The following is a 120,546-nucleotide window of genomic DNA, read 5'->3' as shown; positions in this document are numbered from 1 at the left end:
CAGACTACTGTCCCCATATACATTAAAACGAGGATAATCCCTGTGCCAAACACAACCTCCATTACCAGCTTGAGCGGCTACCGTCCAGTTGCCCTCACGCCCATTGCGATGGTGTGCTTTGAGGGACTGGTTATGGCCCACATCCATAGTATCCTCCTGCTATCATTAGATCCACTACAAACTGATCGATGGAGAATGCAAACTCTCTAACGGTACACATAGCAGTAAACCACCTGGAAAAAAAAAACCACTTTGTCAGAATGCTTTTCCTGGACATTAGCGCTGTATTTAATTAATCATTCTGTCAAAACCGGTATTTAAACTCAGGTTCCTAAGACTCAGGAGTAGTCTCTGCAGCTGGATCCTGGACTTCCAATCTGGCAGACCAAAGATGGTTATATTAAGCAACAACACCTTCTACATGCACCCTGAGCACTGAAGCCCCTCAAGGCTGTTTCCTCTCGCCACTACTCTACATTCTGTAGACTCATGTCTGTGGCTCTCAGCGTGACTCAAGCTCCATCATTACATTTGCTGATGACACCACAGTCATAGGCCCCATTACTGAGAACGATGAAACTGCACACAGGAAAGAAGCAATCCTTCTCACCACATGGTGTGGTGACAATAACCTCTCCATCAATGTGACCATGTCCTGATCACCCCCTCCCTGGCATCATGGTTCCCATGGCGACGCTTTGCTCCATACTCTGTTTTGGTTTTCTTCCTGGATTTGTTCCATGTGCACTTTGTTTTCATTCTTAGTTCCGCCCCTTGTTTAGGTTTCCTTGCCTACGATTGTTTCCACCTGTTTCAAATTTAGCCTTGTTAGCCTTAGTATTTAAACCCAGCGTTTTTTTGTATTAATTTGCTGGTTATTATTCAAAGCTTCTTTCTGAGTTCTGTTCATTGCATGTTTGCCTGTTTTGTTGTTTTAACGGTTGTTTAGGTTTCTTTATTAGCCTGTTTGTTTCCACCTCTAGATTCCCCATGTCAGTTTTTGTGTTTGCTTTAGTTTCATTCTTCATGTATTCTATTTTTAAACCAAGAACGGATGATGGTAACCGAGTATGAATTTGCCCCCAAAAAGCTTGCTGTTCTCAGTGTTTGACTGTGCCATTCAATCAAACCAACACAAAGGATATCATTGATTTCAGAAAGAGGAGAGGAGAGCATGTACCACTATGCATACAAGGCACTGAAGTGGAGAGAGTAAATAGGTTTACATTTCTTGGAGTACACATTAAATAAGATTTCACCCGTTTGGCCCTCCAGGCTGACGTCTCATAAGGAAAGCTCAACAGCGCCCAACAATGTATTTCCTAAGAAGATTGAGAAAAGTCAACCTCTCTCCTTGGCTCATGACCAGCTTCTATAGTTCAGTGGAAATCATAATAACAAGCCGTATTAAAATCTTGTATGGCAGCACCATAGTCATTGACCGTAAGACTGCTGAGTCCACCACTGTAAGAAAGCACTGAACATCTCCTCTGGCCCCGCTCATTACCTCTGGCCCCGCTCATCACCTCTGGCCCCGCTCATCACCTCTGGCCCCGCTCAACACCTCTGGCCCCGCTCATCACCTCTGGCCCCGCTCATCACCTCTGGCCCCACTCATCACCTCTGGCCCCACTCATCACCTCTGGCCCCACTCAACACCTCTGGCCCCACTCATCACCTCTGGCCCCACTCATCACCTCTGGCCCCACTCAACACCTCTGGCCCCACTCATTACCTCTGGCCCCACTCAACACCTCTGGCCCCACTCATCTCCTCTGTCCCCACTCATCACCTCTGTACCCACTCATCACCTCTGGCCCCACTCATCCCAGCCACAACCTGTTTGAACCACTACCATCTGGAGAGCAATATGACACGGTATAAGATCCAGATCCTCAAGACTGCAAAATAACATTTTCCTTCAGGCAGCCAAGCTGCTTACACCACACATTTCACTATGTACACCAAATCCCTCCTCCCTGACACATTCACTTACCTTGAACTACTTTGAATTTTAATACTTGCACTGATCAAACTAAACTTAACTGTGAACTCTGAATACTGCACTGCCACTTTATATCATTATGCACCTGCCTTATCATACTCACCATGTGCTCTACTTGGTAAACTGCACTTTATCAGCTAAGCAATAGCACACTTATGATTGTTTACTTGGTAACTTGTATTTGTTTAAGCTATATTTGTATATTGTAAGTCACTTAATGTCTGAGTCTTTCTAAATGTTGTATGTCTACACTGGGGGCTAGCCAAACCACATTTCATCGTACTGTACATGTATGAATGATAATAAATTGAATCAAACGGAATTGAATTGAATTCTTGTGCTCTGATCTCAAAAGATGCCACACATATCAGTATTCATTAATCATGACTTAAGACCACTGTAAATACACTTCAGTACAGCTGAACAATTATTTTAAATGTTAATTAACTTGTGTGAGAATTATTATTATCAAGACTTTTATGTACTCTGAAACTAAGATAGTTTATTTTATAGAGTTAACAATTTCATTTGAGAATGCTGTGGATGAAGCATTCAAAAGGAAGAAGTTGAAGTACGCGGGCTTGGTGACTGAGGTTAAAGATATTGGGTGGCAGGCGAATATAAGATAGGTGCCAGGGGTTTTATATATATATATATATATATATATATATATATATATATATATATACACACACACACACACATACGGTACATACTACACATGCACACACACACGGTAGCAAGGAAAAACATCTTGAGATGAAGAAACCTTGAGAGTAACCAAGATTCAAAAGGGGTGGTCATCCTCTTCTGACCAACAACGGATACCCCAAGCTTAACATGGTCCTTGGGAAAACATTTTGTGGCGTACTATTGCCTTGGCATATACTACAGAAATGGCACAGTGTATATATGGATTCTGTTATGTCATTAATCCATTTACAAGCATTCCATGGAAAATACCATTTATCATACCAAAAAACATCACCAATGATTTCCCCTCTTCTAAAGTAAAGGGTGCCAAGAGATGCCTCGTTTGGTGGTTGCTGTGCTTGATCAAAGTCCTCTTTTACATTATTTTAGCACAAAGCAAAACATGGAGCTCTCCAGTAAAGCCATTACTGCTGATGGTGTAATAACGGAGGACTGTTGTGCGGGCCCTGAGGGAGTTTAGCTGACCCTGGAGCCACTTCCCTGCCACAAATGGAAGCTCTTCTTAACCTTTAAGAACAATCATTCTACTTTTCCGGGCATTTACACAACTAATTTGCGTCACCGTTTTCAACATTCCCTCAATTTAAGATTAGATTATGTCCATCAGACAACCTCAGTTTATTTTGATGTTTGCATTATTAGTTATTTTACAGAAACATTAGAAATGTTTATTTATTTGAAAGAAAAGAGCCGAAAACCAGTCATTTCGGGTGTTGCTCTGTGGTACCTTTCAGGGTTTGATATCTATTGCTGAAGGTGCAGAATGCTTTCTGTAGAATGCTTCACACAAAATGCCACTGATGTTAGCAATCAGGATGTGAATAGGATGTGAATAAGAGCTCCTATTGTTAGTGAAAGGGTTCATTGGAGCAGAGGCGGTTCTGCTCAAGAAATGCCAGATAGAGCCAATCAATCATTGATTGTAATGCAGCATAGAAAACATGTTTCAGTTTTAAGACGGTGCACTCCCTAGAAGAGTGGTGCGAGATTTATTTCAGAGGTCATTGACACTGCGTAATTTGTCATCCTTTTGAAGAAAGATCCCTGCACAGACAGCTTTGCGTCAAGGGTACAAACAGTGAGGATTACGGTGAGCTCTGGGAGATCACCTCTAATTAGGTACCTTGCACTCCGTGGCCTTGCACTTGTACTTGTACTTGGTCTTGAGAGGGTTGTTTATCTGAATTCCAGTGCACCCTTAGGAACCTTTATGTCTGTAGTTTTATAGACATAAAGACATCCCAAGGTACACACTGCGCACCATGTTCGCAGATTGTTTGCTACCTAATCTAGTCTCTCTCTATTTTGAAATAGATGGCCAAGTCTCACTGAGAGCAGCACTCAGGATGTGTTTTAGTGTGTGATCATGCCTCATGCTTCATTCATTCACTCATAACAGCACTCACCACGTGGAGGCAAGATGAAATGGAGGCTCTCCGCAACGCTCTTGTTTTGACCGTAACCATAGCAACCAGCAAGCTAGTGACCTGTGTTAACAGGAGCAAAGGGACTCAGTCAATATGGCAAGTCAATATTCCACCTGTGTCACGGCTGTGGTGTAGGCCGTCAGTCAAGGAACACTGAACCCTGCAGAAAGTACACTTCTTTAAGACATGCAGGACAGATGGAGAAAGTGCCTGATTTGCCCTTGGGTTTTTGTTTGTTTGCTTGTTATATTGAAGTGAAGTCAAAATGTGTTTCATTTTGTTGAAATTCACTCACTATATTCCCAATACACCCAGATTTAAAGGAATCAAACAGAAATCATTAGAAAGCATAATGCACAACTGCTTCCGCTGAACAGTGTGTGCTCTGGAGAGCACACTGGGAAAGAGCAAAATGAAAGGTGAGCCACGGGAAGGATTTAAGGCATTTAAAGCAAAATGCTACTCGATGCTGACTCAGTAGGCCTACACATGCCTTTACAGCCAGGGCGAATCCCTGATGACATATCAGTAAGCATTCAGTGAATTCAGATGACTGCATAAGAAAAACACCCTCTGATTCTCAGATAAAAGCCACTTTACCTTAGTGTGTATGTGTGTTCTCACCCCAAATCCATTTGCACTGAGGAGAATGTTAAAGCAGCACAAGCTCTGAATGCCCACAGCACTGCAGACAGCACAGGATGAGATCAAAAAGAGTTAAGGTGGTCCTCACCGTTGTTCTCTGGAGAGTGGCGCTAATAGGGTGGAAGGTTATTTCCAACAGGCCACTGAGAAAGCACACAAAGTTCCCACCTGCTGGCCACCAGCATTACGGCCTCAGTTTGGTTTCCATTTCAGCTAAGTGTGTCTGTACACAAATTACCCAGACGCTGTATCTGCCTGACATACTGCACTGTGGATGTGGAGGTGTTATTTGGAGATTTAGAAATGAAGACAGATAGGACTGCAGATGGAGAACAAATTACCTTGTTTACAAGTGACAGTCAAGACATCGAGGCCTGCACATCAAATCTTAAGGTGTGCTGCATGCAAGGGTAAATGCATTAATATCCTGAGTTATTATTATTATTATTATTATTATTATTATTATTAAATTGTTGTGTTATTAAAGCTGTTATTATTATTATAGACCTGTGTTATAATTATTATTAAAGTCCTATTATTATTATAGAACTGTGTTATTATTATTATAGACCTGTGTTATTGTTATTATTATTATTAAAGTCCTGTTATTAAAGTCAGTTATTATAATTATAGACCTGTTATTATCATTAAAGTCCTGTGTTATTAAAGTCATTATTATTATTATAGACCTGTGTTATAATTATTATTAAAGTCCTGTTATTATTATAGACCTGTTTTATTATTATTATTAAGGTCTTGTTATTAAAGTCATTATTATTATTATAGACCTGTGTCATAATTATTATTAAAGTCCTGTTCTTATTATTATACATCTGTTATTATTATTATTATTATTATTAGTCCTGTTATCAAAGTCATTATTATTATAGACCTGTGTTATAATTAAAGTCCTGTTATTATAGTCCTGTTATTATTAAAGTCCTGTTATCATAGACCTGTTTTATTATTACTAATGTCCTGTGTTATTAGTCATTATTATTATTATAGACCTGTGTTATTAATATTAAAGTCATCATTTTATTTTCATTGTTTTATTATTATTAAAGCTGTTTTATTAATTATTAACAAAAAGTACTGTGTTATTATTAAAGTCTTGTGTTTCATAGTCTGTTGCTGTTCCTGGGATTTACTGTGAAATGTTTTACCTGATATGGCCATATTGCCACCATGTCACCCTTACTTGGGACTTGCTTGTCAAGTACATATCAGTATTAATTTTTTTTTACTGCTAATGAATTCTCCAAGCTGTGTAGGCAGGTCTATTTTTCATATGAAACTAAAGGTGAGATATTTCTACTCAGAGAATTTCAATAATAAATTAATATTTGGAAGAGACCATGAATTATAGTAAACATTTAGGATTACATTAAAAAAAAAAAGATTTCGTGAAGAACTCTTGCATGTTGTTTTGGAGGATGTGCATTTAATAACTGAAAAAATGCCGAAATGTAGAATTGAACACTTGTGAAGGCGTGTGAAGTTAAGAGTTTTTATTGGAATGCTTATTCATTGTTTTACAGATAAGACATAAATAACACTGAATATCATTTACTTTTGAAACTACTCAAACCATTTCACATAATAAGCGTGAAGACACAAACACATTTCAAACAATGAAGGCAAAGCGCCTATATGCAACAGCCACAAGTGGCACTGTGGCAGACCAGCTAATGGTTTCGAATGTCAATAATGTCCATTCAGTTGTCCAAAATATCCATTTTTCATGTTCATTGTTTTTTTCAGCGCCCATACCTGGGGCAGCGGACATGCTAAGTTTCAGGCTGGGGTTTTAAGAATTGAAAAGAAGCAGTTCGGTTGTGTAGGGATTTTAGGGAGGACACAAACACAGTAGATCAACTTGGGGCATAAAGTTTCTTTTTTTTCCCCTTCCTGACACATATTTGTTATGTAGCAGTAATGGACATTCAGACAACAAGATCCATGAATGCAAAACCACAACCTTGAGAACAGGGCAAGTTTAGCTTCGGGCAGCCACAGCTGGAGTGGTCTGCTCTGTGGACTGGAGCTGTTTCCCCAGGTACTCCCTGCAAAACAAGATACGATCGTTAGGCAACCAGAGCCCCCCCCCAAAAAAGGGGGGGGGGGGGACGACAGAGTTTAGATCTTCTGTAGGTACATAGTCAATTGAACAGCAGGCCTTTGATTTAGCTACTTTATGAAGATGCAATCAGGTTACTATTCAAATGGAAACATTCTGTCACAGGATAGCAATGCTGGTTAGTAATTTAACAGGCATTAAGGGCCCTAAAAGCCCAACATCCTAAATGGTGAATATCCCGTGCGTCACTCCTTTCCAAATGATATGTCGAGGGGAGACTTTGTTTTGGGAGTCAGCAAATGACTGAATTACAAGATAATTAAAAATACACACCTGTCACTCTTAATTCTTGTTTTTATTCCACAAAGGAAATGAATAAACATGTTTCCTGTGCCCTAACTTGTGAAAAAAGTTTAGTGAACAGACCGAGAAGCACAACAAAGCAATAAAGAGGAAAATGACTGCACTTATGATTTTGCTCACATTTTATCAGTTAATAAAATAAAATGATTGTCTCCATTAGTTAATTGTCTTAAATAAGCTAAATTACACTAGAGCATTATCATTAAAATGTATTAAAATCATACTTTTTGCCTCTATATTCTATTCAATTCTTTTGAGCCTATAAAATGACACTCAGAAACAAACTGCTTATCAAACGGATAAGGGAACACTGATGCTCTTCCATAATGAAACCCAGAGAGAACGACAGTCATGGGGCTCCAGCACCAGAGCCTCTCAACAGCAGGATGTACTACAAACACCCTGCACACCCATCAAGAGCCAAAGAGCTGCATTAACTGTTTTGCTGGAGCTCCAAATACAGCTCTGCTGGACTACGACGGGCAAATATCGAGATGTGTGAAAGTAGTGCAGTTTAAATTAAAATCCCTATAAGTAGTCTAACTCATCTTATGTTAACATTCATTTAACAAGTTTTCACTAGACACATGTCAGATTTACCAATGGAACACAGGACGCTCCGTGAGAACAGGATGTGCTATATATAAAAGGTGCACCTCAACAGCTTCAGTACCCACCATCTGGTGTAGCTTCGAATCCATAGCAACAGCTAGCAACAATGCTCATCTATTGACTGTTATAAAGGGTAATGAATAACAAGTTCAAGAGAGGGGTTCAAAAAGGAAAGAAAAAAAGATCTGCACCTCTGTGGCACTCTCATGTTGCAGATGTGTGTTAAAAGCCTTAGGAAACATAAGACAGGTAGACATCACCAACAGGCATCTGTACAGACCTTCAAACACCTTCTTGATTACATTCACATTTATTTTCGTTATATCAGTTTTAAGTAACAGAATAGCAATGAACTTTATATAACCAATTTCCCCCATTACTTCTACAACTGTTGTGCACCATTGTCTGCTTTAAAATCAAGTTTTGTGTGGTCAGAAGTTTTAGTTTCAAACATGATTCATTATATCTCCCACTGTGTGCATGAGCCACTGTTCCATTAGTCCCTTTCTGTTTCCATGGACAACCTGCCTAAAACATCCATTAAAATGTGGTTTAAAAAGCAGAAACAAAAATTTATTTTAGTTTAAACTGGTCAAGAAATCATCTATCAAACAGCTGCTGGGTACCAAACAGCAAATCATTAACAGACACACCTGGTATATGTAAAAGGCATGTAGGTTTAATCTCTCAGAGTGTCAGTAGTGACACCTCATCTATTACACAGATTCAAGATGTCTGATTACTGACAATACCAGTAATAACTCCCAAGACGTCCAATTATGCCAGCTCATTTTAAGATGACTGGGAACTAGAATTTGTATAAGTAAAATAATGTATTTAATTATATTTTTGCCTAACAATATGACATATTAATAGTCAAGACCATCTTCAATACTAAACTGGTTTAAACTGTCACGTTCATGGAATCCAAAGGTGTAAATAAGATTGTATAGAGGAAAGAACAGCTAACTGGACAAAATAGCAGCAGTCAGCACATAGGTCTGCAGGTGCAGTCAAACAGATGTAGGAGTTGTGCCTTTTTATATACCGTGGCTATAACCTTTAGTCTAATGGAGTAAGAGTGGTGTCTCATAACTGTATACTCTGCTGTTACAACTGTAGGTGGTGAAATTGAAGCAAACACAACCCTGCCCTTTGTGCCAACCTAACTGAACATTGGGAAAATGGGAATACAACTCATCGAGTCCTAATAATAAACCAATATAGTGGTTTAAAGCAATTAACTGCCTTTAATGCTAATAAGGCAAAGACATGGTCATCAATAAAAGTATGTAAGAAGAACACCCTCACAATACAGAAAGGACCAGACCTTATATACAGTCTCACCTTGTCTGAGCAACGAGCATAAAGCCCCATTTCCAGAGCATACAGTGATTTCCCAAAAACACAAGACCACTCTTGTCATAGGAGCTGCCAGCTGTGTACAGTCAGTAACGCATTAATCCTGTCTCCTTCTATTGCCTCCCTCTCTCTTTCGCTCAACAGTAATATTCTCTAATGTAGCCTTAATTAAAAGTAGAGATGCGAGGCTGCCTTAAGCTACCGTTAAGAGTGTGGTGCTTCAAAACCTGGGTCTATTCAAAACCTGGCCCCTCCAGCTCCATATTTTAACAGTTAGTTCTTTTACTTCATTCCTAGATTTAAAAGGGCTATTGAAAGACTTGACAATAAGCATTAAAACTGCTTCAACTATCTGTCAAAAATAATTACCTCCTTTTTCATTGTTCTTTTTTAATGTCTTAAATATTTAAACTTACCTGAATTACAACCAACTTCAAAATTTAGATACAATTAATGCTGAAAAATATCCACTTTGTGCATCAGGCAACACAGTTTCCTTGCACCCTTTTCATGGTATTGAACAAACCATCTGTATAGTAGGCTGAACTTATGACATTGGCTCAAGCTGCTAACAGGCCAACATAGCAACTTAGCTTTGCTGTTTAATTTGTATGCCAATTAAAAGGATATTGTCACTGGTGAAAAAAACTTGTTTATTGGTCATCAACTAACAATAGTGATTCAGAACTTCGGTGACAATGTTTTTAAGACATTGCATAAACAGATCTGGTGATATATAGCTAAACAAGGTTAAATACTGTGTAAGAAATTAATAACTGCTCTGCGATAAATAAAGGATGACTAATGGAAAGTAAAACCCTCACAGGGGCAGCAGTTGCAAAGGGGCAATAGAATAGTACAGTAGTAGTCTTCATTACTGTATTACATTTATGGCATTTAGCTGACTTACAATTATGACTAAATACAACTTGAGCAATTGAGGGTTAAAGGGCCTTACTCAGGGGCCCAACAGTGGTGATTTGGAGGTGGTGCGGCTTGAACTGGCAATCTTCTGATTACTAGTTCAGTAGCTAAACCACTGAGCTACCACTTTTTTTTTTATTTAAAAAAAAACAACTAAAGCACAAACCTTTAAAACCTTAGAAGCAAAATCCTCTAGAAGTGGCAGCCTGTCAGCAACTGAGAGAGCCAGTTACAGGACTGAACAAACAATTCATATGAGACCATATTCAGAGGTATAAAAGAGCAGGTACAAACAGTACCACCATTTTACCACCATGGTACAGTCCCACCATGGTTTTGTATCATGCAACTGATTCCTACTATCCATGGTTGTTGTCTTGCACTAATCAGGTTAAAACAATATCCTGGCGCCTTTGACTTTTAATTTCTGAACCTGCTCTATAAACTGTAAACAGATGTTTATTACAGACACATGCGAGTTTTACTGGATTCAGAGGAGGTTATACCACCATGTCATGTCTGCAGGGAAAATATGACCTTAACCTTAAATCACTTTAATGCAATTGCACCAGCAATGGAATTTGATGCTAGTGTAATACTTAAATACAGTGGACACAGATGAATATTTGGTCTTACATTTGTTTAAAGGATTCCATAGAAGAATTTAAGGTGAGGGTTATTCGTATAAAGATTACAATGAGCCCAGACAATTAGAAAATGGCATTAATACAAATTTTTAAGAACCACTCTAGCTGTGCTAATATTCTGAGGTGCTTCTGTACTGTGGTTGAAGACAATAAAATCACTTACTCGGATTTGATAAAGAACATTTTCCCTTGACAGAAATCTGTCCGTAGCACTCATATGGCATATTTGAAGAATAATAATACTTGTTAAATTAAAGCAGAGATGAGTTGTTTTGAGACTCTTATGAGTCTGCCCAGTAGGGACTGCCACATCTGTTACATTGCGAACAAATGTCCAACGCTAATGCTTTGGGAATTCTTATTCTGGTTTTATCTAATTTCAAAAAGACCCTAAAACAGACTCTCAGTCAGTCATTCAAGCTTGTAATGGACTAATTTAGGGTCAGAAAAAGAGCTGGTGTCTTCTGCAGCCCTCATCACAACAAGAGTAGAGACCCATCACACAGGATGAAATGTACATGACCCTGTTTGTGTTCCTTTTTTAAACAGGATATTTTCAATTTTCATTTGGCAGACGTTATCAGTAACTAAGCACCTAAGCTTTCGAGTAAAGTTATATCACAAAGCACCTACCAGTTATGCACCATGAGCTTCTGAACTGCCAGCAGGGCATTGTAGCGCACCAGCTGATCCTCGTGATGCATGTGGTTCATCACCAGCTGTTTTCCACCCAGCTGTTCAATCACCCTGAGAGGTGAATGGGAGACAAAAGAGACACAGGACACAGACAAAAATAAGGTAGGAAAAAACAAACCAAAAAAGAGATAAGAGGAGAACAAAAAAAAAGTAAATGGGAAGAGTGAGAATGCAGCATCGAGGAAAAGTGATGGAGCAAATAGGAGACAAAATAATTGTTTGGGATTAATGTGGTGTGTGAGATGACTGAGTGCTCTGATTCCCAGTGCCTTTGAAAATGAGGTCTGGAAATAATGGGGGAGATGCAACAGCTCTCTGGCAAAGCCCATCAATAAAAAGAAGTAGCAAAGCTGTACTTATAGTGTGATCATATTTCTGGGAAGCCAGTTTCAGTGGCTCTGTCAGAGCAGGGAATGATGGCAACTGCTGCTGTGGAGCATGTCTTCATCGTCTCAGTAAAAATGAATATTCAAATCTTTCAAATTTATAGAGCTGGCACATTCATGTTTTAATGTATTATATTTAATTGAAATGTCTATAAGACTACACTTATATACTGCTAAAGGACACTGGCAATTAAATAATTCAAGATGAGAGCATTTTAAACAATGCCCACCTTGTGCAGCATAAACAGTGTAGCAGTGCTGACTATCAGCAATTTTAAACACTGGATGGTGATGCATATAATTTTTCAAGCCTATTGAAAATAATACAAAAGCATAAAAAAAGAAATCAGATCAATTTCATACGGCATAAGTGAACTCTATTTACACGTCCTGTGTTCAAGTTTTCAATGATAGAGTAGAGACAATAATTCCTCATATCAGGCACTGGAGAGCCGCAGAGGTTAGATTGCTCTGGATTGGACCAATTACAGGGTTAGTTCCATGGGTGATTCACACCAATGATTCCCTATGGAGAGCACTTAGTTTCCTGTGATGATGTGGCGTTTTAAAGAGCAGAGTGAGGTTGTACACTCCGTGTTGTTATCCACTGTTAAAAACATGGGAAGGATTAACAGTTAGGAGTTAGCCTCTGCTTTCACCCTGTAGGACAAGAAGATTACTTAATTACAGAGAGATTGCTTTGTCTTTGCACAGTTTCATTTGAAAACACCCTGTATCACTACTTGGAGCAGGACTGGAAACAAATACAAGAATTTCTGGTAATACACATGCAATCATAGACTGCCATGTCACATGGAAACAAGCAATCCGAAATTAAAAATAAATCTATAACCAGCTTCTAGTCCCATTTCTTTGACGCAACATTGGAGGAAGCATAGAACCTGGTGAAGCTAGAAAGCCATAAAAAAGCCCTACAATCATGCAGACCTTTTATCCAGAAAAGATCAGACAACTGCATGGCCAAAAAGACAGAAAACTGGACAAGCACCATTGAAAGAAAGTGCGAAAGACTTCTAGCAGCACCCCTAAGTTGCAGAGGATGAAAACAGGCTTACCTTTTCCCTCGAGGGTAATGCCTCACATATTCTCCCACATCGTGAGCAGCCACTGCGATAACCTGAGGGTCATCAGACACCTCCAGCAGCCTGGTCAAAATCCTGCAACACAATACAAACACACAAACACTTCATATCCCTGCAAGTAAGGCTGAACTAGGGCCTCTTGGCTAGTGAACAAATCACAAGTGTAATGATGCCTTAGTTAGGGGAGAAAAGGAGTACTGCCGAAAACACTGAGCCATTGATCAAAGGTGTTGTTGTTCTTTAAAATGATCCTGAATAAACAGTAAGGGAACAAGAGGGTGTAATTTCATATATTTCACTGGACACCAAAACACGTCTATTTATGTGCTGCCCGTGGGTGATCTGAACTCACAAACAACAACCCAAGGATGAGGCAGGAGCGCAATCATGAGGAGGACCGGAAATTATAACACAGGCACAAAAACACATAATGGCTCACTAACAGAGAGCGGCATCCATTCAGGGTCCAGGCATTCTGCAGATGAGCTACGCAGAGCAAGGGACGCAGAGCAGGAGGAATGGCAGTAGAACATAAGCTGCCAGCTATCTGAAAGGAAGCTGCTGCCGATTACAGAGAGTACTATGAAGAGAGGAATGAGAAAAGCAAATTAAGGCTTAAACGGAGTGACAAAAGGGCAAGGAGGAGTCATAATTAAAATGCTAAATGACAGTGGTGTGAATGAATGCTGCTGCTTGGACACAGGTTACACTGGGGTAACCTTCAAGCCAAAGGAAATGGGACACCCTCCATGCCCTAAACACACACAATAAGCCAAAACGTTAACATAAACCAGAAGTGTATCGTAAAACAGCACATTTTCTGTTACGTTCTAAGGGTGTTTTCACACTAGATTTTTTTTTTCTGTGCCAGGACTGCTTGCTCTGCGAATTTGGTATGTTTTATCAAGTGTGAAAGCCGTTTTCATACCCGGATTGGTACAGACAATCTCTGGACCTCCTAAAAACTGTGTTCTAGAGTTCACTTTGAGGGAACTCTGGTGTGGCCCACTGCGCGTGTGGAAGATATCCTCTTCCAGGACTGCATGTGTGGCTGCGTGATTGGTTAATTGGTTAATTAACTTTTCACCTCACTTAGCCTTTCAAGCTTCATCATGCCAGGGAAAGGATTGCAGAGCATTTCATGTAGTCTAGAAATCATAGTATCATGTTATTACTATTATACCTCAAAGTATGTCTAATAAAACCACACTTTCATAGGGCTGTAATAAGCTCAACTTTTTGGAGTAAGTGCATGTACTAAGAGCATTGCCAAAAAGCATATCTCATGCTGGCCTGCATGCCTAAAAACTCTCATACGAGAATGTCCTTCACTGATTGAATGTTTGTATCCAAGGAAAATAATAAAGAGCCATAAATGGATTAACCTAGTGGCTAACATTTTGCAAACCTGCACCCATAAAAGTGATATACACAACTGCATGACCGCTCAGTGGTTCACATGGAATTCTTCTGTGTGAAAGCAAACCAGTGATAATGAGCCACTCCCTCAAACGAGCCAACGATCAGTCCTGGGTGCAGGCAGAGACAAGCGTGAAAACAGCCTAAATCTCCACATAAATAAAAATAATCAATCCTCTTAAATCTACACTCCCGTATTTGATGCATCAGGCTGTGCTGCCAAAAAATGCATCAGAACATCAAAAGTACTTGTACCCTGACTCATTAAAATGAATAACATTAAAAGGTGCATTAGTCGATTTTCTCCCCTTTTCTAATTCAAAAAAACTCAAGTACATAGAATTACAATTACTTAAGCAATGTCATCAGCACATATTAATGTCCTGAAAAAAGTATGTTTGAAAAATTGGTGTTGCGGGATGAAATTGGTGTTTATGTGGTTTACATTATGTTCCACACCCCTTCATAAGCTGCTTTGTGTTCATGTATGTTACATTGGCTTTTTTAGCTCTTGTTAGTGCACTTTTAAGTGTTTGCTTCATTTCTTTTTCCTACACATTCTTTGTCCATGACAAAAACACGCTGTGCTGCCAAAACATTCACAGGAAATGTAAAAAAAAAAAGAGAGAGAGAGATAAAGTTATTTTTATTACCTGCTCAGAAGATGACGCTGGATGCAGAATTAACAACATACATTCTGGATAGGTAACTTTAACTAGCTAATGCGATCTATAAAATGTGTGTCAGACTACACAATGAATCAAGTAGATCTATTACCTTTAGCACTTTCAGAGAGCTAAGCAATACTTTGGATGAACCACTGTCAGAGAAATATATGTAACAATGCTGGGCAACTGCATCAAGCTCCTCTGCAGCTAACGATGCTAGCTAATTAGCTGGCTAACACAGGTAGTGACTGAAAGTCATTGGAGGTCATTACAAAGAAATACTGTACAATGAAAACACTCGACTATTCTCACAGCAAAACAAATCGTTACGATACTGAAATTATAAACAATTAGAATTTCTATCAAGAAGCTACATTTCTTAGTGGCAACACCATAGAGGCTAAAATGCTACCACCATGACTCCAGATATGGGGGTTTGACGCCTGCGCTGACCAAACCACACTGCTATACCAAGAGGAATTTGTAGAGTACTTGAGTAAAATGATTAGACGATAAGTTTGAAAAAATGAAATGCAACAGTATGTCATCATAATTTGATAAGTAGTATAAATCAACTGTAGCACAACCCCACAATAACAGCTTGCATGAGGTTCACTTGTGCTAGCGTGTTCAACTCAGTTCATTCCAGTGTTAACATCATTCCAGTGTTGGTGTGTTCAGCTACTTAACCGCTAGATATGTTTCTTGAATCTTGATTAATGCACCTTTAATATCAACAGCATGACGTTAATACAGACAGAAGTCTTTCAACTTGTCTCGCTACATTTTCCACTCACTTAAGCAGTTCATAGTTTTTCTCATTCAGACGAACAGCATTCTCTCGCCAGAACTTCTCTGACTTGTGCACTGGACTCCACTCAAGCCGGCCAGACTTCAGCTCAGAGCTGTATTCATCAAAAGAGCTGAGCAATGAAGCAGAAATGAAAGAAAACCATCAACCACAAATTTCACACACTAATTTGATTAGCAGCCAATCTATGGTGAAATGCTTTCTATCTTGCTTCGCTTTTAAAAATATTTTTAATATTGGTGCAGTTTGAAAATAAATGAAAAACAATTGATAAGCCATTAAAAACATTTAAAAAATAATGTCATAAGAAATAGTACCTGAGATCTTGGACACTTTCTCCCAGTCTTTCCAAGAGGAACTTGATGTCATCAGTAATGTCTTCATCGTCATATTTTTGCTGATCCAGGTTCTCCAGTTGTTTCAGTACCTTGCACTGGATCATGGCCAAAGCGTACTCCTGACGAGTCTCCCTCTCTGCAGACTTCTCCAGCAGGTTCTAGCAATCACAAGATAGCAGAAAGAGAGTAGTAATTATTTTCAAAATGAACAAATTAATCACTACATGAAAGGGACAGTGAAGGACAAACCCATTATGCACAAGGTACTGGATGCTGATAGGAAGAGTAACTGGGCTTTGTAAGAGGAAAATGGCCACTCAAACTCCAAAAAACCACCTGAACTCCTCACATACAGCAGACAGCAAAACCAGCCTCTCCAGGTCCAAATGAAACCATGGTGACCATGGCAAGCCAAAAATCTACTTTAACAGGTGTTTCCATGGCATTCAGTTATATATGGTCTGAACAATATTTAATCTGAAATGATTTTATAATTCACGGCTATATTTAGATTTTGTGGAAACAAACAAATAAGCAAAAAATTTTGCAACAGAGAAATGTCCAAGCTTCCCTTCAGTAGACTAGGCATCATTAGAACAATACCCAAGAAAGCTACCTGGAATTGGGGCAGTAACAGTTCATTCATGTTCCTTCTTGGAGAAGCATGAAAATCACAAGGGAAAACTCAAAAGACTTTAAATGTGAACTACACTATTGAAAGATCTGAATACAGTTGCTAAAATTAGACAGTATATCATCTATCAAAGGCCAACTATAAGGATGGCTATAAAAGAACTCTATATTATCTATACTGGGGAAGTTAAAATACAATGCACTTGCAGGCTTCCACAATAAAATCTAGGAAGGCGATTATTAGTCAGATCATCTGACTGCTCCCAGGCAGCTGATGATATACTGAATTGTGGTGTTATCATACAGTAAAGCCTCTGACACAAATGACCAATTAAGATCAAGGCAATGAAATGCCCTGCTGGTGTAAATGTGTTGTTAACATGTGTAAAGGCCAACAGGTATTTTCAAGTATGGTGGGGAAATAAGAGAGGGAGATCAAAGAAATAATTCACATGAGCTGATAAGAGTGGAAACTGTTCCTTTGAATTAAAACAGTAATTTACCTTGGAGAGTACAGCACTGTGGGAGCATATTAATCTGCCACACAGAACTGCATCTAAACATAAGGCTAAATTGAGCACTTTAGTAAGGGGAACTGACCACAGGCTGCAGTGCAAAATATTTGTATTTTGGGGGTTATGATGCAGATATCCACATGTGGCACAAAGCCAGAATGATTAACGTTCTCCACAAGACAGTTGAAATTTTTAATTTTGAGCAAAATGCAAGAAAGCACTTATTAAATGCTCTTAAGTGAATATGTAGATTTAGGAGGTAACAGTGAATGAAGTTTCCCAAGTGGTCAATGACATGGGAAAGAGACTTTGAGCAGTAGCTGAGGTGAAACATGTATATCTTTAACATCAGTAAGGGAGCATGGGATTACAGGCATAGTTTCACTTTTTTCTTTAACTTTTACTCTTTGATGCTAATATGAAAACCTGGGTATGTTACTGAAGTGGCTAATAATTTAACTACAAAAGTGCAGCTTGCTAATTAAAAGAAGAGTAACGACACTGCCACTGTGCTAAGACCTTTTAAATAACTAGTACACTGCCTTTACCCTGTGGTATTCAATCAGAGGCTTACATTGTTTTGTTTAATGCTCTGATTGTGAGAAAAAAGGGCAGCACATTAACTATATAAAATAAAGCAGAAGTTAATGTGTGCACCTGCTCAGCTAATGACAATGGACTCTCATATATGATTTAATCTTCCTTTTTTTCTTAGGGAACACCATTAGGATGAGCCTCCTGGGACCTCTGCACTGTGCAAGCTGTTGAAACAGGCACTTCTGGCATATATCTAGAAAACATTATCTGCTCACATGCATGCAGCATTGTTGCAGACTAGAATATCATTTCGGTGCAGGCTACAAAATAATAGTCTAAGTAATTAAGAGCAAGGACAAGAAGAGAAAGCCCGAGCAGGTCAAGTTCATCAGATCTGCAACAGATGAAATGAATGAAACACGGCAGTCTAATTTAATACTGTCAGAGCCATGGACAATGAATTCATTACCTAACACTAATGCCAAAAAAGTAGCCAGCTTTCAGGGCTAAATGAAATGCTAAGTGTACTGCGGGCAGACCAGAGAAAGCCTGAGTGACAATAACAAGGATTTTTTCCTGTACCTGTAATGCGTTTCGGTGTAGATGTGCCTCTGCCAAGAAGGTGCTTGATAATAGGAACATAAATGCCTTGGGAGCAAAATCAGATTACAGACCAGCCTACATGGTAATGCCAGTGACAAACATGTGTAATGGAGGGCGTGGCGGGAGCAAGAGTGTGTAGAGCTGAAAAAGTGGAGCTACAGGTGAACAGGGAGAAATGATTTAAAAGAGCAATATTAGTGAACCTGCACAATAAATAACAAGGAAATAATGGGGCATTTTGTCATTTTATAATGAAGGCTCATGGGAAAATTAAATCCTTTTTAGATGTCTGAATGATGGGGTAGGGAGTGTTAATTATGATCTCCTAGAGACAAACAAAAAAAGGGTTTTTATAAAATGATCCAAAGCCCACAACACAAGCCAGCACCAATTTAATACATCGATCTAACAGTGGAACTTTCCACGTCATGTAGCTGCTGTATTGACCACACCAACCATGTTTTCCAGACAAAAACCAGACAAAAAGGTTCCTATATAAATAAAAGGAATGTTGTACTGTATATAAATTCTCTCTTTATACTAATGGGTGGAAGGAAAACAAACTAACTGATTTAGAATAAACAGTAGTTAGTGTCATAACTTGCTTGTCAGCTGGCCCATCACAGCTGAGTGACATTTGCCAGTCAACTTTTAGTTTATCAGTTAGAGTCTGCAGTTTTAATGACATGCTAGTGAACTTTTTTTTTTGTTTGTCAGAGTATAAAGTGCTTTAGGGACTCCACATTTCAAGTCAGACAGTAAGCCAGATCAACATTTACCGCATTTAGCTGACGCTTTTATCCAAAGCGACTTACTATTATGACTGAGTACAGCTTGAGCAATTGAGGGTTAAGGGCCTTGCTCAGGGGCCCAACAGTGGCAACTTGGCAGCAACCGTCCAATTACAAGTCAAGTACCTTAACCACTGAGCTACCACTGCCAGGGGTTGGCTTACCCGGAAAGCAGCCAGGATGATACGGGTGACTTTCTCCTTCACAGACTCCTGGAGGATGTCAGAGAGGGCAGGCACAGCGTTGTAGCGACGCAGCTGCTCACAGAGCTGTGGGCTGAATGCCAGCAGCCACACGCAGAAGATCATCTGGTACTGCAGCTGGAAGCCGCACTTGTTACTCAGCACGGCTGTGATGCTGGGGGACACGCAACATAAGCACTCAGGGCACCCTCTTCATCTGCAAGCATGCCAGCAGACAGTGGCATAGTAACACTGTGGATTGGGGCATCTGCCACCTTCCACCGAGTGCTCTGAGACACCTGATGACATTTAGTGATTGGCATTTTGAGATGGTGTAGAAGCAGACCTCATTCTAGAAGATGTGTGTTTAGTTCCAACCCTACAGGCTACAGATCCTGATATGTATAAAACATAAGCTTTGGTTTTATTTTCGTCTCTAAAGACCAATATAGAAGCCTTGACAAATGATATGCTGGTTGTTAAATTATTAACATGTTCTGAAACATTCACTTGTCTTCTTTCGCTGTTTACACAACACTGTCCACCTGCCTAATTGCTTTGGGGAAATTGCAGTGATTGTGTCACTGGTCTTATTAATGTGAGTAGACCACAGAACCAAAGTGAGACAGTGGTGGTATATTTTAACATCTATCGAACTCACACTATCTATGATAAGCTGATGGATATACTTTGTTTTACAAATGTCACTGAAGGACAAATATTTTATGGAGTATTTACATTGTAAGAAATGAGTCTTACCAATTCACTCCATCGGCTTCGAACCAGGCAAACCTGTATTCATTCACTCTCAACATCAGCTGCAGGCAACCAGCGACGCACTGAACATACTGAGAGCTCTGTGTGGAAAAAAGTACACACAAACAGATACACACCCATGCATACGCACGCACGCACACACACACACACACGCGCACGCGCACGCGCACACGCACACGCACACGCACACGCACACGCACACGCACACGCACACACACAAATTTGCATGCATACAAACATGAGACAGACAGGACATTGTAATCAGATTATGGGAACAGAATGATCCACAGAAGCAAGGCAAAAGATGCAGGAGATATGCCCATCCTGTGTAAGAACTAGCAAAGTGAACGCAGTAACACAAGGCTGCGGAAGGAACATCTATACACCGAATCCCCACGCATTTGCTTATGCACGTGCAATTGTTCAGACTTCAATTCCATCTCCAGGAACATGCAAATTCCAAGAGACAGACAATCCCACAAAAAAGACAAAGCAGGGGTGCCTACGACCTAGACAGAGAGAGGTTAGCAGAGAGGCTGAGAAGAAAAAGAGATTTGATTTAATCACTGGGAGAGAGTGAAGATGGTGCAGGCTAACATAAAGTAAATGTGCATATAAGCAGAGTGCTCAAGGAAGAAAGATTTAGTGAGTACTGAGGAAACTGATTTAGGGTGTGCACCTGTTTACATCAACACAGCTGATGATGAGGGGACTACTTCTATTCTACGGGTGTTAAATGCTTATGAGAGAAATAAGTGGAAGAGAGTGAATACGAACACAATCTTCCCTTGTTCTTTTCATCTACAGTGACTTTGCCACTTTAAAAAACATTTCAGGAAAAAGTATGCTATATAAATAAATAAGTGAATAACCAAATAAGCAAGAGAGAGAGAGAGAGAGAGAGAGAGAGGGGTATATCTATCCGGAAAAGCATTGTTAAGGCTCAGAGGAGCACAGGCCAGACAGAGAAAGTAGCTGAGGAGCATAGCTGTAGACGTGGAGGAGATAGAGCACAGGTGAATGAGAGGGATATGCAGCAGAGGTCAGTCAATGGCACGCTGAGCACGGGGGCTCTTCTGCAAGCTGATCGAATCCTGGCCACACTGGCTCTCTGTAACATACTCACTTCACTGGGAGAGATGGTTCCTGTTCCTGTTTCTGTACCATGTAGTTTCTAACAAAAGATAAAAAGAAAAGAATGCTTCCTCAGACACTGACTAACTTGTTTATTCACTGGCCCACTATAATTAAAAAAAGGAAACTGGAAAATCGGAAAAAGATACAAAAAAAAAACCAAAAAACCAAAAAACACCTCTATAGAAATTCCAATTGTGGAAATTTCTATAGGAGTATTTAATACGAGGAACTCTAAATTAATGGTCTGTGTAGCATAGGCTATAGTCAGACAACAGCATTTCCCCCACAAGAAGTTGCACTATAAGTTATATTTCAGCTTACACGTACTAAAATATGTATCTTTACTAATCCACTAATTTGGTTGGACTAATTGACATTTTTGTTACTCTGTAATATATAACCAACATGATGCTGTTGTGATGGTTTTTGGCCATCTGTCTGCTACAAAAACAGCATCAGTGTTAAATGTGCATATTAGAAGTGGTAAACATTCCACTTCTCCATAAACATAAATTAAAAAGTGTCCAACAAATAGCCCAGGCTTGTTATATTTATTTGAAAAAGCATTTATAAAGCAGGATCTTAAAGGTTCCTGTTACTATTCACATACAACAAGGACAACCAACCCAGTACATCTTACATTTCTGCCGATCTAATAAAAGGATTACGATATAATCAGTTCTGTTTGTCAGAAGCTTCTATTTCAACTTTTGTGCATGCTGCCTTGTGTATGTATAGGTACCTCTGCCTTTCCAAGGTATCTCACCCATTCACAAGAGCACAGAAGAGAAAGGAATAACTACAGCAGAAAAGGTCATTCATGTCTCGTCAATCCAAGATTTAGCACAGTGGTGGCATGTGTGAGGAGTGCACCTAACTAACGATTTGAGTTTAGACCCAAATTAAGTTTCCATCAGCCAAGTAGAGTATGGGTTTTTGTACCTGCATCCATGTACTTATATAAAAGCAGGCGCTTCATCCACACCACCAGGCTCTTTGGAAAGGTTGCTAGGAGAAAGCTCGGTACTGACAGTAATCTTCTGGATTTCACCAAGCAGCACTGGTACTTTAATTTAGGAGGTACAGTGAAAGAGGGGACTATAGCTGGTCTCTCTGGACATAGAATATTTTGACATCAAAATAGAGACTCAAATAAAGATGTGTTCCTGTCACCAGCCAGGGAAACAAGAATAGTCAAAAATCCTTCTTACCGTAGTTCTCTGATTACTCAATAAACAAAAAGTCTTAGGGATGTTATTAACAAAACATAAATGTTAATTACACCTAAATGTTGATGGTCTAACAGATTAAAGATGTAAAATTAACAAACACAAATGTTTTCACTTGACAAAGCTCACAACCTTAAACACAAAACATCTGTTGCTGAAGCCAAATTTATGATGAAAATAACGCTTAGAATTAACAATGCTGAACTCTTCAAACAGGAAATAAGGAACATCAAAAAACAATGAAATCTATTAAATGTCGTGGGGTACTACAAACAACAAATTTCAAAGTAACTTGGCACAATACAGTTGATTCCGAGATTCATTTTATAATAACTGTGGCACTTGTCCTGACAACCTCATTAAAATACAAAATACCCAATTTCATATAAATATTTAATATATCTGTGACTCAGTTATTTGCTATGCAACTAATTAAAAAGGAACACTGTACCAGAGAATAAACCTTACAATGGAGTGATATGGTCAATGCCTGAAACATTTTTCCTTCTCTGTGCCTGTTACTGAGAACACCTTGGGTTAGAATGATAAAGAAAACAGAAAAAGAGATAACACACATGATCTGGTGAGAGAGGGTCAGCTTCATAATAACCTTTTGTGCAAAGAAACACATGCTTTGTTTGGTCACATTTTCAAGTGTTAGCTGGAGACTTTGTGAGGTGGTTAATTTCAATATGTAATTATACAAAACTATGGGAAAGCATAGCTAGGGATATTCACACAGTGAAGTCATAATCATGTATAAATGATCCATGCTAAGCCTTTTTTATTCATAAGATCAAATAAAGTTGGCTACAGGTTTGCCACATTTTAACCCACACTATGATAGATGCAACATTAGAGAACGCATTTACCGATAAATTCATATCACTGAATACAACCAAATAAACTTTTCTACCTGGGAACTAAGCTGAGTTTTGATCCAGTTGAAGTAGTAGTTCAGATCACTCCCCTCCATCAGGTCCCGCCCCCAGGCAGCCAGTTTGGCAATGATCCTTGCAGCCTGAGGAAAAAAAATGTAAAAAATGAATTGTGCAATTTATGAAGGACATACCTATATAATACGAAATGTACAAAAACACTACAGAATTAATAATAAGGAACATCTGTCAAACACAAAAATTACCATAAAAACTGTTAAATAGAGAGTATGTTGAGAGAAAAAGCATAAACCTTGCTCGGCACATGAATAGCTGACTGGGCTTTGCAAATCGAACACAAATCCAGAGATCCATCTGGCTTTCAGTTTACCTCTGCTCATTTAACACCCTACCTTTTTCTAAAAGTATTTTAAAAAATTAGCTTGTGTGCTAAATAAGATGCAAACATTATATGGTCAGAGAATAATTTAATGAAATTTGTTGAAAGTTTAATCTTCATCACTGGAATTAAATGTTTGCATACAACTTGCACTTCTTTTCAGCCTTCTGGACCACCAGCACTTTACACCGAGACTCATTCTTGATGAACCCCAGAGAACAAAGAGCCAAAAGCCCGAAGGGCCCGACTACAGCTAAAAAACAGAGATTTGACTGTAAAATTTACTAGATGGTATTACTAGATGGCATATGATGTTTATGAGAATTTTGTCTTCTGATGAGTATATTGTTACATTATTTGGAGGGCCGTTACACAATTTTGCTGCTACCCATCTGTAATTGAGAGAGACTAATTACTGGTCACATGTGGTTAGCATCTGAAGTAGATTCCATAATCACCAATTTCATGGCTCTCTTAATGTCGCCAGGATGTGTGACATTTACACAGCAGGATGAAATGTAGCCTGCATTATTAAGAGATAATGTGAGGAAGGCTTAAGGGATTGATACCATCCTCTCTTGGCAAAGATGCACCCTGCCACCACTGCCCAGAGCCTAATTAAGCCATGACAAGCACCTCCACTGGTGCTCGCACAAATCTGATGTCCTCTGAAGTAAAGAAGTAAAAAAAAAAAAAAAGCTTTTAATTTACTTGCTTAGGGGACGAGCTCCCAGCACAGTTTTGTTATCTCCCTGCTAAAATTAAACTGATTAAGCTCATCAGTTAATTACCAGGAGTGTTAGAGCAGGAAATTTTGTGTTATCTCAGCCCTTGGGTTACCCTAGTTAAAGAGAGATTGCACTAATGTGAAATTCGTGAACTCTATTCAGAGGATTAGGGGTACCATCAATGCATCAATGGGATGAAAATTGTGTGAAGATTTTGGAATCATGCTGAATTGTTTGCATGAAAGGGTCCTAAAATGATCATCAGATCAGATCATCTTCTAAGCTGCAATGATATTATATAAATAAATTCCTGTTTAACAAACAAAACTAACATTCTACAATACCATCTCTACAGAACAAATAGTCTGACCAGTGAAAAAAGCATTTGGAGCCACTAGTATAAAGACCTCTTGAAAACTGCATAATCCAAGGAAACTGAACATGTGTGCAAGGTTCATTATATGCACACCCGATTTCTCAATTCTCTTCATTTGCCATTCATTGGAAAAACAAAATAAAAATCTTTTAGCCAATATTAAGAAGTAGTAACTGAAGCTATAGCCACACCTAAGGCTAAATCAGTCCCCAGTTAGCATGGTATAGAACCTTTAAAGAATGAACCCCCTGCTTGCTTCCTCTTTTAATTGCACCTGTAAAGAAGAATAGTATTGCATCCTTCCATCTTGAAAGGATGCAATAATATAATTAATTCACAAGGATTGCAAAGATCCTGAACATTGCAGCAATTACCGCCTATATACACTGAGATATATATATCTCAGTGTAGATTACAAGACATACACCACCCTCTTTGCAAAAATATATATGAGGGTATGAGAGCTATGCTGATAAGTCTTGATGCCAGGAAGGTCTCTGATAATGTGAATTGGAGTTTCTTATATTTAGAGTTGCAGCAATTTGGTTTTAGTAAATACTCCACTATCAAAACAAACTGCCAAAATCCAACTGCTAGAATTAAAATGGATGGCATCTTAATAGAAAGGATTGGTCTCGAAAGAGTTACTCGCCAAGGAGGTTGGCTGTTGCCTTTCGTCTTCACCATATATAGTAAACCCTTAGCACAAGGTAACACATCAAAGTAAAGAACTGAGGGAAATTACTATAAAAGGACAGAGAGATTGTATCAGCCTGTTTGCAGATGACATTACAGTTGATTTGGGTAACCTTAATACATACTTTCCAAATCTAAAGAAACTGCTGAAGAAATATCTAATGAAAACACATCTATGCAAAATAGAATATGAAGAAATACATGGAAATACATGGAAAACACTCAGGATATCATTTGTCAAAAAACACAAATCCTCTCCTTAACCAAATGTTTTCCTTCTCATGAGATCAGAAAGGAGTTCCAAATGAAATGGATTAGAAAACTAGTATCTTGGTATGATTCTAACAAAGCAATAATCCCAACTTTACACAACAAACTACAACTTTGTTAGAGTTCCTCACAATGGGGCCTTTTCTGTAAATAACCTATCCTTTAATCAGTAGTGCTAAATGTTTCTTTTGCCCACGTTTTGCTGTCTTGTTTATTTTTAGATAGTTGATAAGCCATGTCAAATATGGTCCGGAGTTGGCAATACATCATGTCTGAACATGTTGCACTTGCTCTATCATTTATATATTTTCACTTACTCAATGATTTTGTTCTCTATATATTACAAATGTATCTCTGAATAAAGCATATGTACTTCTCAGCATCAATGACTCTGTGTCACTCATTCTGAGAAACGTGCCCCCAGGGCAGATTTAAATTTATCTATTCACAGATTAAGACACATTGAGAATTGGTCCACCCCAACACAGTATTTTAGCTCTAGAATTGAAATAATTAAAATGAATGTTGTTCTTAGACTTTTATACCTACTTCAATCTCTTCCTATTAAAATACCTCACAAAAGGTTTCAAATTTGGGATGATCTCCAGCTTCATCCCAAAGCCAAGAATTAAATACCACACACTACAGTTGCCCAAATATAAAGGTGGCCTGTCACATCCAAATCTTAAAATTATTTTTACCATTACTTAAATGGTGCGATGAACAATACTCTGTGAGATGGAATGTCACTGAGAAGAGTCATTGAGAATTTTCAACTAAATCCCTTATTGGTAATACGAAATTTACAAAGAAATGACAAGACTCAATAGACCCAATAACCATACATTAACTAGATACTTGGTCTGCCTTAATTAAACGGTACAAATTAGCAAAGCACATACTCTTACTAAGTTGGTCTGCTTATAATGAGAGATTTAAACCAAGCTTAACAGACCAACTTTCAGACAATGAGAAATACACTGCCTGGCCACAAAAAAGGTCCCCACCTGGATTTAACTAAGCAAACAGGTAAGAGCCTCCCATTGGATAATTACTGCCTGGGTGATTATGTTTCAGCTGGCAACAAGTTATTTAATGTCAACTGATGCAGTGAGTAGCTTCTCATGTGTTAAACAACCATGCTGAAAGACACATCCTGTGGTCGTGGAAAAGATGTTAATCTGTTTCAGAAGGGTCAAATTACTGGCATGCATCAAGCAGAGAAAACATCTAAGGAGATTGCTGAAACTACTAAAATCGGGTTAAGAACTGTCCAACGCATTATTAAAAAGTGGAAGGACAGTGGGGAAACATCATCTTCGAGAAAGAATGTGGAGGGAAAAAAATCTTGAATGATTGTGATCGGCGATCACTTAACCGTGTGGTGAAATCAAATCGTAGAAAAAAACAACAGCAGAACTCAGGGATATGTTTAATTGTGAAAGTAAGAGCATTTCCACATGCACAATGTGAAGGGAACTCAAGGGATTGGGACTAAACAGCTGTGTAGCCTTAAGAAAATCACTTGTCAATGAGGATAACCTGGCTAAACAGCTTCAGTTTGCTAAGGAGGATAAAGATTTGACTCTGGAGCAATGGTAGGAGGTCATGTGGTCTGATGAGCCAGATATACAGAGTGATGGGTGCATCAAGGTAAGTAGAGAAGCGGCTGAAGTGATGCACCCATCATGCCTAGTGCCTACCGTACAAGCCTGTGGGGGCAGTGCTATGATCCAGGGTTGTTGCAATTGGTCAGGTCTAGGTTCCGCAACGTTATGTGCCCAAAGAATGAGGTCAGCTGAGTACCTGAATATACTGAACAACCAGGTTATTCCATCAATGAATTTGTTCCTTGATGGCACGGGCATATTCCAAGATGACAATGCCAGGATTCATCGGGCTCAAAGAGTGGTTCAGGGAGCATGAGACATAGTTTTCACACATGGATTGGCCACCACAGACTCCAGACCTGAACCCCACTGAGAATCTTTGGGACGTACTGGAGAAGACTTTGCGCAGTGGTCCAAATCTCCGATCATCAATACAAGATCTTGGGGGGAAAAAGTAATGCAACTCTGGACAGAAATAAATGTTGTGACATTGCAGAAGCTTGTGGAAGCGATGCCACAGCGAATGCATGCCGTAATCAAAGCTAAAGGCAGTCCAACGACATAGAGTGCGTGACCTTTTTTTTGGCCAGGCGGTGTAAATGGAACCAGAGCACTGTGTACAATTGTAAAGAATGGAAACAGGAGTTACCAGGAATTAAAAGATAATTATGGGCTGGGATGTATCCAGATGTTTACAATTAAGGGACTTTTTCATAACTGAATATTTCTAAGTCTATAAATACAGTATTAGATGTTGTAGTAAAGATATATAGTGGGATAAAATGAAGGGTGAAATCCCACCATCGCCAAAGCCTGAGAAAATGTAAAATGTTCTCTACTATGCACTTTAAAGCTAAATGGGCGAAGGAGCTGAACATCAATATCATGGAGGAAGACTGGATCCAAATTGGCAAAACACAACACAACACTACTAACTCAAGGATATGGAAAGAATTTGGATGGAACCACTTTCATATTTTTGAAATACCTGAAATATAGAGGAAACAAATTGCCTACCGCCAATCATGCTGTAAGGTGTGTGGGACTATGGACAGCAAACGTCTTTACATCTTTTGGGAGTGCAATAAATTTCACACATGTGCAGTGCTCTAGAGTGTTATGAAAGGGACTTCTAAATGCAGTGACCCACTAACTAGTATTATAAGGTTAAAAAGCTAAAACGATCTTTAACAGGGTAGACAAAAGGAGAAATAAATTTGAAGAAAACGTAAGGAATTTGATTCTACAAAGAGGATAATGAACGCACTGGGACAAAGTGTTTGTCCTTAACCTGACCTGATTTGTTTTTGACATTTCAAGCAAAAATCTATTATGTCTGTAAGACTGGTTTTTACTACATCTTAGATCACTGTGCAATTATACCTGTGCCATTCTGCAATATGGTACTCAAGGGGTTGACTCATGAAACCTTTTATTTTTATGCACTCTTACACTGTTGAGAACAGCAGCTCATTACATACTTTTTACCTGTTTGATTAGATTATGTTCTTATTTTAAGAAGCAAAAACAGCTTTATCCATTTTTTTTCAGTTTCATGTGTATAACATCAAGCACCATTAGTGTCATTTATCATCCCTGAATACTTCTGAAGGCGGCAAATATATTTTGCTGCTGGTGAACATGACAACCAAGCCTTAGCTGCCAGCCAGTAGAATATACACCCTTGAAAACTAGCAGGTATGCTTCTGCATGACCACCTCAATTTAGTCACTTCAGGATTGTCTAAATTCATTAGTGGCACACAGGACTGTGAGACTGTTAAACAAGTGAAATAGTAATGTTGCTACATATAAACCAAAGCTAACCATCATAGCTTGTATTACCTACAAAAAGGCTCTAGTTAACAGCTGACAACTGAAAGCTAAATAGAAGCTGGCTTGATAAAACTGAAGTTTGAAAAGCTCAATGGGAAAAAAAACTACAATTGAAAAATATACAAAAAAAGGACTCTGCTAGTTTTATGACATCAATTCAATGCACAATAGCATTAGTGAACTTGAAGCAAATTTCCCTTTTTGACTCATTAACGACCTTGTAATTCAAATGTATTTTGAAATTTGCTGCTTACCACAAGGCACCACAGAGGCAATTTTTGAAAACTTCATTCATTTTTGTGTTGACAAAAAAAACATTTAGACCCAGGGTAACTTATATGGGCACAAGAGCATAGTGCCAATGACAGAATGATGACAACTTTAGTGGTCTATTCTGACTGTCCTATCATAACAGTGCTTTGTTTAATAACCACTCACCATGTGAACAGTGAAGAGGTCCTGGCGGTTCAGCATAGGAAGGAAATAGGACCATGCTGTGTTCTTGGTCTTCTTGGCGTAATCGAAGAAAATGTTGACCCTCTGATGATTTTCCTGTTAAAAATGAATGTACTGCTATCTTGAATTTACATGGGAGGTCAAAATATTTACAATCTTCCACATAAACAACTGGTACAGATATGTAAAGGAATAAGGTCATGTTCCATTAAACCATCACATAGCAGCCATATTGGCCCTGTGTCAATCAAAAGGGCCATTGTTTAATTATAGGTAAAAAAGCCCTAAATTGCATTCAGTCATAATGTACTCTTTCAGAGGCCAGATTATATACAGTAAAATACAGTTCGGATATTCTTAAATTGTATTTTAATATCAATCACAGTTGAGTGTTCTTAAAAGTAGTGAATGTAAATACAAATTATACACATTAAGATGTTCCTTATATATGAAAAGACGTTAATGTAGGCACCATTAATGCATACTCAGTGTCACCAGTTCCACACAGTTAAGCAACATGGACTTACAGCCCACCTGGACTTAAGTCCCACTGGCATTGTCAATCCATACTCAGCCACAGTGGTTCCACTACCCCACCAGTCACATGACACAACATTATGATTCATACCCCCCAACTAATCTGTGAGCTACTGAACCACAGCCAGCAATTAGCCCTTTCAGCTTTTTCTGATAACTTTTTCAATGCTTCTTAGCAAATGCCCTCAAAAACCAAACTCAAGTAGCGAAGTGGTTGCCTTGGCTACAAATCCTCTTGCCCCTATCTCTTCTGCGCTAATATACAACTGCCAACAATGTTTCTTCACCTCAGCCACCAAGTGTGCATATTTTAGCTTCTTTCATTCAAAGGCTTCCTCAATTACATCATCAAATGGAATCATTAGCTCAGTAAATTAAGCCACTTGCTCATCCTCCGAATACAAAACCATGTCCAGTCGCAGTGTAGTTACTGCAATTCACTGTGGAACCTGAAGTTGCCTACCAATTTACAGTATTCTGCTTAATCTTAATGCAACCATTACTGCTAACTTGCGACTGACCACTGACTCTCTGCCCTTCCTTAACAAACTTAATAGCGCTCTTCCCCCTTGCCGGGAAAGGAATAAATGTATATGTGCCTATTTATCAATTAACAAGCCAAGCATTTAAACAACTGACTATGTCTCCATGTATAATGTCTGCATTACAGACTAACTTTACAACCTGTTAAAATGTGTCTCAAAGTACCAACTCCAGCACATCGTTCACAGCACATATCTTCAGCTGCCCACTGACTAAGGTTTTGGAGTGTTAGAAGGACATCATAGGTAGGTCAAAATTATAAATTTGTTGCAACCAGGGCATATCAGTCATAAGTCTCACAAGTTTTTGTTTCGTTTCTCAACATCTTCCAACTTCAGCCACTGACCCTGTTTTCCTTGAGCTGTTACTACTGCACCCCTGCCTTCCTCTTAATGCTCCTGAATAAATTTAGTAATCATCCACCTCCTGTTTGGTAGCATAGCACTGCTGAATGCCTCCCATGCATCACATCCTCTCCCATGTTGTATCTGCTCTACAACATCTGTGTGTACCAGAGTTCTCTGAGCTGACAGGAGCAGCGGCTTTTGCTGCCTCATCACTAGAGCTCAACAAAGTTATCTTCAGGCTGACCTTAGCACATTTAAGTTCCTCTACACCTGTCATCAGCAGGTGTAGCATTAAATGAGTAATTTAATTTCACCTGTTAGACAAAACGGTAATTTTCACAAAACTGTCCATTTTGTGACAGATGTCTCAAATGAAAAGACCTTGAAAGAAAAGCTTTTTTTGGACTTAAAATAGCATTAAACATTTTGCATATAAAAACATGCTATTGTTCAAACAAAATCCAATTGTGAGAGGAAACACACTGTGCTTTATTTTACTGTCCATGTCTAGTCCATATTTATAGTCTGAGTCACTCCACTACAAACCCGACTGAAGACCTCTGCAATAAGTACTACATTACGCAGGGGTGTCAGAGAAACCGTGAGGGTAAATACTGGGCTTTGGTCCAAGGGGAGTTTGATTCCAGACCATCTGCAGACTTTAACTAATGTCTGAGAGAGAAGCATCATTCATCATTTACAATCGGTTGTAAATCCACTTTGTGCCATCTGTTGTTTGTCAAAGATGCAAGGATTGTAATTAATTTCTAGCTACGTAGAGAAGTCTTAGTCTTTTAGTAGAGGAAAAAAAGACACGGTATTAACCGCTACAAAGACGCAGCAACACAAATCTCAAATAAAAGCTGCATCATTTTAAGTCTTGATGCTATGCTCAGGGTAACAATATGTGTAGTAAATGCACAGCCTAACAGAGGGCTCTAAGCTTTGACTGTTACTAAGTGTAGTGACATTTTTAGAACTGACTTTTAAAGGAATGACTGAATAAATCAGGCAGTGATTCATTCAGTCTTACGTTTAAAGAAGCATCAAGTTATTTTTACCACCAAAAGGTGGCACAGTATTTATAAAAGTAATTATTTTTTTTAGTTTCTCTAAAGTGCAGCTCACATAACAAGAAGAAGCAAATTGTTTTGTAGTGCTCAAATGAACCAATTTATGCACTATAGAGTGGGTCCACTACATGCAGGCCATGATTAAAAAAGACTTAGTACAGAATCTCTAAAATTTCTGAATTTGATAAAACTATGAAGTATCCATAGCCTTTGTAATTGTAGGGCTTTAATAACTTTGATTGCAACAATATTTAACAATTACAATTGTTCAAAATGTCACTTGGAACATACTCCAAAAAATTTGGCCCAAAGTCTTACGGTGTAATGAGAACATAGTAGAACTTTCTGTCTTGAATATTAATATCAACTAGGAAACACCATCCTCACTGTAAAATGTGGTACTAAAATATATATATATATATATATATATATATATATATATATATATATATATATATATATATATGTATATGTGTGTGTGTGTGTGTGTGTGTGTGTGTATATATATATATATATATATATATATATATATATATATATATATATATATATATATATATATATATATATTATATATTTATTAATTTATTTATTTTTTAAGTTATTAACATGAAAAATAAAAGCAGTTGGGTGGTTTTTTTTAAGGTTCAGTATATATAAACTGCTTCAACCTATCAACCTGGTATTTTCATAATTCCAGTTACATAATGGGGGATGTGTGCGCACATATTATACCTGTAGAGTGTCATCAATCAGGGTTAAGATGTACTGAACTGTTTGTTCCTTTGATATGTGGGCCATGAGGTTGAGGAAGGTCTTTGCACACTGTAACAAAACATTCAGGCAATTTCAAAAAACGATCATTTCCAAAGAATATAAAAAGATTCTTCTTTTGTACACAATAAAAATGTAATTATAGTAATATAACTAATTCATTTAAAAGTATATATCCAGTCAATCCAACGTGTACTAAACCATTGTTTTTAATACACATAGCAGTTAATTTTATCAACATATTTTTACTTTAGCATACCAGCACTCAATAATCACTAAATGTAAATAAAATAAAAACAGCACAGACCAATCATAATCTACCTGATGTCCTTCTTTTGTCAGAATTGCCTGCTTCTGGTCAGAACTGGCAACCTCAAACTTCTTAATAAACTCACAGTCTTCTCCTGAGATCATCTGGCCCCTGAAAATATTAAGGTTAGGAAATCCCTCCTCAGTTAGCCATTAGTGTTTAAAGAGAGTTGATGGTTACAATAACATAAATCAATCATTACATAGAAATTAGGTATGCAGACTAAAATTTTGTGATATATAAAAGCAACTGATATGTAATCATAAATAATGTGCTTCTAGGGAGTCTTCTGAGAGAAAATGTCATTTGTCTGAGTTATAACAATGTGCACTCTAGGTCTGCTACTGAGGTAAATGAAACTAAATCTCCAAAAATGTAATCCTATATGATGCGTTTGTGAATTTGATCTGCAATGCTTCTTCCAACAAACAGGCTGTTAAATGACTAAATGATCATCAGTGCCCGGTGCACAATCTGGACAAATGGTATTTTCCAAAGTTAAGTAATAAAGTCAGTTTCACAACCACTTTACTTCATACTTGAAAATATTCTACTTTTGACAAAGAAGCTACTTACAATAACACTCTAAATAACTGCCTTAGTCGTAGCTGTACATCATGTGGGTAATATGTGTTTTGTAAAAAAACAAACAACAAAAAACACATTTCAAGGTGATCTATCTTTATGCCACTGCAGTAGTATCAAAAATATTTACACAGTTAAAGTCACCATATGATGAATGACTCAAGAATATTCCAATCTGGATTAAAAAGTCAAATCTACATAATATGACCTGCTTCCACTGGAAGAACAAACATAAAAAAGGAGTCACAAGATCTTGACGCAAAGAACTATGTCTGAGGTCTAAAGACTCTGTTCCTGTTTTAGAATGAAACACTAGAGAGATACAAGGAAGTGCAATCTCCAGGATTAAGCCCAAGTTAAATTGTATATGCACTACAGCTACAAGTAATTAGACATTTGTAAGCATAAACGCATTAAAACCATGATCTGGGCCCATCTCGGGGCTACTCACTGGAGGTACGACTGCCAGTTGACCTTGTTCGCGCGGACCTCGGCGGCCTTGGCTGCTATTATATTGGTTGGGACGGCAGCATCAACTGCACCTCGGATGTCCATTTTGAAATATGCTTTCGAGTGTTCAATTTAGGAAACCTACACAGAAACAGAGAAAAATCACAGAATACAGACACTTCGTGACTCTAGTTAAACAGAAGCGTACAGACAGCTAGCTGTCAGATTAGCGAGGTAGACAGCTAACTAGCCATCATAGATAGAGAGTGACGTGGGAGCTGGGTAGCCAGATGCGCCCGTTATTTATTCCATATCTTCATCGGAGCTGGGTAGCAAGACCGTTATTTTCAGGCTGTGTCTCACTATTACCATCATTCTTAGTTGACTAGGTAGTTAGCTAACTGTTATTGACAGCTAGGCAGCTACGTAGCTAGCTTACAGAAATAGCAACGACATCAGGTGCTTAGCTGACTGAATAGATTCAATTTAGCTTCAAAACGACAGCACACACAAACGTTCATCAAATGGAAATGTCTAGATAAGGGACCCATTAACACAGTCGTTTATCTAGTTAACGTTAGCTATGTTAGGGTAGTAGCCTAACCTAAGGTAGGGCAGTTAGGGTAGTTAGTTAGCCTAGCTACCAGTGGGATTATCAAGGTTAGCTGGGTGCCTCGGTACCTACCGTTGCTAGGTAGGTAACTGATTAAAAGGCATTGACTACTCATCTGTCCCAGTAGAGAATTATCCAGCTAGTGTTGTCGACATTCAGTGTCACTGGAGACAGTAAAAGCCTAAGTAGTTAAGATACTCTAGCGACATTTCTCCTACCTGCTTCACGCAAAGTTGTCAAAGCGGCCACACGTCACGCGAGCGCTGTCATGTGATGATGTCATGTGGAAGAGAGGGACATTAACCATTTCATGTCACAGCGGAGTCTTTGAACAATGCAAAGATTAGTATTTACAGGCTTACTGTCACAGGGTTGTGTTCAGTATTATACTAGGCCTAGGTGTTTATTTGGGATGACGTGTCTTTTTCAAACTGAGCGGTGAAGATGGACTTTCTAAATACAGATGCACTCACCAGCTGATGAGTAAGTTATATATCAGAAAGACAAGCTTTGCATTGTGTGTTAGAAAGACAGCATGCTTGTGTTAATGACACACATAACCCACACGCAGACACATAAACCCACACTCATTGTCTTAATCTGCCCTAAGACTGTGACATGCACTTAAACCACACTGGGACAGGGATTATTGGGACGGTAACCCTAATCCCCTTTTTCCCACTCCATTATGGATGTAAAGTGTTTACTTGATAATGCCGTCTTGCTTTTTTACCTTGACAAGGACCTAGTATGTGGCATGTAAGATGGATGGCCCAAGAACATAGGTTAAATTCTATAAGACTCTGACGTCTGACAACCTGTAAAAATGCTGGGTGAAGAATGCCATATAACAAGATTGTCATAACGTGGGAAGGATCTTTTGTGGGGTGGTGTAGTAAGCAGACTCCCTCCTTTATGTGTGGGCAGCTACATCAGCTGCTCTTGGCCTGTCGGCATGGCAAGAGTTACCTAGCACCAGGAAGTTATGAAAATGACACTGAGCATGGAATTAGAGAGGACAGGTCAGAGGATCCCATATCCCTCCAGGTAAGAGTTCACAAACCATAGCAGGATTGTGGTTACATCAATGTGCCAGAAATTGTGATTTGATTTAGCGGTTGGACATTTTCAGCATTACAAATTACATATATTAAATAACATAAGATTGTGGTTGACCAGGACCTTGTTTGCAATAATGAATCAGAAATTGAGATTTGATTTAGCAGTTTTCCCATTGCAGCATTACAAATAACAAATATCAAATAAATGACGTTTGGTTGAGCTAAGGAAAACTATTAAAGAAAGTGGTAATATGTCATAATATGACTCATATCTGCTCCAGTGTTACACCCATGAAGGACATCTGCTTGCCTAGTCCAAAGACTATTGGGTTTTTCTTTCACATTCTAGCATATTAGCCTCTGGTGTGTGTGTGTGTGTGTGTGTGTGTGTGTGTGTGTGTGTGTGTGTGTGTGTGTGTGTGTATGTGTGTGTGTGTGTGTGTGTGTGTAAATTTACCTTTCCTTATTATTGGTGCTACATCGATTCACTGTCACAGAAGAGGGTGTGGCTTCACCCAGAGCTTTAATTTGTGAATCAGGATAAAAAGTCCTGCAAATATGAACGCACACAGGGATTCTGGCATCTTACCTACAACATAATGGCTTTTCAAATATACCAAACCTCAGCGCAGGGAGGCTCTGAGTAGTGCTGATTTGTTATTTAATAACTGTGGCCATATTTATTTCTTCAGAATCAACCTATTTTTAGAAAGCTTATCTATCTGAAGACTTGATTAAGCTTACTTGAGTGGTTGTGTAATTAAATGAGTGGAGCATGTTCATAGCAGGTTGCTGTGGGTTTAAAAACACAAACAAGCTCATTGCACACAATGTTATGCATTCAATTTGGAATTAATTCATTTATGTTTACAGTTAACTAGAGCATGTTCATATTAAGAAACTGTACACAAATGATAAAAAACATACTGAGAACTTTATTTCTCATTACATTACTGTATTTGAGGGGCCAGTGGTCTTAAAAAACCGGTAGAGCTTGACCTCAAATACCTCAAATTTTTTTTTGCTTTTCCAAAATATTTCAATATAGGCGTTTCAGAACTCTAAGAGTAGGATATTCATGCTTACATTTAACCACAGTAAAACAGATCTGTATTGTCATCCTTTTCAAAATAAGAGCTGTGAACACCCTACGTGATAATGTTAACTGAAGAGCAGGAGAAAGGTAAACTCTGTTTATTTGGTACATTTTAATTAGGTGTTCCTCCTTGTGGCCACCTGGAGATTTCTATGACATCGGAAGGACACAATAAAGTGTGAATGACTCTGTTGACCACCACACACTTGAATCTATTCATCACATATTCAGACGTGAGGCATGTAATAATAACCTTATTATTAACATGGTTGGAACCACAGGACCTTAAAGTAGAGAGACATACACTTTACGGTACCTTTGCCCTCAGGAAAAGCACTAACCCATGTTGTTTCAGGACTGTAACCTCTTCCCAAAGCATGCTTATGAATAAGAATATATTGTTATGGTTCTTAAGATAAATATTTTCAGTAGATGCATGTATGAGATGATTCCTTCAAGAAAAAGCTTTAAATCAGAGGTGGCTAGTTCCAGTCCTGGAAGGTCAGGTGTCCAGCATGGATTGGTGATTTCCCTGCTCTAGCACACTATTAAACCTGTTAATTAACTGATGGATCTGATGGATTCAACTGGGTGTATTTCAGTAGGAAAATCACAAGAAAAGTGCTAAGTGATCCTGCACAAAGCAATTAAGGATCTGATTTGGACAAACTCTACTCCATCACATAATTCTGAATGTGGCATAAACCTTTAAACCAGCTTTTGTTCACTGCAATAAGTTTCAGGGTGCAATTACCAAAAAGGTCAAGAAGAACACATTTCAGTCAGTGCTTATCTTAGATTACCTTAAGAGGCCAGTGCAAGACAAATCTTTCTCCTCGCTTAGGAGGAGACAAAGCAATTGGATAATATGGTCACTGAAATTCAATTGAAAAGAAGAGCCAAGACAAAAATGTAATTCATGAATGGATTTTCTTAGCTTTAAGGCAAATGAATGATTTAAGAGGCAAGGCCTGAATGCGCAAGTAACATGGCAATGAAAAAAGGAATACATTTGAACTATCTAAATCTTTTTGCTTTATTTACTTTGTGTGCTTTATTGTAAACAGTGGCAAAGGCATTTATTTTTTATCATGATGGTATATAATAGCTGTGTAAAACACAATAAATCATCTAAAAACAAAAGGTTATTGTTGTGTTATTTTCAGGTGGCGCTGCTGTCCGTGGTGCTAACGTGTAGGACCCATACATTTCTCTTTATATCATGGGTACTGTGGTGACCATTAAAATAAGTTATTAGAATTACAAAACAGACAATGCATCAAGTGGCATGTTTATATTTACAGAAACCTGTCTAATATACAAAATTTTAATAAACTCCTTGAAGATTAAATATGAATCCTGAGATTGAGACTGTGGAGTGACAGGGCTTTGGGAAACCTGATTAGCATGTGGAAAGAACATCCATAGCAAAAATGCACTAAATGTTTTCTCATAAAAGAAGACTATATTAGTCTGTGTATATACATAGCCCCACAGTGCCATCTACAGTTGGTGTGTGTGTGTGTGTGTGTGTGTGTGTGTGTGTGTGTGTGTGTGTGTGGTGTCTCATATATATAAATACTGTGCCAATCTGCCATAATCATTGGTTTATGAAAAAGAAACTTCCTGTTTCTTTCAAAACTTTGTATACTTCACTGTATATATATATATATATATATATATATATATATATATATATATATATATATATATATATATATATATATATATATATATAAAACCCTCACATCTTTAATAATATATAATTATCTAATTGTTGTATTATGATAAAAGACCAGCAGATGTCAGTATAGCACCATGACTGAATGCAATAGGGCTCATTTGCAAACACCGTATACCTATTACGTGTACTTGACTGCAGTAACGAAAGAAATCCCTATTCATATAATAGTTCTAAATCAGCTGATAGACGTGTGAGCTTTTATACCATCCTGACAATAGCACATAGAAAAAAGCATCTTTACTTGTTACAAAATTCGTGTGGAGATCCTAAAATTGAGATTTACTGTTACTTCTAGTTCATATAATGAAGAAGAATAGTGTAATGTGCGATTTCAGTACCAAGGTCAGAGCTTGCGTTCTAAAATAAAATGAAAACAACACAGACCGACTCAACAATCTGTGTAAATAACCGTGATTTGACTTAAATATTGAGTAATACAATCGAACGATATTATCTACGGTGACCCAATGAGAAGGAGGTAGAAACAATATGCAGTGATCCTCTGACCAGGGAACCCCACATCTTTGTGAGAGGGGGCTAAGTGGTGTTGTGGTGGGTTGGTGAAAGCCCTTACATCCTAATCATAGTGATCCAATATGAACCCGAATCTGTGCTGCGAGACAGCCGTATCGACCACTAGATAGAAAACGGTATATGCACATATACGCTTTCTGTCCCACGTTAGAACACATACTCTGATCACACGTCGACTTCAATGCTGTTCGACTGGCGCCCAGGTGTTTTTGAGTGCCTGGTTTAGATGAATGCACGGAGCAATTAGGCGGTTATGATGGGACTCCGTCGTTAATGGGTGAACCGACGTACAAAATAAGCTGCCAGTTCGGTCTCCTCTGCGTATGGAAACAAAATAAGACGCCCATTTAGTCCTGCGCAGGAAATAAGACAGACCACAGAGACATACATTTCAGCGCGTAATGGATCAGTGGCATTCAGAGGCTTTACGCTACCGCGACCTGCCAGGAAGCGCATGCGCACTCACGCAACGCAGCCGGGCTAAAGCATCCTTATGCCAACGGATGTAATCAAGGCTTAAGAAGTATCTCTTACCTCTGGGCATACATGGTGAAATTGTAAGTATGGGCATCGTAATATCGCTTTACATATACGGCATAATCAATGTTGAGAGTGACATGTGTTTCGTGTGTTAAAAGCGGAATGTCATGTATGAGAGGTTACCGTTCCTCCTACAGAAATGTCTTTTTGGTGCTTGTCCTGCGATATTGTAGCTGGGGTTCATGGTGGCACTTTCTTATCATGGGATGTATGATGCTCCTCTTCCATTTGACGTTTTACTTTCCAGTACAACACCCTGCGCTTTTAAATACACTCTTCTCGTTTCCCCTTTAAACCTTAGTAAGGGTTTGGCTTCGTCTAACAGCTAATATTACTCAGTATATTTTTTCTGTTTCTCGACGCTTAAGATTAAGCAAACCACACCAGGCTTTTGTCTCTGGAACAGTCAGAGCGACAGCATAGGCCGATTTCAGGGTTGTGAACAGAATACAATAACCATAATCTGGACTCGTTATAGCCATATGATGGATTGTGTTTATGAACGTGAAACATCCCTCATTCATTGCCTTTGGGCCGGATCCCCGTGATGCTGATGAAGAGCTCAAATACTCCAGCATTTCAGCCTGGCATAGCTCCTCATGGAGAAACTGCCTTCACGCTTCACACCCCCTAAATAACACGTCTGTTAGCATCGGATTAAACACCTCCTTTTTAATTACCGAGCTTTCATTCTCATAAGGCAAATCAAAATGCCCGTAGGATGTTTTACCGAGACGGTAAAGTTAAAATGATTCTTTTTTAAATGTATACTAAAATATGTTTAATTACAGATTAAATGGTGTTGTGAGACAAAAATTCAGAACGTTGCCTGGTTAAGGTGGGTTTCTATATTTAATCGATGGGTTCTAATAGCACTTTTGAAGTCACTAGCCATAAATAAAGCTTTAAGACTTGAGAGATATTCTGTACTAAAATACACACACGCATACACACATCTCACACACACACACACACACACACACACACACACACACACACACACACACACACACACACACACACACACACCTATATATATATATATATACATATATATATATATATATATATATATATATTATATATATATATATATATATATATATATATATATATATATTTTAGAGAGAGAGAGAGAGAGAGAGAGAGAGAGAGAGAGAGAGAGAGAGAGAGAGAATATTCAAAATTATAGTACACGGCATTTCCAAAGAAACAGGGCGTTTTGGACAGAGGTCCTTCATCAGTTGTGCCTGCAATTAGCCTGCAAAGATCCGGAGCAAACCTTTCTGGAAAGATGAAATAAATACCAGCTTGGTGTGAGGGTTGAAATATGAAGAAAAAAAGTGAAACATTTTGAAGCATGACACCCAATCTGTAAAATATAGGTAAGCCTTGATTAGACATGCATTGCAGCAAATGTTTATTTGTGGTTTAAAAAATGAAAGCGGTGCAGTGAGTTAAGCATTGTGCAGAAATGCATGCCAATTTAGAAGAAAATGTTTGCAGAGATTTTGGACAGTGGTTTACAGTAGGAGGATGACCCAGAACACAACCAGTTAGTTTTGTCACATTTGTGTGTCATCAAAGAAGCTGGAGTGTAGAGCGTAAATTTTCAATGAACTTGCAGGACTACAGCAGTGTATGGCTGTTGTCATGACCCTAACATTTGGTTGTTGCTAAATTGCCATTGTCACTTTCCCTTCTAAAAGCTACATCACCTCATTCAGACATTTGGACATCCTGGAGATACTGCTAAAGCGTAACTACGTGCCCATAGGCCTAAATGCACTGTGTGCACTACAATCTATTAAGAAAACTTGATTTAATATAAATATAATTATAAATATAATTCAGTTCCAGCTGAGCTAGGCCTTTGAAGCTGATACAAAGGTATGTCCTGGGTGTTTTTCTATTCATTTATTTAAACTTTTTTCTCCCCTCGGGTTTCATCTTATCTTCAGAAGCAATCCTAGGGATGATGTTGCTAATAGAGACTGTCAGGAATAGGAAAAGTGATGAAACTGCTACTCCCTTAAAAAAACATTACTAGGACCTTGTGGGGGAGTGTGATGCAAGACATGTTAGAACAACTTTATTTATGGTCCAGTTAAAACATGCCTATGCTCAGAGCTTCACTATCATTCACTGTCTCATGGGTTGAAATTAATGTGTGTCGATCCTTTCATTCTCCAGAGACTGGCATGTAAATTAATCAAAGATCACTGTTTGGCTGTTCCCCATCTCTGTATTGGCATTGATATATTTGGTAAAAATGATGGCATCCTTAGACACGTCCACTAAAACGTAAGGTGGCTCGATTAATCTGCCCCCCCCCCCATGCTCTCGTCATCGCTTAACGGGCGATCGAGTCCGTTTGCTAATCGGATCAGACCACGGAAGCACGGGGTGCCTGCAGGGTGGGGGCCATGTATCAGTGGCCTGGTGTCTCCTCCGCAGCCCATGGGGTCGGAGCGGATGGAGATGCGCAAGAGGCAGATGTCGGGCCAGCAGGAGTCGGCGGCGGGCGGGGGGACAGCGCCGCAGCCCGGCCAGCCCGGCCAGCCCGGTCAGCCCGGTCAGGCCCAGCGCGCCAACAACGCCTGCTGCTTCTGCTGGTGCTGCTGCTGCAGTTGCTCATGGTACGATCCCCCTCGCTCCTGCACACCAGCCACACCACCACCCTCACCCCGGGGGTTGGCCCAGCCTTTGCACTGACTCATTAGTGAGGTTTCAAAGAGGTGAGTTGGATTTCTTGTTCTTGGGAATGAAATGCTCCAGACACAACTGGTTATTCGTGCATAAGGTAAAATGACTGTAGCACACGCCGTGTCAGTCTGTTACATTGCGGCTGGTGAAATGACTGTAGCACACGCCGTGTCAGTCTGTTACATTCTGGCTGGTGAAAAATGACTGTAGCACACGCCGTGTCAGTCTGTTACATTGCGGCTGGTGAAATGACTGTAGCACGCGCCGTGTCAGTCTGTTACATTGCGGCTGGTGAAATGACTGTAGCCCGCGCCGTGTCAGTCTGTTACATTGCGGCTGGTGAAATGACTGTAGCACACACCGTGTCAGTCTGTTACATTGCGGCTGGTGAAATGACTGTAGCAGACGCCGTGTCAGTCTGTTACATTGCAGATGGTGAAATGACTGTAGCACATGCCATGTCAGTCTGTTACATTGCGGCTGGTGAAATGACTGTAGCACACGCCGTGTCAGTCTGTTACATTGCGGCTGGTGAAATGACTGTAGCACACGCCGTGTCAGTCTGTTACATTGCGGCTGGTGAAAAATGACTGTAGCACGCGCCGTGTCAGTCTGTTACATTGCGGCTGGTGAAATGACTGTAGCACGCGCCGTGTCAGTCTGTTACATTGTGGCTGGTAAAATGACTGTAGCACACGCCGTGTCAGTCTGTTACATTGCGGCTGGTGAAATGACTGTAGCACACGCCGTGTCAGTCTGTTACATTGTGGCTGGTAAAATGTCTGTAGCACACGCCGTGTCAGTCTGTTACATTGCGACTGGTAAAATGACTGTAGCCCACGCCATGTCAGTCTGTTACATTGCGACTGGTAAAATGACTGTAGCACACGCCGTGTCAGTCTGTTACATTGCGACTGGTAAAATGACTGTAGCACACGCCGTGTCAGTCTGTTACATTGCGGCTGGTGAAATGACTGTAGGCCACGCCGTGCCAGTCTGTTACATTGCGGCTGGTGAAATGACTGTAGCACACGCCGTGTCAGTCTGTTACATTGTGGCTACACCACATGCTCTGTAAAATGACATGGGAAGGAGAGGAAGAGATTCCATGTGGCAGCTTGCGCCCAGCCTGTGCTTCCACAAACACACCTGGCCACATGTGCAGGAGCTGATCAGGTGATAGCATAGCACATCGGACACGCGTTATACGGCGATCGCCCTGCAGTGATTTTAAATCCGCACACGGATATGCCCAACTAGACTCGCGAGGAGGTTCGATGTTCTTCAAGAGTAGGAGGTCTAATGAAAATTTGGACACAGACACTGAAAGTATGTACAAGGCCGCCTGTTGTCGTGGGTCTGGTGCCTGGGGCGTCATGATGTGCTTTACTACCTTACAGTCTCACTGTTAGGAATGAAGACAGGGAGGAGAGGAACCAGAGAGCCTCGTGTGACGTCGCAGCCGAGGGCACCACCGACTGTGATGAGAGGTCAGTTATTTATCAGTAGTCTGACATAAAGCTGAGTAAGACATCATTACAGTGTGACTGATGTAAAATGATTTATCGGTGCTTGAATATGAAGAGATTGGAGTAGCATATTGTATTCAGTGTAGAGCACAATTTGTATTGCGGTGTTACTTATGCAGTAGGTTAGAACATGCAGCAGTGGTAAATATTCCAGAGATGCTTACAAACTGGCAATAAGGCACTTGCGGGTGTATTCTGTTTTGATGCTGCCATGTGCTTTAGTATATATGTAACTCATGTAGAACTGATGGTGGATGGTCCTCATATTCGAGCAATTCAGTAAGTAAAATCATATAAGCAGAAAGGGTACAAACCATGTTATGTCTGCATGTACAACCTGTCTGGCAGCAGTTTTGTGGTGAGAGCTCTCAGTAAGAAACCCCCCTTCCCATATGTCTCGCCAGCCTGAAGCCCACTGCAGAGGAAGTACGCTTGTGGGGACAGTCCTTTGACAAGCTGATGTGCGGCCCTGCTGGGCGCAGCGCCTTTCGGCAGTTCCTGCGCACCGAGTTCAGCGAGGAGAACATGCTCTTCTGGCTGGCCTGTGAGGAATTCAGCAAGGAGACCAACAAGAGCGTCATCGAGGAGAAGGCGCGGCTCATATATGAGGATTACATCTCCATCCTCTCGCCCAAAGAGGTGTGTGCATGTCAGCGCCATGGGCCTTGACTTTTCTTAGCAGAGTTCTTAGGCTACAATACCAGAAACCTGTGCGGCTTGTGCCTTTCTAGTAGTTTTCTCTTGCTTTTGAAGAACCTGCTACTAGAGCACTTGGTTACAGTGACAGTAAGACCGAATTGGTTTGTGCCTTTTCCAGGTGAGCCTGGACTCGCGCGTTCGAGATGTTATAAACAGGAACATGCTGGAGCCCACATCCCACACTTTTGATGACGCCCAGCTCCAGATTTACACATTAATGCAAAGAGACTCATACCCACGCTTCATGAACTCCCCCGTCTACAAAAGCCTACTCAAGAGCATCTCGGAGCAGTCTCCAGAATCCTAGATATCTGTGATCCTGGTTGAATAATCCTCTCTGCATTTCTCCTTATTTATTATTTCTTTGGGGGGGGGGTCTTTTCTTTGGGTAGAGTATATTTTAAAGGACCTCAGCATGGGTTATCCCAGGGACTTTACAGCATTAGAGATCTGTACCTGAAAAAAGACACTCAGGTCTCCAGGTCACTGGATTTTTAAAAAATGTCTCAAATTTCCTGAGGGCTCAACTCCACAACTACTGCTACAGATCAACATAGCAAGATGCTCCAAAGGATTATCAGTGTGTTTGATGTTTTTAAGAAAATCTATTTTATTTGTGTTGGGAGTTTCTTTTCTAATTATTGTTTTTAATTACCTTTTTGTATTCTGTTTGAAAGAAGTGATACCCATTGTGGGCTATTTACAGTATATATAGTAGATATATTTATGAATTTATATTTCTTCAATGATCTTTCTTGTCTAACAATGTTTAAAGAAAAGGGAATGATGGGTAACAGGACGTGCCCAGTACTGAAACTGCTTATGAGAATCAAAGCTCAAGTCAAGGCAACACATCAGCTGTACTCACAGGAACCTGTGATGGGGACTGTAATGTTCAAGCTCTCTCACACTGCCTCTTTCACTACCTGTTCCCTGTCATGATAACTTGGCACCTCCAATCGGACAAGACATTTCACCATTTTTTGTGGGTTTTTTTCTTTTTCTAATCAATGATAAAGGCAGAGCTACTAAAACAGTGACAGTTTTGCTTTGGCTCTGTACTCCAGCATGCAGAAAATTAAATGAAACTATGACTACGGGGTTTAAGCACAGAATTCCAGCTTTAAAGCTGTTTACATCTATATCAAGCGATTTTGAGGGGAATTAAAACTTTTATACTTATAGTGCTTCATTTCAGGGGAGCAAAATAATTGGACAAATGACAATAATCTTATACATTTAGCACTTTGTTGCACGTCGAGATCTGCCAAATGTCTCTGATTCATATGGACATACAGTTTTGTGCTTGTTTTAGGGGCTTTCTGCCTCTTAGGTTTTGTTTCAGTAAGTGTATACCACATACTCAGTGAGTTGCAGGCTGATTGATTAACTTTGCCAGTCATAACATTCTTCTTTTTTGCAATGAAAAACTCACAGTATGTTTCGGTCCAGTATGACACTATCCAGTAAATTGTAAGGCATGCCGAATCTGTTTAGCTGCCTCTTTACACTCACAAATTACCCTCTGCTGCCATCAATCTTCACATCAGAAAAGACAAGAGATCCAGCAACATTGTACCTGCCACTTTGATACATCTATGGCTGAATTCTGGATGCTGTTCTTGATTTGATTTAAAACAATTTTTCCTCAGGTGTGAAAGTATATTTTGGTCACCACTGTAGTCTTCCATGGTCTGCCATCTTATAAGTTATTGCTAGGATCACTTGTGTGTTCTTTCTTCTTAACAATGTACCAGTCATTTGAATTTGAAACATGTTTTGACAATGGCTCTGATTTATTTATTTATTTATTTATATTACAACTTAATGGCATAGCTTTTTGGTCCTCATATTGAGAAATAGCAACAAATGCCACAGCCAAACCCTTTTTGATCTCTTGTGCATGAAATAACAATGCGGTCACACACGGCCAAGAAACAACCGAGTGGCCTTTGCTATAAGTATATATGGTCCTTTAAAATGGGAGTAATGTGTTTAAAAAGTGTCGCAATTCCTACAAAGTTCACCTGATATAGAGGCCTGTACCCTCACAATTAAGTTAAAAGTATGCACTTTGGAATCATTGTCATTCCGTTTTAAATCCAGTGTGCTACAGTAAAGAGGCAAAACCACAAACATTGTCACTGAACAATTGCTTATGGTATGAACAATGACAATGAGTCATGAGAACAGTAGCTAGTTTGTACCCATGTCCAAATACGCGTACAGTAGAAGGCTGAAGAAATCTTGTGCATACAGATGTATTCAAATGATCTAAATTACTTCAATTGTATTATGATGAATATAAATATTCTACTATCTATAAGTATTATACTTCAGTATCAAATATAGCTTAGACTACATCCCTAACAGACCTAACAGATAGTTTATCTTTTTTTCTTTCTTTTTAGTACTCCAATTAGTAAGTGAGTGACAATAAAGTAGCCAAGTTCTCTTAAACTGTATTCTAACTAGCCTACCAGTGACTAGAATTGGAGTTGCCAAGTGTTTTTCTGCATTTTAGTTCTGCAAATTATTTTGTTGCCTGACTTTCATGTCACTCAAACACAAGATCCTCACTCGGGGAAGTGCCTTGACATTCAGTTTTGTGACATCTCTTTTATGGCAATAGTTGAATCAAACTCTTGCCACAGAAATAGACTCTGGGCCTTTGATCAATTTATGACATGATTTGTCCTGAAGTGACTTCTGAACTGAATCCTTGCACTTCATTTGTTTGTTTTTAATATCAGCTTTCCCATCATTTAAATCACAGTAAAATTAAGAAATAGGTTTGCGTCTTTCGATTACAGAACAGTGATTCATAGGGCTTGTTGATCTGTTTAGATGTGCATCTGCCAGTATGTATTACATGGTGGTACTTCTAATTGTCTTGGAATAACCCAATATGTGCAATTTGAGCTGATGGATTCACTATATAGATCAACCTCAAGTACAATCTAAGCCAATGGTTTGGAGTGCTACTGCCTATACATTTTTTTGATCATTCTATATAGTACTCAAAGTTATTTTCCAATCAGTTTGCGATATACATTTTTAAATTAATAATATGTGAATGTTTACAGTAAAGTTTTTTTCTTTTTTGTTTTATTCAACTAAGACAAATACTGATTGGTGGGCATTTGGATTCTTTAAGATAAAATAAAGCACAATAATTTTACAGCTTTTGGTATTTTGCTGTTCAATAAGGATGCATACACCACATCCAAACACCACTTTTGCCAGTCACTGGAGTGTGCCGTGTGTTAGCCGTGAACAGCGACAGTAGTAAGCTCACTTCTCTGGAGAGGATGCACCTGGGAGGCTTACCGAAGAGCACATGAACACATGAGCTTAACAAAGAGCACACGAACACATGAGCTTACCAAAGAACACACACCACGTCCTTAATGACTCACTGCCACCGATGCCACCCACCATGAACCCTTCACAACTGAAATAGTGGCCCTAATACCCTCTGACACCCAAACATTACTATAAGATGTGCCAAACTACTGTACGCCCAGGGGACTGTGAACTGCCAGCTCCCACTATCCTCATTCATATGCACATATGAACATCAAACACATTCAGTACATGCTTGTTTCGTTGTTTGTTATTCAAATTAGGTGCTCATAGAAGGGGGCTTGTTAAAACAAAGCAGTGGAAGGAAATTCAACAAAACCCATTTTCTAATGGTAAATGGGAAAGAGATTCATGTGCAGTCAGGGCCAGGACACGCATGGGCTGTTTGTAAAAGTTTTGGAAAAACTCAAATATTTCTGGTCTCTCAAACACCATACTCCCAAACATAAACTGACATATTTATGTTCACATTCAACATTATAGGTAAAATAATATAGCGTTGTAACAAATAAAAGAATCAAATGTTGCATTTTAAAACATTGCCAAGAACATGACAGGGATCCTCCCTACTGAATCAATTGTTGGGAGTAGCATACTCATAAATGTTTTATGCCATTTGATTCAAAAACTGTGGTCAAAGTGAAAAGCAGTTATGTCAACCTCATTAAGCATTTCCTTGGCAGTTAACTACAGCTCCATACAATGACGTTTCAGGTATAGAAATGAAATTTTCAGAGTAGATTTCAAGGAACAACAATCAAACCAATTTGAATGATATACATAATTCACTAAGCTTGACTGTACATACTGAAACTGCACAGCATTGCAAAATCCTTCTAAAAAACGACCACAGCTTTAGGATGCTGACTACTGGAGCTGTTTCAAGTTTAAAGATATGGGTGTTGCCAAGTGTCTGGATCAGCCAGCAATTATGTTCCTGGAGTTTGTCAGAGGATGCTGATTAGTCTGTACAGAAGTGAGCAGAGACAAACACATGCTGTGGTTGTAGTGTCAAACTGCACCTGCAGCCGAGACTGAAGTGGAAGCTTACAAGCTGCTACAATGGCCAGTCTACATTCCATTGACCAGAAAGGCAGAACACCCTGTTCAACACTGTGGATTCCCTGTTCAATAAATGTGGATTCTTAGTTAAGATCTGGCATCAAGACACTCTGGCCTACAGGTATTAACTGACTCTGTATGCCAACGGAACACCAAATCATTGCACCTCCCTCTCAAACCTGCAGATTTGTAACAATGCAAGATGAACCCATCCTTTCCTGTTTAGAAAACACTTTACTATCAAGGTATTGCTGGAGAGGCATGTTTCTGATCACTGATATGGATTAGGACACATGCTTAATATAGAACAAAGGTGTCCAACTTGTGTCCATGAAGGCCAGTCTCACTCTATGAAGTGTGAAAACACTAAACCCTGGACAGATGTGACAAACAGGAGCGAAAGGTTCAATATCCAGGAAAAAACTGTAGTGAGTCCTCTGAATATGTAGAGGCGCTGAATATAATCAACCCACTGCAAATCTTTGAAAAATGTTTTACTCCTGAAAAAAGGAACAAGAAGAAAAAAGAAAAAAACAACAACATGTAAACAGTATAAGTTTGCCAAACATGTACATACCTAAAAAGGGGGGGAAAAAAATACATGTAAACAGTATAAATTTGCTAATCATGCACATAAATATGAATAAAAGTATTAATAAAAAGAGTCTCATTTCTATGATGTTTGAACATGTCTGACTAAACCAAAACCAATAATGTTTTCAATAAAAACTAAAGCTTTTTTCTTTTTGAATTTATTGGTTAAAATCACCTAATAAATTTAAATAATCTAACTGTGCTAATTTCTGTTAGGGCAAAAAAAAACAACTTTCTAAATATGAAGGCTGTCCAAAAATGTTAAAACTACATCTAAAAATTGGTGGTAACAGAAACAAAGAAAGAGCAACGCTGATCAGTCCAAAGGCTGAGCATAGCAAGATGTCAAGTTAAAACAGAACATGAGATTGTGGACCAAAACAATAAAATAACAACATTGATGGTGTCTCTTGTGGCTGTTGTACATCAGGGCCACAGACAAAAGTTCCTATTGGTTGATAAAACATGGTCCAGGGATTTAGCTACCTCTCTGCACACTGGCAAAGCTCTCCGTCTTCAGCAAAACTGGAAAAGAATAAATAGTGTGTGAAAGAGATGTTAAATCAGCATGTTTCAGAGTGCTTTCATTTAGGGTCAATGAGGTATGAGCTACATGTAGAGCTACATGTATCTAAACCTATCCGATACTGATAACTTGCATTTGAATGCCACCCGATATTGATTGGATACTCTTTCATTAACAACCACTATGGAACTATACTTCAATGGCTTAGGGAAAAACAGATTGTTGGTGGGGTTTTTTTAACGTGAGCTGTATTATATATATGCAATATTTTTACAGATTACATATACGGATATACAGATAAACAAATTTAAAAAAAATGTAATCTGAAAAATGTTGAAGATCTAGGCCAGATGGAATATCTGTAATTAAACATATCCATGTATACAGTACAATGAACATCTTTTTCCACATATCCCCGCTTCTATGGAAGCTTGGGTCAGAGCGCAGGGCTAGCCATTGTATGGCGTCTCTAGAGCCGAGAGGGTTAAGGGCTTTGCTCGAGGGCCCAACAGTGGCAGAGCCAGGATTCAAACCCAAAATCTCTTTACAAAAGCTGCCTTACTCATTGATTCCTGACATTTACACTATATTTCATGTCATCAGAAATGTTATTGCATGTGACTGTAATTCCACATTAACTTAATATTGACCTTTTTTGATACTTTTTGTGGATTTCAGAAGTAAATCAGTGCCCTACAACAATGTATAAATTGCGCTCAAACTGTTACCACAACCTGTACATCTAACCTGGCTAAAATCATGGCTTGCGGTGTGTGGCTGCAAAGCACTGCTGAGCTATTTTCAAGCCAGATTTGTGATGGTATCAGATCGGTTTCATGAAAACATTTTCATCTAATATACGAGACAGCGGTTTTTAGGGGGGGGGGGAATCAATCTGATTCTGATACATGGTGTTGAATCAGTGCCATCTCTAGGTACACGGGGTGAGAGTTAAAACATGAAACAAAGTAGGGAAACTCACCTTCCACCTATTGCCACATTCATTGCAGAAGACAAACGTGGTCATTGGCTCATCAGCACTTCGAGTTTGAACCTGATGAAAACCCAACATGTACAAATCCCCTAAAGGCCGAACACTGGCAAAGTTGTCTGCTACTGGTTTTAAAAATGATATTAGGAAAAGTCATGCGAATGGGTAAGCAAAGCAATCCAGAGCTTGTTGCTTGTAAATGCATAGTAAAGGGCTGATGTGCAATGCAGTTAGGCTGAAACTTTAAGGGACGTGCAGCTGCTGTACATGCCGCGTGGACACACCTGAGTGTAGGTGCACTTCTTCTTTTTACACTTTCCACAGGTGAACAGGTCAGTCTGCGTGCCTCCAGTCTTGGCCATCTGGTGGTCCCTGATGGCCTCTTTGGTCAGATTCTTCCGCATCTCCTTCAGCTCATCGCTGGCCATTTCCTGGCACGATTCACACCTCATCAACACAGCTCTCATCTTAGCACAGTCAGACAGGTTTCAAAGAAGCCAAACAAGCAAGGTTTTGTCTGAGAAACAGCTATACTCACCTCTGCTGTCATTTTGGCAATGCGGTTCGGGGGCACGTTCCCACAGAGTACATTCCTCCTCAGGTTGGGGTTCTTGGCATCCTTAAGGTTTGAGATTCGACTTCGTACCCGGTTTTTGTATTTTATGTCGGTGTTTTTGAACTCCAAGAAGATGCGTGCAGTTTGGTTAAGGAGTTGCTTGAAATATTACTATAACAGTCATGATATCCATTCTTTTGAGTGAACATTAAGGACTGGCTCTTCGTTTTCAAGAAAAGGATATATTCCTCGATTTGTGCCCCAAGTTCATCACAGTCCGCCCCAATGGCAATGTAGTCATCTAGCCAATAAGAGGACAAAAAATTAAAGTCATGGACAAAAACAAAATACATAAACACCACATAATCAAGCATAAATCCAAACATGTACATGACAACTTTTTAAGCAAAAAAGTATATCACACTAGAGCTATAGTGTACCTATCAGATCCATTTCTCATTTTTTAGATGGCTTTTGTACTAAAATCGCAGTGATGTGTGATAATATATATTCTACTGTTTTATATTTATGGCATTTAGCAGTCGCTCTTATCAACTTACAAAAGTGCTTTTACTCATAGAATATATCCTAGCCAGTACAATAGGTTTTAAATTAGAATCGCATTCTAATGCACCTGTGACTCTGGATAAAGCAAATAAGAAGTCCGTATTATTGCTGGAATATTCTGGAATGAATAGTCAGTTAGCAAAACTGCCTAAAATAAGTGTTGGAAGGAAATCCCTTTCACTTTTAATAATAATTTGCATATAAATAAAACTTGATCTGAACTGGTTTAGTATAGATTATCCACCGTTCAGGTCCTAAGTACTGAAGAACTTTAAAAACACCCATCGACTTTTTTTTTTTTTTTTTTTTTACCACTGATAAAAACAATGTGTGTGTGTGTGTTTGGTCAGTGTTGTGGGCCAGCTTGACTTGCCTCCAGTATTAAGAGCGCTGGACAACATCTCCCTGCACTTGAGGCGCACCGAGTCAGATGTGCCTGGTGCTCTCGGGAACGTGGAAATCAGCGAGTTGGTAGTTACATCAGTGGGCTCACTCTTACCACTTGAGTTACTGCTAGAACTAGAGAGACCAAGAGGGGTAGAAGGTACAGGAGTTACCAAGCAGGAAAAGACTGATTGGCCCAGCCTAACCAGGTTAAAAATCAATAACGACTGCTCACAGTTTGAATTCCAAATGATAAAATGTGCTTCTAGGGTCAAAAGTTACCAAAAAATAAATAAAAAAAATCAGTCCGCAAGCCAGGTCCACTTCTTTGGTTTATTTCTCAAATCGATGCACTTTTGGGCCAAATAAATCATCTGGGGTAAGATGCTATGCTGTTATCTGTTTTTTATTTGGGCAAATATTTTATTTTGGGCAATCAAAATCCAGTTTTTGTGGATGAGACTCTTGGCTGGAACAGTTATTGTGCTGTATCTGCCTTATTGTGGAGAACAGTGTGAGCCAATAGGCAGTGCAGAAGAACACCTTTCCTCTCTGGGCTCTGGACTGCCCTGGGATGGTGACAGGACTGGTGTAGTGGGTTCTTTCTTCTTCTCCTCAGACGTTTTGTCTCCTCCAGAAGGCTCATCTAGATGGCAAGTGACACTGACTTACCAACTGTACTTCACTAAAAAGAAACTACTTATAAACTAAACCTAGAGTATGTTATCTAAGTGTTTAACTTACCTAAAAGCTTCTTCCAAGATTTGATAAGAGACTTAGCCAGTGACGTCACCTCCTCGTCTGTACTTTGTTTGCGGATAGCATTCACAGACATCCCAATCCTAGTAGACTGTGGGAAAAAAGCATGAAAAATCCTGGGATTTATTCGAGTCAAACAGTGTGATGGTTAAGTAACCTTTCTGTCAACACAACTAAATTACCTGCAGCAACTCCAAGGTCATGGGTATATTCTTGAGCTCCTTGAGTAGATCCAGTGCCCCTGACTGAATGAAACATTTTTTTAAATGGTATTGATTGAAATTACAATTCAGAACACTGGATGCAATAACCTAAAAATAACTGATAGCGCCATGACAAATACAGTAAAAAGATCTAGACATGTTCAGCTGAGTAAGATGCCAGAAAGTTGTCCTCAGGGAGAGAGAGAGCTCACACTCCCCAAGGGAGATGTGCAGCTACCAGAACATTATGCAAATCAAACGTTTACCTACTTCTGTATTGTTATGTGCCAACTAGGACACATCGCTAGCTAGTTAACTATGGCATAATAGTGGCACTTCAGCGTTAACTGCATTAGCCAAGCCAGCTAGTTACCCAGGTACAATATACCTGCAAACAACACGCGAACAGTAATATGTCGCCTTCAGTTAATAAAGTAACAGGCTAAGGAGGCAATTAAGTTATGTAACCTAACTTAGCTGGCTAGTTCACTTAGCTGCCAATCGCCGATATTTCACTTCAGTATTGTATAAGATAACCTGTATGCTAGATAGCTACCTAAATTAATTAAATTCCAAATGTCTACGCTGGTTAGCTAAATCAGTTAATATAGCTGGTCGCTTTAATGTTATATGGGAGAGCGATCTAGCTGGTGTCCGATATAAAGGTTGTTTGACTCTGTTTTACGAAAGTTTAGATTAGCTATGCTAGCTATCTTAGCCTCGGACTGTACACATCAAACCAGGCTAGGCTAGGCTAGCTCGCAACGTCTAACTGAAGTCTAGGTTGGGAATTCATTCAGGACAAAACACCTCACCCCATTCTTCTTCTGCGCCATTTTATCCATCTTCTTTGCGATTCTAATAATCTCTTCTTCTTCTTTCTTACCCATTGTAATGTTTTATTCTATAATACGTCTTAAATCGTAAAATCCGTTGCGTTCAACCACTGAACCGGCGGCTTACCAACCAGCCCAGTCAGAGAGGCGTGTTTACGTCTATGAAGGCATGGCTAATCGAGTTTAAGAACTAACTAATTGATGGCAGAAATATCCAGATAGGAACACTAACACTGTGCGACTACTGATTAATGCTGCTTAATCGAGTGAAGAGATCATTTTACATAAACAATTATTCTTAAAGTGTAACTGTAGTACAGTTTTTTATTTAAAGTAAAACTAATACTAATTCATACTAATACTGTAGTAAAATTAATTTACATGTATTTCCCAGTAACAACAGCCAATACTTTAGTCTGCGTTCATTTTAAAAGTGAGATCAATGCCTGCCAAATGACCGTTGCTTATTACATTAACTATAGCCCGGAGCCATCTAGTGTTCAGACTTGGTAATACAAGCATGTTCTTATTTTCCAACACAGGAAATAAATAAATAAATAAATAAATAAATAAATAAATACATAAATAAATAAATAAATAAATAAATAATAATAATAATAATAATAATAATAATAATAATAATAACTGCAACTGCAGTGTAGTAAAGAAGTACAGCTTGTAAATTGCCAGAAAAGTGCTTGTGAATTGGACAAGCAAAAATGCATGAATTCTGATCGACTGTAGCCTCTCTATTTACTTTGTGAGAAACCCCTTAAAAGCATCTTTACAAGCCACATGGAATTCTAAAGTGGAAGACTTATTAGCGGCAATACAGAAAACCATGTCGTTAATGGAATCTCTGATCACCACCATACTAAGTGCTCACATTTCCTCATACTTTAGACATATATTAGGATCACACCTGATCCCATGTGATCTTGTGCCACTTTCAAGATCATGCTCCAGTTCACAATACTTTTTGGAAAGAGAAGTGAATATGGAAAAAGAAGACTCATTACTTCATATCAAAACCCATGGGTAATGACTGACATGATCCCAGAGCAAATTTAAACACGCTGCACAGTATGATTTCCAAGTCTTCCAATACTCCTATAGTCCCTAAGTCTGCGTCTGTGAGGCACATTGCTTTTCTGACTTCCCTTGTCCTTATTGTCAGCTGTAGAATAAACTCATCCTTCCTTTCCCCATCTCTAATCCCTATTAGCGAACAGCTCGAGTCTGATTACATCTCTGCAAGAAATGCTAAACACCCCCCATCCGTCTGCTTGTTGTCACGTGTGCTGTACAACAGATATTGTGTTCTTCATATGGTCTCAGTACAAATAAGAATGGAAATCCAACGAAATACGAAACATGCCAAAATGGATGGCTGTTCGGTAATGGTCAGAGGACAGACTCATGGAAACATTTCTGAGCTTAAAATGTTGGCATGGTGAAACATCAGTTGTCACTGAATGAGTTACATTATCTGGTTTACAATACAAATGTCCCAAGACGTCGATATAGAAGTGTTGTAAACAGAATTGACAATGTTATCTAAAAGATTTAACATATTTTCCAAAATAACATTGTAACCAAGACTAGGCCAATATTGCAGGAATTTTCACTGCAAGAATTTTCCTTTTGTTTTTACTTCAGACAGAACATTTCTCATGTGCTACTTAATGCTGATTAACAGTAAGCAAAGATTATGCAAATCACCTTTGATGCTGATCATCCAGAAATAGCCACACGAGTGTCTCTGCTCAGGGTTTATGTGCCTGGACTATTGGCTCTCCAATTCCACATGAGGACCTCTTTGCTCAAAAGTTGAATTAAGGTAAGATATATAATTTTCTTCCTTGTACTTTTATCAAATATCAGTGACAGTAAAAAGGTTTAAGGAAAATCACTGAAACTAAGACTTACTGTTACACATTAAGAACAGGTTACTGTTAAAAATCTTGCAGGTTTGTAAAAGTGAATTGCTACTGAAACTAATCAGTTGCGTATTTTTTTCTTTCTCAGCAGATGCCATAATGCTAACAATTAAGTAGTGCTTATGTTTTACTTCCATAATGACAAACAATCTTTTCGCTTTTCAATGGAAAATGTTTACAGAAAAATGTACTTTCTTGGGGAATATAGAATTTATTTTTTATAATCTTCTGTTTGGTTCTTATAGCTTACCATGAGCACCACTCCTCAAAATGGCACCCTACAGGCAGATGTGTTGTCAAAAATCATCTGTACACAACCCTCCAACCCTCCACCCTCCACCACAGACCCTAACGCATCAAAGAGAGTTTGCTTCTACAAGAGCGATGACCCCGAGTTTTCTGCAAAACAGATAATCATCAGCAGTCGTACATTCAGGACATTTGATGCCCTGTTGGATGCCCTCTCTAAGAAAGTGCCTTTAACCTTTGGGGTACGTACCATCACAACCCCTCGAGGCACACACACGATTCGCAGGTTAGACGACCTGTGGGATGGGGCCTCTTATGTGTGTTCAGACCAAAAAAGGGCCAAGCCCCTGAACCTAAAGGTGGTCAGCAAGAGTCAGGTCCCCTGGAGCACTGCCAGACATACTAGCCCAGGACACAGACAACTGATTCGGCAACTGGTGAAACAATGCAAAACAGACAAGATGGACAAAATGACTGAAAACAATGTGTGGAGTCCTAAAAGGCTGCTGGTTTTTAAAAACAGGGATCCCAGCACTAAGCACACAGTTGTTCTGCAGAGAAGGACAGCTCCAACTTTTAGTGCCCTGTTGGATTACATTTCCCGGGTGATGCACTTCCGAGTTGTAAAGCTATACACAGCTGATGGCAAAAGAGTAAGTATTGATTTAATGTATTTGCCAGTGTATTGTTAATATGCATTGATAATTAACGATTCACAGAAACACATTATTTTTCTTGTGTTGAATGTGATTTTTATTAACTTTGGTACTCAGAGACAGATTAAAAAGAAAGAAGCATGCGAGGAATTCGCCACTACCATTTAAAGCTGTGTCACATGCCAGTCATTTAAAGGTGCAATAAGTCATTTTTCTAATTATTCTTCTTCACCTTATGAAACAGCCTGTTATACTATATTGAAACCTAAAAGCCTGGACGTTTCAGAGATTCTGTACTAAATCTATTTTAAACACGGCCCCCTCCATGTGCAGGACACGGTCTATGGAGCATAGACTACCAACCAAATTGATTATCATCTCGTGAGCTGCACTTTATAGAAAAAAAATTTAAAAAATAATAAATAAATACTTTCATAAATATTGTTTGCTACTTTTTGGTGGTAAAGAGGATTTATTTTTCCTCTAACTATGCCATATTATTTGCTCAGATGAACGTATTATAATTACCCTCTCTCAAGTAGTTCTCATGTAGGTTTTAAACAAAGCTTCATGTGTTTTTACATCAGAAGTGAAATGTAGCTCATGTTTTCAAAAAAATATGAGATACAAGTTATGACACTCATTTTGTAGGTTAATAGTCTGCCTGCCCTTATCCTGTGCTCTGGGGTGATGGTAGCAGCTGGTAATGAACCTTTCAGGGTGGCTAACTACAGTCTCCAAAAATCATCACAACTCTCACGGTCAACCGTACCTAAATCTCCAAGGCCTGCGACAACAGAGTCAGTGCCCTGTAAGCTATACGCTATTTAACCCTCCAGCTATACATTTGATCCACCATTTCTGAAACTCATTCATTATGATGCTGATTTCTAATAGGAAATTGTGAATGTCATTACATTAAAATGAATCTAATAAACTATTGTCTGTGTTTTTTTCCTTTCTTCATTTTGCATGTTTCCTGAATATATGATATGAAGTTACGAAGAAATCAGCTGGTATTAGATCGAGACGTAGAAATTTCTCTTTGTCATCCGAGAGATACTTTGTAAATAAGATAAATATGTCACTAAATGGAGGTCTGTCACATGACAATGGCCAGAAAGCAGGATCAGTGAAGACAAATATCACCCAACCATCGCAATTGAAGGAAATGGGGATATGTGACAGTTTGACTGGCAGAATGGAAAGGGATCACTTCATTATGCCCTCAGAGAATGACATTGAGAAGTCTTTTCATGTGAATCAAGATGGCAGCATGACAATTGAGATGAAGGTTCATCTCCATGTAAACCAAGAAGAGATGATTGGCTGGACCACCACACTGAGCCGGGCCTGTGTTAACAGCCAGCAGAGGGCAGTGTGCTCACAACCAGTCTCAGGCTATGACTCCCAAGGTTATGATTATGATGCAGTAAAAAAGGCAAAGACACACAGCTCTGACTCTGAAGGAGATAATACTGCTAAACCAATGAAAGTTGATGAGGAACGAGAGGATCACTGTGAAAGTGCCATCTCAGAGGCCTTGGTAATACCAAAAGCGGTTTTCAGGAGGCTGCCCACTCCAGGACCCAAATGTGTCAAAAGGAAAGAGGGTTTAGGGGAGAAAATAAAAAGAGCACCAGGAAGTGAGGTGCAGCAGAGCACAGTAGGTGCATACTCAGACGTGGAGCACACAGCAGAAGAAGAGCTAACAAAAGGGCTCTGTGTGGTCAGTCATAGTTCTGGCAGCACGAAGCCTGTAATAAGACCCAGGAAGAAGAGCTCAGCAGAGGCCAAGCACAGAAACTCTGGCTCTACCCTTAGGTCCGTGGGGATGGCTGAAGTCCTTCAACTGAGGAACAATGGGAGAGAGAGTACAGAGACTGTTATGAACATCCATCAGTCAGAGAGTACGTATGAAAACGATTTGAGAAATGCTCAGGTGGCAACTGATAAAAAGTTTGGATGTAGAATTATATCAAAAAATTCCCATAAGCCAGACTCACCAGATTCAGGGCCTCATTCTTCAAAGAATGATTGGGATATTAATCTCATTAGAAAATCATTAGAAAAAAGTTCTGATTCTCAGAATGTTAGGAAAAATGAACTCTTGTCATTGCCATCTGGCCCATCACAAAAGATAAGCAACCATTTTTCATCATTTACTCACAGTGAAAAGCAAGCTAGGTCTAAATCCTTGCACAAGAGACTGGGAGACCCACAGTCATCTGTTAAAGAAATTTCTGAAGATAAAAGTATTGATACAAAGCTAACAAAAATTATCCCAAAATCTGCTAAATCAATGAAATTTACTTCCAAAACCTATGAAATTCACAAAAAGTCAAAGGGTCATGTTTTGAGCTCTGTATCAGGGCTAGAGAATAGTACATCTCGAAAGTCACAAAGCCACACAAGATCAGAAAAAAATATAGCTGCCTTGGCAGAAAGTGAAAAACATGGGCAGAAGTCTAAAAAGTCAAAGAAAGATAAATGGGTTGGTCAATTACCAAATATCAACTGTTGTGATCAAAAAGAGAAAGATATTAATCTAGATGATACAACTGCTCAGCAGTCTGCTAAGAAAGTAAACACATTTGACTGTAACAAACTCAAGGGCTCATCACAAAATGCCTTTCCCAGCTTCACAAAGAAAATATTAAATGTTCTGCCACCAGCCTACTTATCACCTTTCAAGAAACGGGCAAAGCAAAGGTCTGTGACTGAGCGCACAGAGTTGTGTGAAGGCATTTCCAGACCAGTGCTGCATTCATCACTCTCCAATGTCCATCAGTATGTGAAAAACTGGCTGGAAAAACTCCAGCGACCTTACAATACTGAGTATGAATCTAGAAGTGTGTTCCAGATCAGAAGTGATGAGCAAGAGAGTTGCCTACCCAAGCTTTTAGAGGCATTGGTTTCTATCAAGCCTGATACAGAGGGTGAGACACAGAGTACAGAAGTAAACGCCAGGTCAGGTATGATACCCATTTTGGAGCACCTATGTTTATCTATACAGTCTATCAAAAGAGCATCCAGTCATTCTTGCCTAACATCTCTGGAGCAGGAGATGCCCAGTAGTCTTCCCGACATGCCATCTCAGGCAGTCTCTGCTTTCGGTTCTTCATGTAAAGTCCTTCTCTTCTTCCTGTCAGTGATGATTATGAGAGATGTCATCTTCAGTACTGGCAATGAAGACCGAGTTAGTGACTGGAGCAGCTATCCAGAGGCTCTGCAGGTGATGCAGTCCTTAGAAAAAATATCCAAAACAGAGGATGAGGAAGAGTTGAAAGCTGGCCTGTCAAGTCTTCTAAGCTCAACCTCTTCTCAGTTAAAGAAGAGATGGAGAGATTTTCAAGACAAAAATGACATAGAGAGATATGTACGACAATCACCAAGACACTCCGAGAAAGAGTTTGGTCTAGAGGTGGGATCAGAAGGGGAGAATCAGGCTAATGAGGATCATTTTCTTTTAAAAGAGGTAATGCATGAACTTAAAATGTCTGAGATTTTCTATCTTGTTGAGGAGGAGCTGGCAAACGTGCATCATCTAAAACCAGCCAAAGACCATTCTCGAATTAATATAACCTCTGAAACTGGTTGTGTGAATGAGGATGGCACTATGAAAGATGATTCAGGAGGTTTCTTAGATAAAGTGAGTGGCTATTCAAAGATGAAGGAAAGCCCAGATGAAATCTCCAAGACTAAGAAAGCAGGTGTACCGGAGTTTGAGGAATTACATTCAGTGCAATTTTGTCCCCCTGATTCACCACTCCTGGAAACATACCTGGTTAAAGGAAAATCAAATTTCAAAACTTCAAAGAAGTTATCAGAAAACATGAACAATGTCCAGGCAACTGCAAAAAAGTGTAGAGACGATAATACAACCCAAGTAGATGAGCATGAGGTTCCCTATCATAACGAAACTGAGGAGAAGAAAGAAAATCAAGAAAATGTAGTCTGTATACAATCTGAATCTGAAAGTGTAGTAGCTCAACTCCATGTTCACACATCAGAAATAGAAACAATTAGCTTTTCAGGGAAGGATTCTGGAGTGAATGATGACCAAGACATTGACACTATAAGAGACCATGATATAAAAAGTGACAGTTTAGAAGAACATGTCATAAATGCAGAGGACAAAGTCACCTATCAGGAAACCAGGCAATATACTGAACAGCCAGATACAATAACAATTGGTTCAGAATCAGATGATGTAGAAGCACATCACCACTCTAATAAGCCAGATAGTGGAGAAGAGCACAGGGATAAATGTAAGGATGCGTATGAGGATATTCAACCTCATCACCCAGAGGCAAGCCTAGAGGACTGTGAGTCTGACTCAGAGGCTCAAGCTCATCACCCAGAGCCAAGCCTAGAGGACTGTGAGTCTGAGGCTAGATATAAGAACTTGGTCCTAGAATTATTTCACAATCACTGGCATCATAACATACCTACTGAGGATGACGATACTGATGAGGATACCAAAAACAGGTCAGCATCTTGTAAACGCAGAGAATCAGATGCTGAATATGAGCGCAGGCAGGCGCTCCAGACATTAGATGAGGAAAGTCTCATTGAGAAGACCAGCTCTCCTGGGACAGAAGATGAAGAAGCTAATGAACATGTGAAAGAACTGCACATTTCTTTAGACAATGACCAGGATGTAGATGGTCATCACGCTCACAGAGTAGACCTTGAAACTGCTGACTCTATAAGGAGGGAGTTATACAACACAATACAGAGTCAGGAGACTGAAAAATATAAAGCCCAGACAGAATACAGAATGGCAGCAGCTTCTGGAGATCATGGCTGTAATTGTGTGCATCCTATAGTGATCCCCCAGGAGCTGCTAGACTTTGTTAGTTTAGCTCTGTTGTCCTCTGCCCTTACTTTCACATATGACTCAAATGGCCATCTGAGAATAGAGCCACACAGGTGTAAACTCAGAGAAATGTCTTTAGCCATAAGGAATGTAGACCATCAAAATGTTCAGAGATGTCTTCCTACCCCCAACACATCTGACCTCTCTGATTACAGGCCCGAGACATCAGACAGTGGTGGAGACCTGTCACAGGTCTCCACAGATCTTCTGACTGAGAGTGGAGAGGAGGAAGCTGAGAGGTTATGGATTTACCAAAGTAACATGACGCGAGGTCCTGAGGAATTCAGGAGCTGTACTAAAGCACTAGATAATGGCTCTGTGAAACCTCACCCAGCGACTGACATAAAAATTACAGCTAGTCCTCGTTTAAACAGCATCAACAGTCTTGCCTCAATTGATGACTCTGTGAGCCATACTACTGTACAGGAGTTGACGTACATCAAAAGTTCAGGCTCATTTGAAACAGATTACCCTGTACAGAATCTTGCATCTCATACAGTAGGAAACTCCAGTGCAGGAATCCTGATAGATAAGGGCAGATGGCTCCTTAAAGAAAATCATCTTATTCGTAAGTCTCCTCCTGATCCGTTGGGAATGTATGAAAATGCGGACACCACATCCACTGACACAGGTCAAGAAAATACAACTGAGGAGGCCTCCTATCCATCATATGAGAGCCAGCACCCTCCATTAGCTGTTATATCCTCATCAGAGCTGGAGGAGATGACAAAGCCTCACACACCCAAGTGTACATACTTCAACATGCTTCACAGTAGTGACTCTGATCACTTTCTGGATAACCAGAGTGTTTCTAGTAATAAAGGAGGAGACAGAATTAGGAAAAGCTGGGAACTCAAAGTTTCTCCAATGGGTGAGAGCTCACAAATGTTGGCAAAGAAAAGTGGAAGTCTCCCCTCATTTGCATCAGTTGATTTCAAACTGGCTGATGGGAAAGTCCATCCAGAGTTTGGTGTGTCTGGTGCTGTGGAGAAGTCTCCCAGGTCACAGAGCTTAAGCAACAGAGCACCACCAGAGGAGGACCCAATAGATGGTCTTAATTTCAGATGTTGCCAGCACTGCACAATACTGTAGAGTATTAAATGGAATCTATAGTCATTGTACCAAAATGATGATGCAACTCCGCATAGACTGTTGACTTAGCTTTCAATTAAGAACTTTGCGAGAGAACCAGTCACGACGGGGATGCAGTGGGCTGGTCGGATTACAGGCTGTATACTGGGGTCTACTGTCATGGAGTATGTGACTAGGAGTTCTCCAAGCTCATCACTGAATAGGTCTTTATATTGGGTGAAAATCTGTTTGTTAAAATCTGTGTTGCTGTCCATAGCGACCTGATGAACTTCTGGGCTCATTTTGACTATACCCATGCTCATACATGCACGAAAACCTAGTATCGGTTGCACTTCTCTATCAACTATGAAGAAGGGCAGGGAATGGTACTGCCCATTTAAGCAGCATGACAGTGTGACCATGCCATCGATCTTAATTGTGGTGCCTCCGTAAGCTGCAAGGCTGCCTATTTCCTTTTGGTTTACCAATTGTTCCCCATTAGTTATACGCTTAAAAGTCTCTAGCGACATCACGTTGCATTCTGCTCCCGTGTCAACTTTCATTTCAGTGAGCTTGCCATTTATGCGCATCATGACCAATCCTTCATCTTTTTCAGATGCTGTATAGTTGACACAGTCCATGCAATCATTGACCTCGATGCCATCTACATAAAACGTTACATCTCCGCACTCTGTGGGCTGTTCTACTGCCACTTCATGCACAGATATTTTGAGGGCTTTACTGCATGTAGTTCTGTGACTCCGTGGTCTAGACTTGCAACAGCTTTTGAAATGGTTCAGATTTCTGCAGTTATGGCACTGTTGTCTGAAGGCCGGACACTTATCTCGTCTAGCCACATGACTGTGCCCGCAATTATTGCAGTTCGAAACATTCTGGACGATAGACTGTGGTTTTGATTGATGTTTTCTGTTCAAAATGGGCTTTACTGCATCAACGCTGGTAGCGTGTGTGGCTAGCATCTTGTTACTTTGTTCAGTCATCTCAAGAATGCAACAGATAGAAATGGCCTTTGCGAGCGTCAACTCACTATCTCTCAGCAGAGATTTTCTCAATGAGTCACTAGTTATGCCACACACGATTCGGTCACAAATTAGCTCATCAGTCAAGTCTCCGAAATGGCAAATTTTGGCCTTGAACCGTAAATTAATAATGAAAGACTCGATACTCTCAGCTTGTTTCTGGTTTCTAGAGTGATATCTGTGCCTTTCCATTGTTCTGTTGCTCTGAGGGTTGCAGATTTTGCAAAACTTTAGTCTTTAGGCAATCCAGGTCCTCTTATTCAGGGAAATGATCGCGCTGTCTGTTCCAGCCGCGCGTACCTCATCTGCATAGACAAATGAGCGTTCATGTTCAATGTCCTCTGGTCCCGCAATGTTGAGGAGAATATAGGCCCTTGTCTTTGCAGGCTTGTCGAATTGTGCTGCTGCGATGAAAATATCTTCTCTTTCGAAAATTCGCCAGTTTTCGGCAACATTTTCATCAAAAACTAGGGGAAAGGGCCTGAGAAATCCATCCGCCATTGTCAAAGCAGCGTGGCACCAATTAGCTGGCTAGAAGGAAAAAAAAACAGACGAGCTTTCAGTGGCGAAAAAAAAAAATCAGTCAGTCAGATTCTGGCACCATGTAAAGCCGTTGTACCAAAACAACTCCACATAGACCGTTGATTTAGCTTTTAATTAACAACCTTGCGAGAGAACATGTAGGCACACCAGTCATGTCTTACAAAATACGTTATATCTGGCCACAGGCAGACTCCTGCATGCTGATTGGTCCAGCCTGTAACAGACAAAACAGGACATTTATTCAAATACAGAATCTGAATTAATTTTTCATTTAAATCCACTTAGATCCACTTAAATCACTTAACCTCACACCCTTGGTTAACATCTACTACACCCTTTATATTGTTTATCTTATCCACTCCAAAATGGTTGCTTTGGATTCAACATTGAAAAAGGGAGTGAGCACAATATACCAAACTAGACCACATATATTTAATAAATTAATGTTTTAACTTGAACTTATAATGCACCAAGTTGTTAAAATGTATTGTGCACTGTAAAGACAATATATAATTTATTTCAGTATAGTTAACAGTTTTCACATGGGATTGCATCAGAATTTTTACATAATGATTTCAGCATTCAAAGATAATTTGTATTTGGCTACCAAAATGAATGTTGCAAAGAGGCAAGAAGTGAAAACTCAATATGGAGAAGTGGTCTGGCAAAAGGCTTTTATTGAATAGCCAGCAAATTTATGCTACTCTACATTGTAAATATGTTAAAAGTCATGTTACCAGCATAAATAATGTGACATGTAAAATAAAAAAATTAAAAAACTATTTCTGTGTGGGCAATAAATTCACTCAGTGTGTTGATGTTTAAGCACTTTTCTGTATTAGTATAAAAAACTCAGTAGTGCAACAGCCAATTGAAATTACACTGGCTTCACCATGAGCCCATAGCACACTTAATATGCACAGTATATTAAATACTCAGCTGCATTGTTAACCATTATCTTACTACAAGAAATATTTTTGTTATTCACTATGAATGAAGATGGTAATATAACCTTATGTTCTGTCACTGAAATGCAGCATCTCCTGTTCAGAAAATTGTTTTCATTTAAAGCAATAGACCGTCAAGAAGACTAAATCTGACAGCAGGTTTGGCCTACTGTTTATGTATTGTATAAAGTACAATTTATGTACTTTATACAGTGAATAGAACCTAAACCACTTTATATTGGAGTGGTCTGCTCATTTCCAGTAATTTTCCTTTGGTTGTCCTCTTTTTAAATATGAATCTCAAAACGAACTTGGGGGGCTGTGAAAAGGTCATTCACAATACAAATGAGCAATAAAACAGTACATTTATGATCCAAACAAACGCTTCCATATTTTATGTACACATGGGATAAAATAGAAAGCTCAGCATGTCGTAATTGCTTACTGAAGTATATGTGTAGGGACCCTGAAAAAAGGTAAGGTAACCCCATATTGTTTATTCTGTATTTGTTTATTATTGTTGTACTGGGTATTAAATACTATACTTCCCAGGACTCTTTTCGAGTTTCGCACCAGTTTTCTTGCTGGCATGTCCCGTCTCTCACCTAGGCGAGCAATCAGATGGCTGCTAGGATTGAGCGACATTGTCGTTGACCTATCCGTGATTGGGAGGCGGGACTAGACTGGGATGTTTGAGAAGGTTGTTTTTGTTGTTGTTGTTTTTTTTGCTGTAACGTACGAGAGTTGGAATTTTCCTCTGAAGTTTCAGCTGTTGGAGACTTTATATATATATATATATATATATATATATATATATATATATATATATATATATATATATATATATTTTTTTTTTTTTTTTTTTTTTTTGTGTTGTTTGGGGTTTACTAACATGTGAATCATTCGGTCACTCAGCACAAGGGGTTTAAAAGGCTTTATTGCTATCAACATAGTTGAAGTAAACACATTTTTGGAGGCACCGTGCTAACTTACATTTAACTAAACCGAAATTTCTGAGATGTGCTCCCCCTAAATGATCATTTAGTTAGGGCACCTTTACAAAGGCGTTACATATGGAACCATTTTAAGCCCCACTGTAAAAGAAGAATGTGTCTTTATTATTAAAACATCACTAAGGCATAAGGCCCAAATGATATCTGTTAACAAATTTGACTTTAAAAATGTACCGCAGCCGTGAAAACAGAACTGCATTACTTGATACCTCACGACAATCGTAAGGATTAGTGTGAAAAATTTCAAATGTTGGCTAGCATTTCTGTAAACAGACCGAACCTACTTTCTCCAATGTCCTGAATATCTTTAAAACACCTACTTAGTTAGTAAAATAACTTATAGTTTACCAAGAATTTCTGGTAGCCGCCATCAAAATTTGTATTGTTAGCTAAACAGCATCTTTGACCAGATAAAGATTCTACATCTTTACAAAGGCTACTCTAACACTATATTCCCTTATGTAGGAAAAGCCACATTGCCGTTTGTGGGGTTTCATAAATTTAATGAATGCTAAGCTTACACTAATAGAGAATAATGCGCAGAATGAAATAGGACTAATGCTTGAATTAATAAAATAATTAGTGTCAGTTGGTTAGCCATTACTATTTTGTCAGTCTGTATCTTGAAGTCCCACAGGATCTTAGCATGGCCATTTTCCATCACTTTTGGGGGTGTATGTTACTTTGACCTGGGATCTTCCAGCCCATACTTGGCACAAATGGTTCTGTATACTATGCCAGCCACTTATGGCTATGGCGTTCTACGTACACTCTGCCTGCTAGCATCTTGCATCCTTGCATCCTGCTGTTATGTGCTGGATTGGTTTATAGGCATCTTTGCAAAGCCTGCATCTGGACTCCTGCTTAGTGTGGTAGATCCCAGCCTCTCTTGATCTTGGATTTAGAACTTGCTTATATATTGCCATCATCCTGGTGTATTCCTGGATCCTGTTTGTTTCATCCTAGATAGTGGCTCTGATGCTCACTGGTCCTTGGCCCCCAACCTTGGCTTCTATCTCTCCCTTAGGCCAACATATTATGCCAGCTGGGTATCTGATGACTGACAGAGTGCAGGTGTTATTAGGTATTGAGAGCCTGGATCTTGTTCCTAACTCTTTGTAGTTATTTAACTGTAGCTACTTTCCTTGTGGTCACTTCATGATTTCCATTTGTCTATGGGATTCCAAGGTGCTCGTAGCTGCCCTCAACATCTTTTTCGTTACCTTCTGGTAGTACAATCCCCTCTGTTATATCTACCTTTCCTCTTCTTGTAACCATCCGACCACACTTATCCAGTCCGAATGACATCTGATATTGTTGCTGTATATCCTGGTGAGGTGGATTAGTGAGTCAATGTCTCATTCATTTCTGGCATACAGCTTGATGTCATCCATGTGGAGGAGGTGGCTGATGGTTGGTCCATTCCTTAGCCAGTACCCATAGCCACTCTTGGTGATGATCTCACTGGGTAGGTTCAGTTCAGTGCTGTAACAGCAGCAGGGCCAGGGGATCTCCTTGGTAAATCCTGCACTTGATGGTGACTCGTGCTATTGGCTCGAAGTTGGCCTCTAGGGTTGTCTTCCACACCCACACAGTTCTTAGTGTCCTGTTGATGTTATACAACTTCAAGCATTTCAGGATCAATGTGAGGCACTGAATCATAGGCTGACTGATCTTACAGTCTCGATTGTTTTATCTTTGGTGCCTTTCTGTTTTTGCCTTTCTGGGCCTCACTCATGAATTGAGCCATGTTACTACTCATTTTAGCTGCAATGATGCCAAACAGGAGCTTCCATGTTGTGCACAGGCAGGTTATCAGCTGGTAGTTGGATGGAAATGCCCTTTTCTGGGGTCCTTCAGGATCAGAACTGTCCAGCCTTCAGTTAACCATTCATGGTGGGTTCCATCCGTTAGCAACTGGTTCATTTGTCCTGCCAGGCAGTCAAGTAGTGCAGTCAGCTTCCATGTCAGGGCCTGGGGCTGTCCAGTTCTTCATACTTGGGCTTCTATTTATACCTCTTCAGGCAGTCAGAACTGTTAATCATTGCTTGGCAGTCCAAGGCCTCAGGTATGCACAGCTTGTTGTACCTTCATCTCAGGCAGCTTCTCTCCATATTGCCCCTATCTTGGCCTCCAATCTCCTTCTCCATGGTGCTCCTTGATGGTGTTCCTCGTGTACCAAACATCTCAAGTATCAATGTTGCTGTTTCATATATCAGCTGGTGGACTTGGATGTAGTGATGGACTTGGATGTAATTATATCTTCCAGCAGCCTTTCAGCCTTTCTTGGTAGTCTGCTACGGCTTGGTAGTGTGTCCAGCTCAGCCATGAGATTTAATCTCAGGCCAGTAGCTCTGATGTTGGAGCAGAGCCTTTCAGTTAATCTAGCAGGTTAGCAGGAAGTGACAAGGGGCAACAAAGCTGATACCATCAGTACTATGCACAAACCAAATTTGCCATAACATGTTCAGTTGAATAGTGCCTCACATTTATCCTCAATATTATTTACACTTCTTAATTTTTTTCCTAGGAAGAAAAAAAGCAGTTTGTTACATTAGTCCATGAAGCATGTGCATTTATGAACGATTAGTTAGTCGATGCCTTCTGTAACGCAGTAATGAATATTTATAACACTTGAAACAATACATATTAAACTAAAAACAAACCTTATTAATAGTACTAACAATTATAAAACGGTGTTAAAAACTTTTAATTAGATAAATAATTTTTTGTGTTTAATCCTTAAACCCAATCTGTCCCAGCCAATCATGTCTGAATCCCTCCTACTATGTTGCGATTCCCCTCCATTAGCATCATGATCCCCTTGGTTACCTGTCTCGTGTCTTTGTTTTGATTTTGCTTTTCCTGGTTCCTTGTATCTGCCCCTTATCAGTTCCACCTGTTCCTTGTTTTCCCTCATTTAGTTGTGTATTTAAGACCTGTGTTTTCCAAGTATAGGGGCTGATCATTGTTTGACCTTCTGTCCTCTGCACTAAGATGGTGTTCTATGTATTATGCTTCTGTGTTTGTTTCATTTACTGGTTTCCTGTGTTTAGTTTGTCTTTTGGTTAATTCTGTTTGTCATGTATTCTGGTTTTGGATTTTTTTTGGCACACTCTCCATGGGTATTTTAAAATAACACAGAGAATAACATTGTGAGGCTGGTCAGACAGCTGTTGAAAGGGGGAAAGGGGCATGATGAGAATTCCCTGGTGCTCCACAGATTGTATATAGTTTAAAAAGTAAAAAAATAATATTTCACAATGTAAAAGTTGAAATGCATTCATTGTTGATTTAGTTCAGTTGTGTCCTATTTCTTTTCATTATCACAGAATTAGCGTCACAGACTGCTCCTCCCCCATAAGTCACATGGTACAGCCCGCCGCGTGCAGGGGGATTCACAAATGTACTGTGTCTCTGTTTGTAACCATGCCCCCTGGGATTGCACACACGTGTAGAGGAATTAATGTTAAGATTTTGTGTGTCTATTTAAACCCCTGTCCTTGTGTGCTCCCTTTGTTGGTCACTTTGTGTTTACATCAGTCTATATGTACATCGTTGTAGCAGTAACATGGATGTGTGTTTGTCTCTTATTGATGTGTACATGTTCATTGTTTAGTGTTGATTATTTAGTTATGTTCTCCGTAGATATTATATGAGTGCCACTGTTGTTGTCCACGTTTTATGTTAATAAACGTCTTTCACAGAAGAGGGGGTGTGTCCGTCCTGCTCCACACCCACCGGCACTTGGCCTACCAGCATTACAAGTAATTGTTACATTCTTTGTGATGTCTGTGCTTTTTGGTTAACCTTCCTCCACTAAGTTCCACCGAGTCCAATTCTGCTTGTTTGAGTCTTAGTTTTAGTTTTAACAATGTTTCTATAAAAGAGCAGTGTTGTAAGCAGAACACATTAATTTCAGAAGTGAGATTTTGCCACTGAGCTTGAAGAAATCGAGTGGTGAATCAACCAGCTTGAAGGTGGGTGTTGAAGAGGAGCGAGCCCAGAGGAAGTGGATACCAAGGATGCAGCCAGCCAAGCGTGAGGCAATGACCAAGGAAGACAGCAAAGGAACTGACGAGCTCAGCTTGTGGCTGTGCAGTGTGATATGTGCTGACCACACTACAACAGCTAAGGTGCTTGGTAGTCGCATTTTGCGCAGCTGCGAGTGGTCACCCAGCATCGGGGCTGGACAGTAGCTGTCACTGTGACAGTTGTGTTTGGCACTGGAGGGGACAGCGCTACAGGTGCTCATGGATCTAGCACTGGAACAGAATGACAAATTGGTTCCACTGCCTACAGCCCTCCAATGATGGTTCAGACAGATGCCAGCTGCATTCTCACTCAAGTGACTTCTCCCAGAGAGCCGGAGCCTACAGGGAGAGCTGATAAGTGTGCTGGTGGCAGAGCTAAGCACGAGGGTCTGGTAAGCATACCTGGCATTTGAGAAAAAGTTAGCACTGGAAGAGTGAGGATTTAGGAGTTAGGACTAGAACACCTCCTGAACACAGTGATAGCAGAGGACCTGAGATGGCATGTGCGTCTGCATTGGGCGGCCTCCAAGCATCTGCCGCCAAGGCACAGAGGGCAGCATGGCGAGCACCTCCTGGGTGTAAGGGCGGAACGGCGAGCACCTCCTCGGTGTAATGGTGGCATGGTGAGCACCTCCTCGGTGTGAGCTCGAGGAGGATAGTGTGCAGAGCAGCTCCCAAGTGAACAGTGGTGGCACAGCTGCTGCTGGTGTAGGAAGAAGGGAAACTATGGCAGACTGCTGCAAACCTGAACTAGTGGGAAAAGAGAGGGCAGGCAGCCCTTGGAGACAATGACCCTCATTGTTGACGCCACAGCAAGAAAGAGAAAGTTGATCTCGGTTGAGTGCTGTGTAGATGGGAAGCGGCTCCCAGCCCTCATTGACACTGGTTCATCGGTGTCACTGCTCTTACCAGGCACGCTCCCACACACTGAGAATGACATACCTGATAGTTGAGAAATGGGCTCCTGGTCATAGTGGGGGCTGTGATTTGAGTGGCTCATGCCTGTGCAAGATGTGTGCAAACTTGGCTTGGATTTTCTCGTGAAGGCTGGGGGTTAACCTAAAGAAGGAAATTGAGAGTTGGACTCCGTGGCCTTCATTTTCCGAGGGAGAAACCACAAGCTCTGGAAAAACCGATCATGCAGTGTCAGAGTTGGTTGGTGGAACTTTGGGGACAGGGTACACTGTCAGCTTTTTGTAGGTGAAGCCATGAGTGCTGATTAACTGAACACACAGCGCCAATACTATTTGATGGATCCAGGAAGGCCATAGGAAGTGCGTATGAACAGCACCCATGTCGGCTTTAATGATGATCAAAGCACAGAGGGCAGTGGCAAATAAAAAAGGCTTGTGGGACGTTGGAGGCGCTACATGAATTGTGGCAGCTGAGTGGGTCAAGCTTAAAAGAAGAGCAAAAACAATAGCGGTGGGAGCTTCTGTGCTGTTACAGCAACGTCTTGCCAGCCGCAGAGAAAGACTGTACACAGACTGAATTAGTGCATCACAGCATCAGCACCAGCATAGCAGCACTGATTCAGCTCTGTCCCCACCGGCTTCCTCCCCTCGTGTTTTCTCTGCCTGTTTGTATTCTCTAGTATTAAGTGTTAGTTATTATCATCGCTTGTGTCTTTATTATAGCCTGCTTCCTCTTTTGTCATCATGTGTTTTGTTTCTTTTTGCTCTCCATGTGTTCGCATATGTTTTGTATTGGCTTTCTGACCCTGGACTGTCCTAATGATTCTGATTATGGATTTACCCTTAATAAATCTCGCTCTTCTCAGCGCATGTGTCCGCCTCATGATCGCTCCGCCTAACAGAATGACCAGCCCAGTAAGTATGCAGGGAGAGAACGAGACTCTGGCATGTGGTTGTTCCGCTGGGATCAAACTCCAGTTGTTTCTATACGGACTGAGTCTACCGCATCTCAGCGCCGCCCAAGCCAAAGAAAGCAAATCCCCGGCATTGCGGGTACACGGGCATCTCGTTATTCCTGGAAAAAACAGGATCCCATATATTATGACTACAATGAGATCCCAGGTAAACGCCATGAGCCTGCCCATCTTGACCAGGGGGGAGCGGACTGCAGCAGAAGACATAAGTAGGCCGATTGAAGGCTCAGATAACCCATTTTAGGGCACTCGATGTGTTCTCAAGAACAATTGCGAGCTCCCCATAGCCCGTGTGAGGGTTCTGTATCTGTGTGTTCTTTCAGAGTCACCCCACCAGCTCCTGTGGCTGTCCCGCAAGCCACCCTGCCACTTCCTGTTACCAGTGCAAAGGACACCACCCAGCCTGATCCAGTTCCGGGTCCCGGTGAAGGACACCACCCAGCCTGATCCAGTTCCGGTTCCCGGTGAAGGACACCACCCAGCCTGATCCAGTTCCGGTTCCCGGTGAAGGACGCCACCCAGCCTGATCCAGTTCCGGTTCCCGGTGAAGGACACCACCCAGCCTGATCCAGTTCCAGTTCCCGGTGAAGGACGCCACCCAGTCGGTTCCTGTTGGCACACCCCGGGACCTCCCGGACCCACCGCTGAACGCCGCAGCCGCGCCTCCAGACCTCTTTGACCTGCCGCTGAACGACGCAGTCATGCCTCCGGAGTCCCCAGATCCGTGGCCAGTCACCTCCACAATCTCAGACTCACCTCCTGACCTACAGGCTTCACGTTCCCGTCTGTGTCTCGTGCTGCTTCCGCCCTGTGGGCCCCGCCTGTCCCGCCCCTGCCTGTGTGTCCTGTTCCCTGTGGGCCTCCTGTCTCTCATTGGCTGCCTGCTCCTGCTGCCCTGTTATTTTTGCTATGCCTGGTTTTGTTTTTGCCACTGTTGTGGTTTCTGTTACTGTACCTGTTTCTGTGCCCTTTCCAGTTCCTGTGTCTCCCTTTGTTTCTGTACGTGTGCCCGTCTGTGTGTCCATTCTGGTGTCCGTGTCTGTTTTAGTTCCTGTCCCATTGTCCCGGGCCTGGTCTGTATTACATTTTTGTTTTCCTCATTATTTTGTGCGTCGTCGTCGCTCATCGTTTGACGTCTTTTGTTGTGTCTCCGCGTCCTCCCTCCCTGCCGTTTGTCATTCTCTGTCTTCTGTTACTGCTCCCACTTCTGTGTCTGCATCTGTTCCTGGTTCTTGTGCTGTTCTGTCCCGCAGTTCCTGTTCCCCCAGTTCCTGCGTCTGTTCTTGTTGGTGTCCTAGTCCTGTTTTTGGTATGGTGGGGTTTTTTTTGTGCGCCTCAGTGCTGTGCACGTGGGGGAGGGGGGGAGGGGGGAGGGGGGGGTACTGCCATGTTTGGCCCATCCTAGCATCCTTATTGTCATGGTTACCCTGTTTAGTGTATTTGTTTTGCTTCCATGTTTCATTTTCTCCACCCATCATTTGTAGCACTTGTGTCTTGTTAATTCTTATTAGAACATGTATTTAAACCCTGTTTGCTTTGCTGGTCATTGTGATTCCTAGACTCTGTGTTATTTCTAGCCACTGTTCATATTCCAAGCCTCGTGTTTTCTCTGCCTGTTTGTATTCTCTAGAGTTTAGTGTTAGTTATCATCGTTTGTGTCTGCTATAGCCTGCTTCTCCCATTGTCATTGAGTGTTTTGTTTATTTTTGTTCACCATGTGTGGTTTGTTTTTCGGCAGGGCTAGGGTTATCTTTGTCCTTCCTGTCTAGTCTAGTACCACATACTAAATGATTCTGAGACCCAGAGCATGATGTTTAATTTTTAATTTCTCCATCCTACTTGTAGCAAGCAGCAGAGTAATCTTTAATATGAAATAAAGTGCTTCTCTTTGACAAGGAGGAAAGCATTTCACAAACAGTTTGCATAATGGATAAAGTTCACTACAATAAAAATAAGTCTTGCCTTATCACTAACTCTAAGCAGTATATTTTTACTGTGTCATAGACTGAATTACTTAACACACTAAAGCAACAAAGCATTCAACTGTCTCTCTTCATATTTATTTATACTCACTTGTTGAAGCAGAAACAAAAGAGTTTATATATAGGGAAAATAGACAGTATTTTCACTTAACACCCAAAAGAATGTCAATGCACTTACTGAGTGCCTTTGCTAATCTGTAAACCGCACTATGGCAAAGGAGGGTCACGGCAATGCTTCCTCAAGCAAAATGGAGGACTGACTGCGACCACGTACATAAAGCTACACACTGGACAATTCTTACATTCATTGCTAGTCTTCAGGATGGATGAAATACCCTCGATAAACTGGCCTTACAAGATAATAAACACATTATAAGCATTTAAAGAAGGGGTGTTTTTAAAGCATTCCAAGTGTACTGGTGAGTATTCTTTTTTACTTGGTTTCATTTGGTTAACCATTTTCTTTGTATCTTTATTTGAGCACATCACAAGTTGACTATTTTACATAATTACACAAACCCAAGTTATTTTTGATAGACTAAATTTTGCATTTGAGATTGTGTTTTTGGTTTTTTGTTTTTTAAAGTAATCCAGTATCACCAAAATATCTTTAAAAAAGTGACCGAAATATATGTCAAATTTGGTTCCTATTAATACTGAATGAACGGTCAGGCATTATATCTTGATATTTGTTTATTTTTAGTATTACTTTAAAACAGCATTCTGTTAACTGCACAGAGTATTTTGCTAGTCCTAGCAAGGACGTTTTTAGCAATATATGTTTCAGTTAATATTTCTTCAGTTTACCAGAAACTAAGTACCTTATGTACAGTGGCAGGGTTTAATTGGTTTTGTTTTCATAGAATGTCATCTGCTTGTACCAAAAAATGCAGTCCAAACATAATATAATTTCACATCTGTCAATATGAAAGATTACATAATACATATATTTTACAGATGAGCTCATTCCAGATCATATAATTAATGTCTCTACTTATTTGTTTAATTTATCAAGAGAATGAACACACATTTAAAGGAGTGATAAAATAGCCTAGCAAACAAACAAGATGATAAACAGAAAAACAGCAACATTTGACATCGTAAATATAATCATTTCATGACAATGGCTAATTCATAAATGCAAACTGTCAGGGGGATGCTAATGTGAATATCGTAGATCTGAGCAGATGAATCAGTGCGTGTGTGGAGAAAATCGTTGATTTACAGAGTAAAACTAAATGTTGCGGTACAACTTTCAATAAAAAAACAAAAAGTAATTCCCTTTGTTAATTTTAGTTCTATACTGTTTAAAATAATGAGACTAGGACTAAATGTTTCAATCAACATGATGAAAATCGTTGTTTTACGGAATATAACTAACTGTACTTCTAAGATATAATGACATATATATAATGAAAAGTCAAATTAATGTAAAACACCAAGATCTCACTGTTTTCTCATACATGTCAATTATGTTTCTCATACAAGTCCAATATTTTACAATTGCTTATACATCCAACTCAGAACTTTGGACATGTACAAAATACTGCAGAAACCAAAACACAAATTTCCTGTTACCAAACATTTCTTTTAGCAAGACTATTAGGACATCTACTTTCTTCACAACAGAGGTCATTTTAAAAATTAATTAATTAATTTATATATATATATTTTTTGTTTGTTTGTTTGTTTGTTTGTTTTGTTTTGTTTTTAAATAAATAAAAAAATCTGTTAGAAACAGATTTATTTCAGGTTTATTATATCAGATTTCCAGTGAGTCAAATTATTAACTCATTAAGGCAATTTACACCTCCACAGCAAACTCCCAAATATCATCACACACACTCTCATATAGTTCCTCTCCACCCTTGTGGTTTCTCTGCCCCCCTTTGCTATTCCTCAAGCAGTCCCTTACTGGAAGGTTGTCAACTCACTTTTGCTAGCTGTAAGCATGCACATGGTCTCTGTTATTCAGATATTGTGTTATGTGCCACTCAGGGTGAGAGACACACTCAACAATTATTAAACCCAAACCTAAGACCTAAACTTAAGCATAAGACTTAATGGTTCACACAAATATATGTGTTGCCATAACACTGAAAGATAATATATAACAAGCAATATTTATCTAAAATATAAAGTTTCTCCACGTCTCCCCTAGTGGTTAACTATCCAAGTGAATATTTATACACATGACTAAATACAACATCTGAATATGAATATGACTGGAATAAGACATCAACAACAATAACTGTATTTCTACTTCAAATTACTGCTTCAGAAATACTCTATAGAAAGCATATCTGAGACTGTTTTAGGGGAAATAGACATCCCATCATTTGAGCAAGATAACAGGTTAGAAAATACTTTCCACTTAAATGAACTCTAGAACGCATAATCTCATATTCAGTATTATTGGATTCAAGAAATGGTGGAACCCAGTCAGGTATTTGATCAAGGTCAAGTTGATCATCCATTCATAAGTGGTCATCTCTGCAACTGCAACATTTAATGCGAAACGCTTTTCTCAATGCACCTCATAATTAAACCACTGATGCATGGATTACACAGCACCCCAGTGGAGTCAAACATACTGCAGCAATCACTAAGGTGCTAAAAACTGAAACCACATTCAACTTGCCAAACCACTGTGTCATCCAATCCCTCAACCAATCATTATTAACTCCTGAAGTGTTTTTCAACTTGTTCGACTGTGATTCTAAACTCCTAAACATATTTGTCCCTAGACACATTCTTTTAGTTAGACTGATCATGTAAAGACACTTTATGCTATATTTAATAGATTGCCTCAAGCTAACTTTCGTTAACTTTGAATTTGACTAAATGTGAATTTGGCAAGGCTACAGTTACTTAAATGGGAAAGCAAGTTGGTCAGGGTCATGTTTGTTCAGTTGCTGAAAAAGTGCAGGCTATCATAGAATTCCCAGTGCCACATACAAAATGGGATCCCAGAAAATTCCTTGGTATGGCAGGTTATTACTGTGGGTTTTACAGAAATTTTCTGATGTGGTTTTACCTTAGACCAATTTGCTTAATTGTTTGTGTGAGTTTGTTTGGAATATTGAGTGTCAGATCACATTTAATTCTGTGAAATTGTTACTTTGTAATGCTCCTGTGCTTTCTGCTCCAGATTTTGTGCATCCCTTTAAGGTGAATGTAAATGCCAGTATGACAGGGGTTTGTGTTGTGTTGTGTTGCAAGAGGATTTAGCAGTGCAACCTTTTGCTAACATAAACACTGCCTTTGCTAACTGAAGTAGCTAATGCCTTTGCTTTAGTGGTCTAATATGTGTTTTTAGTAGATTAAATGGCTCTTTATGGCTAGCCTTAAAATGTCTGCATTATGCATCATCACCTTCTTATCTTCTGTGTGGCTGACATGCTTTTAAATAACAACATAGGTCAGGTTCTACTAATAGTTACTGGATAGTGAATAGAGAAGCTGACTCTGGCTGAAATTGTTAGCCACTGCAGCGTTTGAAAAGATGCTGGGGCATTATGGAAAATGTGTCTATAGTGATTTTGTGTGGTGCTAATGTGTAGTAAAAGAGAATGGGCTTCCTAGAAATATCTTCTTCTCCATAAACTTCTTATGGCAAACCATAAAAGCTGCACTGAAAGGAAAATGAATATTCTACTCTGCACTTAGAAAAAATGAAGAATGCAAAGGAAATAAATCAAAGTTGGAAAATGAAAGAATTACTTCAGAATTGCTTATGAAAATACACTTATGAGAATAAGCTCAAAATGTCATGATCCAAACTCTGAAAACACTTTTCAACAACTTTAAAATTTGAACAATTTCTCACATTTTATTTTCACTATCACCCTCCAGCTAAAATTTATCAAAGATTCCAAACAACCCTGACCCATGATCAGTTATTAACACACAGAGAACTGTGTTGCCACAATGGAGGCAGTCATCCATTTATCCTGATCAAGCAGATGTTGTCAAAGTAGGCACTCAGGCACAATGTTCAATCTAATACATTACATCAAGCAAAAATAACTATAGCCAGAGAGAAGTTTGTGTTTACTATTTTACACAAAGTAGGCCTTGAAGAAGTATTTAATGGATCAAGGGGTTTTCCCCACCTTACATCTATAGCCACTAACAATATGAAATAGTGTTTCACACTGCAGAAAGAATACAAGGCAGAAATTTCCAATATCTGTATATTTCCCTTATCAAACCATCACCTTCAACTATGCCAGATATAATCATCAAAGGAATCCAGATATATAACCTACAAAAAACATAATCTGTATATAGTTGATGTATTAGTCTTCCTAAAAATCCTTCCATGTTACTGCATTAAAAATATACATATTAAAAATCCCCAACTATTTTATTAACTGGACCAAATCCGCCATTGTTCTACTCCATAAACAAACTGGCCACAGCATCTTAAACATTACCAATTACCCTAAGCACACGTAATGCATTTTGGGGTATTAATATCCTCCCAGCTGTCAAAACTGTGTCCACTACTGTAACCAAGAACAATGACCTGTTGAATGAACCTCCTGTATCCGACGAAAGTACTTGATTGTCATTTGCAAAAAGTTAAATTAAATTCTTGAAATTAAATTGAATGTCATTAGTCAACAGACAACAATATAGCACAATAACAATACAATTGGTGTTACTAATAACCAGGATTAACACAGGACAGTTGTCATGGTTAGAGCTTGTTAGCTTGTTAGTATTTATACGTGTGTTTCTAGTGATCATTTATCCTCGCCTATGTTGTGTTTGTACAAACCCTTGTGGTCTCACTAACTGTATTCTATACTCTGTCATGTTTGCTTTCCTAGTCTGTGTTCTTTGTTCTATGTAGTTGCCTGTTTCTATTTAGCCTGTCCATTTATTTTCCTGGTATTCCTGTTTTGCTTTCTGTTGGTTATCATGTTTCCCAGATCTTTTCACGTTGGCTTCGTGACCCTGGACTGTTGTAACGACCCTGATTTTGGATTTGTGAAATGACAGAACAAAGAAAAGCAATCGCATACTTCTTACAACATTTAACCATGAGTAAAAAAAACTCTAGTTATGAACTTGGAATTAAAGAACAACACACAGCAGATTAGATCATTTAAACATAACAGATTTGGATTCCCAATTGTTGTATCTGTGTGGTTTTGACTTATCAAAACAAAGATGAAAATTATGATTATAGAAACAGTAATAGTCATTCTATCTTACAACCGTCTTTCATGGCTATGTTCTAAGTTTTAAATCTTAATTTGTTTTTAAATTTTTCAATCCTGCTAATGCCATAGCCACAGCAGAAAAGTTTGAGATATGGGCTAGTTCCTCTGTCTCTGAGAGATGCTAGGCATTTGAAGACATCTGTTAGATCACACATACAGAATTCTGAACTAACACAATCTCCTTCAAGCTCACTCTGCTGCCCTAGGAAATTATTTGGAGAGTGGTTACACTTCTTGTTAGCCATCATGTGATCAGGAATTGGCGTTGACTAAATTGGGGGGAAAATGGATAAAAATATAAAAAATCCCAGCAGATTTGCAGTTTTCAAATAAGGAAGATCAGTAAGCTTTCCCAAAAGCAATGAAAATAGAGATTATGTTCAAAGTGATGCATTTTCTGCCATCTTACAACCTCCCATTTACAAATATAATGTAACAGAACTTGAGCTATAAGTATATATACGCTATAAGATGTGAGAAGTAACCACCCTTTATTGTTATTTTTCAGGTCAAAATGTGGATCAGAAATAGCACAAACCAAACCATGAGCCTCCCCATCGACTACAGGGCTGGCCTACTATTCCTGTACTCACTTGTTTTTCTTGGAGGGTTTGTGGGTGCTGGATTGATGAGCACTGTTTTAAAGTCCAACATGTTGTCAATCACCACCGTGTCAGTGATCAACTTGCTGGTAGTGCACGTGATTTTTCTCCTCACAATACCCTTCCATATGTACTATTACGCTACCAACTCCTGGAACCTGAGCTTCGATGCCTGCAGGATAGTCAGCGGCATGATCCATGCGCACATGTACCTCAGCTTTATCTTCTATACCATTATTCTACTTGCACGTTACCTGGCCTACTTCGAATGGGGACATCGATTGCAGTTTTATCGAGCTCTGCACGCATTTATAGCCAGCATGATGGTTTGGACCATCACTCTAGGCATCGCACTGCCTGCGACAGTGTTGGTGTATGGCTCAGGGATGACAGGTAGTGACACTGTGTGCTTTGATTTTGGTGGAGCTCTTACTTATCCCGGAGTGCAGTCACTAAACTACATCATGAGTGCCATGGTCTTGTTGGTGTGGACTGCCTTGGCCAGTCGCCAGCTGTATGTCCTGTGGCAGGTGTATCAGAAACACAGGCAGGCTTCTTATTCTCATCAAGAGTTCCGGGTTCAAATCAAAAGCATGTTCTTTGTGCTTATCATGTTTCTTTGTTTTGTACCTTACCATGTGTTTAGGATATACTATGTGACCAGGTTCCTAGAAAACAAGTTACTAGAAGACATAAATGATGTTTTTCTTGCTTTTACAGCATTTAGCTGCTTTGACCTACTCACATTTGCTAGCAGAGGTATGTGGCAACCAGCTTACATAAAATGTTGTATTTTATGTGAGTGATTTGTTCAAAAGTGTTTTTTAAATCTTGATTGAACTTCAGAAATAAGCATACACTTTGTGGTTCACATTTTAAAACAGTTTTCAATCAATTCCATTTCCATGTTTTAAAGGGAAAAAAAACATTTTAAATGAAATTTAATTAAATAATATTCTGTATAGCTTGATTTTAAAGTAATGTGAAGCTTTGGTTTAACAATGATTTAATCACAATTATGATTCTGTATTTTATATTTAGTATATATCACTTTTTATGCACTCCAGCATGAATGAATAACTTCTGTGACCAAAATTGTAATCTATGGAATAGCTATTTCAAACTGTGCTGTTTCCCATGGCTGATCAGAATTATAATCATGTCCTAGCCCAAGACAGCAGCAACATGTATGTGCAGATGTTTACCATGAAAACAGATGAGCGTTTAACAAGTATTATTGAAGTCCCAGCAAAAAGAAGGTCAAAAAACGATGTGCACACACATCAGGTTTCACTTGGTACTGATCTGGGCTAAGGAACAAAAGAACTGGAATGTTGCTCTGTGGTTCACTGTCATCTTTTCAGAAGAAAGTAAATTGTGCGTTTCATTTGGAAATCAAGGACCTAGAGTCTGGAGGAAGAGTGGAGAGGCACAGAATCCAAGGTGTCTGCAGTCCAGTGTCATCTGCTGGTGTTGGTCCACTGTATTTTATCAAGTCCAAATTCAGGAGCTTTACCAGGAGATTTTAGAGTACTTCATGCTTCCATCTGATGACAAGCTTTATGGAGATGCTGGTTTCCTTTTCCAGCAGGACTTAGCATCTGCCCCCAGTGCCAAAACTACTACCAAGTGGTTTGCTGACCATATTATTGCTGTGCTTGATTGGCTGGAGAAACCCCCAACCAGCAAGACAGATGAACTGAAGGCCACTGTCAAAGCAACCTGGGCTTCAAAAACATCTCAGCAGTGCCACAGCTTATTGTTTCCATGTCACTCCACATTGTGTAAAGGAGCAATACAAAATACGAAATTATTGTTTGTGTAAATTAACATACTTGTCAGAAGTGAGACATTTCTGTTTGATGTTGTGAAATATTCTAAAGATTTGAGATACTGGATTTCTGATTTTCATGAGCTATTAGCCTGAAACAGAAAAAAAAAATGTCGCCTTACATGTAATGAATATAAAATATGAGTTTACAGTTTTAAATTATATTATGCACCTGTTACCAGTATGTATGTATGTATGTAAGCATGTATGCATGTATATGAACATTGCATGGTTGTTAGTGTAGATAGGCTGGTGTGAGTATTTCAGAAACTGCTGATCTCCTGGGATTTTCATGCATATCCATCTCTACAGTTTACAGAGAATGGAAAAAGAGAAAATATCCAGTGAGCAGCAGTTTTCTGCGCAAAAATGCCTTCTTGATGCCAGAGAAGAATGGCCAGACTGGTTCTACCTGACAGAAAGGCAACAGTAATTCAAATAACCACTTGTTACAACTGAGGTATGCATTACAGCATCTCTGAATGCAAAACGCATTTTGCACTTTGAAGCTGAGGCTACAATCCGCATGGGCTCACCAAAACTGGACAACAGAAGATTGGTATGTTGAGTCTCGATTCCTGCTGCAACATTTGGATAGAAGGGTCAGAACTTGGCATAAACAACACCAAAGCATGGATCTATCCTTCCTTGTATCAACAGTTCATGCTACTGGTGGTGTGATGGTGTGGGGGAGATTTTCTTGGTGCACTATGGTCTCCTTAATATCAGTGAAACATCATTTAACAGTCACAGCCTACCTGAGTACTGGTGACCATGTCCATCCCTCTATGACCAGAGTGTACCCTAATTCTGCAGGATAACCGGTCCCATCACAAAGCTCAAATCATCTCAAACTGTATCTTGAACATGACAGTGTTTTATTTATATATTGAATAAGCAGAACATTTGTAATAAGATCCTCATCCATTAGAATTGGTCAGCAATCTTCTGCTGCACCAGTTCATGTTTGTGACGACTGGCCACCCTCCTGGCGTCCCTGTTTTATAATTTCTCCATCGTGTCTTTGTTTTTCCTTCACTTCCTGTTCTGTTCCTTGGTTTCGTTTTCTCCACCCCTCGTCCGTTCCTCTAATCCAGTCCGTGTTTTAGTTATCCCCGTTATGTTCACCTGCGTCTGATTAACCTTGATTGTCTGGGTTATTTAAGCCCTGTGTTTTGTCTTCTAGTTGGTTGGTTAATTTGGCAAGTTTGTTTGTGTGTGTAGTTGCTGTAATTCATGTTGTTTTATTTGTTTGCGTAGTTGGTGTGTAACTTGCCTCAGTCTTTTCTTTTTCTCTGTTTATTAGCCTCCCGTGTTTTTGTTACTCACTCATTAAAAACCTCCTGCATTTGTGTTCTGCCTCTCACCTTGACCCTGCTAAAACATTACAATGTTCTTTTGGTGCTACTACTGTATTGCTTGTTTTCTTAAATTTATACACTACATACATATTAATGTTTCTAAATCCCCTAAGGTGAAACAGGAGGACTGAGCCTTATATTTCTCCTGTTGCCATGGTGTATCATGTTATCTGTGTTCCATTGACTCTACTCAGGGTTCCTCATGCACATGCTTTAATCGAGGTTTGACAGCAGTACTAGAGGCTCAAAGGCAGTATGGTGCAAAACATGGTTTGATTACTTCTTTTAATCCAGTTATAGCTTTGTAGGCGAGCTTCAGTACTTTAAATCTGTTGCAACCTGATACAAGGACCCAGGGGCAGGAAGTCAAGAGGAGGGTACAATTTGTGAACTATAAGAAGTCCCAAATAAGCATCTTCTTACCTATATGCTGAATGAGTTGCAGGAGTCTGATAGCACAGAGGGATTTTAGCTTCAAATGAGTTGCCATCCATGAAGAGATGTCTGGTAGGCATACCAAGATATTAACAGAGACCTGAGTGTCTGAAAAAATTAGTATCATCAGCATAGAAGTGGTATGAATGCGAGGATATGACCACACTGAGGTGGTATAACTGGAGAACAAAAGAAGACTAAGCCCTGAGCTTTGTCAAATGCCAGTGGAGATTCTGTAGAAAGCAAGATGTAGCTTCGCCCTCTGTCACATGATATGACCATCCCTCGAGGTATGAAGCAAAGCATTTCAATTCTGCGCCAATAATCACAAAGCCTGTGAAGATAGGCAGGAGGATCATGTAGTTGATTGTGAAAATGCTGCTGAGAGATCAAGAAGAATCAGGACCCTGTGACAGCTTGACTGATACAGCAGCATGCAACTACTGAGTAACAGCTACAAGTGCCACTACAGGGGCGTGCACTGCTTTATACCCGACTGGTTAGGATCCTGTAGTTCATTCTGTGCAAGAAATACTAAAAACTGATTGTAATCAGAATGTTCAGAAATGTTATAAAGTAAGGACAAGTGATACTTCTTGGTAATAGAAGATGGCCAAGGTGTCATTTGGGGGATTTTTCAGGATGGGTATGACCCTTGCTCTTTTGAAGACCTTCAGTACTTGACCAAATAACAAAGAATCATTCACAATGAAAGTGATGAAGGGGAGAATGTGTCGCAAGATTGGATTGGAGCAACGTGGAAAGTGCCTTTTATGCTATTACAGTGCCTGTTCCCTCTAAACTTCTATCTTTATACACTCCTTGTCAAATAGTTTTCAAACCACGGTGGAGAGAGTAGATAGTTTCAGGTACCTTGGTGTTCACATCTCGCAGGACCTGTCCTGGTCCCGCCATACCAGCTCCCTGGCAAAGAAGGCTCGTCAGCGTCTTTACCACCTCAGACGCCTAAGGGACTTCAGACTGCCCTCCAAGGTACTGCGGAACTTCTACACCTGCACTATCGAGAGCATCCTCACGGGGAACATCACAGTCTGGTTTGGAAATGGCACCAAGCAGGACAGACAAGCACTCCAAAGGGTAGTGCGTTCAGCAGAGCGCATCACTCACTCGGAACTTCCTGACCTGCAGACCACCTACTACAAGCGGTGCCAAACCAAGGCCAGGAAAATTGTGAAGGACCCCACCCATCCCAACAATAGACTCTTCTCTCTGTTGAGGTCAGGGAGGCGCTTCCGCTCCCTGAAGACCAAAACAGAGAGACTGAAGAGGAGCTTCTTCCCACAGGCCATTCGGGCCCTGAATCAGGGAAACTGATAAACTGTGGGGACCACCACCACCACCACGTAACATGACTGTATATCTGTACATCTGTATATATAGATTTAGATTTATACTCAATTAACCTGTTACAACAACTGTAGATATGGTACTATACAATGGATCTGTACATTCTGTAGATTGTGTACATATATACTCAACCATATACATTGTACATTGTGTATATAATCATAATATACATATATTGTACATACATTGTTAATATATTTTTGTACATACATAGAATATATATTTATCTGTATATATATTTTTTTCTCTATGCACCCCTGGTTCTCTTCCTCAGTTTGGACAGAGCACTCTCCACCATTTCACTGCGTGTTGTACTGTGTATGACTATGTATGTGACAAATAAACCGAACTTGAACTTGAACTTGAACTTGAACTTGAAATAGTTCTCTCCTCCAGACCGGCAAGATGTGCCCCACCTACCACCGGCTAACAGAAGCACTGCATTGCAACAGGAGAAAACCTAGAACCTCAGAGAAGTGGTGGAGGACATCTTATCTAGATTCAGACCTCCACTCATATCAACCTCTCTTTTCCGAGTTCTCACTGGAGGTAACATCTGCAAAATAATAATTAGTGATCATTTCCTTATATGGCATGTTTAAAAGCATTTTACTGAAAAAATATAAAACTATAAAATACAAACATAACTAGACTAAACCGAAATACAGACATATAAACCATACCAGAAGCCAACGAAGAGATGCCAGCACAGGAGAAATGTGATCCCTTTTGAGGACCCTGTAAGAAGGCTCACAGTCATATTTTGGACCATTAGTAATAAAGCCCAATTGTAATGTTGAGCGGTAAGGAGGCGGACACGTGCGGAGAAGAGTGGGATTTAATAGGGGCAAATCCAAAATCCGAGTCGTTTAGGCAGTCCAGGGTCATAGAGCCAACACGGAGAGTATGAGGAAACATGATTAAATAAAGCAAATGCACGAAGGCACGCACGGGAAAGCAGGCTATAACTAAGGCAAGGGAAAACTCAGGGCTAGGAAACACGAAGGCTAAGATAAACACAAAGGTACAGAGTACAAAGAAACAACCATAACACATTCAAACAGTCAAACATGCATTCAAACCATGAAACGATGAACAGCCACAACCAAGGCACACAACAGGGTTTAAACACATGAGCTTGAAACGAGGGACAGGTGTACGCAGTCGATGTGAAGACAAAACAAAACTATGGAACGGAACTAAACACATGATAGGGAAAACACAGAACATGGAAGGGACTGATCATGACACCAAGAGGCTTCGTTTATGCCCAAATAAAGCATATTACAATAATATACATGAGAAAAAATAAGAACATGTACAACAATTTCACGATTTCACTTTTGCAATCGCCCAAATATGATAAAAACTGTTTTTATCTACCACATTAAGATGACTATCGAACCTAAGGTCCAGATCCAAAATTACCCCAAAGTTCCTTACTTGGAGCTCAACATAACCAGACAGAACCACCAGATTATCCAAATAACAATTCACAAGCTTCTGGTGGACCAAAATGCATAATATCATATTTATTTTCAGATTGTTTGACATCCATACCTTAATCTCAATTATGCATATGATTAAACATCTGATGGAACATAAATCTGTCAGCCTTAAAGGGAGGCACAGTTGTGTATCATCACCATAACAATGAAACAGGATTTTGTACATCCTAATAATATCCCCGAAAGGTTATATATAGGATGTAGGATATGTGTCTCTGTGTGTGTGTGTGTGTGTGTGTGTGTGTGCGTGTGTGTGTGTGTGTGTGTGTGTGTGTGTGTGTGTGTGTGTGTGTGTGTGTATAAAGCAGCACTTAGATCAAGCATAAGGATGACACAATCACCAGCATCTGCAATCATTAGCCAATCATTAATCGCATTAACTAAGGCACATTCTGTGCTATGATATGCTATGAAACTGAAACACCTAAAAGAAATAAAATGGGCCGGTAAGGAACAATTACCAAGTTTTCTTAAACTGGCCCTTCTAGTCCCACCATCTACCTCACCTGGTCTGGTTGCTTTACAAAGGTCTGAGTGAGTAAGTCAAGGATGGCAGAGGCAAGGAAAAGCTCCCTGGACCATGAGGAAGAAACCTGGAGAGGAACCAAGACTCTGAATGTCTGAACTAGAGGTGCAACATGTTCAAAGCTAACAGGATGTTCAGACATATTAGATACGGGATATTCAGCAACAATAAAAGATCATCCGCCTGTAGCTAGCTCAAACCATGTTTGCCAGCGTTTCACATACATAAAGTAGACGTGAAGTATGTTCAGAGGATAGATCTACTGTACAAATGCATGTAAAGTATTAATCAATTTACAGGAAAAGAATTCTCCTTGTAGGAAATTCTAACAGGGCCCATAACTAAGTAAATACTAGCACCTTCAAAAGAAATGGTAATTTAGCAATAGTCCTGTAATTACTAAAAACACTGGTGTTAAGGTCACTCTTTTTAAGGGAGCTGCACAACCGCATGTTTAAAACAGGCTGCTGCAGAGCCTGAACTCAGAGAAGTATTAATAATAGCCTGAATATAAGGGCCTATACCATCAAAGGTCTCTTTCAACAAGCATGGAGAGGCAAGATCACAAGGAGAGCCAGACGGTTTAACCTGACATACAATTTCTTGTAAATCTGATAATGAAATAGGCCTGAACTGACTAAAATAATAAATATATCTAGAGTTAGAATAATGCTGGAATTCATCACACCTTGCAGCAGATTCGGTCAAACAAGCCAAGATCAGAACTAATCATTCTGAATAGAGTCATTATCTAATTACTCTTAGCTATAATTTCAGCAAGGTAATTACAGTTCTCCAATCTAGCCACCTTCTGAAATACATTTGAACACTCCTTAAAATTTTCAAAAGAAATTTGTAATTTATCCTTCTTCCAATTGTGTTCAACAATTTGATAATCCCTTCTATGCACCCTGGTGAAATCATCTAACCGAGGCAAAGACCTTATCCCATTTATTCTTGTCTTCAAAGGAACAATAAATTAAAAAATATAAGCACATGTAGAATCAAAAACAAAAACTAACTGCTTAGCAGTCAAACATTGTCGTATACTGATCCACTATCAACAGAGGATCAGCAAGCATCCATGAATTTGGTTAAAGTACACAGATTAACAGGACCTAGGGGTTCTGATACCAGAGAATTGACCAGTTAACAGTAACTTAAAATGAAAAGATTTATGATCAGAAAACCCCACATCCTCAAGTTTGATGTACCGTTCTCCTGGTGTGTATAAGTGTACACAATTCAACAATAAGCCAAATTCCCTTCACACAAATATATGAGAGTCAAGATATAGACCCAATCACCCGTGCTTTAGTGAGCTGTGCATCCGTGCACAGAACAAATGGGAGTGAAACTATAAGGAAAATGAGAATTAACAATACAGCATACGTAACACAAATAGAGCTAAACCATGCTCATCAATATGAATCACCAGAAGGTGACTCAGAGAAGCTATTGAGTACAATGCTCTGCTACTTACTGAACCTTTGTGCTACCAACCTAACATTATGTTGTGCACAAATAAACATTTCAAGTCTATGTGGACTGTAAATTACACATTTTAAATGAATATCAATGGTTTTACGCCTTATATAGTTTAGCATGTGTAGAGACAGAAAATAGGAGCTAAGTGAACAATGGGAAACATGGAAACAATAATACATAGAGCATCGCAACATAAATAAGATTAAGTAAAGTAGTGAGGTAAACATAAACTACAAATACACCTAAACTGCTTCCTGCTTTACAAAGGAAAGACAAAAGCTGCCAAAAATAATAGTCCTCAGCAGAGGGTGCTATTTTTCTTAAACTAAGGACAGAACAGCTGATATTAGTAATATCAATTCCTCAAGATAAAACCAAATCCAAATTATGACCTTGGAACTGTGTCAGACACTAATTAGATGGTGCTAAAACAAAACAATCAAGTATATGTATAAAATCTTACTATCAGTTTCTCCAGACAACAAACATGAATATTAAATTTGCCCAAAATTAAAAAACTGTCTTTAGTAGGCAACATTAAGAAAGAAAACTCACTCACAAAATAACTATTGGATTTCATTGGTCTATACACCGAGGCACAGTTAAAGGATCATTAGGTTCCAGTTTCACTACCTGCACTTCAAAATGGGTAAAAGGCTCTACTGGAATAACTTGACATTTAAATCAGGACCTAAAAATTGGTCCACTGCCACTTCACCTACTAACTACTAAAAAACTACATTCTGGGGGTTCAAGGAACAGACTCAGTTCATTTGCCAATCATGTCTCTGTAAAAATAGTCCAACTTGCGCATTATAAAAAAGTGTCTCAAAATAAAAATCTTATTTACAAGTAATATAACATTCAGTAATGCCATTTTCATTAAAACCTTTTCATTAGTCTGTTGTGATAAAAACTCCAAAAAAATGCAGATTTTTTTGATCCACTCATCCTCCTCATCCATGGAAAAGGACACACCTTGGAAAATGGCAGGGAAAGCACAGAAACCTCCTGAGGAAGACATAGAAGCCTCCACGGAAATACTCCAGAGGATTTAGGATCCAGAGACTGGGGATGAATGGAATGGCACAATAGGCCAGAGCAGCATTCCACCAGGCAAACAAAGCCCTGAGACTTTTCTGAGTGACTTCCTAATCCTCACCTAGACACTGCCACATCTATTGCATTCTGTTTGTCATTTCACCAACTTCACAACACAGCAAGGCAAGCCAGAAATAAATGCCAACACCAGAGGTGGTATCCAATAATAAGGAAATCGTCAATGATGGTCATCTAATCCCACAATCACGGAACGTAAGTTCAAGAGTGTTTTCTTTTCATATACACCTGATGATACAACACCAAAACCTGAACATAGAGGACCAAATAGCAAAGCAATAATCAAACAGACAACAGGTAAGAGACTGCAAGCCAACAACAACACTGGTATCATTTTCATTCTCGCCTGGTCCACACAAGAACCAGTCCTTTTCCTCTGTTCGCAATCTTCCCACTTGTGTTCATACTCCTACATCTAAGTCTTTGGCTTCTTTTTCCCCTCTCTCCACAGAAAAGATCCTTCAAATCCTGACTTCTAACAATCCAAATACATGCCCACTGGATCACATTCATTCCACTGTGTTCCAGACAATTTTGAGAGATGTGCTTCCATTCATGTCTACCATCATCGACAACTCCTTATCCTCAGGAAATAAACCTACTGCACTCAAGACCGCCAGGCTGGTACCAGTCCTAAAGAAGGGCACACTCAACAGTTCTGATATATGCCATTACAGGCCAGTATGAGTCCTCTCTTTCCTCTCAAAGGTTTTTGAATGAGCAGGTCTCCTCCTCACCCACAACCAGCTCCAGAATCCCAATCAGTCTGGTTTCAAACCGGCATATTCAACAGAAACCGCCCTTATAACAATGACCAAGAAACTTCACACTGCCAAAGCTGCCAAATTGTCATCTGTATTGATTCCTCTGGACCATTTGCAGACTTTTACACAGTTAACCACAACATCCCCCTCTCCAAACTCAGAGTGACTGGCTTTGCATGGAAATGGTTCCAGTCCTATCTGGGGGGCTGGACTTATCAGGTAACATGGAGAGGATCCACATCTAATCGATGTAGACTGTCCATTGGTGTCCCCCAGGGGTCAGTGCTTGGTGCCCATCTCCATGTACACTTGCGCTCTTTGTGATGTAATATCTCACAACTTCTCCTACCCAGGCTACCTGAGCTACCCAGGCTACCTGAGCTGCCCAGGCTACCTGAGCTACCCAGGTGCTTGTGCAGTCTCTTGTGATCTCAAGGCTCAACTATTGCAATAATAATAATAATAATAATACATTTTATTTATAAGAGCCTTTCAGGATACTCAAAAACACTTTAAAGTACAAAAGCAAATGAAAATGTCACGATTAGTCCCTCCCAGCTTCCATATTCCGTGTTTTCCCTGTCTTGTGTATTTTAGTTCCATTCCATAGTTTCGTTTCCTCTGCCCCTTCTTTGATTTTCCACACCTGTCCCTCGTTTAGTTCAGGTATTTAAACCCTGTCTTGAGGCCTGTGTCTTTTGGCTATTCACTGCATTTGTGTTTGCTTCATTGTGTTTATGTGTTCATTGTGTTTATGTGTTCATTGTGTTTACTTCATTGAGTTTGTGGATGTATGGAAATCTCGTGAATGAAAGCCCGTCTCTGTTTCAAAGCCTTCGTTTGTTAGCCTGTTTTGTTATGCTAGCCGTTGTGTTTCCTAGCCTCTGTAATAGCCTGCTTCCCCTGTTTGCCTTTGTGTGTTTTGGTTTGTTTGTAATGTATCCCCGTGCTCTCCATGTTGGCTCTATGACCCTGGACTGCTATAATGACTACGACTCTGGAGTTGTCCTTAATAAATCTAGCTGTGCTCCGCACATGCATCCGCCCCTCACTGCTCACCATTACAAAAAACATGATAAGAGTTATGAGAAGAGAATAGTAGGGTAAAACACAAGAATAATAAAATGACAACACAGTGGGTAATTGAAATTAAAATTAGAGATCAAGACAGTAAGAGAATGGCAGGACAAAATAATATCAAATAAAGCAACGAGGCAATAAGATGAAAATAAGATTGACAGATCAGGAAATACACTCTAAAAGGGAAACATTCTTATGCTTTTTGAAGTTGGACAGTGATGAGCAGAGACGGGGGTGCAATGGGATGGAGTTCTATAGCTTTGGGACTGCAAATCTAAAAGCTCTATCATGTAAGTGCGTAATTTGGCAGGAGGAACAAAGAGCAAATTAGTACCTGCAGACTGGTGCAACCATCAGGGATTTTGGCTGAACAACAGAGCAGAGAGGTAATCAGGAGCCAGACTGTGTAAAGACTTTAAGATTTTATACTGTATGTGATAATTGACCGGGAGCCAGTGTAAACTGTGTTATGTGTTTCCATGATGTGGTGTGTGTGAGAACTTTTGCCATTGAATTCTGCATGTATTAGAGCTTCTTGAGAAGACTAGCAGGGAGCCCAACCAGAACTGAGTTGCAGTAATCCGATCTGGATGTAATAAAAGCATGAATTAGAGTTTCAGCTACAGAATCAGGGAGTGAGGGATGCAGTCTGACAATATTTCTAAGGTGGAAGAAGGCAATTTGGATGCTATTAATGCGGGCCTCAAGAGAGAGTGTAGAGTCCATGATAATACCAAGGTTATGGACCTGAGTCACAGAGGGCGTGATAAAACCCAGCATAGATAGAGTGGGTTGACCAATATTCTTGACCATGGAAGAAGATGCTAGGCAAATGGCTTCAGATTTAGTACTATTAAGTCTGAAGAAGTTCAAAGCCATCCAGTTTTTAACGTCAGCTGATCAGTGAGTCAGGGGGCAGTGTATCAGAGGGCTTGTTGCAGATGTAAACTTGAGCATCAAGCTGGTCTTCATCTGAAACTGAAGACCATGCTTTTTGATAATATCCCCAAGTGGAAGCAAGTCAAGTCATTATGAAAAGAAGTGGTCCAAGAACTGAATTCTGGGGGACAGCATGAGCAAGTGCAGAACTATCTGACCTGAAGCTGCCAAGAGTGACAAATTGTTGCCTGTCAGTGAGATACGACCTAAAGCAAGCTATTGCACTAGTGACAGCAGTCCAGGTCTCTTAGCTTATGTAACAACATGTGATGACAGACTATATAAAACACTGCAGTAAGATCTAGGAAGACAAGGATATTCACTAGACCAACATCACCTTCCAATAACAGATCATTCATGTCCCTTACCAGAGCAGTTTCAGTGCTCTGATTTACTCTGAATCCAGACTGAAACTGCTCAAAATGGTAAGAGAACCCTTGAGTTGGGCCAACACTGCATGTTCCAGTATCATACTCAGGAAAGGAAGGTTAGATATAGGACAGTAATTGTGAAGATTATGGTGGTCAAGGTCTGACTTCTTCAGGACTGGGGTAATAACTGCTTATAAATTGGAAGTGAGCAAAGTGAAGGTTGGAAAGCTTTAATTATTGTAGGCAGAGGGTCCAAAATACAAGTAGTTGCTTTAGAGCCAAAGATGATCCTATTTACAAAACTCTCACTGACCTGGTGAAAGGAGGAAAGGGAGTTAACAACAGGAGGATAAGACAAATGTAAGGAATGAAGTGAGAAAATTTGAGTAAATGTTGCTAACCTTCTCATTGAAGAAAGCCAAAATGTCGTTACAGAAGGCAGTTGAAGGGGTTAAAGGGAAACTGCAAGCAGGCTGCAGCAACTTATTAATTGTAGAAAAGAGTATTGGATTACCGCAGCAGTTGGTGATTTTGGTGGAGTGGAAGTCAGCCTTGACCTTATGCAGGGCAGTTTTATAAGACAGAATGTGTTCCTTATAAGCAACTGCATGAACTCTCAGTTTAGTTTTCTTACTAAGGCACTCCAATTGATGGTCTCTTGCTTTCCTTAACCTAATTTCAGAAGTAAGCCACAGGGCAGGTTGACAGAAAGTCACAACTCATATTTGAAGAGGAGCATTGTGGCCCTTGGTGGTCAGATTGAGCAACCTAGTTTAATAGTTCAATTTGAATCTAACCTACAGTACTGGCTAAAATACATGAGAAAGTGAAAAGGCACTTTTGCATGTCACTCTGGATAAGAGTGTCTGCTAAATGATGCTGTAAATGTAATGGAATCCAAAGAGCAAGTGATAGTGTTACTGGACAAGGTAACTTTCTGGGGAAAGTTGAGAAAAACATTTTAACATAGCAGGGTAAGGGATACTGCAATTTAGAAGTAGTGAGAGGTGGAAGGAGTTTGTGATTTTCTCAGCAAACAAGGTGGAAAGATCATCAGCAGTGAGGAAAGATGATAAAAGAGTAGGGGGAGGGTTTAGACAAAAGGGAAAGATGTTATGGAGTTTGAATGAGTCAGATGCAGATGCTGCTGGCTTTTCATGGAGAATGATGTCCTAGTAGCAGTCATATCAAATGAGAACTCAGACTGCTGATAATATCTGACAACCAAGAAGCTGGGCCAAAGAATTTCCTGGTCTGGTAGGCAAAGAGAAGTGGAAGTCAATGGATAAAGAAAGTGAAGAGAGGAAAGTATTGTTTGGCAAGTTCAAGTGCTAGAGAGGACCAGGTGTTGAAGTGTGGCAAGGATGTAAGATTGGTGGAAACTAGGCTTGATGGAGATATGGAGTGGAGGTTAAGGGGGTAGGAGATGGCTATCAGTAGTGGGTTATAGGCAGTGCTTAATTTTTAAAAATAAGGTAATGGAACACCAAGGGTGACGTGATCCAGCCTGGAATATACAGACTCAACAGTGCATCGAGTGCGCCACTTAATAGATTAGAATTCAAAATAGATATCATAATGTATGCAGTGCAATGAGAAGTTGTAACCAGAAAATCTCAGCAATTCAATGGGGGGTGTCAACTGAACAGTGTTAACAGTGTTACAGTGTTAAGTTACATAAGTTACACTGTTAAGCTACCAGATACATCTTCATGCTCAAACATTTTTCCTCAGAACATGGTGTCCTACAAAGCAATATTATGCACTTTAATCCACATATAAGTAAAATAAATACACAAATACTTTTTCTTGCTACTTCTGACCCTCACAGTCAGCAAGTCCTCTTGAAGGGTGGGGAAGTGAAATGTGACAGATTACCTGATTGCAGTTACCAAGGGAAATGAGCCGGTTGGGATTCTGGAAAGGAGGTTAGAAAGTCAAAGTAAAATTTATTTACATAGCACTTTTTACAACACATTGTCACAACGCAGCTTTTTCCTTACCAAAGAAGAGAATAAGCAAGCATACAATTTAATGATTATAATTTTCATTACCATAAGTTCCGGTAGTAAGATAAGAAAGTCTGTTACCAGTTCTGGGTGTGAGTTGGGAAGGTGCCAAAGGAAGAAAGAAAAGGACTTTCTTGGTTGCTGACAGAAATGATGACACACATAAATGGGAAGTTCCATTTTTGTTTTTCTTGATATTGCGATTCATGAAAGGTAGCTTGTGCCGCAGCATTCTTTTCCCTCTTTTCTCGGTGGTTCTTTTAGAGCAGGTGAAATTGCAATGCATTGATAAAATGTAATAAAACCACCCTTAAAACACATTCCCTTGCATATCCATGTACTAAACAATTTCCTTTCACAGTTCTCATCAAGCTCTGGAGCACCACGGTGGAACCACAAGGACCAAGTGAGTGTTTTCTTCCCCCTAACAGCACTTTGGAAAATCAAGTTTTTTAAAAATCTCTGAATAATAAATATTTCTGCAATTTTTTTTTCATATAAATTCCAGTTACCTTCTATTTTCCCCCTAAAACTATGTTAATTTTTTTCTCTGTCACCTTTTACCATTGTGCTGAGTGGGTGTGGACCCCAGCATATTGATTGACGGCCTCAATGTCAAACATAACATTTAGTCATTACCAGTTCACATCAATGCAGCTTGACTTCTCTGAACCTGAAGAGCTGAAAACCTGTTAGGGGTCTTAGTCAGTCTGAACTCATGAAATTCAGTCTGAACTCATGAAAGTCACCAGTTCGATAATATTCTCATTTTTGGCAGACAAAAAATAATATAACTTTTGGCTCACAGATGTAACTAAGGTATGTTTATTGAGTAAACAGAAAGAGGAAAATGTGCATAAAAATCATTTACTACTAATGACCAGAAGTATTGCATTCACTAGAATCACTGTAGTAAACAAACAACAATTTAACCGAACCACAATTAAATGATTTGTGGTGGACCAAAGGAGCTAACTAGGCTAATAAGTGAGAAAAGAAAAAAAGGAAAACTGTTTTCAAGTAATCTGTGAAAATGACCAACAGGGCAGACTACTTGTCAACCAAACAAAGACCAACAAAGGAAACTTATTAACCAAGAAAGATTTGGGGGGAGAACATGACTAAAGGTTTAACAGGAAGATTCAGGAAAAAAGGGAAAACTGTTGTGAAATACCTAATGGAAAAACTAATTATAGGTCTGAGGAGGCATTGCAGGGGGGAAGAAAGAATTATTGATCTAATTTTGATCTATATAAACAGTAGTGTTACTACTAATACCAACTGGTAACGAAAAAGGGAAACACCTGTTCTTATGAGTAGTTGGGCTTGACCATGTCAAACAGCCTGAATGGCAGCGAGAGAGTGTATCCGTTTTCCATCAAATCACCTCGAATACATTCAAAAAGAGTGTCTGTTTTCCATCACATTGCAGGCTCATGTGATGTTGGCCAATAACAATGAGAAAACTAGGATTGGATTTTCAGAGCTGGCCCAGTTAGAATCCTAAGCCTTTTTAGGGTAGGCCTTTCAGAAGTAGAAGTTTTATGTATCAGTGGCCAGGCATCCCATGCTTGCTTTTGATGGTGATTCTTGAATGGGTTACTGCCAGCCATACCATGAAAGTTTTGTCACAATTAACACAGCCAGGCGACCTTGCTTAATATCAGCAGTGGTGAGCAAATTCTGATGAAGGTGAACTAAATATTTCCCTATACACCTCTGTTTGTTTCCTCAGTTTGGACAGAGCACTCTCAAACCATTTCACTGCGAGTTATACTGTGTATGACTATGTATGTGACAAATAAACCAAACTTGAAACTTGAAACTAAAACATAAGAAATTAAGCAGAACCAACTAAACAAAGGAAATATAAAGGATAAAATAGGCTAACATAGAGTTTGAGTCTGTTTTAACCACTTAATGAGAAGGTATTGAATTAGTTTCAAAACAAAGGCATGAGTTTTGATCTCTCGTCACAGACATTCTGTCAGGGGGAACCCCCTTTTTGTGGGTCCTCTTGTAGATCCTTCTCTGCTTCACACTTTGTATTCAGACTGAGAAAGGGGTAGAACTTTCCAGGTATATGTTGGGAACAGGGCATGCCTTGGTTCATGCATATTAAATAGCCTTTGTTTTCACAATGAGGGAAAAGATTTCTGTAGGACATTATAGTAAGATCCACCATGGATCAATTAAACTACTAATCTCATGGTCTGTTAAAACAAACCTACCATGAAAATTATAGACTGTTTATAAAGGGTTAAACTTACAAAATCAGCAGGGGATCAAATAATAATTTTCCCCACTGTGTGTGTGTGTGTGTGTGTGTGTGTGTGTGTGTGTGTCTATATATATATATATATATATATATATATATATATATATATATATATATATATATATATATATATATATATATATGGTCCAAGGTCATGGCCAAATGTTTTGAGACTAGCACAAATTTTCATTTTCACAAAGTTTGCTGCTTCAGTTTTTATGGTGGCAATTTGCATGAACTCAAGATTGTGAAGAGTGATCATCAGATGAATTGCAATTAATTGCAAATTCATTCCTTACCATGAAAATGAACTTAATCACAAAAATGACTGCATTCCAACCACTGCATTTCAGCCCTGCCACAAAATGGCCTGCTAACACCATTTCAGTGGTCTTGTTAGCTCAGGAGAAAGTGTTTATGAAGACAAGGCAGCTGATATCACTCTGTCATGCTGATTAGAAGAGCAGACTGGTTGCTTTAAAAGGGTGGTGGTGCTTGACATTTCTTCTGTTAACCATGGTTACCTCCATGGAAACACGTGCAGTCATCATTGCATTGCTTCAAAAGGGGCTTCACAGGCAAGGACCTGCTGCTTGAAGAGAGCATCTATATCAACCATTTATTGAATCATCAAAAACTTCAGGCAGAGAGGTTCAGTTGCAGTGAAGAAGGTTTCAGGGCACCCAAGGAAGTCAAGCAAATGCCAGGACCGTCTCCTAAAGAGGATGCAGCTACAGGATTGGGTCACCACCTGTGCAGAGCTTGCTCAGAAATGACAGAAGGCAGATGTGAGTGCTTCTGCATGCACAGTGAGGCGAAGGCGTTTGGAGGATGGCTTGGTGTCAAGAAGGGCAGCAAAGAAGTCACTTCTCTCCGAGAAAAGCATCAAGGACAGACTGACATTCTGCAGGAAGTACAGGGATTGGACTACAGAGGACTAAAGTTATTTTCTCTGATGAAGCGCCTTTCAGATTGTTTGGGACATCTGGACAAATGATTGTTTGGAGAAGAAAAGGTGAGCGCCACCATGAATCCTGTGTCATGCCGCCAGTGAGGCATTCTGAGATCATTCATGTGTGGGGTTGCTTCTCATCCAAGGGAGTGGTTTTGCTCAATATTTTGATAAGATCACTGCCATGATTAAGGAATGGTATCAAAACATCCTCCAAGACAATCCAGGAGCAATTTGGTGATGAACATTGCTTTTCCAGCATGACAGAGCACCATGTCACAAGGTAAAAGTGATAACCAAGTGGCTCGGTGAACAAAACATTGAAATTTTGGGTCCATGGCAAGGAAACTCCCCAGATCTCAATCCCATTGAGAACCTGTGGTCAATCCTCAAAAAGAGGGTGGACAAACAAGCACAGAAACTATGATCAACTCCAAGCACTGATTGGGCAAGAATGGGTTGCCATCAGTCAAGATTTTGCCCAGAAGCTGATATCCAGTATGCCGAGGCGAATTGCAAAAGTCTTAAAAAAGAAGGGTCATGTCATGAACCGCTTGTCCCCCATGAGTCACGTAGTATCCGTGTCTATTATAAAATTGTTATCCGTGAATGTTATGAGTGTCACCATTACTCTCTGTGTTGTATATAAATGTCACTGTCACTGGCAAGGGAGTCTGAGCGTCCTGTTCCACGCCCAACGGCACTTGGGCTAGTGTTACAGGTCAACACTGTAAATATTAAGTCTTTGTTTAGACTGGATGTATTTGTCAATAAAAAAGTTTTTAAAAACTTATAATTGTACTTCACTATACCATATAAACATCTGACAAAAACACCAAAAAAAAAAAACTTTATGAAAACCAAAATTGTCAGTCTCAAAGCTTTTGGCCACAACTGTATATGTGACAGGGAGCATTGAAGGAGACTGATGGGATGCAGACGTGAGTTGGGGAGCGAAAAGACATTAATACAAAACCAAAAGTGAAACACAGATGGTAAACACTAAACAAGACACCAACCTAAAAGTACAAGGGCAATATTACACACAAGCTACACAGAGAGCTATCTAGACAATATAGAACAATGACTGACAACCAGTGGATAAAACACTAGGGTTTAAATACATGCAGAAATTGGATATGGCATGAGGGACAGATGAAAAATTTAGAGGCTTATAAGGGGGCCAGACAGTTGCCTTACAAAGGGGTGTGACAGCACAGACCAAAAAAAATAGCATGTGGTGAAGTGTTAAACTGAGAACAACAAACACAAAGCCATGTGGAAGGCCATACCACATGGTCTAGGGGTTAGGGGGCATGCCATTACACAAAGAAAATCCTGGAGCTGGGAGGCCATCAACTTAACTAAGAAAGAGAGATTTGACATGGGTCTGAAATTGGAAAGTGGTGAAGTATCTAACCCAGGATACTTAAATATGGTAATAATTGCACCTATTTTGGGAGGAGTAGGGACAAAGCTTAAAGAGCAACTCTGATTAATCGGGTGAGCAATAGGAGAAGAGATAGAAAGACAGGATTTAAGAGGAGCCGTCTGAGCAGGGTCAACTCGACAGGAAGAGGAAGAAGACTTAGAAATGATCCAAGAAATTATAGATGAATCAACAAAGGTGAAGACAGAGAGATTGTCCACATTCTGTGGGTGAGTCATTTGTGAGGGAGATGCTGATAGAGGCAGTCAATTATATCCTGAAGGACGTCTAAAGGCCAGGCACTGAACAGGGGAGCTGGAATAAATGAGGTGAGAGGTTGTAGGAGGTCGGTTTTGGTCCTAAACAGAATTCTAGACCTAGACCTGCTCAGTTTTCTTACAGGCACTAAAGACACCTTCCAGTTGCTTCTGAGCTCAGGGGTGCAAAAGGTCTAGGTCTAGAGGCAGGGATCTTTTTAGTTTTGAAAGGTGCATAACTTAAACATGTTAGATGTAGTGTCATTGTAGCATGAAAAATACATCAGGGAAAATGACTTCTGAAATGTCCGAAAAAGAAAACAGATGAAGATCAACCAAATTATGATTGTAGAAGGAAACTGTTTTTCTTAACAGGTTTGGTAGTGGGGTCCTAAGATTTAATGCATTTATGGTCAATAAAACTGACAGCAGAAACAGTAACAAACATTTTTGAGACTGGGGGAAAAAGAAAGTCTAGTATGTTTCCATGAGCATATGTTGGAAAATCAACATGCTGGGTAAAACCAGAACATTCAAGAACCATCAGCAGCTCAGTAGAGAGTGAGCAATTAGTGTCAACATGGATATGAAAGTCACCCAGTAACATGTAAGGAGTTCATTCAGAAGTTGCTGATTTGGGAGGATGATAAAATAGCAACAGACGTAATGTGGTGGGGGAAGAAACCTTCAGAGTCAATTGCTCACAAAAAGTAACATCATGAAAATCACTTATTCAGCCTGCAAATATCTAAAAAATAAAAACTGCACCCCTGTCTCCCTGTCCCTGTGAAAATAAGCACTCCCTGTTCCCTGTGAGAAGTGGCTTAGATATACGAGTATATCCTGAAGCTGCCAGTATATTTAGGTGAAGGTAGCCCCCATGGCTGTTGCCAGGTTTCAGTCAATAAAATCATGTCCAGATTTTCAGAGTGACCAATTTGTTTATGGTGATGGCTTACTGGTGATAGAGTGTTCAGCAAGCCTATTTTATCAAGATGAATGATACAAATTTTGGACGAGTATGAGTAAAGATGGCCAGGGTCTTTTGTAATGATCCTAGAAGTCCATTTGTGTGTCCAGATAACAGGGATACCCACATCTAAAGCATAGTGAATCAAGGGAGAACGCAAAGACCAGTGGATCTACCGTGGCTAACACCCAAAGCCGATTGAATAACATATGATGACAACATGAAACAGGTATGTGTGGCTGGGATTTTTTAATTCATTTCCCGAATATGTGATCCACATAAAAAAAGATCAAGACCACTCAGACCAAAAACCCACAGTCAAAATATAACAACAGATATGCAAGCATAGTTCAGTATTAAGTATCATAACCATTTTATTGATTCATATCCAAGGGGCAGAAATCAGATCACCACAACACAGTAACATATTAAGCTTAAGCCATTTACCATGTTTGGCAAACATCAGAAATAAAGCACCTATATTGAGAGCAGGAAGGCAGTTAGTCTACCCTGCACAGCAAAATGGCTGACAATAACTTAGAGAGGTGTGGAAACTCATTCACTGTGGCTGCAGTTGAGTGCAGTTGAGGTGTGGGAGAGGGCTCAGGGTGATTGGCTACCAGTCTTACAACTGGGTGTCAAGAGAAGAGCCTGCCAAAGTCCAAACGCCAGAGATCCAGCATACAACAGAGTGCAAGAATAAGACATCCAAAAATCAGGAAAACAAAAAGTCCAGAAAAAGGCAAAAATCCATTTAGAAAATAAAGAAAGCACAGGAGACAAGCAGCAACAAGGACATGTTTCGTCTACTCTCAAACCACAAGTCGCTCTTATCCAGAGCAACTCACAAAAGTGCTTTGTCATTTACTCATAGAACACATCCTAGCCAGTACAGTAGGTTAGAGTCCAAGATACCAATGAGCTAGAGCGCTGATGAAATGCAGGGATCAATGCTGATTCCTAGAAGTGCAACACACATTAGAGCTATCTTAGACAACAATCAATACAATAAACAATGAGTACCAGAGTTTCAGTTAGTCAACAAAAGAGCAGTCAATATCAGTGCAATCAAGAATACCTACAATAAGTATTAGTTTCAGTTAGACAACACAGGAGCAGGGTCAGTGATCATTTAAATATTCAACAAATAGATGGGTTTTCAGTCTGCGTTTGAAGACTGCAAGGGATTCTGCTGTCCAGACAGCCAGTGGAAGTGCATTCCACCATCTAAGAGCCAGGACAGAGAATAGTCTGGATGCTTGTCTTCCATGAGACTTTAAGCATGACATTTCAAGCTGAGCCATACTTGAGGTTAGAAGTACTCGAGGTACAGATCAGGCTTTGACCATTGACCTCATGTATGGAGGTGCAGGTCTATTTTTGGACTTGTAGGCGAGCATCAAGGTTTTAAATCTGATGTGGGCACCTGCTGGAAGCCAATGAAGGGAGCGCAGCAGTGGAGTAACGTGTGAACTTCAGAAGATCGAAGACCAGTTGTGCCGCTGCAATCTGGACAAGTTGTAGAGATTTGATGGCTCTTAGAGGAAGACCAGCAAGTAGTGAGTTGCAGTAGTCTAGCTTTGAGATCACCAAGAGACTGCACAAGCACCTGGGTAGCTTCCTGCGAGAGAAAGGGGAACCTGAAGGGTGGTAGATGACAGTAATGTAAAGTTTAGTAGGGAAATGCACTGTAATAGCATGAAATTCAAAAGAGGGGATGGAAAGACCAGATAAGGAAAGTGGAGTGAAACACCACTTTCGAGACAATGGTAAACCTGTGCCACCACTCCTGCCGAGATGCCTCGGAGAACATGTGAAGGAAAATGCAGAGGACAGGGCAGCCGGTCTCTATTAGAGCCAGGACATATAGCGAGCGGAGGGTTACTAGGGCTGAGATGAAGTCAACCTTCTGGACACCAGATTGGCAATTCTAGAGTCCTCCCTCCACCATGATCTGGGATTGTGCTGAACATTGGGTGTAAATGTGGGATATGTAGACAGGGATTGTGAGACACATTTCATATTGCCAGGATTGAGGACATATGCGATGAAAGTTTGAAAAAGTGTCAGAAAAAAATACTTTTGTTTGTGTTTGCTTGAGTTTGTAAGGTCCGGTGTAGTTGAACTAAATGAAAAGCACAACAGAAGCCTTGTACAGATGTTGATCACCACTATAGATGTATATGTCTGTAGTGGAGTCATCCGAATTTAACAGTTCAATAAGTGCTGAGTCCGCCCCCCAATTAACACCTGAGGCCAAGACGAAACTACACTTGCAGCAAGTAATTACATCTAACAGCAGAAACAGTCAGAAACAGTTTTGCTTATTAACTCTTGGAAGTCAACACAAAATGTACACTTCTGTCTTTTCTTGGACCAATACGAAGCCATGGTTGATCAACTTGCAGAGAAGCAGGATGTGAAGGACAACTGACAATTCACAGGCAAGCACTATGCAATCTCCAAACATGTGACAAAAAGTCTGGTAGGTGGAGGCATTCTGAAACCAGATCATCAGACTGAGAGTTGGGGCTGGGATGAAAAGGAGTATTGGGATGGAAGAGGAAAGGTAAGAGATGAACATGGGTTTTGAGATAAAAGGCTGTTTTGGGATGAAAGGGACAAGATGTGGGATTAAGGGATTTTTGGAAAAAAATTGTCAGAAGCTGGAATAAAGAAGGGTTTAGGGCTGAAAGGAGGTTTGGGTGGGATAAAACAGGAAGATTCAGGAAGAAAACATGAAAGAGAGAAAGCAAGATGGGTGAGATGAGAAAAGAGATGAGAAGAGATTTTGAAAAAAGACAGAAGATTGGGAGACGGGCAATAAAAAGTCCCACTGATTTATGATGTGCAGGAGAATTCCCAACAGCAGAGGGAGCAGTGGTACCAAACACAGAGGTGCATTGTTTACCACCAAATAATTCAGAATAGAAAGTCAACAGCTCTGCTTTAGGCATTGGACAAGCAAATGGAATGCTTCTTTTTCACAACACTCTTTGTAGTTTCACTACAATTCACTAGAAGATGGAAGGCAAGTGACATTTAGAAGAAGATGTAGTTGGAACAGAGGTGTCCTCTAGTAATTCATCTAGTTGAACAGGTAAAGCAAAATGGTAGCAACATTGTGGTCATGGGTTTAACTCCAAGGGAGCACACACTTACAAACTGTTAAATATGTTCTTAATAAGAGTGTCTGTCAAACGCTATATATGTGACATTAGCCTCAAAGCTGCTAATATGCTTTTTTCAATTAACAGCATGTCTTCAGCATCTACAACATATGGCCAAATGTATATGGACACACTTGTCTGATCTTGTTGGACATCCTATTCTAAAACCATGGAATAATTTCCATATGATTTTGGAGTGTGTCTGTGGAAATTGAATCAATTGAAAGAGCATTTGTGAAGTCAGGAATTGAATGGATGAGATTGTTTCTTGTTAGCCAGACCATCTATTTAATCCCAAAGGTGTTCACTAAGACTGAGATCTGGGCTCTGAGCAGGCAACTGGGGGTCATCCACACCAGACTCATCAAACTATGTTTTTATGGGCCTTGTTTTGTTCACAAAGGCACTGGAAAGAGCATCCCCAAAGTAACAGTTGTGGTAGTAAAGACTGTCTACAGTAAATAATTGTCTACAATGACCTTGTATGCTGTTGCATTAACATTACCCTTTCCAGGAACTAAGGGACCTAGTGAAAACTCTGAAAACCAGCTTCAGACAAATTTGCTTCACCAATTTGTACTGTTAGCGCTATGCATTCTAGTAGATGGCATTCTCTTGGCATCAGTCAAACCCTCATTTGTCCATCAGGCAATAATGATGCATGATTCATCACTCCAGAGAATATGTTTCCACTGCTCCAGAGTCTATTGATGGCACGCTTTACACCACTCCAGCCAATGCTTGGCATTGCACGTAGTGATCTTAGGCTTGTGTGCACCTGCTTGGCTGTGAAAACCCATTTCATTTAGCCCCTGACACACAGTTGTGGTGATGATGCTTCCAGACGCAGTTTGGGACTCTACTGATTCAACAGAGAATTTTACATTTTATGCACCTCAGCACTCAGTAGCCTTGCTCTGTTTGCATGATCTACCACTTCGTGGTTGAGCTGCTGCTCCTGGACACTTCCATTTCACAATAACAGCACTTACTGCTGACTGGGGCAGATCCGATTTGTGGCAAAGGTGGCATCTTTTGACAGTGCTATGTTTAAAGTCACTGAGCTCTTCAGTAGAATTTATTCTAAAGCCAGTGTTTTTGTATGGAAACTGCATAGATGCGTGGTGATTATATATACCTAATAGCAATGGGTGTGGCTTAAATACCTAAATTCCTTCATTAGGAGGGTATATGGTATAATTAGTTTTTATAGTTGTTTTTTTTTCCTATGAGTTGCAACTACAGAGTAATTCAGTAAGTCAGTGTGTTTGATATTAATTTAATATATAACCATGATTTTTTTTTTCATTGTGCGTATGCTGTATAGGGCAAATATCCAAACCTAGTCTATGCATTATTATAGTCTGCCATTGTCTATACCAACAAAACCATACCAAATATTTGTTACCACTGTAACTTGTTACTCATAGAAGCAACTGCTATTGCCAAAAGCAAAAGCATTTGCTTCACTCATAACTTTATCCTGCTTGTAAAGATTGCTGCATGAGAAAAAATAGCATGGAGTTCATTTAAGCTGCTAATCTAATTTGTAATTAAAATAAGAGATCAGGTGTGAATGTGTAACTATGAGAACTGCAGTAAAGTTTTTCTCTATTCTGATAACATCATCTCTCCATAAATATCCTATTATCCTGTATCTAGGCACCAAATATAAGCTAGTTTTTCTCAGTATTTTATCTCACTTCCACCCCAGAGGAGAGGATTTGCGTATAATTTAAAAAGCTGTGTGATAACATATATGGGATACTGTAATACTATACTGAGAAGGATACAGGTAAGTATGTGTTTTCTTACCAGTAAACAGAAACACAGCATGTTGACAGAATGTTTTGAGGCAATGACCTCGAGCCCCAGCAACGGACTGGCTGAATATCAGTAAATCTCTGGTGCATTGTCATGTTAAGAAAATGTAGACTTTATTCATTATTTAGTGCTGCAACTATAAAATGTATTCGCTTTTTCTAAATACATTACTCCTATCGTATAGCATCAAGTATTCTGAGAGATTGAAGCTGCCTTTGAGACACTTGAAGCCAACTATCTTTCCAAACTTTCACACGACACATGAATACACTTAAGAGGAGAGCTCCAATTGCTCAAATCTGTGTATGTGAGCTGGCAAACAGCCAGGATGGGTCAGCACTGTGTGGGACTGACGGGATAGAAGAGCCATCCTTCCATAGCACTCAGATGTCTTGAGACTGACTGGAGAGAAGAGCCATCCTTCCATAGCACTCAGATGTCTTGGCTTTCGACGTTCGTAGCATTGTTGGACTGCAAAACCAGGTCTCAGCAAAGGGATGCAGTCCTCCTAGGCAGGTGCTTCAGCTGAGACCTCGTGAAGTTTCTTAGTTTTTATATGTACCGCATTTACACTTTCAGGTTTCACATGCTAGAGTGCATGGGAAGAAGAAGAAAAAATGGTCTGGAAAATGGTTATATTCCACATAGCTGTGAAATGCTATATAATGCTATATATAATTACACAGTACGTACAGAAGCTACGGAAAGGAATTTGTATCAAATTGAAATTCAGTTACAACAGTGGAAAAACATGAAATACAAAACACATATGACACTACTTCTTAATATCAAAATGTGGAATGCATTCCAGTATGACAACCAAAATCTCTATTTTGTTTTCAGGTCGTTTGACCTCTTCACTGAAAAATAATAAATGGGGCTTTGTATATAAAATCCAAAACACTTAATTTATATCAGAGTTGAATACAATCTACCCTCAAATATAATCAAGGCATGATATTGCTTCCCATTCAAACACATATGACTCACTGAAGCGCATTTATTACAGTGAAATGTAATGTATACATGAGATTTCATTTAAACAATGAGACATGGAAAACCTAAATAAAAAATGAAAGATCCTAAATGAGCCTAAATGAAAATGAAAAGATCATTTGCATTGAAACAACACTGCACTGTGGTGCACTATAGTGGTGACCTCTTAACAGAAAAACATGTGAATTTATAGTTTTGTTTTTTTTGACATTTCTGATGACCTTTATGGGGCCACACACATCAGAGCAGATCCTTAATTGATTGCAGTTTGCCAAAAACTAATTTGGCAAGTTCAATGTTTGCTTTCTATGATGTGACCCTTCTCTAACTATTTCATCTTGCAGAATAGTTTTAGAAATGTCAAAGAAAAAGCTGTCAGTCAGCTTTGTTGAGAGAAGTCTTCTTAATAGCCTCGAAAACACAGAGAGCACTTCATCTAATGTCACTGATGCAACTAACACAGGTAGCTTTGTCTTGTACAAATGAGGAGAGCATATAAACAACCTAGCACAGCATGTAGTTGGCCTCTCGCAACAAATCTGGCAGCAAGCCTTTCTATGACATTTCTATAACCACTCTGCAAGACAAAATGGTTAGAAAAGGGTCATATCATTGTACCTAAACGTTTACCAAAAATATGTTTCAGTACACTGTGATTAAGAGTCTGTTGTGGTCTGCAAGGCCCCATATCATGCAATTAAACAGTGATGACATTTCATTGTGGCATAATGATACAGCACTGTTCTTGACTGAAATGCAATGTGTATTATATTGTTTGATTGCAACGCTTCATGTAATGTTTTTCAATAAAGAGGTCAAATGGTGTGAAAATATATAATAGAGGTTTTGCGTTTCATACTGGCATGTATTCCACATGTTGCTGTTGAAAAGCAGTGGCATCTGCATGTCAAATCTTGCATTTCACGTTTTTCAATTGTCATCATAGCATTTCAATTTGGCATGAAATACTCTCCATAGAAACATACCTTGGCTACATACTGCATTTATTTATGTTCAGACTGTTCAGTTTTGTGTTCTATGCATGGTCAAATTTTAAAAATATCAGCCAAGGATTTAACAGTAACAGTAGTAAACTGTAAACAATGAGTTTACAGTAGTAAACTGAATGTTAATAATTCTTCCTCTTCAAGGGACTCCCAATAAAATGAGACTAAAATTATATTACCATACAGGGTACATCATACTAAAAACATACTCCAAAGATATAAATGTGTGGAAGATAATGTATATAAAAAAATGACTGTATATGAAATGCTATAATTATGTAAAAAATATGTTTTCTAATAACCACCTTATATAAACTCATTGTATATAATGGTACAGACATTTGCCATTGATTTTTAGGGTTTTTGCTAGTAGTCTATTTTCATAAATATTAACACTTTATTTGACCAGTAGTTTGCAGTCTGTGGACTTCATATCCTTCTGTGAACTGTATTAAAGATCCCAAATATCTTGCCATGTGGCAATAGCAAATGGCTGCTTTGAATATTTTAGCCCATGACTTGTGAAATGTAACAAAACGTTATGGTTAAAGCTAGTGTCAAGTTTAATGTTCATACCTTTTCTTCATCCATACAGGATCCAACAACATGTCTATTGCTCATGGTAATTCCTACAAATGTGGTGGGATCACACTAATTTGAGCACATTTAAATAGGACTAGACAAGAGTAATATTTTTTCACACTACACAGATCCAAAAGGCTCATTTGTTGGTCAGACCAATATATTTCATTTCAGTAAATGACCGATGCTGGATGTCAGCCTTTATTTATCCCAAGTGCTTGTAACAGCTAATTGTTTATTTTTTTGTGTTTTATTTGTTTGTTTTTGCAGATCCACATTCTATTAGATGCTCTGACAATCATGTTGTTTGTTTGTACAATTTTTATCCTTGCTGCTTGGTTCTGACAGAATAGCCATGCCTGCAGGTCTGCCTATGTCACTAACCTCCACCTCACTGACCCTGGTGAAGTTAGAATGGCTTTGGGGAGATGTGGGCCAGGGGGATAAATCCATGCTTTTCATCCTCTAATCTTCTGTTCAAGGTCACCGGGTGGATGAGTTTATGTGTGCAGTTCACAGAGAGTGAGCCCTGTCCCAGGGTGGAAGTGTCCAGCCTAGACGGAGCGGCATGTCCGTGTGGCTCTGGCTCTGGATGAGCAGGAATGGGTCTTGCTGGGGATTAAAGCTGCTTTCACACTACAATGCCTGTCTCACCTAACATCATCCTGACTTTTTGGACTGGGCTGATGACCTTTAGCAACAGGGTCCTGGAATGTCTTTTGGTGGGGGGGGGTGGACCACCAGAAAACTATGAGGCATTCGTGGAGTCACTGAGCAGGTGTGCATATAGTGCTTTTATCGCTCACAGGCACGTTGTGTGTTGGAATACCGTGTGTTGTGTGCGCTCATCTCATGTAAATAAATAAATAAATAAATAAATAAATCTGTGGAGAGCTACAGTAGGGTCATAGTCATTTGTGTAGCATGCCTACCTAGTAGGAAACTGGGGTGGGGGAGAATGAATTTGAAAATCTAACCAGAAGATGTCGCTGTGGCATCCCCGCCGTCACTGCAGTAAGGTGCTGAGAAGAGAGAGCGCTGCTACCTCCTCTCCGCAGTTTGCCGATGTTCTTCCCCAGTGGTTGTCCGCGGATGTTTTACCGATGCTTTCTTCACTTCACCGCGCCAGCATCTCTCCAAAGGTCTTGTTTCCTGCGACAGCTGTAAGGGATGGTTGGCATATTTGACTCAGTCTGAATTCTCGGTGTTAATCGTCGGGGGAGGCGAGGAGACCGTGGTACCCCTGGATATTACTCGGTAAGCGCAATGTCATTCCAGCCGCCTCTCCAGCTGCCATGCTTCCCACCTACGACTGGACACATCAGCATCGGGGTCAAATTAGATGTTCAGGATAGCATGTGTCTTATGGGTAGATTTTTTTGGCGCATCCCGTTTCGCCGTAGTGAAAGACGTGTGGAGATCTTGATTTATGTCATCCTCGCGTTTATAAAAGCACACAGCGTTGTCTGGGAGCTGAAAACGGAATCCATTAGAGGCTGGATCTCCATCCCAGCGAGCTGGGGGTGAGGGAAAAAAAGAAATTACTTCCCTATTGACCTAAATTTTAATGCTATATTTGTACGATTGCAATCGACGGCGGGCTCTACTGTTGTCCGCTGGTCGCAGCGTATTCTGGCCTTGCGGAGGGCGAAAGAAATTAACATTATCGATGTGTATATTCATGTAGACTACAATGGGCTGACTTAAAAGAGGAAAAGCTACCGTGCTGGTGGAAGGACCATGCTGCTGTAAGCATCGCGTAACCCAGCCATGAAAACGCGAACCTTAACGTGCCTTCGCAGTTTTCCCATATTTCTAAGTGGATTGCCACAGACAAGAAGGCCATGAAATCACATAGACTTGTGTGTGTGTGTGTGTGTGTGTGTGTGTGTGTGTGTGTGTGTGTCTGTGTGTGTGTGTGTGTGTGTGTCTCTCTCTCTCTCTCTCTCTCTCTCTCTCACACACACACACACACACACACACACACACACACACACACACACACGCAAAGTGTGAATATGTAGAAGAGAGAGAGACCTTTAGCACTAAAACCTATGGCACATTGCACAAACATTTCTATTCGTTTTCAGCAATGTAAACTTGAAGTTGAATTTTAATTGTCTTATGCAGTTCAGTCAGGTTTCAAGCAGATTGTAATGCTAGCTGGGACTGAGGCATGCTCAACACATCATTAACATCTTTGATAGGTCACAGGTATGATCTTCAGTCATAAATTACAAGATGGCTTGTATGAAAGTTTGTTTGCTTGATGTTTGCAATTTATGTTGAGTGATTCGTCTAAGACGGTCACAGACCTTTTAATGACGTATGACTATTGGTACTGAGGGCTCACTAAATCTTAGCCTTAATGAGACTGCAGTCATAGTCTGCTGTCCCTGTTAGGATTTTATAGTACGGTCTATGTGTGCTGTAATTATTTCCATTGGTTGAATTAATATGGTCCATCCTCCTTAAGAACCCCCCCCCCCCAAAAAAAGAAGGCTGCAGGTAACTATTTGGGGAGTAACATCACCTAGAGGACTGATACCGTGGCTTGACTAGTAGCGGCATCCCTCTGTAGATAGAGGATAATGGGTGTAGGGTTCAGGTCACCAGTTCCTCTGCCTGGAAGGGGCAAACATTGCCAAGCAGAGTGCTGTTATTATCATTAATTATTTAAATGATGCATTTGTACCAAATGGAGTGCATTAGTGTTGATAATGGGCATTCTTTCACCAATAAACTGTTATGCCTGCCATTATTATGGCTGGATTCTGTCTGGCTATTTATTGGCTACAGATCAGTGTACATCTAAATATGTTATTATTCATCATGTAATGATGTGGAAACTTTTTTTTAAATAAAAACGTTTTGTGGAATCTTGCTACTTGGCCGATACCATTCCCCAATGATGCATGTGCATCTCTCCAACAGTAGCACAAAATCTTTTGGGGAATATTTGAATTCTAATAGGCATCCATTATGGAAAGATATGTTCTTCTTTGTGCTTACTGCCCCCTGCCCTGCTGATTTCTCATTGGTTAGTTTGAAGCTCAGAGCTGAAGTTGACCTTTGATTCCTCCTGAAGCGGAGCGGCTAGAAAGCCCCTGGTCACGGCAGCAGTGCACCCTGTAGCTGGACTTCAGGCTGCTGTCTCACTGGGTTATTTGCTCTGCCAGATGATCTTCTCTGTGACCTGTGCGTTGCACCAGAGGTACGTAATATTCTCCACTGAATACACTAATGGCCTTGACAGTCCTGTGACTGGTCATTTTGAAAGGAAGTAATAGCAGCAAAGACAAGATGGAGAAAGTATACAGTGGTTGATGTTGAGGGTACAAGTGACACAGATTTACTGACATACTGAATTGAAAAAAAAGGGGGCTAAAATAAATATTTTTTCACTTCAGTATAATCAGAGTTTTGTGATGGAGCAGGGAGTTTCAGAAATAATAAGGGTGTGATCAATAAAGTCTTGAAGCCAGTCAGTTGGAAAACACGTTCCTTTCCACATTACCATCCCGTGGAAAAGGCTGGCAATGACCACGATGTCTTTGTTGTCAACACAGCTGATTCCACAAGCAGCAGATTGTCGATTACGGCTGGCACGGCTGCAATGACATGGCAGTTTCTTGAAATTTGAGAAACTGTTCCCAGTATTTGGTGCCAGTTGGGCTTTCAAATGTGAGGACTAGATTATAAGTTTGATAGTTGTTCTTCATTTGTGGTCCTCTAAAACAAACTTATGTTTAAACCAAAAGCAGCTGAAATTCGTCCAGTTTAGATTAATGAAAATGAACTGGTAATAGATACTTGTTCCCATTGTTAGTTTAAATAGCTAAAAGTAATTTAGAATTTGGCTGAGATTCAGATGACCAGAGTTAAAGGTGTACTGATCATTTGCAAGTGGAATTCAGCAACTGCTACGTGTTTCTTCTTGGATATCTTCCCTCTGCCAGGTTACATTTCCCTTGTCTCGTGCCCAGATCGAATGCCCAGATCAAGTGCCTGAGTGAGCTCTCTTGCTTATGCTTGGTTGATCAGTGTACCATGGAAAGATGCTATTATATGCAGGTCTCCTCATCCTCTGCAGACACAAAGACGCTTTGCTAGGTGTCCACCTCGCCCATGCTCCGGAGAAGGCACAATGGGAGAGCAAGAGATGCATTTGTAACTGGCTGCCCCAGGTTATAAAGACATGGCATCAGGAGAGACAGCGTGTGCTCAGTCAGCGTTCACACCTACAAATGGAACTACTGACACATAAAATGTGAAATATCAGAAGCAGAAGGATTCTTGCCATCTATTTATGGGCTTTGCAGATCTGTGATACCTGTGGTGGTTTGTCACATTTTTCACTACAATTGTAGGGTCATATTCTTGTAAAAGTCCAAATTTAAAATTAAATACCCATTATGTCCCATTATGGGCAGTGGTAGCTCGGTATGGGCGATGGTAGCTCAGTATTTAAGGTACTCGGAAGGTTGTTGGTTCAAGCCCCACCACTGCTAAGTTGCCACTGTTGGGACCCTGAGCAAGACCCTTAACCCTCAAATTGTGTCATAATTGTAAGTTGCTTTGGATAAAAGCATCAGCTAAATGCTGTAAATTATGTCATATATCCAGGGTGAGACATATTTTAAATCCTAAAAAATATGGTTAATTGATTAGGCTAAATTCAGAAATGAAATTCAAATTTCCTGATGCCTAGTTGATAGATATGAGACACACATTCATGTATTTCCAGGGATATGTCAAATTTATCTTGGGTAAAATAAATAGAGAATGCTTTAGGCATTTGGTACTAACACCGAGTACATTGTCATACAGGTGAAGAAGAGTTTTATCTCAAACCAGTGTCCATAAGTGTATCATCTTTCCTTTAAACTAAGTCAATCAATAGGTCACATATTTAATCCTGTCAATCATAAGACATACTCAGTAGAAGTAAATGATTGTCATTTTAAACGACCTCAGAAGGATTTGTTTTAGTCAAGGGGGAGGAAAATCAACTGTGTGAAACCAAGCATTGTGTACAATAATATACATTTTTAAGTGATCTACGTAGATTCCGTTCATGGACAAAATCTAAACTTGCATATTTAACATGCATGTGAAAACAGAGAGAAAAAAAAGATTAGTTTAAGCATTGTTAAGCAGTACTCAGGCTCAGAACGGCAGCCTTGTTTCATCCACTTACTGTGTTCCACTGCAGTCCCTTGTAGACCCTGCTGCTGTGCTGTTCTCTCATGAACAGGGGGCTCCATAGGCAGCACTCTGCCACCAGTTACCAAGGCACCCTCCATTCCCACTAATATGTTGTCTCCCACAAACAAAAGGGGCTATAAAGATCTCAGTGTGAGAGGAGAGGGCTGATATGAGGCAAGAACATTCCCTTTTCTGTCACAGGGGAGAGGTTCTGAGACACAGTGCAGACAACAGGTCAGACCAGCAGGAAGTAAGTATATTATCAAAAATTATCAGATTGCCAGTCTTTTTCACTGGTTTCACTCACAAGGATTGGAACCATTGAACTGAAACACAAGGCCTAACTCCAACAGTGAGCCCTTGGAGCTTGTAGACCCAGAAGCCATGGAGAGGTAGTGTTTGCTGGTAGTGCCATGGAGAGGTAGTGTTTGCTGGCTGTGCCATGGAGAGGTCGTGTTTGCTGTGCCATGGAGAGGTAGTGTTTGCTGGCAGTGCCATGGTGAGGTAGTGTTTGCTGTGCCATGGAGAGGTAGTGTTTGCTGGCAGTGCCATGGTGAGGTAGTGTTTGCTGGCTGTGCCATGGAGAGGTAGTGTTTGCTGGCAGTGCCATGGAGAGGTAGTGTTTGCTGGCTGTGCCATGGAGAGGTAGTGTTTGCTGGCTGTGCCATGGAGAGGTAGTGTTTGCTGGCAGTGCCATGGAGAGGTAGTGTTTGCTGTGCCATGGAGAGGTAGTGTTTGCTGGCAGTGCCATGGTGAGGTAGTGTTTGCTGGCAGTGCCATGGAGAGGTAGTGTTTGCTGGCTGTGCCATGGAGAGGTAGTGTTTGCTGGCTGTGCCATGGAGAGGTAGTGTTTGCTGGCTGTGCCATGGAGAGGTAGTGTTTGCTGGCTGTGCCATGGAGAGGTAGTGTTTGCTGGCTGTGCCATGGAGAGTCTGTGCAAGACTAGGAATCGTCTCCGTCGACCATGTCGAATGTCAGAAGTGGAATGAGGTCACCATGCTTGCTAGGGGATGGTGTCCTCACTGAGCCCAACTCTAACCTCCTACATGGCATAGCTATTGTCATCTTAGCTGTTTGGAAGCGCATTACCAGAATCATGCAGTAAGTTCCTCTGTTTGAGTCTGGAAGGCTCTGAATTTGCAATGCAAGAAAAGCATGTAAAAAAAAAAAAAATTGAGAAAAACGCAGCTTCCTGAAGTAGAGGAATTGATGCCAACCGAAGATCTGACAGAATCTGAGCCTTGCTCTTGACTGTACTGCAGTCATTTAAGATGGTGGGGCTAATTTATAATATATTTTCTCTATAACATCCCACACCATAAGGCTTTAGTACAGCATTATATTAGTTGCACATTTACAAGTAATACAAATCCATCGGCAATTTTAGAATTATACGAAGACTTTGTGGAGAATGCACCTTTATGCTGCTGGTTACCCGTTATGTGGGTACAGCATGACTTATGAATCTGCTTTGGAAAAAAATACCATTTTTTTCTTTGAAACTTGATATCATTGCAAATTAAAATAAACTGAAACATGTTCTCTGCAGCCAATGTGAACGGTTTAACTAAATGTAATTTTTGAATCAGTTCCAGCGCCTGTCAGTAAAATTAATGATATAAATGGTATTTGGGAATGTGTTTTCAAACTATACTATTCTAAAACCAAATTAAAAAAATTAAAAAGAGACCAATGAGGGGGTAAAAAAGCATACATACCTATCTAATCAGAAGAGAAGAGGACCCAGCAAAGCAGCAGGGCCTGTTTGATCACAGCGAGCACCAAGTAATTACGCTTTATTATCAGTGTCATTCTCAGCTGTCTTTTCAGAAGGTTATTGCAAGAGGGCTTTAATTGCCTTGGCTTTGTTCTGCTTTCCTGATGTGCCTGTGACATTTGGGTTGGGTGGCACATCTTTGCGAGGCTTACCTTTTGCCGACCATAGCCATGGTCATGTGTAATCACTCATAAAGGCACATACAGGTGTGTGGGGGATAAAAACCACCGCGTTTTCCCCCTTTATTCATTTTCGTTTTCCATGTTTCATAGCACTCAGAGCACTATACCCGTTGGCATAGTATCTACCCAAGCACGAATGCAGTTTACTTTTATGGTGGCAGAGTTTATTCTGAAACTCTACAGGAAGGCTATAAAGTCTACATCGTGTACTGCACAGGATTGTGGTCAGGAATCAGAATTCCAAGTGCAACATAAGAGGCAGAACAGAGCTCATTTTTGACTATATTAGACCCATGTCATTTTCAGCTTTGTTTCCGGTTGTGTGCACCTCTGCTGTGGATACGCACAATTCAAGAAGAGATTAGATCTTTGAAGACCTTATTGAACGTTTTACTCCTCCTGTGTGCTCTATTTATTTATTTATTTTAGTTCTTTTTATCTCCGATGCAAGACAGTGGTGCGAAATAAAACTCTCTGCACTGAGAAAAAACCTCTCAGGTTAACGTGGTGTGCAAAGTAGCTGGAAGTGGGCAGATTGAGTACATAACAAATGGCTAGCATAGTTTACCGTTTGTGCGAGCGCAGTGATCCTGTGTGATAATATTCTACCAAGCTCCGCCCTTATTATTATCGAGCAAGAAAATTGAGTTTTTTAATGTCAGTGTATTAGAAAAAAAGAGCTTTGATCACCAACAGTAAAGCAATAGCCAGAATGATTCTGTTTACCATGTCTTTGTTTTAAAACGTTCACTTAGAGTCTCGCTTGCAGCAAGGGAGCTCGTAGCTTGCAATGTTTGCAGGTTCACTCTCCCCAATCACAGTCTCACACCGATGGTTTTATTTTCATGTGTTTGATATAATGGGCAGCACCCTGAGTTTTTTCAGAGGCCCCATCACGCACGGGACATGTCGCATGGACTCTGTGAAAATGTACGGGGAACATCTGGGCTTCTCAGAGTGACGCAGTCCAGGTTGTGAGACAAACTTCAGTGAAGTGGATCTTTGGCTTGTCGAAAGACAAGTCAGACAGTGCCCCATAGAGACTAATTTGTTGTCAAAAGCATATGGCTGGGGCCTTAATGGCAGGAAATTGGGATGAAAATGCAAGCTAAGGACAGCTGTCCCGAATGAGACGTTAAACATAAAAAACAGCTAAGCAGGTTGTTCAGACACTGAATAAAGCTTCATTTAAAAATACTGAGCCATATTGTCAACATCAAAATAAGACTGATTGTTTAACATTTAACCAGGGTCTGTTTCGTTGTCCGGTCTGAGTGAATGAGGTGTTTGTTTGTCACAGCAAGGTTCTTTACTGACACAGCTTATTTCTGGTAACAGGTGTGAGGCACTAGCCTGTTGTTTTCAAGAGAGTTGGATATGACCCTATTCCATAGGGCTTTGTGGCAGGTCCACTAAGACGACTCATGACAGGCTCTTACAAGCCCTGCTTTTACCTGTTCCTCTGCAAAAAAACAAATTTAAGCGCTCTAAATACAAAATGTTGTTGTTCCAAAATCCCCCTTAGTTGAAGGTACTTTTTCTCCCAAAACAGTTCAATTCATGAGGGAAGTCATTAAAAATTGCAATGCTTCTTAAAACAACTAGAATTGTGCTTATTGGGAACACAAGGGGAGAGGAAATGTAGTATAGGCTGGCAGGGCTTGCAGCAGCCTCATGAGATGATGTCATATCTTCCGGAGGATCTGCTAATCACCTGCTTCATGCTGATGGAAGCTGAGCTCTCCAGCAAGGGGTCGGGGCCTCGTGATTTGGTGTTGGTGTCGGAAAATAAGCCAACATCGCCATAGATTTCGCTTCCTTTTTGTTGAAAAATCAGTAGATCAAAGCGCTGTTCAGATGTGCTAGGGAAATACTCATGGGGTAAAAATATTCCCTTTCAGTCAATGACAAAGTAGAATGGGAGTAAAATATGAAGAGTTTCGAGTGGCTCTGCTCAGACATCTGCACTATGTGACAGTGAAACAGCATTTCCCTTTATGTACCACAGCAACCAGCATATTGTGTCAGATTACCTCAACATTGGGCTCCATTACTCCACGATGCAGATGAAGTGCTGCAACTTTAAAGCACTTGCATGAAGAACTGAAGTGGTACAATCCCAGAGTCTGACAACTGTCTATACTGACTGGGTCCTAGAACCTTTAAATTCTGAGCCATATCATTTGCTGGGAGTGTTTGGTCCAGCTCAGATGTTAAGATGAAATAAGATGAAATAGAGTTCTGTTTGAAAGGTGGCAGTTCTTCAGAAGCAGTTTCTACGCCTTAAGCTTTAATATGGGTTGTTATTCAGTGTATTTGTAATACAATTCATTTTTAGCAAGTGGTTGTTATAGTTAAGCTTCAGACCTGTGTTTCTCACTCCTGGAGTATCTCTGCACTACATTGTTTAGTTTCTTCAGCTCTCGGTACACCTGCCTCAGCTCCTCGGTCCATTAACTAGCCTTTTGTGAGATTGAAATGAGTGTTAGAGCAGAGAAAACAGCAGGGAGACATGCAGAGCAGGGCACACAGAACTGGCAAACATTCCCAGTAATTCCAGGAGATTTCAGTAGGATCTTCATATTTGTCGGCATCTTTGACATGTTTTGTGTCTGCTTCTTTGCAGTTGATTCAAGTGCCAGCCCAGAATTTCGGTGACTGACAGCATCATTTTAGGAGCCGCACCACCTGGGCCTTTCGACCACTAGCACCAGCCCTGGATCATACCTAGAGCTTTAGCAGACAGTGACTTTGTGTTCGTCACTTGTTAGTCAGCTGTGCATTGGTGGTTCTCAGGGCCGCTGTCCCGAAACACGTCATCCCTCCAAAACGTGCTACACATCCGTGGCATGCACTTCCGCTGAAAGTGCTTCTGACACGTGGCTAGCTGTTATATATATATCGTTGCTCATTATTTGAAAGGATGGCACAGAAAACAAAGTCTAGACAAGTAAGGTACTGCGACCAAAATAAACAGCACGGTTCATTTTAATGATACAGCAGGGGACCTGTTTGCGTTTGCTGACAGTGTGAGGAGATCTTTGTGGTTTGGTCTGGAGTTTGCATAAATCGGTTGGTGGGGTACGTACTGAAACCTCAGCATGGATGGATTGTGCTCTATTTATCATGGGGAAATGTGATCTGGATTTCTGCCTGGCCATTACATAAAGTACTCCACCCCATCTTTACCATAGCAAATAACTTTATTTAGGCACATCGCTGCCAAATAAAGGCGCGCCTAATTCTAATTAATGTAGTCAGGGCTTTGTGTAACAGTGGGGTTGAGAGGTTCTCTGTTTTTTCTGTACCTGCATCTGTCATTATGATAGAGTCATTATGTTTATTTTTGAGCTTCCATTTCAAGATTACTGTCAATCAAATGAGGATACATGACAAATGCTAGCACCAAAGTGTGTAATGCATCGCACATATACGAACAGCTGGTGCTTTTATTAAGCTTCCACGCTTGGCTGATCCAAAGTGGCTGCAGTTTGGCAAGTTTGACCTAGAAATGTCCGTCTGTCTCTGTCTGCCTTCAGGCCACAAGGAGAAGATGAGCTCCTAGCTTTGTGCCAGTTTACTTTCTCTAATCGTCCTCTATGTATTCTCAGTACTACAATGTTCAGGTTTTTTGTTAGCTACAAAAGAAGGCACGTTAGCTGTAAGGCGACCAATGCAGGTGGGTGAAGTTGCTGGTACCAGTTTATAGTTGTATGGAGCAGTTGCTCTGCAAGAGCAGCCATTTTCTGTCTCCTGCTGTGTGGTACAGATGCTTGCAGTGCAGTGCTCATCCTAACATTTGGTGGGCTGGATCTGGAACCGGGCAATGGTGACAGGCTATGACAGTCTGCACAGAGGGAGGGGGAGAGATCATAAGAGAGGGAGAGAGAGAAAGAGAGAGAGAGAGAGAGAGAGAGAGAGAGAGAGAGAGAGAGATAGAAAGGCAAGGGTAGGGATAGAGGAGTGAGGAAGAGAGAGAGTGGTGTTGTGGGAATCCCAGAGTACTCCAGTCAGGCTTCATGACTTCAGGCATAGGCCACTGGATTTAAGGTCTTTACAAAAACGCAGGTAACCGCTGTGTTTGGGAGAGACCAGCCACAACAGGGAGAAGACAAAATTAGGACAGAGAGTGAATAGCAAGCAGAAAGAGAAAAGGATCTGCTTTAAATCTGGATCCTGGAATACAGACTGAATGC

At 39.9% G+C, this 120,546-nt stretch overlaps 6 protein-coding genes across 13 annotated transcripts in view; 4 read left to right on the top strand and 2 right to left on the bottom strand.

Moving 5' to 3' along the window:
- Positions 1–6,287: 6,287 nt before the first annotated feature.
- atp6v1h (ATPase H+ transporting V1 subunit H) lies at positions 6,288–35,356 on the bottom strand. 3 transcript variants are annotated; one of them, XM_027029063.2, is made up of 14 exons: positions 35,304–35,356; positions 34,474–34,613; positions 33,449–33,548; positions 33,089–33,178; positions 29,836–29,949; positions 23,521–23,625; positions 21,365–21,412; positions 20,221–20,318; positions 19,444–19,636; positions 16,180–16,358; positions 15,849–15,974; positions 12,938–13,039; positions 11,413–11,526; positions 6,288–6,857 (listed from the first exon to the last, which is right to left on the bottom strand). In XM_027029063.2, the coding sequence occupies exons 2-14, from the start codon at positions 34,575–34,577 to the stop codon at positions 6,791–6,793; spliced, it is 1,440 nt and encodes a 479-aa protein (XP_026884864.1). In that variant the 5' UTR covers positions 34,578–34,613; positions 35,304–35,356; the 3' UTR covers positions 6,288–6,790. The 3 variants fall into 3 exon arrangements, with proteins under 3 accessions (XP_026884864.1, XP_026884865.1, XP_026884866.1); XM_027029064.2 differs by lacking the exon at positions 35,304–35,356 and adding an exon at positions 35,158–35,297; XM_027029065.2 differs by lacking the exon at positions 21,365–21,412.
- Positions 35,357–35,925: 569 nt separating this feature from the next.
- Positions 35,926–49,821, top strand: rgs20 (regulator of G protein signaling 20). 2 transcript variants are annotated; one of them, XM_035520017.1, is made up of 5 exons: positions 35,926–36,132; positions 42,518–42,699; positions 44,167–44,256; positions 44,700–44,934; positions 45,113–49,821. In XM_035520017.1, the coding sequence occupies exons 1-5, from the start codon at positions 35,926–35,928 to the stop codon at positions 45,299–45,301; spliced, it is 903 nt and encodes a 300-aa protein (XP_035375910.1). In that variant the 3' UTR covers positions 45,302–49,821. The 2 variants fall into 2 exon arrangements, with proteins under 2 accessions (XP_035375910.1, XP_026884857.1); XM_027029056.2 differs by lacking the exons at positions 35,926–36,132; positions 42,518–42,699 and adding an exon at positions 40,034–40,077.
- An 80-nt stretch (positions 49,822–49,901) lies between these two features.
- On the bottom strand, positions 49,902–55,004 carry tcea1 (transcription elongation factor A (SII), 1). Its single transcript, XM_035520016.1, has 10 exons — positions 54,818–55,004; positions 53,982–54,044; positions 53,785–53,890; positions 53,584–53,686; positions 53,030–53,175; positions 52,334–52,390; positions 52,072–52,226; positions 51,818–51,964; positions 51,525–51,596; positions 49,902–50,541 (listed from the first exon to the last, which is right to left on the bottom strand). The coding sequence occupies exons 1-10, from the start codon at positions 54,890–54,892 to the stop codon at positions 50,533–50,535; spliced, it is 933 nt and encodes a 310-aa protein (XP_035375909.1). The 5' UTR covers positions 54,893–55,004; the 3' UTR covers positions 49,902–50,532.
- A 2,025-nt stretch (positions 55,005–57,029) lies between these two features.
- Positions 57,030–63,657, top strand: LOC113589418 (oxygen-regulated protein 1). The gene is made up of 4 exons (XM_035519953.1): positions 57,030–57,680; positions 58,335–58,494; positions 58,697–59,775; positions 60,148–63,657. The coding sequence occupies exons 1-4, from the start codon at positions 57,030–57,032 to the stop codon at positions 63,655–63,657; spliced, it is 5,400 nt and encodes a 1,799-aa protein (XP_035375846.1).
- A 9,580-nt stretch (positions 63,658–73,237) lies between these two features.
- Positions 73,238–81,725, top strand: LOC113589417 (probable G-protein coupled receptor 141). The gene is made up of 5 exons (XM_035519952.1): positions 73,238–73,310; positions 73,425–73,558; positions 73,674–73,911; positions 74,150–74,312; positions 80,867–81,725. Exons 1-5 carry the CDS (start codon positions 73,238–73,240, stop codon positions 81,723–81,725), a joined length of 1,467 nt encoding a protein of 488 aa, XP_035375845.1.
- Positions 81,726–110,215: 28,490 nt separating this feature from the next.
- ctnnd2b (catenin (cadherin-associated protein), delta 2b) overlaps positions 110,216–120,546 on the top strand; it is a 55,826-nt gene continuing 45,495 nt past the window's right edge. For 4 of the 5 annotated variants that reach the window (XM_035519937.1, XM_035519936.1, XM_035519935.1 and 1 more), the window contains exon 1: positions 110,216–110,440. The gene's annotated coding sequence lies outside the window, so the exon portion shown is untranslated. Of the gene's footprint in view, positions 110,441–112,325; positions 112,398–120,546 lie in introns of those variants that run through there. The other variant, XM_035519934.1, reaches the window with a different exon arrangement.

The sequence above is a fragment of the Electrophorus electricus genome, chromosome 19, assembly GCF_013358815.1.
Source record: "Electrophorus electricus isolate fEleEle1 chromosome 19, fEleEle1.pri, whole genome shotgun sequence".
NCBI classification, from domain to species: Eukaryota; Metazoa; Chordata; class Actinopteri; order Gymnotiformes; family Gymnotidae; genus Electrophorus; species Electrophorus electricus.
This window is presented reverse-complemented; position numbering and strand designations above follow the sequence as displayed.

What these genes read in the sequence shown, in the direction of transcription:
- LOC113589417 (XM_035519952.1), top strand. Translation starts at nt 73,238, where the DNA reads ATGAGATCCCAGGTAAACGCCATGAGCCTGCCCATCTTGACCAGGGGG. An exon ending in GACTGCAGCAGAAGACATAA is followed by an intron (nt 73,311 to 73,424) that starts GTAGGCCGATTG and finishes GTGTTCTTTCAG; the next exon opens with AGTCACCCCACCAGCTCCTG. An exon ending in CCCAGCCTGATCCAGTTCCG is followed by an intron (nt 73,559 to 73,673) that starts GTTCCCGGTGAA and finishes AGCCTGATCCAG; the next exon opens with TTCCAGTTCCCGGTGAAGGA.
- rgs20 (XM_035520017.1), top strand. Translation starts at nt 35,926, where the DNA reads ATGCCATATAACAAGATTGTCATAACGTGGGAAGGATCTTTTGTGGGG. An exon ending in AGGATCCCATATCCCTCCAG is followed by an intron (nt 36,133 to 42,517) that starts GTAAGAGTTCAC and finishes TCTCCTCCGCAG; the next exon opens with CCCATGGGGTCGGAGCGGAT. An exon ending in ACCACCGACTGTGATGAGAG is followed by an intron (nt 44,257 to 44,699) that starts GTCAGTTATTTA and finishes ATGTCTCGCCAG; the next exon opens with CCTGAAGCCCACTGCAGAGG.
- atp6v1h (XM_027029063.2), bottom strand. Translation starts at nt 34,577, where the DNA reads ATGGACATCCGAGGTGCAGTTGATGCTGCCGTCCCAACCAATATAATA. An exon ending in TCATCCTGGCTGCTTTCCGG is followed by an intron (nt 16,359 to 19,443) that starts GTAAGCCAACCC and finishes TGTGATTGCTAG; the next exon opens with AACCTGCTGGAGAAGTCTGC. An exon ending in AAGCTCATGGTGCATAACTG is followed by an intron (nt 6,858 to 11,412) that starts GTAGGTGCTTTG and finishes CTTGTTTTGCAG; the next exon opens with GGAGTACCTGGGGAAACAGC.
- LOC113589418 (XM_035519953.1), top strand. Translation starts at nt 57,030, where the DNA reads ATGAGCACCACTCCTCAAAATGGCACCCTACAGGCAGATGTGTTGTCA. An exon ending in GACAACAGAGTCAGTGCCCT is followed by an intron (nt 58,495 to 58,696) that starts GTAAGCTATACG and finishes CGAAGAAATCAG; the next exon opens with CTGGTATTAGATCGAGACGT. An exon ending in AAAGTTCTGATTCTCAGAAT is followed by an intron (nt 59,776 to 60,147) that starts GTTAGGAAAAAT and finishes AAACATGGGCAG; the next exon opens with AAGTCTAAAAAGTCAAAGAA.
- tcea1 (XM_035520016.1), bottom strand. Translation starts at nt 54,892, where the DNA reads ATGGGTAAGAAAGAAGAAGAAGAGATTATTAGAATCGCAAAGAAGATG. An exon ending in TGACCTTGGAGTTGCTGCAG is followed by an intron (nt 53,891 to 53,981) that starts GTAATTTAGTTG and finishes TTTTTCCCACAG; the next exon opens with TCTACTAGGATTGGGATGTC. An exon ending in CAGCGCTCTTAATACTGGAG is followed by an intron (nt 52,391 to 53,029) that starts GCAAGTCAAGCT and finishes CTTATTGGCTAG; the next exon opens with ATGACTACATTGCCATTGGG.